At 37.9% G+C, this 144,179-nt stretch overlaps 1 protein-coding gene across 1 annotated transcript; it reads left to right on the forward strand.

The window, feature by feature from the left end:
- Window positions 1-15,177: 15,177 nt before the first annotated feature.
- Window positions 15,178-81,126, forward strand: lrrc3b (leucine rich repeat containing 3B). The gene is made up of 2 exons (XM_004915384.4): window positions 15,178-15,631; window positions 79,170-81,126. Exon 2 carries the CDS (start codon window positions 79,308-79,310, stop codon window positions 80,085-80,087), a length of 780 nt encoding a protein of 259 aa, XP_004915441.1. The 5' UTR covers window positions 15,178-15,631; window positions 79,170-79,307; the 3' UTR covers window positions 80,088-81,126.
- Window positions 81,127-144,179: the final 63,053 nt, after the last annotated feature.

Genomic DNA, 144,179 nt, shown 5'->3' on the forward strand with positions numbered 1-144,179 from the left:
GTAGAAATGTTTTATGGTACTGAAGCCTATCTCCTGTTACAGTATTATGGCTCTCAATCAGGCCGAGGCAATCTGTTGGTTCTGGAAAATGCCAGCATGCTGCTGTAGACAGTCACTATTTAGTGGGCTGATGGGGGGTGCTGTTTGGGCTTCTGTGTACTTGAAGTGCCAGGGCTGCTCAGCCCTTCCTGCCTTCAGTTACCTATTGACTGCTGCTGCACTTATTGATGAAGGGGAACCCTGGAGCTACTGCTTTCTCCGAATCAGGTGGTAGCCCCAGGGATTCCTCAGTGCCCTGAGTCATTAGGTGCAGTTCAGTTGATAAGTCATATCTAGTGATCAGTGATACTGACCGGCTTTGCTTCACCAGGAAATTTGCAAAATTGAATGAATGGGTGTTTTTTCTTGCGCCAAAAACATTGGATAAATGGGCGGTTTTTTTCTCATGGCTTTTTCAAAATGCATCGGAGTTAATGTCCATTTTTTTCTCATGGATTTTTCTTGTATCAGTTGCATCTGAGTTAATAGGTTTTCTCAAGCTTTTTTCTTAATCCAAATGCATTTATGTCAATGGGCATTTTTTCTCATGCAAAATAATTGGATTCAGCGGTTCTTTGTGCCAAATATATTGGAGTTAATCATCTGTTCTTTATGTGTCAAATTCATAATCAATGTGAGTTTTTTCTCATATTTTTCTCCCAGTAAAACTAAATACAGGTTCACAAAAAGTTTCGCCTCTCGTGAAACTATGAATTTCACCATGAATCTGTATTAGGTGGAAAAACATTGCTCATCTCCAGAGGCATAACCTACATGTTCACTCACTGATAGCTTTCTGTGTTTGTTTATAAAGTAGGGAACAAGTAACACTGTCAGACAGTACTTTGAAGGTGTTTGTTGTCCTCAGTGATCATGTTCTGTAGAACAATTTGCACTGCTGTCCATTGTTACACTTGAAGATTCTTTACTTTGGTGATAGATGTTCATACATAGTACAGAGCTGCCTTCAGAACTTCTGCTGAATGGCTCTGTGGGCTGTTGACACCTGAGTGGAAAATAATCCATAGTTCACTTGATGCATAATGAGACTTGTATCTGCACAGCATTCGTAGCAATATCCATTTATGCTTACCCTTGGTCTGTATTTCTCTGTATTATTTTAAATGCAGTTTTTGAATTACAGCAGTGAGTTATTTAAAAAGTTTCTAGTCTCCATAAATAGCCATGTCCTTATGGACCCCACCTATGCACATTAGGTTATTCTCTCTGTTCCTACAAACACAGTACCTTCAGCCTTAAGTGCCATTTAGTTGCTTTGCTTTGCAAGGGTGTTGCTGTAGCTTTAAACAACAAAAATCAATACAATTTACAGTACATCTGATCTTTAATTAAAATATGCCAGTTTGCCTGATTAAAGACTTCAATCTTCTGCCCACATTAGTTCAAGCACCTACTTCCTAAAGCCTAATTTATTCAGATGTACATAAAAGCCTGCATTAAACAGATCCTGATCTCACTTTTCTTGTAGTTTTGTAAATTAGGATTTCCTATTAAACTGACATCAGTTGCAGTCATTACAGATACCTTTACAATTCTGCTCCATTAAAATAGCAGATAAATTGGAAGATTGGCTTGGAAGTTCAACCTTTTGCTCATAAAAAGGTTACAGATAGAGGAAAACATCAGTGTACCAGTCATTCAGGTTTGATTTCAAGAATATACAAGACATCAAATATTTTGTAACCTCAAATCCCACCCAAACTGAGCTTCAGAGTAATCTTGCCGGTGTTCTTCCCACGTCACCCTAACTTACCTTCTGGATGATAACCACCTGCCACCACTCCATCACCCCCAGGGGAGACATCCCCACAGTTTGGGGACTACTGGTATTGAGTAACTAAAAGGGAATGAGAAAACCACTAAAGAAGTTACTAGTGATGAGTGAATGTTTTTGCCAGGCATGGATTTGCAGTGAAATTCCACATTTTGCCATGGGTGAATTTTTTGCGAAACTGCTGCAACCATTTGTGATGAACAAAAAAGCTGGCGAGACAAAAAATGTCGCAGAGACAAAAAATCAGGAAGACAATTGACTTTAATGTGTTTTGAGAATTTTTTGCCGTTTCACAAATTTTTCTGCAGTTTCACAGATTTTCACAGAAAAAATAATCTGAAGCTCCAGCTTGTAGTGATTCTTTTAATCATTCTGTAGCACATCTGAAAGATGTTAAAAAAACAACTGAATCAACAATTGGCTAAAGCCCTAAAACCTCAGCAAGTGGAGGCTAGCATATGCTGTAGTGGGCGTGCTTACATGAGTCCTCACACTCAAGAGCATAAGAAAAAAAACAATATTTTACTTCACATAAATAGTATACATAAATTTGTATTTATTAAGTGGGCACAAAGTGCATCTGAAAAGATAGTACAGGTATGGGACCTGTTATCCAGAATGCTTGGGACCTGGGGTTTTCCGGATAAGGGGTCTTTCCGTAATTTTGATCGCCATAATATAAGTCTGCTAATAATCATTTAAATATTGAATAAACCCAATAGGATTGTTTTTCCTCCAATAAGGATTCATTATATCATAGTTGGGACCAAGTAGACTGTACTGTTTTATTATTACAGAGAAAAAGGAAATCATTTTTAAAAATTAGAATTATTTGCTTATAATAGTCTATGGGAAATGGCCTTTCCGCAATTCGGAACTTTCTGGATAACAGGTTTCCAGATAAGGGATCCCGTACCTGTACAGGTAATGAATCAGGTATCTGGAATGCCAGGGACCTTGGGGGTTTTTGTGTGGAAAAATTTGCAGACAGCAGCCATTGACTTGAATGCATTTTGCAAATTTTCCCATGGTTTCTCACTTCTCTCTCAGAAACGGGATAGATTTGCTGATCACTAATTATAATGATGAACCTGACCGGACACTGCCTTCACTAGAACAAGATACAGTAGACCTCAATTTTACATACCCTGATTTTCTCTCATCTTACAACATTTTTGTGGTCCCACCCATATATAAGTGTTTGGGCTGCAACCTCCCTTCTTTTCACTCTCTTTTTGCACATGATAAAAAAAATTTCCCATTTCAATCAAGATTAATTCTTTAGAGATTTTTAAAATATATAAAAGTCATAAAAAGCACTTTTGAGAAAAGTAAAAATGCATTTTTCAAGACCGCTCCAAAACTGGATCCTCAATCCTTATGTTAAACACCATTAGAATGCTTGATTGCTGAGTGATGCCGTTTAATACGGGTTGCCTTTTTCTCTGCCTACATCTCCAATAGTCCCTTTTATACATTTTTCTGCTTCTTTCAGTATCCTATCTCTCTTGGGATGTACTGACTTAGTTGCTAGCACATTAAACTTTAAGCTTTTATCTTTCTCTTTTTATACAGTAGACAGCAAATCACTGGTAGGAATGAACATGCTTATTCACTTGGTACAGTTTTGTGGCAACATTTGTGTATTCGCCAGTGGTTAAAATGTTTACAAATCCACACTTTGCCATGTGTTCTGTTTTTCAGAAAGGAAAGACACAATGCTAGAATTTCACCATGCATTTTGATTTTGGAAAAAAAGTTGGTTTTTGCACCTGAAATAAATGCTGCCATTATTATTCACCCCTTGCCTTTTACATCAAACAACTGGATCAAAGTAGCCCTTCCCTGTCTGTTTACGGTGCTGTCTGGGTTCCATAATCGGAAGAATGGGACACTTTTTTACAAAGATAACAGTAGTAGCTTATAGTTACATAGTTACATAGTTACATAGGGTTGAAAAAAGACCAGAGTCCATCAAGTTCAACCCATCCAAGTAAACCCAGCACACACAACCCACACCTACCAATCTATACACTCACATACATAAACTATATATACAACCACTAATACTAACTGTAGATATTAGTATCACAATAGCCTTGGATATTCTGATTGTTCAAGAACTCATCCAGGCCCCTCTTAAAGGCATTAACAGAATCTGCCATTAGTGTAAAGGAACTTCTCTAACAAGGATGGCAATGTACATTATATGCTATTGCAGAGCTAACAATGATTTAACTTCAATGTAATTCTACCTTTCTATTGACTCCAATGCATTGCATTCTGAGTGATGTTGTTATGGCAGATTCTATTAATGGCTTTAAGAGGTTTGGATGATTTCTTGAACAAGCATAATATTCAAGGCTATCTGGATCTTCAATTAATATTGATGCTGGTATGTATAGATTTGCACAATATCTGAGTGTATAGATAGGCCAACATAGGGTTTATCCTGGGTTCACTTGGAAGGGTTGAACTTGATAGACTTTTATGTAAATTGAGCATTTTTTGCAAAATGTACTTATTTCACAGATTTTTCCATTGGTTTCACAATTTTTTCAGCAAACTGAAAAGAACCAGTTTTGCTTATCACTATTCACTGGGCAAATACAACCACACAAGCATGACTTATTGCTTAATACTTTATTGCTATTTTGTTATTGAATTGGGTGCTAAATGCTTCTAGAGTGATAATTTTGCTATTTCAAAACAGAAGGAATGGTTCTTCCAGTCTGTTTGCCAAAATATACTATTACTACTGTAAAACTGTTACTACCTAAGATGGCTGGAAAAATGTTCAGCATGCAATTCTAATCAGCTTTTTAGTCAATTAATTATTTGGTAAAAGCCTTGATGCATCTAAAATGGCAGCAGAATAAGCAGGGTAGAAATGAATACCTTTGCATAACAAGAAAATCAACAAGGGTATTTAGTTTTCCTCAAGGCTACCACCAGTAGTTCATTTTGAAAGAAATTTAATTTGTGCAACACTGTGGATTTGCCATACTAGCATTATCACAGGGGGCCTTCACAAAGAATATACATATGATTTGTGTGCCAGATGTTAAAGGGACAGGGTTTTGAAAGTGAATTAAATAGAGTAGCAAGTCCTGCAACTTGGCTCTTGGCTGTAATTCTCATCAAGTGTAGATTCAGCAATATTTTAAAGGCAATGATTAAAATTTGTATTTTAAAAATGTGCTGCTATGGGAACATTTTTTTTAGCAGTTTGTAAATATATTAGAAAATACATTATTTAGTCCCTTACTACCATCCTTAATTTTTCCTTTCATTTCTTGCTCTTGATGTCACTTTCTTCAGTCACTTGCTGACATATAATGGTAATTGGTAGAGAGGGGAGCCGGTGTTTCCCTCTGAGACTATTTAATGTGTCCCTGCATTCTGATTAAGGCTCATTACTAGTAACATTTTTTTAACATACTGGTATTTTAGGCACCATATTTGTAGATTGCTAAGTGGATTCAACCAATAAGTATTTCTAAAAGTAAATAGAAAGTTACTCTATTTAAAAAAATCATTTTCATACCTTTTTCCATTACATAAAGTTGCAACATGTTAAATTGTGAAATATCAGTAACTCCATCTGTATCAGTAGAAAGTTATCAGCATCTCATAACCTGTTGGGCAGACTTTATTCCCAGTCAATGGCTACAAACCAAAGACCATAGATCATAACACAAACAGACCCATTATGATTGCCACAAACCAGTTCCTATAAAACAAAGAACAGAGATGAATTGGATACCACTTTTGGCAACAAACAACCCACAATTCCCAAAGAGGCCTCAATTATCATTATGGGGTGGAGCTGAATTGTGGGTAAAAAACATGGTATTTTGCACCTGAATACTTCACTATTCACACTGCACTGCATTTATCAATGTCTACGCACAAGAATTAAGGATAAAACAATGTGCTAAATAAGTGGTTTATTGGTTTATTATTACTTGTTTCTAAAGCGATTGAAATGGTAATGCAATCAGCCACAAATGTAGCATGTTTTCCACCCATAAAGACTCAGGTGCTTTCCTTTTTGTTTCCGTGTTTTCATGTTTTTACACACAGCTGGACAATTAACTGACGGATTACTATTTATATATGTTCAAGATGAGCACCGACTTCTCTTTTACTTCTCTTCCATTTGACTTGAGCTGGAAAGAGCTGAGACGGAAGAAACATTTCTGCTCTTTAAGCATTCAGTGAATGATTGTTCCCCTCCTTACAGTAATAGTAACAATAAACCCATTTGCCGCAAGTTTTTTTTTTCTACAGTTCTGCATTTTCTTCTAAGGAGCATTATGTTGTGGCCTTTTCCCTGGCATTCATTTATTTGATATATAATGTATCTATAGCTATATATATATATATATATATATATATATATATATATATATATATATATATATATATATAATGTATTGTTTTCCTGCTGTTGAAGAACTGTTTATCTTGCTAGGAGATTTGACCTTGCTAAAAATGCTTCTCCTAGAATGGGGGAATATCAACAACCTCAGCATCATAGAGTAGAGGAAATAAAAGAAAAAGCATTTGCATTAAGCAGTAGTCTGAAGTGCTTTACATCTCTTAACTAAACCGATACATTCTACTGCTGTCTCTCACAGTTTGGCTAATTATACGTATTTACTGTGTTTTTCCAAAGATATTTGAAAGGTTAGAATGCATAGTAATATTTTCCCTATTAAAAAACCTTCACACCTGGAAGGCAGCTTTGCCTGCTGTGATAGAGACATGTAATCCCTAGGGAAGGTGGTGCTTAACAGAGGATATGTTTTCTTCGTTCAGGGAATGTTGCTGTTGGGACCTGGAAGCTGAAATGTTTTGGAAAAAACGGACAGGCCAGAAACTCCACACTACTGATCCAGATCACATACGGGAGGTAACTTTCCACTGGAAGGCTATATTGTAGAAAGGTAAATACAAGAATGTTAGGAAAGTCTATCAGTGCAGGACAGAGAGCAGGCTACCTGCCTGTAAAAAGAACTTCCAGAGGGGCCGCTGCAACAATCTGAGGAAGCGAGTGAAGCTGACCATACACGCGCAAATAAAACTGCTTTTGTATGTATGTATTGATGTATGTCAATACAGTGCTGTCTGATTAACGCTGGCCACATTCATAATAATAATATGCCTTAAAGGAGAAGGAAAGTCATTTTGGCATTTTACTGCCAATAGATTCACCACATAAGTGTCACCTAGAACAATATATTTATTCTACAGAAAGAATTAACATACCTGAGCAAAGAGCCCTAGAAGCTTTCTCTGTTTGCCTAAGACAGTAGCTGCCATTTTGAGTAGCTTCCTGCTGCAGCTTAGCCTTATAGCTCAGATACTCCCAAACAACATATTTACAAAAAATGAGACAAGAAATCGTGCGTCTCTTTTGATAGATGACTTTTCTGTGAGTGCTTATGGCTGTATTGACATAGACCTTTCTGATAAAGCTTACTTAGTTTTTACCTTTCCTTCTCCTTTAAATTGTCCCATAAACTGGATTCTAATGCTATTATTAACTTAAAGTGTGTGATTTTTGCACTGGTGATCTAGAATTTCTGTGAATGTGTGTGAACATGCACATGTGCCAGTGCTAGATATACATCCCTGTCTCTCCCTCTCCTTGTCATTTGTAGATATCAATTGTGAATTTATGTGTGTTTTGATATATACATAATTATTATATACACAGAGATAGTACTTTAAATGCCAAACTCAAATGACATTTGCAAATAAATGTACTCTAAAATGCAGTCAAAAATAATGTTAACAACCCCTTATCTGGAAAACCCCAGGTCTCAAGCATTCCAGATAAAAGAGCCTACCAGACAAATGTAATGATTTGGACTAAGAATACTGTAGCTAGAACATAGTCTCTTATTTTCATACTGAATGCTACTGATTACTGAATGATTGGAAAAAAAAAAACTGTATTGATTGAAGTAAAATATCCTTACTACGGACATACTGAAAGTCAAAATGTAATTACAATATTATGTTACAAAATTACTAATCAGGGCTACCCCTATACTTTTTATATATTATGGTTGTGATTTTAATTAACGAATATATATGTTTCAATAAAACTTTCTTCAAAATAAATGTTAATTTTCACAAATGCAATAAGAAATTATGATGATTATTATGGTTAAAGGTACATTCAATTGTGGATTTGCATTGCTCACCTGCTACTACCAAAAGAACTCTCTGCACCTCCATCCCAGCCTCTGTTTTTACAGTTTGTGGATCAGCACATGAAATCATAGATAAACTTAAAGAAAAGAGGACTTTGATCTCCTTCATCTATTTAGTCAGAGGAAGTAAGGGTTAACTGTCAGAAGCAGACTAGTGCGATACTATGGGGTGGGGCCTAACAAAGCTATCTAATGACTTGACATGCCAAAAAGAGAACGTGGGAAACCCCAGTAAACCCCATGCCTTAGTTGTATGGACTAAAGGTCATGTAAAAATATCTATGCTTCTGGAATATGCACTTGCCTACTGACATGTTGCTGTTGATACATGATCATTGGCTGTTGACAGCACTAAGTATCTAACTAAAACCTGCATTTGGTATTAGTTAATGCTCACATAATGAAATCCTATGTAGAAGCCTGCTCACTGGACCAAAGCTTTCATAATCTCATCACGCAGGAGTCACATCCGTGTAATGTGCTTTATCCTGCAGAGTGCACTGTAGCTTGTTTATATTCATATACAACTCACTGTAAGCTCACCCCAAGCACCTAAATGGTGCATGCTGAGTCCTGGGGAAAACAGTCTTAAAATGACAGCCTCTTGCCTGGATAAGGACAGGTTAAGGACAATGCGCAAGAAATGCACCTTAAAGAATAAGAAAACCTTTTTTTTTCTATGAGTAAAATTACTCTAAACAGCCTCCAGAATTACCTACCTTTGTCCCAGCATTCTCTCTGACCTGGTTCCTCAGTCAGAAGGTGTTCTTTTTCTTTGCTTCCTTTTGCAGAGTGAAGCCCTACCCCCACTTCCTGTTCAGTTCTCTCTTTAATTCGACAAAGTTGTCGGAGTGGAGAGCCTTCTGCGGGAGCCAGTCTGTGCATTAGCAGGGTTTTGTTTTTTTATGAGAGACCTGAACAGGAAGTGGGGGCGGGGCTTCACTCTGCACAAGGAGCAAAGAAAAACGAAAAATCGCTAGATGTACCTTATGATAATTTTAGAGATTTATTGGATCCAACTAAAATTGGTCTGTAACCCTATGCACACCGCTTCTGGCACTTTTGACAGTGTAACACTCCACGTGTGGCACTTACCTGATGGCACGGGACAAACCTGAATCACTCCGAAGTGGTATTGGGAGAGACTGGGTACCTGGTACTTATTAGTGCAGTGCCTGCACCTAGTGGGATCCGGGAGTGCACCTACGGGTGGCCCCACTAGGAGCAATGATAATGCACACACAGGACTTGATAAACAAACTGAAATCTGAAATAAAAGGGAAACTAATACAGCTTTAAGGCCTTATATAGTTAAGTTGGGCTGTAAAAAGACAGTCCGTTAAGTTCAACCCTTCCAAGTGAAGCCAGCACACACACAAACCTATACTGAGCTATCTATACACTCACATACATAAACCCTATATACCAACATCAATACTAACTGTTGATTTTAGTATTACAATAACCTTGGATACTATGCTTATTTAAAGGAGAAGGAAAGGCTAAGTCACTTGGGGGTGCCAAAATGTTAGGCACCCCCAAGTGACTTTAATCGCTTACCTCATACCCCGGGCTGGTGCCCCTGTTAGGAGGAAACAGCACCAGCCTGGGGTACCTGTAGTGAGTGCTTCCTCCTTCTGGCTTCGTTTCGCTACGACTAACACACTAGGCGCATGCGCAGTAGAGTAAAAAGGCGACTTCTCTGTTAAAGTTCCACTATTCACTCTACTGTGTGAGCGATACAGGAAGGAGGAAGCGCTGCAGGTACCCCGGGCTGGTGCTGTTCTCCCCTAACAGGGGCACCAGCCCAGGGTAAAAGGTAGGCGATTAAAGTCACTTGGGGGTGCCTAACATTTTGGCGCCCCCAAGTGACTTTGCCTTTCCTTCTCCTTTAAGAAATCATTCAAGCCATTAACAGAATCTGCCATTACCACATCACTAGGAAGGGCATTCCCCAACCTCACTGGCCTCACTGTGAAAAACCACCTACGCTGCTTCAAATGGAAGCTCCGTTCCTCTAATCTATAGGGGTGGCCTCAGGTGTGTTGATTTTGTAGGAAAAAAGATCACCCCCTATGTGTCTATAGACGCATCTAATGTACCTCATAGCTTAAATCTTCCACCCCCTTTACCAGTTTAGTTGCACGTCTCTGCACTCTCTCCAGCTCATTAATATCCTTCTTAAAGACTGGAGCCCAAAACTGCACTGCATACTCAAGGTGAGGCCTTACCAGAGAGCTTACAATGGTTGTACACTCATTTTTGCCATCGATTTTGTAATTTTGGTATATCAGCTGCAGCTTATTGTGTTTGTGGGATGATTAATCATCGGGCTGTATGATGTATTAGTGTACTATGCTATATTTGTCCTATAAGCAGAAAATGTTGAGTTCTTTGATAATATTGTACAATCTAGGCCAACTCTAGATTAACTTTTTTACCATTTGAAATTACATGCCAGTATGAAAGATAAAAGCTCAGCTAATGTACAACATCATCATAATAAATTGCAGTATGATTTCTTATCAAGTAAAGATTATCATCTTACAAGGTTTCAGATTAGTTTTCAGTACAGAGGTTCTTTATGGTGCTTTAGATTTAAACATGTGTATTGACAAGAAAATCATTCTAAGCATTATTATAAATCGCGGTACACTAATCATACTCAATACAATATAGGCATCATTATGAAACACAACATGCTTATTCCTATTGCATAGATTTTTATTGGCTTCTTGGCACAGAAAACTATGTCAGTAGATTGTTATGTAGCAACATACTGTATTTATTGATGTTGAATAAAGACACTCATCTTGGATTCCATGGCTTTTCTTATGTAAAACACTATTGTGTTATTTATTTAATAAAATGAAAGCAATGTCTTATTGCACAGCCCACCCATGGCCCACACACGTTTGTAGACTTTCTTAAGAATACATTTATTTATCCAAATATGTTATGCATGGCAATAGCACTTGACAAGTTTTTCATTTCTGGGCTGTGGCTGGGGTTGGAATTTATTTACTGTGTACTCACATCTCAGAATTGTGCTAGGAAACACTTTATGCACTAAGAATTTACCAACACTACACCAGGCTAAGGCAATAGGTGGTAGTCCATGAGCTGGCCATGGCCCCAGAGAGCTGATGGATAACCCCATACTGACAAAAAGTACATCATAAGAGGGTATAGAGTCACCACCTTATATATATACACACATATATATATATATATATGAAAAGCTGGACATTCTGGGCCATACCCCCAATCTAAAGGCCCTAATCCATTTGGGTTCCACAATTTGTGACAAGGTAGGGGATCCTAATAATGTCTTCCTGTTGGGAAATGTGGTGCCTGTTTCTCTGCAAGGGTGGACTAAACCAAATGGGAGGGGGTGAGTCCTGACACAGACTTAAGTAGCCCCCTAATTTCGTAGCTTCCCATGCTCAATGATGGAATAAAGTCAGCACGACACTAAAACAACCTCAGTTTGAAATAATAAGAGACGGTTCTTTGATAAAAAAAAACACAGGATTTTCCATTGAAAGTTTAATAGGAGTGACATTATTAAAAAGTAATATTCCATAGCAATTCCAGGGAATTCTTTATTTAAAAGCTAATGCAAAAAGAAAAGATTGCTTATGGAAAGTCCTCTGCCCTGTTGGGTCCTGTGCAAATTGCGCTTTCTCTTTCAGTGGCCCTGGTTGTCTAAGAGTAAGTTATTAAAGAAAAAATATACCCCCAGTATCAATATTTAGCCAACAGATTTATTTCATATTAACTGGCTTATAAAGAATCTTACCAAACTGATATACTGATATACTGATATATATATATATATATTATTACATCTTTTACCTTGAGCCACCATTTAGTGATGGGCTGGGTGCTCCCTCAGAAAATGTGGGAGTAAAACACAGAACTTAGTCCATTAATTGGACCCAACATGTATGTGTGCCTTTGGTTTGTTTGTGTGCACTGTGAATCATATGATCCCTTTATAATTTTCTATTTAGAATTACCCAATGGCACCTACTACTAACATGTATATTTTTATTAAAATTGTTTATTTAGATAGAGCAGAGCTTTACATATGAGCTTGTTTATACAATATATTTTAATAGAGACCCATATTGTCTGGGGGTATAGTTTTCTTTAACTAAAATGGCCATATACAGTTATAATATAAAGAACACAGTAAATTAGCTCTTATGTGCATGTACATTTTAATTTTTAGTTATATGTTGTGCTATTTGCAATTAAGGCTGCTGTTTCTTAGATCGCTTATCAGGAGGAAATTACTTTTTATGTAGTTTGGTAAAAAGCATAAAATTGAAGGACAGTTGATAAATGACCCTCTTAATATGACTAGGAAATTACACCTTCTGAGGTCCAATCTCAGTGCATAGACTATTCATGAAAGTGTCATACGAGCACTACATTTCATGCTGACATATTGATATACATTATCGTTATTATATAGTCATCTGAATGGCATATCAAATTACTAGGGTATGGGGTATTTCATATGGAAACCTGTTATACAGAAAGCTCCTGAAATAAGGCAATGCCATTTCCTCAGCGCCCTATATAAACAACACTATTTTACCTTTTCCCTATAATTATAAGATGATAGTTACTCAAGCCGGCATGAAACTATAAACTGATTTGATATTAACCTCTGGCAGATATTATCCAAAGTGAAAATCCTAAATATAAAATAATAATCTTTGGTAGCTGGGAGGGATATTACCACTGATGCAGTACTTAGCCCTGTAGCCAAATGTAGAATATGGAATAACTGTAACAATTGCTTACTTTATGCAGTTCTACCAACTAGACAAGTTTTAACTATTTCCTATTTACAGTGACTGTTCAAAAGTGTATCAATATAAGCATACAGCCACACCCATTTTAAGCCTTTCTGGTGTAAAATTAAATGCACCAACAATCCAACTCCCATCACTTTTTTAATGGCAGCTGTTATTCATCAATAGTTATAGGGTTGCAGTATACTAGCACTTTATGTTCCAGTCGGCATAAAATAAATAGTGCAGACTTGAAAGCACCAGACTGCCTGTCATACTGTAAATTCTATGTTTCACACTTTCACTTTGATTTAAGGTACACTTTACATTTTCTGGAATCAGGTGACATGGAACAAAGCACCTTGGGATGCAAAGGGATATAGTGGAACTAAGGCCCTTTGTAAAACCTTGAATTCTACTCCTGCCTAGAGCCTCATTAGGGCTAAATTACCCAATCTTGGGATGGCAAAATATCCTGGGGTTACTTTATCTCCTGGGGTTCAGTAATGCTGGCTGGGACAATAAAGATTTGAACTTGATAAACAAGTGCTTTTCACCTCAGCTGTGACTTAATAAATGTTCATATTAAAAAGTGCCAATAATGGGCCCACAAATCATTACTCTGCTTGGATCTCATTTGGTTGTAATTTGTCTCTGTCATTTATATAGATGTTGCACTGCACGGGGCTTCTATGTACATCTCCAACAAAAGGAACCCTATGTAGTCTACATTTCAGCAATCTACATTTCTCTGTAATAGTCTTCCTCACCCTATTTGACACTTGATGAACTTTAGTGTTGCAGATGCCTAGTGCTGAAATCGTACCATGACTGAATGGAAAGGTGCATTTGGTTATCACAGATCCAGCAAGACCTAAAAGGTAAAGAACAACACCCTATGCATTGTTTCAAGTATGTGGACAGATGTTTTAGTAATCGCTAAGTGTCTGTATGTATGTATGATTTCAATTGAAAGTGCTGCTGTGTACTCTGCTCTGTATATGTTTCCAGTACAATACAATGTACAATGTACAATGTACAAGCTTGACTATAAGGGCCCAGACTGGACAAGATAGCTTGCTTGTGCTCAGTGGAATAGAGTCTGTGTTTATACTTCATCTTTCCTTTAAAGTTATGAGGTTTAAAGACCAGTAGTCTATGTACCCAATGGGGAAGATATAGGTATAGGTAAAGACTGTCTTCTGCAGCAGAGTCTGGAGACCCCAAAACCATTTTGTAAACTCCAGAGATGGTGCATACAGGGCACTTGCAATGAAGTGATTCATATGCTCCAGAATGTTCTCTTGGGACCAACAAACAAATGTGCATTCCAGTTGCATGATGTCCTGGGAAGTTATTTGCAAGCAAGTGTTGAGGTCACGTTTGTACAACGATATTGTTACACTTCATTAGGTCACATTCCTACCTTCCTGATATAGTGCAGCAGGGCAAAATATATTTTGACAAAATGGAGCCCTACTCCCTCATATGATCTGGGGTGACTTTTTCCGCTGTAACTGCAGTGTCTTTAGGGGGGGACCAGAGAATTGTCCTGGGCTCAGCAGTTATAGGTAGGATGAGCAAAAAGCGCAGTAGGGCAAAAACAATAACAGGTGAACCGAAGGACCGAAGATGGGAATCTGATTCTCCAGGGCAGGTCTACCACAAAAGATGGCTCTGTGCTGCTGGGACATAATGTTTGTAATTATTCTCAATGTGGCAATGTAAAAGCCTGCAACCTTGGGGGGCAGAATTCTGAGAGAATTGACATAATAACTTGCAGCCTCAGAGGCTGCTGACATCTAAAACCAAATGATAAGGTATTATCTATAAAAATGTATTCTACAGATACAAATGAAAAAGGTTAAGGTCATGCTTATCATTAAATGCATGCAGAAATTGGGAATGAAAGCACCTTGTGTAGCACATGTAATGGGAAACCTTTGAATTGTTTCACATTTGGAAGAACTATTTTCCTGAAGGTTTTCCTGGCACTTACCCCCTATGGCTCCATATGGTATCTATTAAACTGATACTCAGTTGAGGATCTTCTTATGAAAATAGAGAAAGAAGGTGGAGTTCAAATTTCCCAGTTTTATTTTAATACACTAAAACATGATGTTACAAATCAATTTCCTTATCTAGACACATTTTATGATCCATAATGCAGGCTATCAAGATCAGGGCATGCTGGTAGCTGTAGTTCTACAGCTGTTGGACCAAAGGGTGGACTCCCCTGGTGTAATGGAATGAGGAAATGAATAAGTCAGTGGTTAATAAGCAGAGAGTATACCCTGATGTACATGGAGCTTGGCACAGAAATGGCAGTGTGATGGCTGCTGGAAGATGATTAGCTGGAATCAGGGCCATGCCTGAAGATCAGCAACACAGCAGAGATGTGACTTGTGCAATGGCAGTCACACCCACATCAGCAGCAGCAGCAGCGCCCATACCCCGGCAGTCTGAGCCTAGTGCGCGTCTGTGCGTCTGCGCTGCTACTGCTGCTGTTGCTGCTTCTCAGACTGTCTCCTCCACGCTCAGCCGGACTCTCCTCCCCTGGGTTGCAGCAGGAGGAGCAGCTGATGCTTCTGAAGGGAGCCCCCTGTATGACAGGCAAGCCACAGGACGCATAAAGGAGCCAAAGCTACAAGTGAAGGATCCCTGGCGCCCGGGCTACACATCGCACTAAGAAAAGCGAGCGGCGCCTCGGAGCAAGAATGTTATCCCCATCTACTAACAGCGGCGTCAGGTAGTTTCCCCAGGTAAGGGCTCAGCTCCATCTTCTCTGTGACGCCTGTTGCTCTTCATGGGGGGAGGCAGCGACTCTCCGATTCCATCAGATTTTTCAGTCAGACTCTCATTTCTGTTCTGTTAAAAGCTGCTTGTGAGACAGAGACACACTGTAGCCTGTTGTAGAAATGCCAGGGCGCCAAATGCTTGGGCATCTCATTCCATGAAGTTCCATGAAGGGATGCATTGGAGTTGTTTCTATGCAGCAGCACGTACAAGCTAACAGTAATTATTTCTCTGGTTATCAATGAAAAAATCGCCTCCTTGAAAGCAGCATATTTTTTTAGTCCCTTCTGAAACATCTTTAGTTCTTCATGGAACTTTAATCCTGCAAATAATGTATAAGAGAAACTCCTTGGTAGATCCATGGGGTTGATCAGATTTTCCAATGGAGTCCCTGCTGATTGACCTGTGGGTTGTACCATTGGGTGTTACTTCATGCTTCAGGCTTTTCAGTTGGGTCATGTACTGCACCCATTGGCCATGCAAATGTCCCACACACCCTAACATACTTATTAAGGTGTTGGGGATACTCAGTGGTGTAATTCACCATTAGCCCCAAGTTGCACATCTCTGAGCTCCAGCACCAAATAAAGAGGGGTGGCCTTGGTCAGTAAGACCCCACTGGCTTCTTGTCTGTGTTCTATCCTCTTTCTGCCCACTTTGTTCCAGGGAAGAAATCATTGATCTCTGTCTGCCTTGAATATAGTTTATTGGTGAAAAGTAAACGTTTGAATTCCTTAATTGTGAAGTAACCAAAGTATGGTGCCCAGATAATACTTAATGCTTTTGGTTTCACCCATGTTTACTTCTTAATGACAGCTTTTATGGTGGTGTAAGGTCTGTGGTCACTCTGTAATGTGAACTTAAGCAAGTACACGCACATGCATTGAATGTTCTGTGTAAATGTGTATGTATTTAGAGTACCTGGGGTGAATTCTCATACACACATACCACTGTTATGTCACTAGACTCAGCACACAGTAATCATGGGTTCCATGAAACGTTCTGTTTATAGAGAGACCAATATAATGAGGTTATTTCTGTGTGCTGAATACAGCTGGTGATTGCTTAGACAGAGCCAAGGCTGGCACCTTGCCCCTGGTACATACCCTGCACTTCAGGCCATAAAACTCCTTTGCTTTAGATTAGAACCATTATTATTATTATTATTACTACTACAGTGAATACAGAGGTGCATAGAATTTATGCCACTGGGAGGGTAAATGAAGTAAATGACCAAATGAAGTAAATGACCGGTGTTAATTTTTTAAAAAAAAGCAAAACAATCATTGATAGGGTAAAAAATGGTCATGCCAAGCACTAGCCTGTGAGTTTGTGTGAATAATATGAGCGCACTCTACTGTACTGTAGCCACAACAAAGTCTTATTAATTCTCAGTCATGCTGGACGGAACAGCCTGAAAACAATTTGATTATTCCTGTTTATCATGCTGGGTGCCTTTGCAGTCAGATGGCATACAGTATAGAAGCAGAGGGAAAGCTGGAGTCAATGAGATTAGCTTTGATTTCATACCAAAGCCTGGACTTGTTTCCATTTCATTTGAAAGGCTGCATGTAAAATAACAGAGCCCCGCGTGTATTTATTTTACCATGAATTATACGTGATTGATTGGACATACATATAATGATGGAAGGTGAACTCAATAAGCAAAGAGCGGGGGCCAATTTTACTGGTAATTATATATATATATAGAAGGCATGTGTATTTATGCATTTATCTGAAGGGAAGGAGGTCAAGCTGTAATTAGCACACACCTTATCAACCAGCAGGAAGGCATAGGAGCCAGTCTCTCAGTGATCTGGCATATCAATTATACAGCGCAGAATGAGACTTGGTTGAGTGAAGCATAAAGGAAAAACATCGGAATCACCCTCGGGCTATGAAACAGCATCTAACAATGGCAAAACATGGATTTAAAGGAGGTTTGGATTCCTGCAAGACCTTCACTTGTAATGAATGACACTACTGAGAAATAACTAGCAGGCTGAGAGATGGGGGAGATGGGGCCATGGTGATGCTGGAAGCTTGGGACTCGCACCTTGAGAAATGTATCAAATCATAAATACTTGTTGTATGATTCATCAAATGCTGTTAAATTACACTTTCAAGGCAAAAAGCCAAAGCAATATTAATTATGTAGTGGGTCCTTTTACCATGGACAGTTAATACATGGATCCCCTCTGATGTCACTCCCTAAAGTAGGTTCTGATTAAAAAACTGGCCAAGTTTGCTCATTACAGCTCCATCTGCTGATTTTAAAGGGCAAGTCAAACCGGGGAAATGTATGAGCTTATTTTATACTTGCTTTTACTTGACTTTATTAAGCATTTAACATGCAGCTTGCCCATCACTCCTTTAGTGTTAAATGATTTCAGTAAATAAGAGTGACCCCTCACAAAAACCACTCACTTTTACCTATAATCAAACCCTGTTTGTAAGGATGGTAGGAGTGTCAGTTATTTAGTCATAATAGCTACACACAGATTCATTCTTAGTATGGTTGTTGCTTGGCATAGGGCTGCTCTACTCCTTCCCAGCTACAGAAACCCTGTATGGCTAAATAGAAGGCTCTGTCTTTCCTTAGCCAGTGTCCATGATCCGGGTTGCCACCTGGCCGATATTCTAGCATTTTTGGCCAGTAAATATGATGCTTGATGCCAATTTTATTAATAGAAAAAAACATAAAATATTAGAAGGCCGGTGTTTTTTTACAGAAAAGATGGCAAACCTATCTATGATGCACATGCTAGAGCGTCAGCAGCAGTCCTAGGTATCCTGGGTACAATTGGACCTGGAATGGAATGGCTGGCGTTTTATTGGCAAAATGCTCTTTTAAAAAATGGTGGCATTAAAACACCCCATATGTCATTGATCTAAGACGTTAAATGACATTGGAAAACATGTTTTATTCAAAACGCATCAGTTTTTAGAGCTTATCCAGAAGAATCCTGCATTGAAACATTGAAATCAGATTTTTTTATATTTAATTTTCACATGGGGCTAGCCATACTCTTCATTTCTCAGGGTGCCACAGCCATGTGACCTGTGCTCTGATAAACTTCACTAAGGGCTCTGGCACACGGGGAGATTAGTCGCCCGCGACAAATCTCCCTTGTCACGGGTGACTAATCTCCCCGAGTTGCCATGACCCGCCATCCCTCCGGCGAACATGTAAGTCGCCGGCGGGATGGCACACGCGGCGGCGCGATTTCCCGATTTCGTGCAATCGCGCCGCCACGTGTGCCATCCCGCCGGCTTGGGACTCCTCCCTTTACATGGGAGTAGGAGTGACAATAGGTTATCTGAAAACAGTTCTAATGTGTAGCGCTGGCTCTTCCTGAAAGCTCAGACTCAGGCACAATGCACTGAGATGGCTGCCTACACACCGATATTATAACTAAAATAAATACATTTGTTGGTTCAAGAATACAGTTTTAAATGGCAGAGTGAATTATTTGCTATGTAAACAGTGTAATTTAGAAATAAAAAGTACACCATAAAATAATGAAAGTATCCCTTTAGATAACTAAGCTTTAGTTATCTTTAACTTTAGAGAGGCCTTAGTTAAGGTGTCCCCTCTTGGATGTGTTCTGGATTTCTGCATCTAGTGTGTACTTTCACTTAGATTGTATGGTCTGTATGAAAGGTGCTTATGCCTAAACGTTTTATGAGAAGAATTGAGCAAATTGAATCATTTTAATTATGGTACAGGTATGAGAACTGTTATCCCATGCTTTGGACCTGAGGTTTTTCCCTATAAGGGGTTTTTACTTCATTTGGATCATCATACTTTGTCTAATAAAAAAGCATTAGTTCTTGTTTAAGATCAAGCATAAGGCACTGTTTTATTCTTACAGACAGCATTTATTTTTAAAAATGGGAATTATTTGATTGAAATGGAGTCTATGGGAGTCTATGGGACATGGCATTCTTGTATAATTTATATATAATGGCCTCAGAATGAAAACATTCTAAGGAGCCCTAAGAATGGCAATATAAATCTGCACACAGCATTCAGTATAGCGGTCTTTTACACATGAATCATGTACACTATAGGGGGCAGTTGTAAAATGTCTTGTTGTTGTGAACGAAAAATATTGATTTCATAATGCACGACTGAATTCTTTCTGGCAGCATTCTTCTAAATATGCACTCCATTGAACTAAGCCATTTCTATGAGCTTCAGTAGATTGCTATGATAGGAATATTTTATGAAAGGAAAGCTGCCATTATACAAGTAAGTCAGCCATGCTGTTAATGAGGGATTCATTATTGCATAGATCATACAGATACTTGCTATTTTCATCTGCTTGAGCAAACTTTGGAATGCAATGGCTTATTGGATTTCCAGCGACTTTCCTGATTTTCTAAATGCCATTGGCCTTCATTACTTTTGCTTACACTAGAAATATAAATGTAGTGATTGTTAATGACTGAAGCATGGTGGCACAGTTGTTAGCAATACTGCCTTACAGTGCTGGGGTATTAGGTTTCAGCCAGGGCACTTCAGCCAGGGCACTGGCAAGGAGTGTGTGGGTTTCCTCTGTGTATTATGGTTTCCTTGCACTGTCCTAAAACATTTGGGCTGGTTTATTAGATCCTGACTATAGATTGTAAACTCCACCGGTCAGTGAATGATGTATAATCTTTGTAAAGCACTGGAGAATATATTTTGGCACTGTCATTTTTTGTTAAGAAAATGCCCCAAAAGTGTATGACTGAAGAAGAAAATATCCTTTTTTGGATAACTTATTTTCTGTGGATTCACTAAACGTACAGCTGGAGACACATTATGGCTCATAGTTTTGTGACCTAGTAGACTTATGATGCACTTATGAGGTACTGTAATAGTATGAGGCAGAAGGAAGTTTTGTGTATGTATGTCTTGTGTACAGCAGTATTTCTTTTAATAATTTGTGTTTAGTCATAATTAACAGCCTGTTGTTAGTATGAATTTTATTTACTGTGTCTTTGCAGTCACAATTCATCTAGTAATTTATTTGATTGTTATCTAGTAAGTTATTTCATTTTTTGTTTCGTTTGAAAGCAGGGAAGTTAGAAGAGTTTATTCATTTTCTAAAAAATAGTTCTTATTTTGGGTTAGTAAATTTGATCTAAACATGTGTTTTGCCACTGCAACTGGTTAGTTTCGGCTTTAGCAAAAGGTAGCAGCCCTAATCAGAACACCCTGCAGTCTAAAAGCAAAGATACATTTTTATACCAAAACATTCCTGTGTTTTGTCCCATTTTTTTTGAGTCCCATGTTTGTGTTCTGTGGGTTCAGTGAGTATATTTATGACTTGGGTCAAAAAGTCCTACAGCATGAAGGAAAATATATTTTTTATTAGAAGCCATGCCTTTAATGTTATATTACATGTCATTTTCTGGTCTTACAGGCCCTTAAACAAAGCAGACAGTACAGAAAAGCAGTAAGAGAAGGCCAACAGAACATTAGGCTATAGAAGAAGATGTATTAGTAGCAGTAAGAGGCAATGTACAGTATAGTGCCAGTGTGTGTGTGTATAATACACAAAAGCCATGAATATCCTGTAAATGATATCCTAATAAACTGTGCTTAGTGATGTCATCAGTTATAATTGGTGCTTAGTGATGTCATTTCTGTTACATGACTCACTGAAACTTGTGTATTATAATAAATAAAGTAGCCCCTTTTAAAAAAATATGAGGATATTAGAAGTCATCTCAGAGTTCCATGACCTGTATATGGTCAAGGAACTCATCTGTAACTTATAATAACCTTATATTTTACATTATTTACTATATATATAAGCCACTGGGTCCCCACTGTCCTTAAAACATCTTAAGAACTTATGGGTGCTGCAAAGATTGTTATTAGAGTAGAAAAGTTTAAGAATGGTGCAGAATGGTGTATAATTGCTTTATTGAACAGGGATTATCACCATTTTTTACCTCACATTGACAATTTTATTAGCTTTTGGAGAATCTACACTGTTCAGGTGAGGTAATTAAATGTTGCACAATAAACATTTTATAGTTTATCAGTGAAAGCCTTCGATATTATTAACATAAAGAATCATAGGCGAGATATTGAGGATAGATGATAATAAAAAAATTACCCCATTCAACACTTGGTGAGGTCGGCTTTCCCTGGTGTTATGCCTCTGCATTATATGTTCATATGTGTGTGTGCATTATAAAATTTTCTGTCATTAAAATCATGTGCATCTGGGTTACAAGTTGTATCTTTAGGTGTTATGCTTGGGTCCACCCACTATAAACCTATGCCAAATATACCCCATAAAAAGGTGCATTTCCAACAAAAGTAAACCTCATTACTGCACTAATGTACTGTAAAACCATCAGACCTGCATTTGTTTTTAGGGGGAAAAAAAATCTATATTCTTACAAGAAGTTCATTTATGAAAGTGCCTGGAGTCTGGTTAATGTTTGTGGCTGTGCTGTTTCTACAATGCACAACAGTCCTGTGGCAGCCTTTATAGAACATATCAAATGGGCAGCATTGGGGGTTTCAGGCTTTTATTTATAAGAATGGAGGTAAGAGATTGTTAATTAGGACATTAGGGTAATGTAAGAAAAGGTGCAAAGTTTGCACCAGGTCCAGTAATTCATAGAAACCATTTACATGTATGCTTTCATGGAAACTGAATGCTACTAGGTGCTTGCCTTGGGTTATTACATATTGTGCCAACCTTGTGACTTTTATCACATTGGCTCTGTGTTTTTATGGCTGCTATTCTCTGGGGTAAAAACAATTCTTTCATTCTGTGACTCACTTCTCATTCTGCTGGAGGTGAGCTTACTGTCCCATGGCACACTGAAGAGCAAACATGACTTCCATGTTCCTGAGTGATACTCGCTTGACTGCACTTTTGATCTCTTGTACTGTCCCTGAAGGGACCAAGGCAGTCATAACAGCCTGTGTACCAATTGACTTTACCTTTCTCACTGTGCAAATTGTGTCTGAAATTGCACACTACACCTGTGGTTGTAAATCATCCTTTCAATTATATCAGTGTACATGTGAATGAGCCCTGATATACAGTTCTGTTCTTCATATTTCAAGGATACTTACGATTTGGAGTCCAGTATGCTAAGAAGAATGGTATAAGATAGCAGAAAATGTCTTTTTTTTTAGTGTAAAATGAGTATCAAGTATGTTGATATGTATAGATATTATTATTACATCATTGTAAGGATCCATTTCCTCATGTGTTATTGTAAAGTGCTGTGTATCTTGCTGACACTTCATAAATAAATGATGATAGTGATCAGACTGTGAAACTTCTAGAATTTAATATTGATTGTCCTTTTAAGAACGTATACAGATTTTCCACTTTCCTGACCTTAGTGACATTGGTTGATTTGTGAGCTGGATTCCAAGGCCTGCTAACAATATATTACCAAGCATGCAATGGAATTGCTACTGCAGACTCCTGATTACATTCCTGGGAAAGGGAAGTCATTTGTGGCCTATGCTGCTGTTTTGTGGTTGGGTTGCTTATCCTAATGCTTTAGATCTGGTTACATCAAAGAGTACTTAATTATGTAACAGAACTCCAAACAATGATAGGAAGCTATTTAAAGAATATGGCATATGTAAAAGCTGTGCCTGCCTGGAGCTTTATCATTTACATATTTAGGGTACAGGTTGTTGGTGTACTAAAAACAGTACCAGTCAGTCTTGGTCCAAGCAGTATCACTGCCCCCCCCTCCCCACACACTCTGTATCTAATAGCAAACAGGACCGTATGTAAAGATGCATTTCAGTTGTATTATTTAAGTTGGGACTATTGGTCTGTTACTGAGAGAAGTAGATTTGAGGTGTTTTACATCAGCATTGTAGGCAAAAATGAAAATGAAATGCCATGCTGGCACAGACAGGGTCAAGAAGCATTATTTGTGCATTGTGCATTGCATAGTGGCAATATATATAGGGGTGTCCTATTCCAATTGCAACTTTACAATTGATCTTCATTATTTATTTTTTTAATGTTTTTTTAATTAATTACGTTCCTTTTCTGCCTCTTTCTAGCTGTCAAATGGGGTTACTGATCCCGTCAGCCAAAAAACTATTGTGAGGCTATAACTTTATTGTTATTGTTAATGTCTGATGCACAGAAAATGGGGGAATCCTCTGCAGATTTTCAAGTGGCACAGATATCCCCTCACAGTAAAAGTTTTCCCCTTGTGAGTAAAATTACTCTTTACCATGGAAGAAATATACAAAGAAAGAAAGGAAGATTTTTTCTTTCAGAAGAATATGGAAACCCTAAGTGGAGCAGCTTATTTTATATTCCTGTAAGAAATATGGTAGGCCCTTTCTACAAGTAGAATGGGGTCCCAGTAATGCCCCATGTACAAATGACCATGCTTCAGTCAAACCCATCCACAGTGTACCCAAAGCCCATCCGCTCCTGCAAGCCGTGCCCCTTTGTGACCTTTAAATCACAACTACATGTCTCCTTGGGGCTTCTATGCCTCAGGTCCCCTGGAGTACCTCTGTCCCAACTGATGGCAGCCCTGACTGAGCTAAGTAATTATATAGGCACAAAGCCTCTATTATATATTGCAATGTTGAACATTCTAGGTATTGCAGGGCTCATTTGCTAAGGGAAATACAGTGTGCAAAGTGAAGGAAAGGCCCTAATCAGCAATACCAGTTACGGTCTATTAGGTAGGACCGGCAAAATGAAGCATTGGGATTCTGTCCTTACTGCCTATTACTGTGCTTTTCAGTTAGTGCTGGATTTTTCAACTGGCGCACAGTGCAGAGCGTGTAGAGTGTAGAGGGGGACGAAATTGCTCTGTAGATGAGCACTAAGGGCGCAATCTTCTTATATGAAAAGTCATGATGGCCCTTATAACTTAGTTGAAAGTTCCCCTAAGGATGACCAATTTATTAATAGACTTCTAGAATGGAGCCTACTGGTGGGTGGGCCCTTCCAGCTTAGGAGATCAGTTAAAAAAATGCTTATTGAAATATACTATGTTCCTGATCATTCCAGCCTCACCCCAATAGGTACAGACATGCCCCATCATCTTCCCAAACCCTAGCCACTCACCAGGAAGCTCCACACTCTTTGCATACCTCCCAACTGTCCTGATTTTCACGGGACAGTCCCTCTTTTGACAGCTCAACCCGCAGTCACGGATTGTTACAGAAAAGTCCATAATTTCCCTTTGATCTCCTGCACTGAAGCTAAAAAACATACAAATTTAATTAAAAAGTAGCTTTTGACAGAGAGCTCAAAAAGTTAACAAACTTCAGCTGCACTTAGAAACATTGTTTCTCACATTTAATTAAAAAGTAGCTTTTGGCAGAGAGCCCAGAAAGGTAAAAAGCCCCACCTGCACTGAGACACATTGTAACTAATAAGGTAAACAGGTCTCTTGGGGGAACTGAGACTTGCAGCTTAAAGGGCAATTTCACCTTTTTCAGCAAAACTGTAATAACACATAAAACAGGACCCCAAACCCCCAGAAATATGTTCAATCTTTAAATAACCTGCTAACCCTCTTTCTATTTTCAAAATGTTGGGAGGTATGTTTTTGGGACCTCAGAACTGGACTGTGGTGTCTGTTGGTACCTTTGGGACTGGGCCAATGACAGGACTCTTGCTTGCCTCAGTTGTGGAATTGCACCCATATATGCATGTAAATGTAGAATTACTCACATGGCCACATTAAAAAAAAAATGAAAATGTGCAGCTCTTTTAACCCCGGCAGGACACATGGGCTGTGGGTATGTCTGTGATTGTCAAACTATAACGGCTTCATGGCTTTTCTTTGTCTTTTCTGTTTCAAACCCTGTTATTATTTGCAGTTTACTGTGAATCCAATTATTGCTCAACAACAGTACAGAGCAGTCGGATACTGGAGAAACTTATACATAAATTATCATTATAATAATTGCCGTAATCGCTTGCCTTTAATGAGAAAGTTAAATAAGAATGTCTGTCTATCCCCTTTCTATGATTATAATTTTAACACAGTAAATGAACCTTGGTGTAAGTTTAAATGATTACTCATGATTAATGAGGAAATGCAGCACAGTGAATATTCAGCCTAAGAATTAATTCATTGGCTTTTAAAATATATTTGTTATTTTCTTTGGTACAGGTATAGGATTTGTTATCCAGAATGCTTGGGACCTGGGGTTTTCTTGATAAGGGGTCTTTGCATAACTTGGATCCCCATACCATTAGTATACAAAAAAAATCTTTAAACATTAAATAAACCCAATAAGATTGTTTTGCCTCCACTAAGGAAATAATTTTTAAAAATCTGATTTAGTTGCTTAAAACGGAGTCTATGGGAAAAGCCTTTCTCATAATTCTAAGCTTTCTGGATAACAGGTTACCAGATAATGGATCCCATAACTGTATTGAATGTTGTTACTGTAAACCATTAGTCCGCAGAATTTGAATAGAAATGCTGTGAGCAGGGTTTTCTAAAACGGGTCATTATATGTGTGTTTAACCTTCTTTAAAAATTATTATTATTATATTTTTTTTTGTAGCCTAGTTGCTAGGGGGTTATTTTAAAAGACCAGATGCAAGTGCAAACATGCTAGGGGTAGTAAAAGGGCTCCCCTTAGTGATGAGTTAAAAAGCATTTGCAACCCGGCCAGCAACATCACCCGCACCATGTAAACGTTCATTCACGTCATGGTGAATACGTCATTGAGAGAGAGAGAGAGTGTGTGTGACTCGTGAAACTAAAAAGAGTTTTCTGGTTGGTTTATTCCATTTTGTCTTGTCTGTTTAATGAGAAGCCTGCAATAAAGACAGTTTTGAATCAAGATTCTTAATGGTGATCACGATTACTGTGTACAGCAAAGGCCACTGGTCCCAGGCAGAGAAGTTATCAACCCCTGGTACCAACTTTACATGTGCCTAATGCCCCCACCACCACCACCATTGCACCCTAGGCAAATATCTCTCCTGCCTACCCCTAGTTCCAGCCCTGAGGAGCCCAGCCCCAGAGAGTGTAAGGCAGCCTTGTCCTTACTGCTTGCTTAGGGTAGGTGGTAATTACAGGACTCCATTGTGGCTCTAACTTGTGAGTCTGAAAGACCTCATGCCTGTCCCTTGTGAATTCTGCCATGCTGCCAGAACTGTATTAACTGGTGGCATGCTGGACACAGAAGTAAAGGCAGCTTTCCACATAAAACCTGATTTTTCTCAAAAACCCTTTTGTGGAAAAGAAGACTAATTAAAAAAAATTATCAGCAAGGCAGAGCAATCGATTGCAGAAAAATAGCACTGTTTCTGTCACGCCGAGCAGGTCAGATGAGATTGCCACTCACAAGCACCTCACACTAGCTGGTGATTTCCCTAGAAATCTGACCCTACATATTAGGATAAAATTTTATATTCCGTTACTATGTCAACTGTGATACCAGTGAAGGTAATTGTTTTTGTTGTGGCCATCTTTAAAGGGACCTTATACTAATAAAGTTAAAGCTATCTTATGCCCATATCTTAGAGGACTTTTATTTAAAATAAGGATACACTGATTCCATTATTTTTGGATTCAACCTCAAGGGAAACTATACCCTGGAACAATATAGGTCTTTATAAAAAAAAAAATTGCATAAAACAGCTCATATATAAAACCCTGCTTCATTGAAATGAATTATCTTCTTATAAATATACCTTTTTATTCATAGATGCTTCAATAGAAAATTGCCATTTTAAGGCGATCATACGATTTACGGTGCACACAAACAAACCAAGGGAACACTTACATCTTAGGTCACATCAGCCAATTAATAGACAAAGCTCTGTCTTTTGCTCCCACACGTTTTCTCGATACAGTTAGAGCTGCATTATTTTCTGTCAGGTGATCTCTGAAGGAGCACACCGACCTTCACAAAATGGTGGCCCAAAAACAATATTTACTAATATATATTACATTACTTTAATAGGCAAATTAGTATGATTTAAACTATCTGTTGGTTAAGTATTCATTCTGGGGGGGTATAGTTTTCCTTTAATATGATATCCTCTAGGAAAGATTTGGCTGAATACTGAATTATAAGCAAAGTCACATGACTTTAAGGGTTTGGATTAAGTTCAAATGGACATAAGGAATGAATCCTGCAAAAAGTGCTGGTATTTGGCTGAATCCTAGATTCAGTGCATCCACAATTCAAAAGTAATTCCATGTTAAAGTGAAGCAAGCATTCTAATATTTTTATGACAGTTCATGGCCCCTGAAGGCAACAGTTTCACTGGAATCAATGGATGCAATTTAAGTACTGACTGTAAAGAGGGACAGTAAGGCAGGTCCAAGATATATGAATTGAAAGCAGCATTCTGACAAATTATACAGACTAATAAAGCTCTCTAGTAGCTTTCTGCTCAGAAGATAAAAGTATAAGTAGGGTACATTCTTTTTTATTAGATATTGAAGTAAACAGACAATTGAAAGGCCCGATAGCCAGCTTGCTATAAGCTTTCTGTCAGAAGCACAAACAGTGCAGTGACATGATGATATGCAATATTCATTCTCTTTTTTAATCAAAGGGCACAAGGCAATACGTTGAGGAAACCCTGCCTGATAATTGCATCCATATTATTTTCACTGTAATAATTATATTTCAAAGAGCATGTAGAAATCTTAGAGTAATAGACCATTAAGTGAACCGATTCACTATTCTGATGGCTGTCCCCCATAGACCTGATCATTGTTAGCAATCTCTGCTGCAAATTGCATATGTCAATTAAAATATGATTGATCATAAACAATAATACAAATCATTATTCCTTGTGGATACAGTTTGCGTGTTTAATCATCTATCAGATTTACACTGCTTCATTAAAAATAAAGAAAGAAACGCAGACCTAAAGGGTTTCTAGCTGCAACCAAAACAAACTTGATGGCCCCAGCAATAAGGTAATGTGAAGCATTGGGAGAGTGGGAATGTTAACAATAAGTAGCTATCATGGTTCTTCAGGTGTCAATCAAGGTATGGTATGCACTGGTTCCAAAAATCATCTTTAATATCTGTAGGAACCAAAAAAAAGTATATGCTTTGGAGGCTGTGATGTTGGAGCCACTAGATATACAGGTCCTAATTTGTGCCGCCATGTTTGATGTGTCTTTGTGGCATTAAACCATTACAGCAGACTTAACAAATATTGGGGACTCTTGTTGGTATGCATGTGTAAACTCTCCAATATCATGAGCCAAAAAGGTGCATTAAACTTGGTGGAGGGGATTGAAAGTCGTGACTGGGGCATCAAAGCTTGCAAATACACTGGAAGAATCAATCAGTTATAAAAATAAAGAGTTGATAACTAATTTTCAAAATATTGACAAATCTAAAATCTATGTATTATTTTTATTAAATGGCATGCATTTTAACCATATCTATTATATGACCAGTACCTGTATGTGTCAGCTGACCATAATGTGCTGCATACCCTGCCTGGGACATTTCTGTCTGTTTATCAGCCTCTTTAACCCACTGCATTCATAAATAATTAAATGCACCTTCCTAATGTCTTAATGTTTCTTCCGCCTTGAGATGAAATTGTCCTTTATATGATTACACTACTTAGCCAGGGACATAGGTGACCTGCATCACTAATGAGGCAAACAGTTCCAAACAGCATACCTATGCTAAGTAGTTACATCCATTATGATAGGGACAAGTGACAAATGCACTTCAGTACTGGCTGGGCTCTTAGACTGTACACACGTGCTCTGGGAGTAACATTATTCTGTAGGTCATATCATTTACTAAAATTATTTTTAGCAAACTTTCCATAGTTTCACTGTATTTTTCATAAATGACAGTACTTTGAAGGAAAAATTCAGTGGCCGGGAAATTCAAATTTCACTTGTTTACCCCTTGGCAACAACTGAAACTTGGGCACTTGGCCAAAATAATGGCAGTAAAACGACTTGTATTGGTGATTGGCAGCCTGAATAGTGGTTTTGCATCCCATATATTACTGTACTTAGCTGCCCTAAGCAATGTATTTTGTGTCACTCCAGCCATTCTGATAAATGATAAATAACCCACATTATTGGATTTAAGCAACACAGTTAAACACAGTTCACCTTTTTACAACATTCACAAATCTAACAGGTCACATTAATAGAACAATCTTTGCCATATACATAGTTAACAAAAAATATGCAGCTGAAGAGATATTCACCTCTGAATCATCCCTCTGCTGGTCCCTCACTTCTGCAAAGACCCTGTGGTGGTGGTGGGGGGGGGGGGGAGTTTTCATTTTTTTTTTATTCAATTTTTTTTGTTTTTCAGTTAATTAGCTTTTTGTTCATCAGCTGCCCAGTTTGAAACTCCTAAAGCTATTTAGTCTTGTTTACCTTAGCAACCAGGCAGTGGTTTAAATGGGAGACTGAAATATGAAAAGGAGAGAGACTGAATAGTAAGTAATACAAAAGTAACAATAACAATACAATTGTAAGGTCACAGAGCAATCGTTTTTGGCTGCCGGGGTCAGTGACCCCATTTCAAAGCTGGAATGTAAAAGCGGAAGGCAAATTATTCAATAAGTATAACAAATAAATAATAAAGGTCAGTTCCAAAGTTGCTAGGAATAGGACATTCTATAACATACTTAAAAGTTAACATAAAAATGAACCACCCTTTAATGCCTTTTTATTATATTTATTATATAAAATAATTATATATATTTAATGTTTTATATATTTATTTCTTTTAGACCCCAAAGTGTTTTATTTAAATTATATTTTATTTAGACATTGATGTTTCCCAAATCTATTATTGATTCATGATAGATATTAAAGTTAATTTGTATACAAAATATATTTTTTATCACATTTAACAATTGTTATCATTTATGCTAATACCATTTACCACAATTGTGTGCTACATAAAAGAAGCAAAAAGACAATGCCATGGAAAAATGAACCTGGATTAATGCATAATAAAATGAATAGTTATGACTTTCCTGCTTCAATGATCTTACAGCCTATGAAGTGGAAAGGAAGTGGAGGACACTGTAGAACTAGATGGTATATAATGTATGAAATAATGCAGTGGTTCATTGTGAAAGGATATCTGAAGGTTGTTGGACAGGCATGCTGTTTAATGAAATAGTTTTACCAAAGTCTTGCGGCTTTGCACAGTTGTATCTACTATCACTGTGCTTAATATTTATGAAGTCAGAAAAATATACACGTTCTGCTAGGCTGCTTCTGCTAAGTAAAACAAGAGCACTTCCATGTCAGAAAGAGGCTATATTCAAAGGTTATTTCTTTATCCATTGGTTTTTTTTAATGAAAATATTGGCAACAGAGCTGATTTCATGAGAGGTTTTGGATGGGATTGCAATATTAAAGGAACAGTAACACCAAAAAATTAAAGTGTATAAAAGTAACTAAAATATAATGTGCTGCTGCCCTGCACTGGTAAAAGTTGTGTGTTTACTTCAGAAAGTCTACTATAATTTATATAAATAAGATGCTGTGTAGTATGGGGCAGCCATTCGAAGGAGAAAAGGCACAGGCACATAGCAGATAACAGATAAAACACTATTGTATTCTACAGAGCTTGTCTGTTATCTGCTAAGTAAACCTGTGCCTTTTCTCCTTTTTTCCAGCTTGAATGGCTGCCCCCGTGGCTACACAGCAGCTTATTATATAAACTATAGTAGTGTTACTGTAGCAAACACACCAGTTTTACCAGTGCAGGGCAACAGTGCATTATATTTTTATTACTTTAAAGCTCTTTTATTTTTTGGTGTTACTGTTCCTTTAAAGCATTTATGGTTGCTCTTGCTTATATAATCAAACACAAATAGGCAGATAAACAAGGCTGTACATCTGTTTATTTCCATGGGGCAGTCAAGACATCTTGATTAATAAAGGCTATATTATACAGGTATCGGACCCCTTATCTGGAAACCCATTATCGAGAAAGTTCCGAGAAGTTACGAGAAGGCCATCTCCCATAGACTCCATTTTAATCAAATTATTCACATTTTTAAATAATAGTTTCCTTTTTCTCTGTAATAATAAAACAATACCTTGTACTTGATCCCAACTAAGATATAATTAATCCTTATTGGGGGCAAAACAATCCTATTAGGTTTAATTACTGTTTATATACTTTTTTTTAGTAGACTTAAGGTAGGAGATCCAAATTACGGAAAGATCCCTTATCAGGAAAACCCCAGGTCCCAAGCATTCCGGATAATGGGTCCCATACCTGTAGTTTTATTTTAAGGTCAACAAATTCAAACATACACAATGTGTATATATTTTTAGACTATGACCTTTTAATAGTTACTAAATGAAGTTGAAACCATCAGTCCCAATGCTGTTACCTTTAAAACTCTATCAAAGTCAGTCCAGTTTCTGATACAGGTTTAAAAATAACCTAGTCACCACATGGATTTTTGTGGTGGCAGCATTGTCATAACCATGTGAATCTGTATGTCTTTGGTTATTACTGTGGTTAATTTGTTTTTGAAGCATAAATCTTTAAAATGATATAAAGTTGAAAAAAATAGTGATTGCATTTTCTCAGAGTGATTTTCTTGATGGAAAAATGTGATAAGTTGGCTATGTTGGTTTCAGCTCTGCCTTGCATAAAATTCAGACTACTTAAACAACAGAGAACATGAAATTGCCTGAAATTCTCCCTTTAGCCAGAAATATAGGATGCTCTCTTTACAATATTATTATTTTCCAAAGTGCTACATATTCCAAAGTGCTTTATAGAGATTATACATCAGCTGTTAAAAGATGCACAAAGCTGGTAAATAATCAGATATTACTTAATTACAAATCTTCATTGTTGCTTGCTTTTACTAGAACCATTTTGGACAAAGATTAATGTGGTAATGTAACGAACAATGCAAAATTGTACAGGTCTACTCACCAAAAGAAACCAACCAAATGTTGGTTCAATGAGTTGACCAGTAAATGCTACCTCTTAATCAACTGCATTAGGAAACAAGATCAATAGTGAATGTTGCGCCTTTTATGTTACCACCTATGGCGTGTAAATGGGTATTTGATGTAGTAATAAATTATAAATTGCGGTTTTAATGGCACTGCATTTGTACTGTATGAAATATGAGTATTAAACATTTAGCTGTGAGAGACTGCAAGGTAAACGCCTTGCAGTGCAGATAAGAAACACTGTGCTTCTTTAAAATGTGAAGATACAGGAATGTCAGCTCTTGCAACCTTGGAAGCGTTACATAATCTCCATTTACACCGTAAGATTTACAGGGTCAGGGTTTTCGGAACACAATGAGCTGCAATTGTTCTGTGTACAGAACTTTTTATTATCAACGTAGTTATGCAAGAAGAAAAAAAGTATAATTCATATATTTGCTCTTTTAGATTACATTAAATTACCCGCCATGCAGATTTGCAAGTATTAACAGTGTTAGTACTTTTATTTTATTTTTAGTGCCTTGCTAAAAATATTCTACTGCTTAGTTTGAATGTGGACTCATTTTGAGAGATACAGTATAGATTCTTCACTCATTGAGACCCAGTGACAATGAGTTACCATGAGGAATCTGTGTGTTGTTGAAGCACATCAGTAAGCTTATATGTCTATTCCAACTGTGTTCCTTCAGTGACAAAAAAAGTGGTCAATGTCTGTCAAAAATATAAATTATAGGTGATTTGCTTGTACAGTGCTTGTAATAGCTTAACACATTCAGCATTGGTCCATAAGAGTGATATCCAGTCAAATAAGCATTAAGGGGTATTCTTAAAGCAGACTTGTCACCCTTACCTTAAAAATCACCTATTGGTAGAATGGACATTCCAGTAAACCATCACTTTTTTTTTTCTTGTTGTAGTATATTTTCTAACATATAGCGTCTAATTTTTAAGCCCTGTCAATCAAATGCAATCAGCTTTGCCTCTATGCCTTAGGCATAGAGGCGTCTTCTAATAGTAAACGTCACCTTTCTCCCCCCTCTCTAGGTCATTTTGTTAATCTTTCAGTGGAACGCGCACATGTGACATGTTTGAGATTCACATGTCATAAAAAATTGTCGCGTGCGACATTTTTTTGACGCACGTCAATGTTCTTACATGCATTAAAAAATTTTTTTATGCGGGCGACAATTATTAACATGTGGAAAATTTCTCAAAAAGATCCACCATTGCCGAAAAGCAGAAATTTGCTGCAAATCCATGCCTGGCAAATTATTTCGCCCATCACTACCCTTTTACAGGTGTTAGTATTAGTATTGTGTAACAGTACAAAGCTATATGTGAGAGTATAAGATTAACAGTAATATTTTGGAAAGTTGCCCAAAAGAAATACTCCATTCTGGACAGCTTTAAATCTGTCTATTCTGTACACAAGCCATTATTTGGCATTCACTTTGCAAGCTCAGCATCTGTACAGGAAGAAACTAAGTGACTGAGACATGAACTCGAAGAACAAAATGTGAAAAAAAGAACAAACCTGCTGGTTTGATATTTTTCTACCTTCTGTCAAACAGTAAGAAGTCCATGTAGAAACTTTATGGTACATTGTGTTATTTTTTCAAAGTGATACTGGCATCTTTTGTTTAATAAAATTCTCACTGCTTCTATGAATCATATTTTTACATATTTATAAGAATAATTGTCCATATGTTGCATTTTTTTTAAAAATAAATAAATAAGTAAGCATATATCACCTAGAAGCAGACATTATTGCTGCATGGCTCTCTTTCTCTGTTGCTCCTTTCTTTTGCTGCTCTCATCACTCTTGGTGTCTGCTGTCTCATACTTGGGGAGCAGTGATCCAGTTTTGAAGACCTGAGGCTTTGTAGTGATGTCTTACTGGTATGGTTACTTTGGCGCCAAGACTAATATTGGCACCAAGTGTAATTTATACTGCTTGGGTCTTGGGTCTCTAAAATACTGGCCAAATAGCAACCCATTTGCCCCCCCCCTTATCAATTCTTTTATATATTGTTTTGAACAGACAATGGAATCTAGTACATGCAATCTTGCTACAGTGCTTTAGTTCTTTGGGGTAGATGTATGGAGGAAAGATTCTAGGACAGAGGAAAAATGAGCAGCTTCAACTAGTGGTGATTGTGTTTGTGCTACATTATTTCTTATCAGTACCTGCAACAGTCTCTTCTATACCATCATATAACATCTTATATAACAGCCATTAAGTAAGGAAGACTCAAAGTGAACAGCAATTTGTTTCCATTTACTGTATGGGAGTGATAATGTATGTATGCTTGTGAAAAAGGTTCAAGATGCAAAATACAGGCACAAAGGACCATATGTTTATGACAACAATGCACCTTGCTTCCCCCATATTTTGTGAAGCAGGTTCAACTTGTGTCTGCCATGTAAGGTTTAGCAAATGGTTGGCCCATGGGCATCCACATGCACAAGCCTTGCTATATTACCATTCCACCTGTGATAGACCAAGTGTCTCTTCACTGTCAATCACAAGTCTTTCTGCCTGATTCTGGCCCTTCCAATGAGAAGGAAGACCAGCACCGAATGTTATGTTCAGTTAAGCACAAAGTGCAAGTAGTTGGCTGGGCACAAATCCCATGCATGCACCCCTAAGTAATTTAAAACTTGCAGATTATTCAGAAATAATACGATATATCAGTCTAAAGTACAGTTTTTGAAAGGAGAATATGATTTCTGAGACTCTTTGTTACTTTTCTTCTTATTTGCCCATTCCTTTGCAGCTGCAAAATTTATCCTGGTGTCTGACTAATGATAACTGCTTTCAAGGACAGGCTAATGGCAAGCTAGAATTTTTAATTATAACTCCCTGAACTCACACATAGAATCGAATGCAAGGCATTTTTAGAATGGTAGCTTCATTCCATCTGCAGCCTGTTGTTTATCTAGAATGGTATGACAGTACTGAGCCACCTGTTGTTTTCATTACTAGCTTTGGTGTAGCAGTGGGTTAATGAATTGAATCACCCTGGTAAATTTAGTTTGTTTCACTGGACTTCGTGTCACTTAACTATTAACGTCGACTGTGATTCATTTCAAAGGGATTTACCATTGTTATTTCTTGAAACAATCTGGGGGTATTGTAATAAATGGTCTTAAGTTTGCTTATTGTCTAGTAACCCATGGCAACCATTCAAAGGGTAGTATTTACTCGCCAGCTGTTTGAAAACAAACATCTGATGGGTTGCTAAAGGTTACTAGATGTGGGCTAACCTAAGACTTCTTTTTTTATATTACCCCTGTGTTTAGTTTTAACAGATTGGTTTAGCATTCACGCATATGTTGTTTACTTATTGAAGAATTGTTTTAACATCAGTAAAATTGTTTTAAGAACAGGTTTAACAATCTTAAAGGGATTCTGTCCCAAGGAAATCTTACACAATTTTACAAAATGCACCAGTTAATAAAACTTCACAAACAGAATCCTGCATTGAAATCAGTTTTTCAAAAGAGTGAAAAGATTTTTTTATATTTAATTTTGAAATTTAACATGGGGCTAGCCATATCCTTCATTTCCCAGGTGCTGTCAGTCATATGACCTGTGTCTAAAAAACTTCAGTCTTATTTTACTGCTGCACTGGAAGTTGGAGTTATATAACCCCCTCCCCCCCCAGCACCTGATCATCAGAACAATGGGAAAGTAGCAAGATAACAGTTCCCTGACACCTGCATTTCTAAAAATACTCCCATGACCCACCCAGTGGTAGATATCAGAATAGCACTCTATAGTAAGAAATCCAAGTCTGGCTTGGGACTCCTCCAGTTGGGAGTAGGAGAAATAGGGGTGAGCCGACCGGGCGCCCTAGGCAACCCGGTCGGCTACCTTGCCCATGCACCTACATCGCGCAGCCCCCCCCCCCCCCGTGTGTTTTGATGCGCATGCACAGTTCGAGCGCGGGGTGCGGCGTGTGATGCAAAGCGGCGCAAAACTTATCGCGTACTAGGGGTAGGCAGGAGAGGCTCCTTGTGACCCTGACCCAGGCTCTTGTGACCCTGTAAATTATTAGTGTATACAAATTATTATTGTATACTATGTTTCTACTATACTAGAAACATTTCTATAAAAAAACATAGATAATAAATGCCTACAAACATGTATCCTTTAGTGTGATAGTCCCACAACACAAATGCTTAGGAGCTAAGATGAAGAAAAATACTTAATTCTTTATTTAGCATTTTCAAAAGTGTAATATTCCATATTGTATAGCATCCAAAGTGAGAAATCCAGACGCGCACAGGAGCAGTGATTCTGTGCTGTCTGCTGCCTGAGGCAGGAGACCCCATTCCACCTCACACCCCCCCCTGTGCTTACCTCTTATGCACTTGGACCGAGCAACTGGGAGCAGCAGATATCACAAAAAAATGTGATTTTGTGTTTCATAGTTATATTGTCTGCCTTGTTACTGGCATTTGGGAGCTCCTTAGAGAAAAGCAAAGCACATATTGTATGATTTTGCCGCTAGCGATTGCTTTCTAAATGTAGCACTGCTGCTATGTGAAACAGGAAAGTGGTTATAACCCTAGAAGAAGATGTGCCATTTGTAATGATTTATGTAATGACCTTCACTGTGTTATTAATATCAATGGTACAATTTAAAACAATTTCAGAAGGACTATAAGAATGTCTCACTGTTTTAAAGCATGCTCATTGTTTCTCGAATGTTGATGGAAATAATATTTATGCTTCACCTTCCAAACAGGGGAACTGACCAAAAAAGTCAACCACCCATGCCAAATAGCTTCCTGACTAGCCTAACAAGTTGTTTTGGTATTGGGTTTTGCAAACAAAATATCCTCATTAACTATTTTATTGACAAAAAAATTTATTTTGGAAAAAGACACTATGGGGCCGATTTACTAATCCACGAACGGATCGAAAGCGTTCGAATGCGTTTTTTTCGTAATGATTGGTATTTTGCGATTTTTCTGTCGCGACTTTTTCGTAAATTGTCGCGACTTTTTCGTAGCCGTTGCGACTTGCGCGAATTGTCGCGACTTTTTCGTAGCTGTCGCGAAAAAATCAGAAAGGTTTGTCCGCCGTTTACTAGCGCTCAATATGAAAAAGTCGCGACAATTCGCGCAAGTCGTAACGGCTATGAAAAAGTTGCGACAATTCATGAAAAGTCGCGACGGCGACGAAAAAAATCGCAAAATGTTTGTTTCCAATCCGATTTTTTCCCATTCGGGATTCGGATTTGTGGATTAGTAAATCAGCCCCTAAATGTTTTTTTCATGACTACATATATTTCATGTAGCCTACCAGCATTTTAGTATATGTCTGAATCTTGAATATGTAAAAACACAATTGCTGGCTAATATTTAATGTTTAAATAATCATTAATTTAAAACTTGGGCCACGTATTGGAATCAAATTTTGCATTATACTTGTTTTCACCCTTTACAGACCAACAATATGATTCCTATAATTTAATGAAATAGTGTACACAGGCTAGGGATTGACCAGAAGTTAGGAGAGGACAGACAAATGTAGAACATGTACGATATTTAGGATAGGGCAGAAGCATCATTGTTTCTGATTATGGCACCAGCTTAGAGCTTAGAGCTCTGCTGCTATATTCTATATAATTTGGATTGATATAGTGGTTTTTGATACTGATTGTGAGTTTTCCACCTGAATCTGGTTCTGACCTTGCCCATCTGACTGCACCTACTTATGTCCTTACCGGGCATTTCTCTAAATTTGCATGTGGCTACCTTGCTTGACAAACTGGGAGTCTCTAGATTCTCAAGTGGTAAAATCTGTTGGCACCCGAGTATCTGAGGGCCAGGCCCTAAGCCAAAAGTGGCTGTTACAGGTAGAAGATCACGCCTAGAATGGAATCCAGTTACTTTCCTGGGGTTTGGGTGTGTCTTACGAGACATTTTAGTTGAATGTGGAAGAGAAATCAATATAATGCTTTTTATGAAGTGACAGGAATACTTTTGGCTGGGTGCTCTGCCTAAAGCATTATGGTGAAAAGCAAAGCTGAATAATCATGCCTTAGCTAAATAATATAATAAGGTACCCATACTGCATCCATGCTTTATGGCTAAAATTGTATGTTTAGAGACATTAAACAAGTGACAGGCATATCTCAAGAGCTTACACAGCTCCTCTAACAGCTTGTTAGCAGTGGGGAAACTATAGAGGAAGAAGACCCTGAGAGCATGTGTGTACCCTTTCAGGTGTTCAGTGCGCGCTGGGCCCTTCCAAAATTCTTTTCGTAGGGGCCCGCCAGCACTTTGGTACGTCCATGTTTGTTAGGGTCTTTCTTTGCATTGCATTAAAAATCAGAATGCAATTTAAGGAGAATGCAAGTCAAAATTTAAAAAGCATACTGCCCAATAGTCCTCCTATTGTTTAGTAAAAACGCCACACTTTTGGCTCACCTAATAAAATATTTACTCAGCCACACTTACTTCACATTTTCTAGAACAGGCAGCCATCTCTAAAAAGGTATTCTCCCTTCCTTTCCCTCCTTGCTTCATACTGCACATGTGTTTCATTCCCTCCCCCCCTCCCCTCTGGCAGATCCGCTTCTGATTGGCTGGTGGGCATGTGTAGCTCAGAACAGCAGACAGGATCAAGTTACACACATGCTCAGAGAATAGGAAGGCTGCCGCTGGCACCTACAGGAAGGGGAGAGAGATTTCAGTGATGTCACTGTAGTCTTCACACTGCTGTAGGCTGCCAGCACCATATCTCAGAGAAGCAAGCAGGGATCTGGGAATTTAGATATGCAGTAAGTACTTAAAAAGAATGCCTTTAGACTTACTTTTCATTTATATTAACCTTTCATTGTCCTTTAAGGTTTACTTGTAAACTAGACAACTTAATGCTATATGGTTTATTTGCATTTAAGAAGAAGTCACTTCATTATAAGCCTATAACGTCATCTATTTCCCATATACCAAGCTTTTCTTTTTTTGTTTGTAGAGAAGAATGCTTTTCTTAATTCTATTTGATGACGGATGTTTTACGGGCTTCTCATGTTGGCTGCTATTTCCACTATCAACTATAAATTATAAGGAAAGTATGTTGTACAGAATAGTAATCATCTAGTTGACCCACAGGTTTGCTGGACGCGATAAGATAAGCTGGTAAATCATTTCAGCCATTCTAGATAGAATTTGCTGTATTCTGTCCTTTTTTCTAATCTTCCTTGTCAGCTGCCATGTGAATGATTGCTGCTTTCAGCCAGCTATGTAATGCAGAATGCAGCAATAATATTTTATATCAGATAAAGAGGTGAAACACTTCTCTTTAAAACATACTACAAAACAATGGGAACTTTCACATAGCTGCATATTCTGCTACAATAAATGGTAATAATTATAATGTATGCTAATAGACAATAACACAAAGTTAAAGATGATCTTTTTTTAGTGATTTTTGCAACAGTTTGAAATATTTTTGGGGATGAGAAGGCAGCATAGGGAAATACAGTAGAACATAGGGTTGATAAAAACTTGGGCATAATAGGGGTAAATGAGAGGTGGATAGAGTAGACCCACATGATAGGGTGACCAATGGTCAGAACCTAAAGATGAAGGATTGCATATGTAAAGTGTGTGCAAACTGGCTGCTGCAGATATCGATTGCCAAGAATCTTACTTCCAAGGAGCATGTTAAATTATGCTACGTGACTTGTTGTCTGATGACACATGGCACAGCAAGATCAAAGGCCCCAGATCTGTGAGTTAATGGCACCGAATGATGTAATTAAGCAAGGCTGAATTTGACACTTAAGGCTATACCATGTTTGATAGAAACAGTGAAAGTAAAATATGGTGATGGGGAAAAAGTTATAGGAAATCTAAAAAATAAAATGATTTGAACATATTCATAGTGCTCCTCAGAGCACTTTTGCATTCTATATTAATTTTCTATTTTTAGTGGTTTCTGAGATATTGGCATTTGGCAGTTTTAGAATGATGCTGATTTTAAGAGAGAGGTTAAATGAAAGTTGTTAAAGCTTGGTATGAGCATTCTAAAAGTGCCAATATCTAAAAAAACACTGAAAAATAGAAATAGAAAAAGCTAGCAAACTAAGTTAGTTTACATAAATTATTGTATGGGTTCTGTTATTCAGATTGTTCAGGACCTGGGGTTTTCTGGATAAGGGGTCTGGATTCTGGATTTCAATACCTTAAGTCAACTAGAAAACAAATTTAAATATTAAATAAACCCAAAAGGCATGTTTTGCATGCAATAAGGATTAATTAGTCAGGCACAATGTACTGCTTTATTATTAAAAAGAAAAAGGAAATCATTTTTAAAAATGTGAATTATTTAATTATAATGGAGTCTATGGGACATTGGCTTCCTATGAGCTTTCTGGATAACTGGTTTTCGGATAATGAATCCCATACCTGTATTCCCTGTGTTATTTGAATTCCAGTGTATAAAGGAAGTATTAGTGAAAGGGCTAAAGTATATGGGTAAAATAGACTGTGAGCCAGTGGGAACTATACGTTTATTTCTTTATCTCTAATTGCTTGTGGCAACCTTATTCACTGAATGTATTTTTATATTTGTCTGAGATCAGGAATAATATTAATTAATATGGGTTAAGTACTGATTTAGATATTAGTAATAAAAGGGACATCTCTAACACTGATTACAATAAATATCTCATCACATTCCAGAGCAAGGCCAAATCATAAAAAAGTTTGATGTACAGAACAGCAACATTGATTTGCGACCATGGTGCACATTGTATAGAAGTAGCTGCATTTTCGGAGACCATGTATGTAAGATAAAGAAAAAACAGAAAATATTACTCACTGAAATCAATAGAGATATTATTGCAATGTCTTTGGAAAGGAACTGGATAGATTCTGCCTGAGGGAAAAGATCAATAATTCACAGCCTGACTGTTTATCTGCAATATAACACCAAACGAAAGGGCAAGGAAGTGCGATATAAAAGTATGAATACATTGCATACCTCCCTCAACATGAGGCCGACACTTAAATTGGCTTCTGGCAGCTGTGACTAAGCAATATGCCAGGGCTACCCACACAAAAGCTTTCAGCAAAATATTACATTGAAGTTTAACAAATCAAATACAAACAAATGTTGGCCTAGACTCATCTGTGTAATTTTCTCTAAGTGCACTTTTCTTTCTATGCATTATACTAGTATACTAGTAGCACTCTCAGGTCCAGGACCAGTTGGATGTTTGTGATGAAAAGCATTTTCATTAAAAAGGACATTTTATTTAACTTAATTTCATTTTTATTGTTTTTAGTGGGCTTAAATCTGCTTGGCTAAATTACAGTTATCCTCAAAGGACCTCAAAGCCCACTCAGCAAAGTACAGTGCATTGTGCCTCCAGCAGGAACAGGGTTGAATAAGGATTAAGCTGCAAAAATGGGCAATGTTCAGAGGTTGTAATAGGGCTTCTCTACTTGTAGGTTCATAGGGTGTAACAGCATGGCGACTAGAAAAGTGCAGGCAGCAGGGATTGGGTATTGGGTATTAATCTTATACCATTACATCACTCAAAAAATATATAATAACAATAAATGTAATTATTATGATTGGTTATAATAATAATACAGTATAGCACTGATCGGTTAATGTATCTTTTTAGCTGTAACTTCAAGGAAGTCTATAATTAGTGCAGTGTTAATAAAAATCAATGGATTCTTAAGTGGAAAGTGCAATAATATGGTATAAATCAGAAGGCTACAGGGAAGGCCAGTTCCAGCTGGCTTGTTCTTCCTGCTAAAAATAGCTATATGATAGAAGGCCATACAATGAGTACTTGTTATTTAGATGTCTATCTGTTATTCATTTAACTCCTACATGGGGAACAGAATAGGAAAATACATAGACAATAGTGCTGAGGATCTTTAGGATTTTGTGTGTTGAATGAGTCAAGTGAAAGATGAAGTTAACCTTTACAATTAATTTTGATATGTTGCAGGTATAAATAATCAAACGTTGCATTTAGTCTTGAAAAACAAATGTAAACAGTTTGCATTTATTTGCTGCTATAAAGATGAAGCTCCAAGGAGCAATATTTTACGTAATTTAATATTTTACCCACTATACAGCATTATTTGAAAGAATTCCCCAAAATAAAACTGGTCAGTAAATGCTCTAGCTGGGGTTCAAAGTCATTATACATTTGGAATTAGCGTTCAGGGTTTCCTTCAATATATCATATTTCGAACATTTTTTGACTATAAGGTTATCAAAGGTTTGCACTGTAATTTTCCTTTACAGGGATTAAACCTTCCACTTTGAATTATGCCCCTAACTGTCCAAAGCTGCCATCATAAACTTAATTTGAGGTGCAAGAGAATTCTCCAGTAAATAGAACCCTTCTCACCATTTTATTAGTCAGCTTGCTATTATCTAATATGGTGATGCTGCCATAAAAACTGTGCATGCCGATACTACAAAAGGTATTATTATTGGGCTGTTAAGGTTTGGTAAGATGTTTATAGTTATATGAAATGAGCCAATTGATCAGCCAATTGCCAATGATTGCATTATAGCCCCACCCACTAAATGTCACCTGCCTTGCCCCTGATGTCACCAACCCCAAACTCACCGTATCAAAAGGTGGCAACCCTACAGAGCAGACAATTTGCAATGGAGCCACACACATTAGATATATGTAGTTGGGGAGCTTACCCCATTTACTTTGACCACTTTAGATCAACATTCTGGGGGGGGGAAACACCCTCCCTTCATCAGGATTCAAAGCCAGGTGCACACTATGTATTTACAACAAAATCAAATCCCACCTTCTCTTCCCAGAGTTTCTCTGGGAGGAGAGGTGGGGTTTGATTTTGTTGTAAATAGGCGGTGTGTACTTGGCTTTGTATAATGACAAAGGGAGGGTGTGCCCCCCCGAAACGTTGATCTGAGGTGGTCAAAATAAATAGGGTAAGCTCCCCAACTACATACAGTATATCTAGTGTGCGTGGCTCCGTTACAGTTTGTCTGCTGTTGGAGGGGGCTTGCCACTCCTATGGAAGACTTGAGAAACATTGTAGGACATATTCCACAGATATTTTAGGGCACATTCACAGTGCCCTGGGCAGTGTGTAAAATGCAAAAAAAAGGCTGCAATCAGAGCACCTGCATTTTAATCCAGCACTCCCTGCAAAGAACAGCACAACCATGCACACAAATGCTCTTAGAATGAGCACTAAGGGGCACGCTCTTGCATTCAGCTCTGTCAGAAGGACCTCCAATCTTTTATATGAGCTTCATCTCATTTAAACAACTATCTAAATATAATCAGTTACAAATTTTGTCTTGCTTCTGAAATAATCAAGCTAAGCTTTTACTATCCTCCTCCAAGCAATCTGCATGCAGTCGGAGTCAGATTTTGACAGTTAGATCTATTACATTGGTATGTACATCTTCTGTAAGCCCTTCCTTCTCTTTTGAATCAAATTCATTATCCTATCGAGCTTGTTATAAGCAAATCTGGGCAGTGGGGTTGGCTGGTATGTTTGGCCAATTGCAGTAGAAGTCAGGATGAAGTTGCCTAAAACTGCACATGCTCTTGCTTAGTGGTCAGAGCCAGGGAGGCAGAAACAGAAACTGAGGTGCAAAAGCATGGTGGCTGCCAACACACTGCATAACACTGGTTTTGATGATCTGGCATGGCGAGGGGGTAATAGGTATAGGATTAGGGCTAGAAGTTACGTTAATGGAAAGAATCTGTATTGGGTTATGGGAAATTTGATTTTTCTAAAAGTAGCAGCAATCAAAATAACTTAAAGAAGGCCCTGATAGTAGAGAAAAGACAAATGAAATGGACCTAGGTTCTGCATAATGTCACCAAAAGTTTGGACACAAAAACCTATAAAACATCAGAGCTACTTTGCTATAGCCTCTGTCTTTTATTTATAATATGCTGGTGTATCTAAATGCATCAGCAGCAGCAAGTAACTTTTGTAAAAGATTTGTTGGAGCATTCATCCATTGTAACACTGTGCTCAGTCGCTGACTGTGTAGAAAGGAAAACTTGCAAGAAGAAATAGTTCCACCAGCCTGGGGAGAAATACCAAGTCCTTTCAATGGCTTTTATCAGGGAACCTAGATTTTTGCCTCATTCCTTGAATTAAAGCAAGGGATGAGTATGTTTAGCTAGGATAATAAAGCATGTGATTATATTGTTAAGTGTACAAAATACTACAGTGTATAGAGTGCATTCAAATATTTCTACTGACTGCTGCATTAAAAAGTATTAAAATAAATAAAGCAAAGAACCCAACACTCCATATGTTAAAAATCTTGATATTTTTACTTAATCATATATATATATATATATGTATGTGATTAATCATGGAACTCATTGGTGGCTTATATTTGACAACAGAGGGGTGTATATATATATATATATACATATATATATATAACATGATTAATTGAATGTGTAACAGAAACTGTTTCTGTTACACATTCAATAAATCACCTTATTTTTTTATAAGTCCTGTATGGAGCGGACCATTTATGTTCGAGTGTCGAAAAATTTGGAGAGGACTGTACCCAGGCATTTTAAAGACTGTTTATCGTGAGTGCCGACCGTTCTATCCTTGTATATATATATATATATATATATATATAATTATATACTTTTTTCATAGTATGGTCCTTTTACAATGGCCCTGTAAGTTAAAGAGACAGGTATAGTCCTTGCTACAGTTCCTTCTCCCAACTTCTCTCCCCTCCACCACACTCCTGGTTCTTCCTTACTTGATTTGCTTCTCAACCTTCCCTTGATCATTCAATCACTTTCCTTCTTATTTCTCTTGCTCTTCCACATTTTCCCCTACTTCTTCTACTCCTCCACTCTTTCCAACCTGCAACCTACAAACTGTGTAAAGTACAATTAATAATGTACTCCTGCCTTAATTTTATAAAGATATTAGAGGTATGGAATACTTTATCTGGAAACCTGTTATCTGGAAAGCTCAGAATCGCTTATAACAGGGCTAAGATTGGCTATTAGGCAGCCGCTATACACACTATCAGCTTACAGGAGGCTTTATTTGGTAGTAAATTTTGTTTTTATTCAACCTAAACTTGCCACCAAGTCAGGAATTCAAAAATAACTACCTTGGTTGGGGGCACTGAGAGCAACATCCAAGGGGTTGGTGAGCCACTAGTTGGGGATCACTGTCTTATAGACTCCAATTTGGGCAAATAATTCCAATTTTTATAAACAATTCACGTTTTCTCTGTAGTAATAAAACAGCAGCTTGTATTTTACCCTTACCAAGCTACATACTGGTGGAAAAACAATCCTATTGGGTTTATTTAATGTTTAAATATTTTTAAGTAGGCTTAAAGGAGAATGCAAGTCAAAATTTAAAAAGCATACTGCCCAATAGTCCTCCTATTGTTTAGTAAAAACGCCACACTTTTGGCTCACCTAATCAAATATTTACTCAGTCACACTTACTTCACATTTTCTATCTGTTTTCTTGAACAGGCAGCCATCTTTAAAAAGGTATTCTCCCTTCCTTTCCCTCCTTGCTACATACTGCACATTCCCTGTTTCATTCCCTCCCCCCCCCTCCCCTCTGCCAGATCCGCTTCTGATTGGCTGGTGGGCATGTGTAGCTCAGAACAGGAGACAGGATCAAGTTACACACATGCTCAGAGAATAGGAAGGCTGCCGCTGGCACCTACAGGAAGGGAAGAGAGATTCCAGTGATGTCACTGTAGGCTTCACACTGCTGTAGGCTGCCAGCACCATATCTCAGAGAAGCAAGCAGGGATCTGGGAATTTAGATATGCAGTAAGTACTTAAAAAGAATGCCTTTAGACTTACTTTTAATTTATATTAACCTTTCATTGTCCTTTAAGGTCCCTTATCTGGGAAACTCCAGGTCCCAAGCAGATAATAAAAGCACTGGCCTTCACTCTTGTGATTTTATATCATCATTTGACTTCAAAACATTTATTCAACTGTATCTTACAGTTTATATTTGAATAAAGATATTACACTATCTGACCAACAAAGGCCTATATTAGCTGCTACAATTTGAGATGGAAAGCTGTTTTTTTTAAATAACACTAATTGGGCTGCCCATGGTGCCTATATAACACAGAAAAAAATCATATTACTGTTTAATGCCACCACTAAAAAAGTATAGCAGGCTTTGGAAATTCTTGTATTCAGTCAGAATGAATCTTGCTTTACTGATTCCATAATACTGCTTAAAACTTTTATGACCCAAGATTTTCTTAAATATTTAATTGGCTCATTTAAGTTGAGTAGCTCTAATAAAATGTAGAAATGTAAAAGCAACATTTTCTTTTATAAGGTTGATAAAAACATAACTGACAGTTAAAAGAACCAGCGACGCTGTAAGGAAAATATATGCAATATGCTGATATAAGGTGTATACAAAACAGTACCTATTTTTGCTCATTATTCCACTCTCCTACTAGAGGTAGATAGACCACATGTTGCTTTCCATGTTGCTCATCACTTGTGGCCTCATCACATTGCTAAAGCAAATGGACATTTATTTCAAGTATTCCTTGAGTGTCTTTTATAAATGGTTTGTACTGCTTTGTCTGAGAGATGATACTGTTAAAAACTACTGCATGGAAAAGCCAGGCACGACTTCTCCTATATTCGTACAATTAGGCCCCTGGGGCACTATGTAATTGGATCTGATGCATAATGTTTAATTTTGCATTTGCCCTACAAGGAGTTGGCAGCTCCTGTACATACTGTATTAAGGGGAAATTTTAACCAGAAATTAACTTTCGCGAAAACCACTCCAGTGGTGATCTGAAAAAATCAGCAAATGGTCTGTTTTCTGTTACTATTATGCATTAATTCTGTGTATGTGTACATTAATAGTCACAAAGCTTGAAACAAGTCTAGTAACCCATAGCAACCAACTGAATTTAATGTTCTAACATGTAATCAGTAAACAAACTTTGCTTGTTGGTTGCTATAGCACTGTATTTTGCAGGATAAGAAGTATTTTGTATATAAAAACTTAGCTGTTTGTCTTGTCTTGTTTTATATTTTTTTGTTTTATTCTAGTAGTACTGAAAAAAATGTATCTTACTTTTGAAATCTGAACTTTCATGCAAAGAACCATGTTGGATACATGCAGCTAGATGCATACTTGACTGCATTTCTTTAGTGACCATGTTGTAGGACACTACTCATCAGCCATTCAGAATTACTTACAGTATAAAAGAAATGGCGAAAATATGCTCTGTGTAGTACAGGTATAGGATCCATTATCTGAAAACCTGTTATCCAGAAAGCTCCAAATTATGGGACGGCCATCTCCCATTGACTCCATTATAAGCAAATAATTCAAATTTTTAAAAATGATTTCTCTGTAATAACAAAATAGTACCTTGTACTTGATCTAATAATTAATCCTTATTGGAGGCAACACAATCCTAATGGGTTTATATAATGGTCAAATTATTTTTTGTTAAACTAAAGGTATAGCGATCCAAATGACAAAAGGTCCCTTATCTGGAAAACCTCAGATCCTAAGCATTCTAGATAATTGATCCCATACCTGTAAAATGATTAATGATTTTATAAATTTTATACATTAAAAATAAGTCTGGGATTGGTTGCTATGAGTTGTTAACTGATCACAAATTCATAAAGCCCTTGTAGCCCATATGAGACTGGCAAGATGAAAGACAAAGTAAAGGATGTGACGGCAATGCCAGAAGCACAAAGAGCAGAAAAGAGGGGGGTAGAGCAAACATTAAAGACAGAACAAAAAATAAATTTCCAATGTAGGGAGATACATATGGCAAGAAAGCAGTTCTAAGATCATATTTACAACAGTATTCACTGGAATTAATAATTTGCAATAAAAACAAGTATCTCAGAATCAATCAGTTATCAGTACAAAATAAGGAACTATTTGTAGGACAACATAGGAATTGTCACTGCTGAATTTTTGTGCTTTCTGGTTGTCAGGTTTCCAGCTAATAGGTCCCATACCTGTACATGTGGAAGTGAGACCTAATGAAATTATTTATTTGGTGACTTATTATGGAGCTAAATTAAAACAGTTTCAAGAAATGGTGTTTATAGTGAAAGAATAATAAACCTTTGACACACGCCTATAATTAAAGTAGCAGCAGGCTGAGCCGCCTTACAGATAAGGGCATGCATGTTTGAATTACATGATAGCAATATGAGTAAAGAAGCCAAATGATCAGATGATCTGTGAAATTAATTGAAATGTCATGAGTTTTGCTTCTTACGATGGAAAATACATTAACTGTAAGAATTCTGATAACACAAACTTCACAGGAGAAGTATTTCTGGTAAAATTTAGAAATAAGAAACATCAAATACTGGCAGATCGTTAAACCTGCAGTGCCGTATCGCCAGATCTCTCTGTCTGTCTATCTCTACCTATCCTTTTAGCTTTATCCTTTATTTCATTTTCTTCTTGTCTGTATAAGCAATCTCTCTGACTCCAATACTACAGATAGATTTGTAGAAATTTACAAAAATTATTTTGTTTTACTCCCTCTGTTTACAAAGTCAAACTCAACTCATGCACAAAAAAGGAAGAATTAGGATAATTACTGTAGAGGAAGAAATACATTTTCCAGTATTTTCCATGTTCTGTCACAAGCAATGGAAGCCTTTTGTTCAGCCAAGGAGCCAAGGTAAAGATAGAAATACTGTAGGTACTGAAGTACTACAGTGGCATCTACTGCCAGAATGGAAATGAATAAATATCCTTTGTAGCATTACATACAAATTCAAAAGCCATCAACAAAGATGTTATAGATTTGTACTTTACACATATGGGAGAATTAAGAAAAAGTAAATAAGTGTGTTTGGCAAACACTTTTATTGTCTGTTATTTAATATACATTAATAAACCCTTACATCCAAATCTCCCCCCCCCCCCCCCATTTACAATAAACCAAACCCTATTGGTTGCTAAGCCAAGCACTGTATATTGTGCATCCCTGGAATTTAAGACAGCAGTTGAACTACTGAGTAGTAATTGTATGCTCCACATGTCTTTATGATAACCTTTCTGATTGTAAGTTTGCTTCAAAGATTAGTATACTAAATATATACTGTCTGTTTAAATGTCATCAAAGGATTTTGTTCCTTTGCTCTAGGGCATAAATCTACAAATAAACGTCACAAGCTGTACAAGTGCACATATATGAATTTGCAACCTTTTTAGAAAATGCGATTACTGCTTCAGTGTTTCAGTTTAGGATATATAATGTATATATAAGGCTAATCTATTATGAAAGTGCATCTCATCTTAAATTAGATATATATATAATCTTGAGGGGAGGACATTTACTATGCACCATGCAGTGCAAAGTGCGAAAGTGCAAAAGCAGCAATTTGACATTTTTTTTTAACTTTGCAAACTGCATAAGGCAGCAAGCACTCATTCCAAGAGCAGCACAAAGGGCCCCCTACCCGCCCCCTATATTGCTTGTCTTTCATGTAGGAGGCACAGCCCTCTCTGGGGCCCAGTAAGACCAGATCTAGCTGTGCATCCTGATGCTGCGCTGTAAACCTGGTGATGGATTCGGAGCAGAGCACAGCTTTACCCGGGGCCCTTGAGTCCCTAAGGTTTTTCTGTCTTCTGACAGACCTGGTTTAATAAAGGAACAATAACATCAAAAAACAAAAGTGTTTTAAAGTAATTCATATATAATGTACTGTTGCCCTGCACTAGAAAGACTGGTGTGTTTGCTTCAGAAACACTACTATAAATCATATAAATAAGCTCTTGTGTAGTCACGAGGGCAGCCATTCAAGATGGAGAAAAGGCACAGGTTACATAGCAAATAACAGATAAAACACCATGGTTTTCTATAGGACTTATCTGTTATCTGCTATGTAACCTGTGCCTTTTCTGCCTTTTTCCAGCTTGAATGGCTGCCCCTATAGCTACACAGCAGATTTGTTTACATAAACTATAGTAGGGTCTCTGAAGCAAATGCAAAACTTTTACCAGTGCAGGGCCACAGTACATTATATTTTAGTTACTTTGATTACTTTTTGTAGTGATTGCTGTGTTTTACAAAATCATAATGTTTCAACGGTTACAACAATGCTGAAATTATATCAGTATCTCTCTAAAACCATTTATTGTACAGTGGTTACAAATTTGAAAACAATTTGTCTTGATGATATGGGTTCACACTTTTAGGTGCCATAGCAGCCACCAATGTTGTTAAGGGCAGATTTATCAAAGTGTGAAACTAGAGCTCACCACAGTAACATTTCACTGATATCTATTCATTTATATGGGATTTTTAGAGGTGTGTTCTTCTTTAGAGGAGGAAGCAAATGGGACAGATTCGCTAATCACTACTGAATAGACCATGTTACCATTAATTCTTTCTATGAAGGCTTTTCTTTCTAGTAAGATTTGCTTATTGGAAACAACTGCACATTTTTATTAAAGGTACAGTTCTAGCTTATATAATATTACTTTAAACACAATTAAGTATTATCAGTTAGATTGTTCATATTTCTATATAGGGGGATACTGGGGGTGGAGAGTCTTTATGGGATCTCTGTAAGTTGCTGGTTGGTAAGAAGCCGATGTGCTAACCACACAGCTTACAAAAACTGCAGGTTTAAACAAATTTAATAACAAAAAACAGAGACGCAAGTCCGAAAACAGCCAAAGGTCTGGGCCGGCAGCAAGCAGAGTCCGTATGACAGACCGAAGGTCAGGACGGGCAGAAAATGTGCAGAATCTGGAAATGGGCCAAGGTTAAAGCCAGAGTTAGAGAAGAGGGCACAAGGACAGGAACAGGACTTATGGGACAGGATACTCAGGGTAGGAACGCAAGGAACATGAAGTCAGGAACAAAAGGCCTAGACACAGCAGAAAGGCCAATGATCCAGCAACAGGTTGTCGCAAGAGGTGGGCTTAAATAGCCCCTTGATTGGGCTATTGCCTGCAGCTGAGTTATAAGGATGTGGAGGGGGAGCAGCTGCCAGCAAACAGCAAGTGCCTGGTTTGAATCCAGGATATTTCTGTTAATCTCTGTTGTGCTGATAGAGATATGGCACCTGTTATCCATAATGCTTGTGACCTGGGATATTATGGATAAGGGATCGATCTGTCAATTGGAGCTTCATACCTTAAGGGGGAATTTATTAACATTAGTGATGAGCGAATTTTTTCGCTAAGCATGGATTCGCAGCAAATTTCCGCATTTTGCCTTTGGCGAATTGTTTTGCAAAACTTCTGTGAAAATTCGCCACAGGAAAATTCGTTGCGCTGAAGTTTTTTGGTTGGGCGCAGTAGGTCACGTAAAAAAAACACGGGCAAAAAATAGCTGCGGGCAAAAAAAAAAATTGCGCTACAAATGCGTTTCGCAAATTTTTGCCTTTTCACAAATTTTCTTGCCATTTTGCGAATTTTGTGACTAAGCGAAATGGGACAGATTCACTCATCACTAATTAACATTTACATTTTTTTTAAACCACAACTAAAGTCATTTCTATTAATGTACGCCAAATTAGCTAAATTGCATTTTTTGCGGCAACAAAAACCTGAACAGAAAAAATCAAGCAATAGTAAATGGCCTCTTAAGTCTACTAAAAAATCATTTAAGTATTGAATAAACCCAATATGAATACTTTGCCTTCAATAAGGATTAATTATATCTTAGTTGGGATCAAATGCAATGTATTGTTTTAATGTTAAAGAGAAAAAGGAAATTACATGTGAATTATTTTATTAAAATGGAGTCTATGCGATAAATCAGAGCTTTCTGGATAACGGGTTTCCAGATAATGGATCTTATAACTGCATATTGTAGGCCTTCATTCATGCATTCATTTTCCTGATATGACACTTTGATCAACAGTTTTCTTCTGATATATACCTATGCTCTATCGATAAACCAACTCATTTAAGTTTATAGCCAAAGTTTCTTAGGCATTTTATATTATCAACAGAATCAGATAAAGCAGAGCAGAAAAGCTGCACTAGGAATGTTTTATCACGTTTATAAACTAGGAACAGATTAAGGAATTATACAAGTGATTTTGGGAAGAATAATGCCAGATATGCTAACACTGAATGGATAAAGTTAAGCAGTACATTTAGCTAAAATGTGAAATCTTAAGTCTGAAAATCTTGTCAAAAATGAAATGATTTATAGGTTTCTAAACTGAAAAACTAATGTGGTAGATGGCCTCTGCCATACAGAGTACTTGTAAGGAAATGTGCCTTACCGGCACGGCGGGGACGCCCGCCGCGCTGCCATCGGCGGGGACGCCCGCCGCGCCGTCTGCTCCCTGTGCCTGCTCCTTCATAGTGTGCGCGCGCACTTCCGTATATTTAAAGGCGCAGGCGCGCTGACGAATGACGTCATGACGCATGGCGCATGACGTCAGCGCGCAATGGCGCCAAATTTGAAATATTTAAAGGGCCTTTCTATTGTTACTCATTGCCCGTGATAGGAATTCATTCCTGGTGCCTTTCTGAGCCTTGTGTATTTCGTTCCTGTATCCTGCTTGTTGCCTTCCTGTGTTTTTGACCCGGCTTGCTCCTGACTATTCTGATTATCCATATCTGACCTCGGCTTGTACTTCGACTACGATTTCGTCTCATCCTGCTGTATTGATTATCCGGTTTGACCCTTGCCTGTCTGACTATCCTCGATTACTGCCCGCCCCGACCTAGCCTGCCTGACGACGACCTTGTTTAACCCTATTTTGTACCGTGATCTTTGGCCTAACTGACTTTATCTACAGTCGTGCCCCTTTGCTTGCCAGAACTCCTGCCTTGTCCCCCTCGTTAAGTCCAGGTGGCATCTGAGTAGCTGAGGGCTCCTCCCGAAGCCAAAGGCGGTCACAATACTGGTGAAGCCGAGCCGAGACAAGGGAACTTGGCATCTGTTCTGGTTTAGGGTGCCGACCGTGACAGTACTCAATGCCTTTTCATATTTGTTTTCATCCCTTGCTCCCTTTATAAAGGGACTAAATGACCCCTTATAACTTCACAGGAATAGCCTATAAGTTATAAAACAAATATTATACAGGAACAGGTCAGTCTAAGCTTCAAAAATATTATGCCAAGGCAAAAAACACATCTACAGTAAAGAAAACAACAAAATAAACTCACTTCTTGTCCCTGTTCCCTGGTGCAGTTTTAACTGAAAACATTGAGCATAATTATTGCAAATTACTGCATTTTACCTTTGGATTCGTTTGAATATTGAATTATGAATAGATATTTGGGTATTTATAAAAGTATGGAATTGAAATTGTGGTTGAGAAGAAAATGTCAAACTTTGTTTGAGGGAAATCTTATCTTCCTAAAGTATATAAAATATGAAATCATTTTGGAAGAAAAATTCACTCTTTTGTAAAATCCTCTTAATATATATACATGGGGGCATTTCTTACAATTAGACCCATCCATTGCGTAAATCATAACCAAAAGTAAATAATAACTGACCAGATCATTTACTCTCTATTGAGTGGCTTCAAACTTAAACCTGAAACTTGATACCTTTTAAAGGAGAAGGAAAGTAATTTGGGCATTTTACAGAACACAATGTTCTCCAAACAGCTGGTGAATTATTTACAACTCTCATCATTTCAGTTAGCTATCTAGTTGTTACATAGTATACCCCCCCACAGGTATGGAATGGAGCTTAAAAGAACAATAACATCAACACTCAAAGAGAAGTCAGCCGGCCTATACTTGGAGGCCAAATGCACACAACTTCTTTTAAAGGAGAAGGAAGGTATTTTGGTATTTTACTCCCAATACATTCACCACCTTAGTGCCACCTAGAACACTATATTTATTCTGCAGAAAGCATTACTATGCTTGAGTAAAGAGCCCTAGAAGCTTTCTCTGTTTGTTTAAGATTGCAGCTGCCATTTTAGCTTGGTCTTCATAGCTTCCTGCTGTATAGCTCTAGCCTACAGCTCAGATCACACATTCCTAAGGGTGGGGGAGGGAGTTCTTAGCATTCTTGTGGGAGGGAGTGCAGGAGAGAACTGGAAGACTCTGACCCCCTGAATGAAGGATTTTTCTGAGAGGAAGAACATGTTTACAAAAAAGGAGATAAGAAATCATGTGTTACTTTTGATGGAGGACTCTTTGAGTGCGTATGGCTGAATTTACATATACCTTTCTGATAAAGCTTACTTAGTTTTTACCTTTCCTTCTCCTTTAAATAATGGCCAGTTTGGGGGCTTATAATTAAGTAGACTCTATTTCAATATCCCAAGGTTGTTAGAAATGAAAGGAAATGGGATGTAATGTGCAGAAAAAGGAAATAACACACTTGTAGGTGGCAAAATTTCGTTTTTTTTTGTTTCATCTGTTGGATATGTATAGTTTTAGCAGCAGTAAGAATCACTTTAAGTTGTTAAAAAATCCTTTACAGAATTATATTTGATATAAAAGATAAAAATATTGTAAATGTTGTGGTTACAATATGTCTAAAAATTGAAAACAGTTTTGATACAGTAACAGATAAAAGTGAGTGTCATTTTCCTTGGAGCTTGTGGTTTGACAGATGTTTGTCCAGAGAAATTCCTGTTAACTAGTGATAAGCTTCACTGGAAAATTTGTGAAATGGCGAAAAATTAGCGAAATGCGTTTGTCACGTGACTTTTTTGTTGCAATATATTTATGCGTTATTTTGTAGCACGCGATATTAGCGCAAGCTATTAGGCACAGAACCGTTACTTTTTGAAAACTACTGTTCTGAAAATGACCATTTCCCTTAAAACTGGAGGATGCATCACTCTAGGGCGATCACGTACTGAAAAAAATCTGACTGCAAACACCATGTTGTCACCACAGACAATCACCAGCTGCAATGTTGTTTAGTAACGCCTACTCCTGGGAGGCATTAAGATTCACAGTAATTATCGTCACATTTTATGCTTTTAACGCTTCAAATATGTCTGTGAATTATGTTAGTATTATTTCTATTCGATAATTACCTCAATGCGATGGAAATAACGCTTTGTGATTTTTGCACATGTGATATGAGTAGTAACGTTTGCGAAATGACTTTGATGAATTCTTAATACTTAATTATCAAACTCTTTTTAACGCATAAAACTACCTTTAGTGAATCTGCCCCATAATATCTAAAGCTCATCAATACCTAGAAAATACTTCAATTACAAAAAGTGACATCAAATTGATAGTTAAGACTCCGTGGCAAATGTGTATGTAAATAGAAAATCCAAAATACTTCTCTATTGCCTAAACACCTACTAAAAGGTATTCCTGACCCCATCAAATGTTAACATAAATGGATCTCAAACCAATGCAATGTTAAGTGTTTATTTCCCATAATATGGTATAATTGCCTTTTCTGCTGGTACTTATAGGAAAAGGAAATTGAGAAGACTAGCTGAATGGAACAGATTGTGGTTCATACTAGGCTGCGCTTATCTACTGGTCTCAACCTCAAGATCCTTGTTGTGTATCAGGGGCGGGCCGAGCCAACCGGGCGCCCTAGGCGACCCAGTCGACTACCTCGCTCCTGCACCGCTACATCGCACCCCCCCGGTGTGTTTTGACGCGCATGCGCAGTTCGCGCGGGGGGGCGCGGTGTGCAATGCGAAGCAGCGCGACGCTAAACTGTACTAGGGGTAGGCAGGAGAGGCTGCTGCCTGGGCCCCCCAATCGTTGCGCCCTAGGCAGCTGCCTCTTCTGCCTACCCCTATTTCCGGCCCTGTTGTGTATGAAGCATTTGTTACTTTGCTTTTTACTGGTTGGCTTGTGTGGTTCTCTGTTGTATAAGATAGCTGTGAAAATGTAAATCCTTGCCTTCAGTTGGGTGGGATATATCACTGCTGATGGGATCTGTTTGGTTATACAACGAAATTTAATGACATCTATCAACCCTAGATTGTGTGTGCAGATGCAGAGAAGAAATATAGCAACAACAGAAATGACATATTTTTCGATTGAACTAAAATTCATTCCTTTTCTATTCAGAGCTTTTTTAAAATATTGTGTGTACAGATTAATTTCTCCCCCTAGACACCTTCAGAATAGAATGCAATACTTCTTACTGCTGTAATCTTTCCCCAGCTGGTATTTTCATAAATCCCTGCACTCTATTTCTTTGCAAACAGAATATTTGAATGGGATTATTTATCTAGCTCAACTATGTTAAATGGTCTTCTATGAATGCATGACATTTATATTTCAGTTTCTTCCATATTAAATATTCATAATTTTGATTACACACGCCTTTCTGCACTTGTCTCAGAATTCTCAGCTTTTTTTAAACCTGCGTTTCATCCATGGAATATGCACTGTAAACTCCATTGTAAGAAACCCCTCACTAATGTCCATTAAAGTATGGTGTAAGCTAAGGTTGTGGGTCTCATGATGGTGTAAAATGAGCAAATAAAAGTGCAATTTGTCCCATTGCTAATTGGTGTAGATTTTTGTGCCTGACAGATCAGATCTAAAATGTTGTGATGTGTAGTACAGGTAAGAGATACTTTATCTAGAAACCTGTTATCCAGAAAGCTCCAAATTACTGGTAGGTCATATCCCATACAACCCATTTTAAGCAAATAATTATAATTTTTAAAAATGATTCACTTTTTTCTGTAATAATAAAACAGTACCTTGTACTTGATCATAACTAAGCTGCATGAATCCGTATTGATAGAAAAACAATCCCATTGAGTTTTGATTTGTAGTTTTATACAACAGTAATTCAAAGAACTAAATTAAAGAAGGAAATAACAGTACAGCAAAAGCAAAAGACAAAACCTAAATGAAACAAATCATAATAATCATAAGTACAAAGGAGATAATGCAGCCAAAGTGACACAAAAAATTAAGATACAGATGATAGGAGGAGTGTCGACCCTCAGTGGTTTACTCATTATTTGGTATAAACGGAGATGGAGAGGGTAGATAATTTGAGAGACAGTTGTTTTTTATGAAACTCTACAGTTGCGATCTGGGTCCAAGTTTTTTTAATAAGCTAGTGCTGGAGAATTTTAAAATGCAGTTGCTTAAAGGAGAAGGAAAGGTAAAAAAAGAAAGCTTTATCAGAAAGGTCTATATAAATACAGCCATAAGCACTTAAAGTAATGCTGTCCTCTATCAAAAGAAACATAGGATTTCTTGTCTTCTCTTTTGTAAACATGTTCTTCAGTATCTGACTTCCCATTCCGGGGGCCAGAGTTTACACAGCTCTCTCCTGTCTTCCTTCTCCTGCTCCCTCCTCCCTCAAGAATTTATAAAACTCACTCCCCACTCCCTTAGGAATATGTGATCTGAGCTACAACGGCTAGAGCAGGAAGGCTGTTGCAGGAAGCTATGAAGACCAAGGTAAAATGGCAGCTGTTTACTCAGGTATGGTAAAGCTGTATATAGCGTTATAGGTGGCACTAATGTGGCAAATCTATTGGCAGTAAAATGATAAAATGAATTTCCTTCTCCTTTAAAAGAAGCTGCATGCATTTGGCCTCCAAGTATAGGCCGGCTGACTTCTCTTTGAGTGTTGATGTTGTTGTTCTTTTAAGCTGCGTATTCCATACCTTTGGGGGAATATAGCGTCTAACAGCTAGATAGCTAACTGAAATGATGGGAGTTGTACATAATTCACCAGCTGCTTGGAGAACATTGTGTTTGACTTCTGCCACTCTAAATTGGCTTTTTGCTTGTTATAAAAATAATGTTCCCTCATTTTAAGCATTGTCACAAACACAAATTATACTACATTATGTTTTATACATTCCACACTGCAGTCAAGACCCTTTGGTGCTCCCAGCCAGGTGCAAAATCAAATAATGGCCTCCATTATACATACGCATTAGCTTTGTTTTGCTGTAAAAGAATAGTAATGACAGAAGCAAATCATTTTGTAAATGATACCCTTATAACAGTGGGTATTTATGAAAAATGTTTGCTATGGATGTGTTCTCAATCCAAAAACCTTTATTCCACAGACTGAGACATTGCATACCTCATGTACCATAAGGCTTATTTACTAACCAGATTTAACAAACAAAGCTAAGTGCACTTTATTGTATAATTTCCAAAAGAGCAATTTGTGAGCCAATTCATGTTCTTCATTGCGTATCAGTGTGTGTGGATACAACACACAAAAGGCTTTTGACCGGTTTATCTCCCTGAGGTAGAGTTTATTCCATGGCTCCCATGTTTACCAAACCAAGCTAAACCAGCATATTGGTGCAAGATGCAAATTCCAAAGAGTGTTTATTTACTCAAGAACTTTTGTGAATACCAAAGTTAATGAATGAACATTTGAATGAACATAAATGACAGGACAATTATTTACTTTATCCCACCATGAGAAAAGTACTACTGGTGGTGTGAAAGAGTTAACTGTGAGAAAGTGTACCAATGCCCTGGAGAAGGGATGTGTTCCTGTTAGCCCAGGGGTAGTTATTGTAGTTCCTCTTCTCTAGGCTAAATAAAGGGAAGAAACTCATGGTTCTGTTTCTTTGTGGACTCCACCATAGCGGGAGGTAGATGGATGCTGCTGGAGAGCCAAGGAGATTGGTGTGGGGTAGTTCCCCAGATGATGCCCGCCAGGCTGTAGGGACTCTAGTTAGTAGGGCTCAGGGATAGTAAGTAAAATCACACTGTGAGCATCCGGGAACATTGGGGGCAGACACCAGTGGTGTAAGTAATATCCATTGTGAATTTGGTGTAAAATGTGATATTGTGCCATCAATATTTGGTATGCAAAGGTTGTACTATTCCCAGTGTCGGACTGGCCCACCAGGATACCAGGAAAACTCCCGGTGGGCCCAGGTGTAAGTGGGCCCTCCTGCCCCTGACGATTTGGCCTGTTTCATGGTCATTCCCTATTTCTGAATGGGAAGGAAGAGTAGAAATAGATGGAAGAATAGATGCTAGCTTGTAAATAAAAGAGAGTAGGAGAATAAATAGGTTGGGTGAGGAAAGGAGGAAAAATAGTTTGGAAAGCGGACCTAGGGTGTAAGGTTTTCTGGTGGGCCCCTGGGTTCCCAGTCCGACACTGACCATTCCATCCAATAATTCTAATGTCTCTGATTAAGAACCACTTGTGCCCATGCCAATTTGTGTGAGTAAATTTGTTGTCTGTTATAGTTTAGCCTTGAAATACTTTTTTTAACTACTACTTCAGTCTGAGGTGAAGAGTTGCATGTAGCATGGCTTTCTCTTGAGAGCAGCGGGAAAAGTTACAGTACCCCCAAATAATACAGCGCTATAGTACTGACTGAAAAGAACATGGAAAACATAATTGAAGTATTTCTTGCTGGTTTGTTTTCTTTAAATAAATCCTGTCTGACTAATAATTCCTATAAATCACTGATACCAAACCAGTGGCTCAGGGGCAACATGTTGCTCACCAACCCATTGCTCTCAGTGCCCCCAAACCAGGTAGTTATTTTTGAATACCTGACTTGGGGGCAAGTTTTGGTTGAATAAAAACAAGATTTAATACCAAATAAATCCTCCTGTAAGCTGAGAGCCTCTTGTAAGCTGATAGTGTTCATAGAGGCTGCCTAATAGCCAATCTTAGCCCTTATTTGGCTCCTCCATGAACTTTTATGATGCTTGTATTGCTCTCCAACTCTTTTTACATTTGACTGTGGCTCATGAGTAAGAAAGGTTGGGGATCCCTGATCTAGATGAAGGTGAAAACCCATCTCCAATATGCCTCAGAAGGGAAGGGGGGAATCCTTTGAGCTAAGGAACAAGAAAGATTTGCTGTTGTGCAGCAGTCGGAGGTTAGAAAGTTACACAACTGAAAGCTCTTTCATACTGTGTAGTACCGCAAACCCCCCAAATGATTGTAATGGCTTTTTTCTCTCTCGTGCAATTTCGGTTATATATGATCCTGCCTAAAAAAGTGTTTTTCTCATTTTAATGTAATGCTTCATTGCAGATCAATTTGAAACTACAGTATGGGAGAATATCTGCAGAAACTAATTGCTCTTTCATCTTGCCTTTTTCAGAAGAGGTATAAGTAATGCCATTTCTTTCTTGGTGTAGGAGACATGAAATTGCTTGTTGATCATGGAATTTATTCAGGCTAGAAATTAATTTACAGGAGTTTGCATTGGGCTGTAAGGTCCATTTATGGAAAGTTAGGCCATTGGTGCAAAGTATCTCTTTTTTGGTTTTCTGTTTTATTTTTTACCCCTGTTGTAGTGAACATGAAATACAGTGCAGTGTATACCAGCTGTAACTAGTCATTAGAAACCCTTCTAGAATAATGTTCCCTTTTTTATAGCCATACTTATTTCTGTGACTGATTTTTTTGTTGACTTTAATAAAGACTCAGAAGGGCTTTTTATCATCTGTGATGCTTTTTAAATATGTATTTCCTTGTAGCTGGTAAGTTATTCAGGATCACCTGTTCACCTTCGAGAGCAGTTTTCTTTAAGCACTGGTATACAGTCCTTTAACTGCAGTGCTATATCCATGAAATGGAATATGCAAGGTAATTGTGATGCTGCCCTGCAGGTAATAAATTACCCCTTAAGTCTTGTTGTTCACCACAGTTTGCCAAGGATTGCTCTGTTTGAACCGTTTGAAAAACATGACACTAAAATCCCCTGCAAGTGAGTAGAAATCGCCCTCTGGTGAATTGGTCAAGCTCTGCGTTTAACCCCCCAAGGAGGCCATTTTCTTGTCTCCTTGCCTCTTCTCCCAGCTAACTTGCAGTTATAATGGCCCTTTACCCAATTATTTGGCCACAGAGCATGCATTTTTCTTCACACTCCAAATAAATGGGCAATACATAACTGTAGCTGTAAGTTGTGTATGTACCTTTTCTGTTATTGTTCACCTTTGCAGTTGAAGCCTTGCCAGCTATCTAGGGAGCTACTGTACCACTAAGATATTCTGCAGTGTTGTGTGTGGGAACCATTATAAGTCTTCTCCTACTTAAAACATTCAACCTCATTTCACCTTTAAGGAGAGAGCTTATTCAATACTAACACCGTGATTCCTTGTTAAATGAGAGTCTAACTATCTTCTTAGGCTAATGTCAGACGAGGCGTAGGGCGGATATTTTCGTCAAGTGGAAAAACACTTGCCGAATATTCTGCCCTACGCCTCCTACATGTGCCTGCACCCGAATGAATGGAATACGCTCAGGTGCAGGCACATGTAGCAGAAATATGCATAAAAATGCGAGAGTTTGAAAGTCTTGCATTTGTATGCGTATTTCGGCTACATGTGCCTGCACCTGAGTGTATTCCATTCACAGAAAAGCTGCACTCTGAGTCCTCTATCAAAAGAAACACAGGATTTCTTGTCTTTTTTTGTGTACACATGTACCTCAGTATCAGGGCATGGCACAATTCTGTGCAGCTTGCTCCTTTCTCCCATACCCCCTTCCTTCCCTCTTCTCCTCCTCCTATTTTCAATTTCTAGCATATACAGTACCTAATTCTAAATAAGAAAACTAAGGTGTTATTTGACTTCAATAAATGGCTTAAAGTCCTAAGTAAAATTAAGGTTTGTGTAGGAAATCTAATAAAACCCTCTTCTGTAAGTGGATTCATGTTAATAAAGAGCAGAAACCACAAGGCAGAGAACATATTTTGTTGTAGCTTAGTATAAAATCCCTATAGCACAGCTTAGAGAAGCCTAAGAGACAAGATGCTTAAAACTAGAGCAACTCAAACGGTATTATGATCAAAGGCTTTTGACAAAAAAGTGTAAACCATCCCTCCAGTAGGTCAGGTAGCAGTACGGAGAAGATATTGAGCAGGGAGCAGGTTGCTCCTGTTTTTAATGGGCACATTTTACAGCCCAGCACTGTGCAATAAGCACACACTATACATATATAATAATGTTAAGATACACAATTATTAAGAGGCTTAAAAGGTAATGTGAAGATACAAATGGATTCACATTTAGACTGGTCTGCTAACAAAATTAGGCCAGTCTTGTTTGTGTTTGTTCTCAAGAAAACATTTGGAACAAAATCAAACCATTTGGAACTGAATGCTTATTGATAAGCTTGCATGAAAATTTAAAGTGTGATTGGTTTCTATGGGCCCCTACACTGAAACACATCTGTGTAGGTTACAAAGAAAAGGTATGTTTTCCAGTCATTGCTCAATTTATTGTTTTTCTCATTCAGTTTGTCCTTTCTAAAGTATATTAGGCAGAGGTTCTGCAGCATTAGATCACCTGGAAGCAGGCCGGGAGCATGTCAGCATGGTGCATTTCATTTCCTTGTTAGGCTCATTGTGACACGCTTAAGCCAGCTACCAGGGCGCATCCTTTCATTGCCTGTCTCTCAGGTTCTTAGCATATTATTCTCTGGCCAGTGATGTTAACTCTGCATGGTATTTTTAAGGCATTCTTACTGCTGTACCAAAATCAGACAGAAACTGGCCTTTAAACCCTACTACCTTATGATGGGTTGGACAATTCACCATTCTGTGCACTCCTACCTAAGACATGAGTAATGAGAAGGAAAGAGGAAAAAGGAGCAGGAGATCCAGTGCTCTGGAGTTTACAATTTGAGGCTTCAGATTTTGTATTGTTGCCTATTTTTTACCTTTCCTCAGTGGACATAAAGGAATTTCCTAGCCAGTAACATTTAGGACCAGATTTATAGTTTACAATTACAAAAAAATCAGATTAAATACGAAAATTTCGGATGTGCGTTAATTGCGTGAAAATTCATGCCGTGGTCGCAGGAAAATATCGTGGTACGGTCCGAAAGTTACGAAATTTTCATATCCGTACAATCATAAACGGTGCAAAAAACTTTCTGACTTTGAACCTTCTGTGTATGATTTTGGAAGCCTCCCATAGGTACTCAATGGCACTCTGCAGCTCCAACCTGGCCAAAGGAAAGTCTCCCATAGGGCTCAATGGCACTCTGCAGCTCCAACCTGGCCCAAGGAAAGTCTCCCATAATGCTCAATGGCACTCTGCAGCTCCAACCTGGCCCAAGGAAAGTCTCCCATAGGGCTCAATGGCACTCTGCAGCTCCAACCTGGCCCAAGGAAAGTCTCCCATAGGACTCAATGGCACTCTGCAGCTCCAACCTGGCCCAAGGAAAGTCTCCCATAGGGCTCAATGGCACTCTGCAGCTCCAACCTGGCCCAAGGAAAGTCTCCCATAGGGCTCAATGGCACTCTGCAGCTCCAACCTGGCCCAAGGAAAGTCTCCCATAGGACTCAATGGCACTCTGCAGCTCCAACCTGGCCCAAGGAAAGTCTCCCATAGGGCTCAATGGCACTCTGCAGCTCCAACCTGGCCCAAGGAAAGTCACGATACTGAAGCTTGAATAATGAAACTTTTGTAACCATTGCTACAAATACGATTTTGTCGCACAAATTAACACAAAGCACAAAAAAGAAGTGGAAATTAACAAAAATATAATGGAAAATATGCAAGGTTCTATAAACTAGAAAAAATACGAATTTTTTATAATCGTACCCATTTGGACTTTGAGAAATGTGCCCCTTAGTGTAATACATTTTTGTATATTAAAGCTTAAACTTTTAATATAAAATATTATATATATATATAGATGGACTTGTAACCTTGAGAGCATTGATATTTTTCCACAATTTTGGTTCTCAAGTCCTCAGACAGTACTCTTCTCCTCTTTCTGTTTTCCATGCTTAGTGTGGCACACACAGACACACAATACAAAGACTAAGTGAACTTCTCTCCTTTTTATCTGCTTTCAGGTGGGATTTTTATATTGCCCACACCTGTTACTTGCCCCAGGTGAGTTTAAAGGAGCATCACATGTTTGAAACAATCTTATTTATCCACAATTTTGAAAGGGTGCCAATAATTTTGTCCAGCCCATTTTTGGAGTTTTGTTTAACATTATGTCCAATTTGCCTTTTTTCCTCCCTTTTTTGTTCTGTTCCAATACACACATAAACATGTGTATAGCAAAACATGTGCTACTGAAATACTTTTCTGTGAGAAATACTTGATTTTCTGGAAAAAATCTCTGGGGTGCCACCAATTTGGGCCATGACTGTATATATATATATATAAGATTATTTCAAACATGTTTCAAACATGTGATGCTCCTTTAAACTCACCTGGGGCAAGTAACAGGTGTGGGCAATATAAAAATCCCACCTGAAAGCAGATAAAAAGGAGAGAAGTTCACTTAGTCTTTGCATTGTGTGTCTGTGTGTGCTACCCAGTGCCCCTATTACCATTAGAAAATTGCACCAGCCCGGTGAGCGATTACCTTTCTCCCTTCTTTTTTCAAAAAATAAAAATAAATGGAATTGAAACAAGCTACATGAAATTGTGGCAACTATATGTTAGTAAGGGAATACCATTTTATTTCATAGTGTACATGCCATTCATTCATTACAGAAAAAGTACTGTTGTCTGTTCCTTGGCGTGTATTCCTTATGCCATCATGGCTTACTGCTCCAGTTGTTGCAGAACTCTAAAACTGAAGAGTTACAAGTACAGCGAATAAGAGACTGTGAAAGAGAAAGACAGACTTGTAAGGTTTCCATGGAGATGGTTTCATTATGAGTTAGAGAAAGGTGCTTCAGTCAAGGTCAGAATGAACATTCCAAATAAAATGCTTCATGACTCGTTACCACTAACTTGTCATTTCTAATACTCTGATTTGTAAAAGTACAGGACTGTGGAACAGCAGGCATGTATATACTTTAGGTGCAAGAATTTATTTGCTTTTATTCAAGTGTCAGCCTTATAGATTGTGCTCAGTAAGAGTAATTTCTGCTTCATCATGCAGTGCACATTTAGAAACTGGAATATGGGTTAGAATGTACTTAGACAAGTGCACGTGCCCCAGACCCTCAGCAAAGGGTGTTATTGGAAATAGTAACCAAATTGGGCAGGTACTCAGTCAGTCTCACAGTCAGGCATAATACAAAAGCTATTAACACATAAATATGGTATGACTTTGACTAAGTGCAACGGAAGCACAAAGCACATAAAGCTGTGTTCATTCTTTATGAGTTTATAAAATACTGTTCTGCTGATTCTGCCCCCAAGAAACTAGAAAAATAGGGGAAAAATACCTCCTAAATTAAACCCAATTAGATAAGGTTGCAGAAAAAAGCAAATTCTTAATTATAAGATATTCTTTTGACTAAAGAAAAGGGAGACAGATGTATTGAGAATACACCTGCTAGTATTTAAAGGATCAGTTAGCTTGTAAGGTTTAATTAAACTGTAACGTTTAATAAAGGTGATGTTACAAAAGAGTCATTAGTTGTTAAATGTTTTAATTTACCATCCACAGCCTCGATTGTGTCACATAAGCTTGCTTATATTTACAAAGTTTCAATAAGCAGGTGATTAAATATTTTTGACAACAACCTTTACAAAGTAAAGTCACAATGATATCACATGAGCATGATAATACTGATAAAGTCTTAATTAGCAGCCAGATGTTGTGTTTCAGCAGCACAAGTAAAGCTAACTGCTGAGGAGAAAGGAACACTATAGCCCACCGGCTAGGCTGCTCTAGAGGAATGGCTATCAAACCTGAGAAATTGTGGAACTGAGAAGTACCAAGCTACATGCTAAGTCATTAGTATGTTCATTAGTATGAGTGCTATCAAGCTAAAACTTTGCCTGATGCACCTTTCACTCACACACAGCAAGCTTTGTCTAAGGGAGTGCTGACCAATTAAACCACCCAACCCCTCAAGAAATTTCTTTTAAACAATATCTAAAACAAACAAAAAACACTTGTTCCAGAGAAGATGAACAAATAAAGAGAAACTTGGAGAACACCCTGGCTTATTTATGGCATTTGTAGCTGAGGGGTTATTTATAGTTAGGAAGGCAGTGTGCAAATATACCATATATTTGCACTTTAAAAGCTGCTATTCTCTCTGCTTAGGTCTCTGTGCTCCATGTTGTAGAACAGAGAACTGCAGCTGTTCCTATGAATACAGTGCTGAGCGGTGAGAGATATGTTGGTATCCCCCCTACCCATAACCATAAGTCAGACACAAATATTAGAGAACAATAATGGTTGAAGGCCACAATAGCATATTGTACTTATTGTCTGGCTTATGGCAGGTGGTAAGCACATGGCAGGACTGCACCCACCCACACCCCTCTCTGTAACTCCTGCCAAATTTTAAAATCTTCCACAAGGTGCAGAGTGCAGCCAGACCCTGGGCAGATGTGCCGCACTATTGCACCCCTCTTGCTCATGTCTTCATAAATAACCCCTGTGGTCTGTGGTTGTCTATTTAACGTTACAGATAGTATAAAGTAAAAGTTTACTTAGCCTCAAATAAGGTAAAAAATCACAAACTTCTACTTATCTGTTGGTGAGAAACATTAAATTGGATCAGTGTTAAGAGAGGGCTCGTACCCATTCATGTGGAGTTGCAAGTATGTAAAGCCATTGGGCTAACTGATGGTTGTCACACCTCTGTTATCCCCATGCATGAAACAAAACAACAACGAGTTGTGTGCAGTACTTTTAAAAATAAAATAAATATAGGGATCCTTTATTACAGTAAATAATAAAAATAAAAAACAAACCTTATTTTTTTTTTGTGAGAGTAGTTCATTGTCTGGGGTTTTGGCAGAATCTCTAATAAATCATAGTTTGAAAAGCACAGTGCTTGTGTTTTCAGTTTATCTAATGCGTTTCATATACCCAAGAGCAGAGAATTCTTAACAGTACAAAGCAATGCAGAAGCTGCATAGGGAAATTTCACAGATTGATAAATATTGTATGCCCATGGGTTTTGCATGCCTTCTGGTTGAACTGTGGCTATTGATGTCAGCCAGATTTTTTTTTCCTTTGCACAGGTGATTTCATGATGATCTTAAAAGACTAGTAACAAAAAAATATAAATGTTTTATAAGCATTTAGACAAAAATGTGATGTGTTATCTTAAGAAGTGCTACTATAGTTTATGTACATAAGGTTCTATGCAGCCATGGAGGCAGCCGTTCAAGCTGAATGGGACAAAGAGGCCATGTAGGTAACATAATCACTGTGTAGAATACAGTAACAAGGAGTCAAATGCTATTCATGGTTCTTTATAGGGATAAAGAATAAAGCTATCTGTAGTTGGTCCATCAACAGATACAAACCTTAACAGTGACCATCAGGACAAAGTTAACCTTGTGTTATGCTCACCAGAAAGCCTAGCTATAGGATAAAATCTTATTTTTATTGACTTTGTATCAGTAACAGAACTAGGGATTGGCAGAAAAGGAACGTGCCTAGAAAGCAGCATTGGGGGTGCTAGATACTGTCTCCCTTCCACCCGCTAATAATTTATCTCACCCCCCGACAGACTGTGACCATGTGGGATCAATGTCACCAGCTGGTCGGGTTGCCTAGGGTGCCAAGCTGGCTTGGCATTAAAATGTTATTGCCAATGGGTGTGACTAATGAGATACCATGTTTATGTTTCTATAAAAATATTAAGTTATTTGTCATATGATTTTATGAATGGTTTTAGAAAATCCTACAGCTTAGAAACAGCTCTGATTTTTTTGCTTGGTTACCTCTGTATTTCTCCTGGTCCAGTCAGTGTAAAGCATGACATTTCTTTGATGACATAAATTATATACAGTATGTAACCGTTTTGAGACATACTGGCAGTGTATGTGCGTCACACTGGTGACTGGCAAATTGTGGCCCAGAAAAGAAGAGATAGGATAACGGGTTTTTTTTTCATGTAAAACCTCTTGGTTTTTTCCAGTGCTTAAGAAGCAATGAAAGAAAAGTTAATATTAATAACCAACCCCTTTACTCGGTTGCAGCCCTTGCTTTGTTTTTGATAGAAGATACATGAAAAATTTAGCACCTTAATGAAACAATTCTTTTCCCTAATTGTTATTCAAATTTAGAAAAAGCTATTTCACACTTCATTACTTCATTCAAGCAACGGTTAAATCTTATTTCTTTTATTAAGATCTATTTGAAATTTCTCTAATACACTTTGATATTGTGCTAGTACATACAGCCTACCTAACACCATGAAGGATTTTTGTGTTGGCGCAGGTCTTGTAACTTGAAGAATAAGTCAATTTTTTTTTTTTTTTTAAATCTCTCTACAACCCCCAAATACCATCTCTTCTCCCTGCATGCTGTGTTTTTTTGTTTTGTACATGGAATATAAATTTATTTACAGATGTAAAAAAGTGTAACTGTATACTATACCATACATACTTACATTTTATTGCCTGTTCCAGTATTATTGTAGTGAAAAGTGCAGATTTTGTTAACATTTATTCTTTTTTCATGCTCATGGTAACCTTGAATATGATATTTCCTGCTGATGACAATGTTGTAGATGCTCCATATGCCTTTCAATATAGTCCTGTATTATCTCTTACCTCTCTTGCAGGGAACCTATTGTACTCTTCTCTATAGTAGAGTTCTCCACTTGTTCTTCCTAGATAAGAACCACTTGGCACACTTAATCTGCACTTTTACTAATGCCTCTCACTTCAAAGCATAACCTTTTATTTTTGTCTCTATTTTTATCTTAAAATAGTTCCTGTTACTTCAGTCTGAAGTCCTTTTTCATGCCAATTATTGCTATACTGCTGAAATGAACCCTATCACTTCTGTGTAAGTCTGTGACCTGTCGTTATATAAGATGTCCAGTGTTTCTGCCATGTTAAACATGTGTTTAATATGGGGGAAGGGGATGTTGCAGGTCTAGGTTGACATGCTCTTGTTAACCCCCATTTTTGCTTACCTAGGGCCAAACCCTAGTTATTTTCTATGCTAAATTGTGCAGACAATGTAATTCAAGCCTTTGTGCAGGGATTTTATTATTCCTACTATATTATCACCATATGCAGCTTACTAATTACTTATTTTGAATGGATTTTACTTACTCAACATTGCATTTAGTTTTTGGGGATAAAGATTTTATGCTGTAGTTATTTGCTGCATTGCTAAAATATAAAATCTTCATTAAAAACTGTGTAAACACATTTCAAATACTGCTCAGACCTTAAAAAAGAACTAAAATTTAACCATAGCAGCCTAAGGCAACCACAGCCCTGTAGCAGGGGAGATCTGTGCCAATAAAGATGCCCCAGTAGCCCCTCATCTTCTTTTCTGCTGATTCACTGCACATGCTCTGTGCTGCTATCACTTACTGAGCTTAGGGGTTGTCACACAATATACTGTATATGTAGAATGAAAATGTCACAATATAAAGGATGATTAACATGGTAGCTCTGAAACTGGTGCAATTAGCATTGGAATTTAATAATCCCTATACCTCCTTCTTTCAAGTTTCCTTCTTGTGAGGTGCATGCAGTTCAGCTGTTCCACCCTCTTTCTGTGTGGGTGGCAGTTGTTTACAGACCTCCTTCTTCAAAATCCTTGGCTATGTTTCTCTCTGACTTTGAATCCTGGCTCTCTTTTTTTCTATGCTCTGACACCCCTGCAATTATTTTAGGTGATTTCAATTGCCATATAGATGACCCCTCTCAGCCCTGGCCCTCCCGATTTCCCCATATAACCTCCTCCTTTGATCTCCGGCAGTGGACTAATACAGCTACCCATAAGGATGGTCATTTCCTAGATCTGGTCTTTTCCAAAAATCTAGATCTATCTGCATTTAACAGTGAGCCTTTTCCTCTTTCAGATCATCGTCTTATCTCTTTTTCTATCTCGCACATGTCTCCTTCTCCTTCTACTAACGCTCAGCCTAAAACCCTGATTCGCAACACTCAAAGGGTCGATATAACTGCTCTCTCTAACTCTCTTAGCTCTAGCCTCTCCTCCTTCTGTGCCTCCTCTGATCCTAAGTTACTGGTAAATACCTACAACTCTATTTTATCATCCGCAATAGACACCCATGCCCCCCTGCAGCCGTATTGCAGTCGTGCCCACAATCCCCGTCCCTGGCTTAACCCTTGGACGCGATTTCTGCACTCCTGCGCACGATCTGCTAAATGCATTTGGAGGAAATCTCGTGCTAAAGCGGATTTCCTCCACTATAAATTTCTTTTGGTGTGTCTCAATACTGCCCTATCCCAGTATTTATTTATTATAACACTTGTCCTCCCTATGTGTAATTTTGTATTTTGTAAGATTGTACAGCGCTGCGTACCCTTGTGGCACTTTATAAATAAAGTTATACATACATACATCAGCCCTGTAGTATCAGCTTATATGACCAGCATACTTCATTTTCAGCTTGATGATTTTCAACAACCCCTAAACTCAGCTTCTCAACAGCTGCCCAGAGCACACTGAGCATGTGCAGTGTCACTGACACTACAAACAAAATCCAAGATGGAAAGCTCTTGTGACCGTTGTAAAGGCCCTAGATCATTACTACTGTAAAGCTTCTGAAACCTTAGGCTGGTGCAGTAAGTTCAGTATATAAATTATGCCATTTCTAGCCATATTCATTTTTAGGGTTTAGTTCTAATTTGAAGGGAATGCTATATACTAGGGGTGGATATTCTGTATACTCAAATTTTCTATAACATTATAGTGCAAAATAGTGATGAGCAAAATTATTCGGCAGTCATGGATTTGCGCCGAATTCACTCATAACTACTGCACAAGTGACGACTTTCAAGAATACAATATTTTAAATGTTGACTAGGAATCCTTGGAAAATACCAGAAAATTGTGGTGTTAATAAGAAAAGTACCCCTGGCTGTACATTATTAAGAGAAGTGCCAGCCTCTGTTCCAAGGTCAGCAACTATATTCATTGTAGGGTATCCAACTAATTGGGAGCCCCCCATACCGATTATTGTTTTCCTTGTTCTTTAAAGGAGAAGGAAAGTCATTTTTACATTTTACTGCCAACATATTAGCCACAATAGTTCCACCTAGAATGCTATATTTATTTTATCTGCAGAAAGCTTTACCATACCTGAGTAAAAAGCCCTAGAATCTCCCTCTGTTTGAGTAAGATAGAAGCTACCATTTTAGCTTGGTCTTCGTAGCTTCCTGCTGCAGCGCTAGCCTTTATTTTAATAGAGCACGTTTCTTTAAGTGCTTATGGCTGTATTTCTAGACATAGATCTTTCTGATAAAGCTTACTTAGTTTTTACCTTTCCTTCTCCTTTAAGGCCTTGTTATTGGGCAAGACCGTTAGTTTAACACACCTACATCATGTCTGATGAAATGAGACAAACAGAAGCGAAGAGCTATACCAGTTCAATAAATTTAGAAAAGGCAAAGGGCACTAGTACCTTAAATTATACCTTTTATGCATTCTTGAGCAGGTCGAATCATTTAGAAAAGAACGATATAGAACATTAATGGATCACCTGATAAAGTGTATTCACTCTTCCAGGAATGTGAATTTGAATCCACATAATAAAAGTACAGGTATGGGATCCCGAATGCTTGGGCCTGGGGTTTTCCGGGTAAGGGGTCTTTTTTTCTGATGACGTACCTCAAACCGATCTGCTGCCTTCTGACTCTCTGCTAGCAAAACTAAAAATAACCTGTAGTCTTGGAATTGCATTGCAGTTCTTTTAAGAATTCCAGATCATATTGTTCTTCAAGTAATCTTGCCAAAAATCTGTAGACTTTTAGCGCTTTTTTGAAACTTACAGTGTCAGCAACTCTAGACAGTTTAGGTCTCTGACACTTTCTTTACAAAAAAAAAAAAAAACTGTTCCAAAAGTCTGGCAGTAGCAGTCTAAAACTGCTAATATATCATAAACCACTAATCCTCTAGCATTATCATTGTCGCTACTTGTGCCTCAGTCTAAAAAACTATTCCGATGAACTCTTTCCAGGTTTTAAAGCAAGAAAGGAGTGAATTTGCCTGTAAGAATGATGTTGTTGATAAATAAGTCATGAAAAGATGACATTTAAACAAAAATAAAGCAAGACAGAAGAATTTAAGGTGAAAGACTCAATGCCAGTAAAACAGGAGGATGACACTTTTATGCATGTTCTGTTTTAAATAAGTCAAGTCAATTTACTGCCATTTGTACTGCTGAAAATAGGAGTTTTTTTATGTAGCTACGCTAAGATAGTATACAGCTAAGTAAAAGTTACAAACATCAAGTAATAAAAACATACCCCAGTAGATAATGTTGCATAAAAGTACTGACTATGCTGATTACAGACAGTAATGCCTCTGTGATTGGAATAATAGACAATACTATGTAGATAGGGACAGACAGAGGAACAGCTAAGGGATGTAAAGGAGAGATAAGGGATCAGGAAGAAGTGACTGATTGATGCTACATTCAAGAATATTCAGCAATTACTTTGACTGCTCTTCGAAAGAACCTTTTAAACTTTCAAGCCTTCTGTACCCGAGAGAATATTGCAGCTTGTGCAATGTGAATAAACCATGTCTTGTATGGGTGGGTTCACTTTTTATAGCAATAATTCTCTTCTTTCATCTTGTGGTGTTAAGATCAGAGAGTGATGGTAGACTCACTAGTCAGTAAGGCTCCACAGTTCTAAAGTGTTTTTGGAGAGAATACTTTTCCAGCCCTGTGGTTCTGCCATGCCACATGGTTTTATGCTAGCAAGAATGATTTCTACCATAGGTCTGTAGAAGATAGTGAGTGGCTTCTTATTAACTCCAAACTGTAACCTGAGGAAGTGAAGGCTTTGATGAGATTTGCGGGTTGTTGACCTTCTAACTTCTAGAAACCTAGGAACTTAATGGTGTTCCCCTGCTCGATTATCTTGCCTTTCAGTTGTAATATGTCATGCTGTTGTAGGTGTTCAAATTTATAATTCATTCTTTTGTTTTCAAGGTGTTAAGAACTTTGCCATGTTTTTTGCAGTATGGAATGATATTTAACACTTGTTGTCTGTGTTCGTTACCATTTTTCATTCTTCTCAACATGATTGAGCTTCTTCATAATGTGTGTGATTTACATTTGTTTCACTTATAAAAAGAACTTTCCAAAAAAAGAACTTTCAAAAAAGCCTAGTTAAATAAGGGGTGCAAAGTATTAAAAATGCTGTTGTTTCAAACTGTGTAATTTATGAATTGTTTGCCAAGTAACTCACCACCACACTTTTAGTGAAGTTTGAGAGTCACTTTATTTTCAGATTTTGGCTTGGTTCTTAACATGGTTGAAGGAAGAGACATTTGTGAGTTTGAGAGCAAACGTTAATTGCTGAGGGCATTCTGCACAAGTTGCAGTGACAACTCAGTGCTGACACGTTGGAATAAAAGTCTGAGGGATTATTAGGGCAACTGGCTAGTTTCATGCGCACAGCAAACCAGAGATTGAATTCTTAATCAACTTTATCAACTAAAGTCTGTCAAAAACATAGGTATTCTGTAGTTATACTTTGCATTAAATTGTTATGGCTCTAATGCACTTAGGAAAATTAAAGGAAACATCTCAGTTGTTGCTATTGGTCCCTGGACCAGGCCAAACTTTGTCTTTGTTACTGCTTTATGTAATGGTGGTTTTGTCATTCTGTTAGTTGTTTCTCCTTTTTTTGTGGACCATGGTGTAGGCACTGAGGTGTTCCATTGCCTGATACTTGTGTAAGGCTAATGCCAGAGGAGGCGTAGGGCAGATATTTTCTGCAAGCGGAAAAGCGCTTGCTGAAAATACTGCCCTACGCTTCCTATGTGCCTGCACCGGAATGAATGAGATACACTCGGGTTTTTATGCGTATTTCCACTACATGTGCCTGCACCCGAATGAACGGAATACCCTCGGGTTTTTATGCGTATATCGGCTACATGTGCCTGCACCCGAGCGTAATCTATTCATTTGGGTGCAGGCACAAGTAGGAGGCATAGGGCGGAATTTTTGGCAAGCGTTTTTTTTGCTTGTCTGACATCAGCCTTAGTGTTCGAAAATAAAGATGATTATGCAACTTTGCCAAGAAGTGGTCAAATCATACAAAATCTCATTATTTTTATTAATTCAAGTGATCTGTCTAATATCTAGTATATTCTACTTGCTGATTGGTAGCTATAGGTAATTAGACCTGTAGAAAACTTTGCACTTTTTGCTATATAACTCCCTTGGAATTTATCTTATAATTATTAATAGTGATGAGCGTATTTTTTCACCAGGCAAAATAGGCACGGTTGCGGCAAAAAGAAGACGCACGACAAACGCGTTTTGTGAATTTTTCTGCGTTTTGCAAATCTTCCTGTCATTTCACAAGTCAGATTCGCTAATCACTAATTTTTATTCACCACCCCCACATATTACTAAATACTTAGAAGGAAAGTCACATAGAGTGCTGTTCTAACATCTTTATTCCAGCAGTTTTACAGTTATATATACATGGCCATGTATCTCAAACAAAGATTGACGAGTACAATAGTAGCATGGAAGTTGGAATATGGTGACTGTATTGCCTATTGTTTAATAATACCAGGGAATTTTTTAGCACTCAGTTGAACTGAAGAAGCTCAGGTGATTGATGAAGCATTTTTTAAATATGGCTCAGCAGAGACACAGTATAACACCAAAAAATAACACCCATGAATTGAATTGAGAAGAACATTAATTTTAAACTTTAATAATAATAAAACTATGCTAATACATTTTCATAAGTTGTGAGCATTAGTTTGTGTAGCTGATGAGCTAAAGGTGAATTATATGATTCCAAATAAATATCACTTTGATTTGTGGGTACTAATATGAAAAACATATTTTCTTTGGTCGGAGATAGACGACAACCATGAGATTTATGAATCGGTGTAGTGATAGCCACAGAAAGAATGTAGCTCACGTGAGTGGCGCTTTAATACACAACATTCTGTGCTCCCTAATCAAAATGACCTGCAATGACCTGAAATGTAAGCATCTTGCTACTCGCAACATTAGCCTACAGAGATATTATTCATGGAGGAGACAACATCCCATTAAGAGAAACCAAAATTATTTGTATTATTTGTATATGAATTTACAGAACATTTTATACAAGTATTTCGGTCTGTTAGGTTTGTTCAACTGGAGCTTCTGCGTTACTATTATGTTACTATAATGTTACTATTCATTTGATGCTTATATGGGCAAGCAGCATAGTAGCTTCTAGCATATTCTTAAATATGCAGGAAACGATTTCTCTTCTCACTCCAAGAGAGGGAACGCAGATTTGCAGTGTATAATACAGCACATTTTGAGAAAAACAAAACATTGCTAATAATGCATTTAACTGAGGAAAATGTGACTGAAAACTGTGGAGCACATGGAAAGTAAACAAAACTGAAGAAATGAAATCAAATTACTGTCATCACTCTAAGGCAATTATGGAGAAGAAACATTTGGAAGCACTACAAAATCCATATGGTCTCATCATGACCAAGCTATTTTAGCACTTGGCACAATGCACAGAATAACAAATGCGAGTTATTTGCTTTTTCCTCCTTTTTTACATTACTTTATTTTTTAGTTAATCTTCAAACAATTTCAAACGCTAGCACTGAAAAATAAGCAAATTAAAATCGAGAAAGCTTCACTTGAGTGTTATCTTTCCAGACCAAGATGGCCTGAAGCCAATCCTTTAAATTATATACTGTATTCCAATCTATGGAGGGCAATCAGAAAACATTGGAAACACAATGTGGTGCCATTGCCGTTCACATGGAATTTGACTTTGAGCAGTCAGTTTGTGTGCTTTGAAGGCTAGCATCAATCAAGTGTTGAAGTGAGCAGCCCATTGTGTGTGTTGTTTATATATTATAGACGAGTGCTGTCCAACTTCTGTGGTGCCGAGGGCCAGAATTTCTCTAGCATTCATAGTGGAGGGCCGCTAATGGAAGCCAGTTTTGACCACTCCCCTTTTTTAAACTGCACCCGCTTCAAACCACACCCATGTTATACCAAGAGCTTTTAAGACCATGCCCACATTAATGGTGGTAGCGCAGCAAAAATCCAAATGGTTGGTGCTCACTGTAGGGATATCATCCTTCATTCATATGTGAAAGAATTATATTATGTCATATTAAAACATACCCTTAAATCCATATGCCTCCTCCTCTCCTGTGGACAGCACAGCAACCCCAGCACATAATTACACACCTTAGGGACCATTTAATGGCTATTTACAACTGCTAACAAACTCCCAGAACAAACACCTGCCAGGTTCACCTCCCACAGGCAGCACAGAGCAGGAAAAGTATGGCACACACAGGCAGCATAGGGCAGGCAGAGTATGGCACACACAGGCAGCATAGGGCAGGCAGACTATGGCACACACGGGCAGTACTCTGCCTGCCCTATGCTGCCTGTGTGTGCCATACTTTGTCTGCCCTATGCTGCCTGTGTCTGCCATAATCTACCTGCCCTACCCTGCCTGTGTGTGCCATACTCTGCCTGCTCTATGCTGCCTGTGTGTACCATGCTCTGTCTGCCCTATGCTGTCAGTGTGTGCCATGCTCTGTCTGCCCTATGCTGTCAGTGTGTGCCATGCTCTGTCTGCTCTATGCTGTCTGTGTGTGCCATGCTCTGTCTGCCCTATGCTGCCTGCGTGTGCCATACACACAGGCAGCATAGGTAAGGCAGTACATACAGTGACACAATGCTGGCACTGCTCCTACAGTCTGAGGTGTGAATAGGCGAATAATGTGGAGGGTGAACAATGCAGGGATTAAAAAGTGTGAACAGTTCAGGGGATTACATGTTTAAACAACACAGGGGGATTACAGCCTGAATCTGAGGTGTAAACCAAGCAGGGGGCCAGTTATTCTCAGTGCTGATACCATTTAAAGATTACACCAAGGTAAGCCATCAAAGCAGCCAGACAGGTTGGGGGCCACACAGAGGGGGGCCGCCAGTTGGACAGCACTGTACTAGACACTTGTTTAAAATCAAACATCTTAATGGTTTCAATGGGGTATTATGGGTTACTGCACCTGGGTACATTTAGGGACATAGTAATGGGGATATATACTATAATAATTATGTTGGGTTGAAAAACCCAACATAATGTTTTTCGACTTCAGCTAATTCTTCCGCTTCTTATTATTATTATTATTCTTAGCGCAGCCCAATTTTCTAAACGCTACTCCTCCTACAGCTTTAGGGGTACAATACCCAAACTCTCCACACTTCTTCGCCAAAGAGCAGTTGCTTGTGCTTTTCTAAGTGATCCCGTCTCCCGACATTCAACCTGCTGCCATTCTCACAGTATTAACCCCAGGGTCTCCAAACTTTTCACAGTTGATCATTAGGCGACTGCAGTTTTAGTTTTTAAAAAGTGGGTGGAGCCACCAACAGCCAATCTGATTTCACCTATTGAATTTTATTGGTTTGATTCCAGGGTTCCCAAACTTTGCACAGTCAGTCACTGGGTGACTATGTACTCAAGGGTAGAAAAAGTGGGCAAGGGCACCAAAAGCCAATCGCATTTCTTTTGTTGTTTACAGTGGGGAGATTTTAACTGCTGCCATTTTCAAATGTTTAATGTCAGGGTGCAAAAGTTCCAAGTTTAGGAAAGTGGGGGGGGCCAACAACAGCCAATCAGATTTCACCTATACTGTAGACTTCATACGTTTAAATTGCTGCCATTCTTTAAATATTAATACTAAGGTCCCCAAACTTTGCTGAGCTAGTCACCAGGTAACTGCGGTTCAGAGTTAGAAAAGTGGGTTGGGCCACTAACAGCCAATCAGATTTCATCCATTGAATTTTAATGGTTTCAATTTAAAATGCTGTCATTCTCACACTATTTATGCCAGGGTGCCCACTGTTTGTCACTGGGTGACAAAGATTAGAAAAAGTGGGCGAAACCACCAACCACCAATCACAATTTACCTATTGACTTTTATTGCTTTAAATTTAAACTGCTGCTAACTATTAATCCTAGGGTCCCTAAACTTTGCAGAGTTAGTCACTGGGTAACTGCAGTTCCAGGTTAGAAAAAGTGGGTGGAGCCACCAACCACCAATCATATGTCACTCGTTGACTTTCAGCGGGGAAATTTCAAATTTCTGCCATTCAGACATTATTAAAACCAGGGTCCCCAAACTTTGCACAGTGGTTTTTACTATATAACTGTGGTCCAAGGTTAAAAAAAGTGGGGGGAGCCAACAAAAGATCAGATTTTATTCAGTGACTTCACATTTTTCAAACCAACATGAAGTTTGTTCTCAAACTTTTTCTTGTATTATATATATACTGCTATAAAGCAGTTTTTATCTCATTCCAGCATAGCATGTTTTTAGCTCTGAATCCAAGGGTTATGTAAAAAAATACTATAAAATTAATAAGATACATAATAATATTTTACATATATTTTTACATATTCTTAGATGGCTAAATCGCAAAAATTATATAGTGTGGAACTTTCCATGTGCTCTTTTTTCCTCCATAATATGATGCTGATTAATCAAACTGTATGAATGTTGCATTTGCAATTGAATCTGTTACGTACCAATAATGAATGTGCATTTCATACATTATTATTTTTTAATTTATGTATTAAGAAAAATATATATATATATAATTTATGATATATTTGCCAATTTGATTGAAGTTCATATTGTCTAGAACAGTTCTAATAAATAACTACAATATTATTAACTTGCAACAAAAACGTATATACTACCTTTTTTAAAATTGTTCTTTCTTTTTTTCATTAAAACAGGTCTCTAATGTGGAACTAATGTATATCAATTCAGAAGACTATTACAGAAAATGATGCCATGGATTTTCTCAGAAGAGTCCTTGATTACTTCCTTTGGGTAAATGAGGAGTAGCCATGTTATTATGCTGACATCTAAGCATGAATTTGGTAGACCTCTGGCTAACACGCTCCCTCTCCATGTGTCTGCTCTTACAAAGCTTTGTTCTAATGATACTGTGCTTTCATTCTGCCAGTATGTGTCCCAAAGGCTGCATTTGCTCTCATACAGGAGGCTTAAATGTCAGTTGCAGTAACGCAAATCTCAAGGAAATACCTAGAGACATTCCTCCCGAAACGGTTTTACTCTACCTTGACTCCAATCAAATAACCTCAATCCCCAATGAAATTTTTAAGGATCTCCATCAACTTAAAGTTCTCAACTTATCAAAGAATGGAATTGAATTTATAGACGAACACTCTTTTAAAGGTGTAGCTGAAACACTGCAGACTTTGGACCTGTCAGACAATCAGATTAAGAGTGTTCATAAAAATGCTTTCAGTAACTTGAAGGGAAGGGCGAGGATTGCAAACAACCCCTGGCATTGTGACTGTACCCTACAGCAAGTTCTGAGGAGCATGTCTTCAAACCACGAGACAGCGAGTAATGTCATCTGCAAAACCTCTGTACTGGATGAACATGCTGGACGGGCTTTCTTTACTAACGCTAATGACGCAGACCTTTGCAATCTTCACAAAAAGACAACTGATTATGCCATGTTGGTCACTATGTTTGGCTGGTTCACCATGGTGATATCTTATGTGGTATACTATGTACGGCAAAATCAGGAGGATGCACGAAGGCATCTTGAATACTTGAAATCCCTGCCAAGTAGGCAAAAAAAACCTGATGAAGCTGACGACATTAGCACTGTGGTATAGTATCAAGTTATAACTAAAAGACTGGAGTGGAAATGGGTAACGGTTTGAATATCTTTAGAACAAAGTTCTAATTTATTGCCGGAAAACCTCTATGCCTTTCTAAAAAATACAGTAGGTGAATTTTACCGCTGTCTAGGAACAATACAAGTCATCTTTCTTTAAATAGTCCATAATAACGTCTTTGAAGGTATTCCAGTCAAGTCCATTATTCTGTAAGTAAGTTAGAATGCATTTCACTATTGAATAATGAAATATTTATTTTTTTAAGTAAATAAAGGATCAACCTTGAACTGTGTAAGACTTAGCAATCTATCATTCTTTGAGACATGATTACAGACAGGGTTAAGTGATTTATTTTTATAGGCTAGTAATCATTATGCAAAACTGGCTGTAACCGAAAACAAATTCATATATATGGATGTGTATATATAAAGTTATACAGGTATGGGATCTGTTATCTAGAATTCAAAATTTGAATCTCCATACCTTGAAACTATTTATGAATTATTTAAACATTAAATAAAACCCAATAGGGTTGTTTTGCCTCAAATAAAAAATCATTATACCTTAGTCGGGATGAAGTACTGTTTTATTATTACAGAGAAAAAGGAAACTATTTTTAAAAATGTGAATTTGTTTAAAATGGAGTCTATGGGAAATGGCCTTCCCGTGATTTGGAATTTTCTAGATAATGGGATTCCGGATAACAGATTCTATTCCTATATATATATGTATACACACACGTGTATATTTTGGAAGACTGTTCATAGAAAGTAAAAATTAGAGTTTGTCCTGTGATTTTATTCTTTTTTTGCAACTATTAAAGTGCTTCTAGAACACCAGTGTCTTAAGTGACAATGTTTATGCTCAAAAGCTAAGATAAGTAAGATGGCCAATCACTCTGTCTTCTCCAGCAGGAATCATAATCAAACTCAGATGTTTTAAAATGAGACCATGACATGTTCCATGTGATAGCAACAAATACAGAATGATACAAGTTTCATGCATTTTAGTAATAAAAAAAGCTGAACAAACGTGACTGGAAATCATTCTTTTTTAAATTTTGTTGTGGTTATTTGTGAATAGATTCATTTTTTATATGAAAACTGAATATATTTTTAAAAAACCACCAGGGAGAGCTTGAGAGTTACATATTGTAAATGATTTTTACATACTATCACATTCTTTAGCTTTGCACCCAGCAGAATAGTTTAATATATTCCTTATTTAATCAGCCATCTGTGGTTTAGCACAATACTAGAGAAGCAATAATAAAGATTTTTCTTTAAATATTAATTCATGGGTTAGTCTATAGGGGCCATTTACTACCTTATAGGCAATGTGCAAATGTAAAAAAAAATCAGCTGTGCAGAATTGCTGCAGGTCTCTATGTTCCAATTTGGAATATAGCGCTGCTTGCGTTCATCAGCTTTATCATCATGAATCCTAAATTAATTGACTTGAATTTCTATTCATTTGGCATTTTACTGCCACATTAGTGCCACCTAGAACACTATATTTATTCTGCAGAAAGCTTTATCATACCTGAGTAAAGAGCCTTAGAAGCTTTCTCTGATTGCAGCTGCCATTTTAGCTTGGTGTTCATAGCTTCCTGCTTGCAGCTTTGCCATTATAGCTCAGATTACACATTGCTAAGGGTGGAGGGAGTGAGTTTTATGAATTCTTATGGGAGGGGGGAGCAGGAGAAGGGAGAGAACTGTGCAGGCTCCAGGCCCCAGGAATGAAGGATGTTTCAGATACCTTAACAACATGTTTATAAAAAAGGAGACAAGAAATCCTGTGTTACTGTAAGCCCTTATGGCTGTATTTACATAGATCTTTCTACTAAAGCTTACTTAGTTTTTACCTTTCCTTTTCCTTTAATACTTATCTTGTTTTTATTCACTCTACAGTACAATGCAAACTTATATGTTTCTCAGACTAGAATGCTCTGTACTTCAAACTTGATTGTATTCATATTAGCATAGAAAAATATAATTGACCTTTTGGGTTGTTTAATTTCACTCTCCAATAGTCTGAGCCACTTCACAGCAAGTCACTAGAAATGTGCTGACTTCAGTGGTATTGCCTTGGATTAGAACAATACAAAGCACGAGGAATCCTCTGATGTTTGCTCTTATACACAAAAAAAAGTGCCATCTCTGTTGCATCAAGCTTTAGGACAGAATATAAAGGTGAAAATGAATCCCCTTTCTGACATGAGCTTACACAGTTAGGCGTATTTAGAAAAGGTGCATAAATATACTTAAACTTTAAAGTATAAACATATTATTTACCCAATTTCACAGATTAAAAGGAAACCAAGATATCGTCTATCTGAACTGGAAGAACCATTTCCCAACTCCTCTTAGGCTTGCAATGCCACCTTACTAAGTTCCATCATGAAGTTATGGATTCTGGAATTTAAAGTTATTTAAAGTTTCCATACTTTTCAGAGAATCTGTGTACCACCCACTATGGAAAGAAGAGAGACTTTAAGCCGAGAATCCATCACTTCATAATGGAACAAGGTTAGGGAAGGGTTGCATGACACTGTAAGCCTAAGGGGAGTTGGGAAAGGCTTCTTCTGATTCAGAGACAGACAATTTAACATTGCGTTTATTTCTATCCTGTGCGGTGAAGCAGCGTAGGTCTTGTCAGTCTGCTGTGTTCATCCAGTATTTTTGTTTTCAGTTGTTTAAGTAGTACATAAGTAGTACATAAGTAGTACATAAGTAGTACATAAGTAGTACATAAGTAGTACATATGTAGTACATAAGTAGTACATAAGTAGTACATAAGTAGTACATATGTAGTACATAATACATAATCATGTGCTTCCCCGGAAGCCCCACTAAAGTTCATACATTTTAGAATGTTCAAAAGGCCATGATAAGTGAATCTGAAATAAATGTATTTATGGCCTTTTCATTTCTCTGTGTTACTAACTCTTTAATTAAAGAGGATATAGCAGTGTTGCTCTACCCAAATGTTGCCGGACTACAACTTCCAGCATTTTCCAGGATTTTACCAAGGTTTGAAACATGATGTTGGCAATGCAGCAATAATAGGAATAAATTCTTCAAGCATCACTGCACAATTAAATATTCCTCCAAGGACGGCAGCCTGTCTAGAGTTTGATTAAAGTTAAATATTGGCAGGTTAAAATAGTATGGTAATCTAAATATGTTCGACATTGAGATGAGTAACAGTGCTTTAAGCACTTAAGCAGACTCTAAGCACCTGCAACCTGGGAGATCCATGTGGTGCTCAGTGCGCCGGCAAAAATCTTTGCTTACACACGCTCTACTGGTAGTGACGTCACGTGTGCAAATTCTCTCCTGAAGCTGCTGAAAACTACCAGCTCATGTGCAAATGCTTTGCATGAATCTTTTAAAAGTCCAGAGAATACAGTAAGCTGGCTGGAGACCGAGGAGGAAAAGGCCATAAATGGGTAACTACCAAAGAAATAGGGGGAGTTGATAGCTCTGAATTAAGTTTGAGTTACCTATTTTAGAGCACTAGCAGGAGCAATAGTCTCACTTTAAGAAAGGACAAGGAAAGGCAAAGTCACTTGCGGGTACCAAAATGTTAGGCACCCCCAAGTGACTTAAATCGCTTACCTTGTACCCCGGGCTGGTGCCCCTGTTCGGAGAGAACAGCACCAGCCCAGGGTACCTGCAGCAAGCACCAGTGTCGGACTGGCCCACCAGGATACCAGGAAAACTTCCGGTGGGCCCAGGGGCCAGCTGGCCCTCCTGCTTCTATCTATTTAGCCTATTTCATGGTCATTCCCTATTTCTCTATGGGAACAAGGAAGCTTGACAGATGGGAGAATAGAGTATGGTATGTAGAGAAAAGAGACTAGGATGATAAAGAGTTTGAAGGAGTAGAGGAGGAGTTAAAGTTTTGAGAGTGGGACCATCTTCCAGGGTTTACTGGGGGGGCCCTGGCATCTCAGTCCGACACTGGCGAGCGCTTCCTTCTTCCATGTTCGCTCTGCTGGCAAAATCCCTGGGCCGGCGCATGCGCAGTAGATTAAAAAGCCGACTTTTTTGTTAAAGTTTGTCTTTGTACTCTACTGCACATGCGCAAGCGAGCGAACAAGGAAGAGGAGACACTTGCAGGTACCCCGGGCTGGTGGGGGTTTCTCCTAACAGTGGCACCAGCCCGGGGTAAAAGGTAACTTAACATTTTGGCACCCCCAAGTGACTTAGCCTTTCCTTCTTTAAGGCCAGTGCCACGCTGGACTGTCTCTAGGCCTGTGTATAAGTGTGTGGGTGCACCGGGGCCAACGCAGTGACTCTGGGTGCTGATACAAGAGAGAGTGGATATGAGCAAAGGTTTCTCAAACAGCCCAGCATGAGAGTACGCTAAGGTTTGGGGCAATCTCCTTAGTTGGGGTTTCTCAGCATTTTTTTATTTTTTATTGTAGAAACAAATGTCACATAATTACCGGGGATCATGTGAACCCACCATAAAAACATCACAGAGACCAATATTAGGATAGCAAAGTATAGGTTAAAAAACTTGTTCTATATCCATGTCAAAGCGTACATGTGAATGCTGCATACTATGTAAATTACATCAACAATCACAATCTCTTGCTATTTTTTACCTGCAATATTTTTTCAAAAAATAAAAAATGTTTTGTTGGAGAGATTTGCATTTCTTTGAACAACTGCAAAAAACTGCAACTGCAGAAAAAACACAATTACAGGTGAAAAAAACAATTACAAAATAAATTCTCTGCTCCTTTTTTTCCCCCTGCAAAGTATGCAAAATGAGAATATAAGAACTAATAAATATGAGAGTGTGTGTACTTTCTTTCTCTTGATACTAAGGGGCTTGTTTACTTCTTGAAAATTTGAGTTTAAACGGACGTTTGTTTCCATGAATCCTCTTCAATTTTCCCAAATTGGAATTGCTCCAGAAGCCATTTTAGGAGCATTGGCACTCATTCTTGGAAAACAATAATGTGTTTAAGTTTCACTTGAAACTGGGTGAAATAGAAAACAATGATGGGATTAACTTCCCCATGAAAGTGTGTGAAATAGAAAACAATGATGGGATCAACTTCCCCTTGAAACTGGGTGAAATAAAAACCCAGTGAAGAGATTGATTTCCCCTTGGAAGTGTGTGAAATAGAAAACAATGATGGGATTAACTTCTCCTTGAAAATGTGTCAATGACAGGCTGTCGCTGGCTTTTTCTTTCCAAAAAAAAGTTAACTAAACATTTTCAGGGAATATTTCTTGAGAAACAATATCAGAAAAATAAAGTATTGGCAAAAAAACACATTTGTTAATATGAAAAATATATTGAAGTAAAAAAAAAAGTCTTTTTCTCAAAGTAAACGTGCCCCTTAATTTAAAGGTGAACTACACCTTGAAGACATTAAACAGGACAGTAGTGAAACAGACAGCGATTTTAAGTACACACACACATAAATATATAGGATTAATGACAGAGATATATGTATATAACATACAAATACTAAACAAACATTCTAGGAAAGTAAAATACTTTAGGTGTGAAGTACTGTGTTGGTTGATGTGTTCACAGATGAAAACACAATTCACAGAAGGCCATAAAAGCTAAATATATATTTGTTTAAGTAAGAGGTTTAATACTGGGAGCACTTGGAAGGCAGAGGTATATCAATTACATGCATGACTGGTTATGTATGCAACATTTCACATAACCTGCAAAAACCTCAGACATATTTTCCCTGAATTATAAAACCCCTTATATTTTTACTGCAGATTTATGAGTCGTCACATTGGTTTTGGTGTGAATCATGTGGCTGTAAAAATCTGCAATCAAAAGACTCATTTTATATGGCAGCCAGCCTTAAATAACTGAAACATTTCTCCCCTTTATTGCTCAACTCAAGCAATAAAATCTGAATATAAAAAGCTTTTTTGTGTCAGGATTTTAATATCGCTTAATCTGTACCAGGTGAGTCTCTTATCAAATATATGTATTTTAAGTTAATAATGTACCCAGATACTGTACTCTTCAGTTATGTGTAACGCATGTGGAAGAATGCAAACATACAGAAATAAATCAATTACGAGTAGTTTGATTAGCACAAGTAATACATGACACTAATAAACAGAATCAGGGCAGAATCCAGCATTGCTATTAAACTGAATTAACTGATTAAATCTCTCTATTAGGGAAATATCACAATGCTATACCAATATATAGAGCTGGTTGCATTTGATTTGAGAGTTTGGACACATAGAAGAGAAGCAAATGCTTAGCGAATGTAACTGGCTATATATATAATTTTTATTGGTTTAGTTAGTCATAGGGCATTACAACAATGGTAGACTGCTCATTGCAGTAGTCTGCGTTATGAGGATTGTCATTAGGTGGCATCATGAATAGCAATACCGTTATGAAAATGAAAGAAAATTGTAGGGAGAAAAGAAAAAAAAAAGGGTAGGGGTAAATAAGGAGAGTAAAATACAGTAACTTAAAACAGTGAAAAACAGTATTGTAGCGGCTGGGACCTGTTATTTTGGTAGAATGGGGGTATATTTCTCTTTTGTTATTTGCCAGTTTCTGTGGTTAGGGGTGTAATTCTGTGGTTAAGCTCGTATTGCCATGAATAGTTGGGAGTCGTTTTCATGCAGTAGCCAGGTTAGCCAGATTTTTTCATAGACTTCCATATCATTCCGTAGCATATATGAGAGCTTTGGCTGTGCATATTATTTTTGCTTTTAGAGAGTTTAATGGTAGTCCTATTTTTTTCCAGTTGCTGGCAATAATCAATCTGGCAGCCATTAATATGTGTTGGCTCAGCCTGTGAGCTGAATTGGTATACCTGGGCGGGTTCTTTCCCAGTAGTAGTGTGAGGGGGTAACATGCATATTTACAGAGTGACAGTGACCCAAACAAGATAAAAGGGATTGTTCTGAGGGTTTGCATCTTACATATGATCCATGATTTGCTGTAAAATTAGCAATCAGCATTAGACTGGGGTTTCTGTAGCTAACCAGGGCTGCTAACACAGGGGCCCCCCACACACTCTCAGGGGCCCCCCACCCTCCTTCACAGGCCGTGCCCTATGCCTCTTCCCTCCTCCTCTCCCACATACCTTTAACTTCTCTCCTTTGCAGCCAAAATCAGGGAGCGGTCAGGGAAGGGCCAATCGTTTCTGGCAGGGAGTGGATCTGGGTCAATGGGGCCCATCTGGTTTTTTCCTGGTGTCCCGCCAGCCCAGTTCATCCCTGTTAGAAATGCATATTTTTTCTGCTCAAGTATTGTTTGCATTTTTAAGCCCCTTTAGGGACAATTGTACATTTGTTGTAGCCAAATTTATATTGTTATTATTAATTGTTAATGTATCTAAATTTAAATATACATTACTAAATGTAAAAATGCTGTATATAACCAGTCCCAAAGCCATGTGCTCATAATATTTACCTAAATCTACTGTTTTTGCTGCATCTCTGGCAACATTAATATTATCTTTATTTTTATTAATAACATACATAACCATGAAATAATGTTAAAAGAACAGGACTATAGTGGTTGGAAGCTATATTTTCAAAGTACATAGAGCACAATTTTACATATGAAAGCAACAGACAAGGTTACTGATAATGATTCCAGCAGTAAGAGCACTAAACTCAAGTGGCTGAAAAAGAGCATTTAGTAGCATTAAGCCAGGAATGCAGAAAATCACTTGACATTTTTCTACTAATGTGATATGCACTGGGGGATTATTAAAATTTCATAACATAACAGTTGATATGGGTCATTGTCTAAAGTTTTGCATTCAACATTAAATTATAAAAAGGTAACTCTACCTTTAATAGAGATCAGTATAAAAATAGAACTGTTTTCCACCCAAGGTACAGGTGTGACAATTCTCTGAAATTCTAATATCTATGTACAATGCTATGGTATGGGGTTCCCTATTAACATGCACAGCTCCAGTGTGAATCCAGTAATTGTGTTAATATTGCACCATATAGAACCATTTTCATTAAAACAAACAGTTGAAACCACTGCTGTATCTAAGGGCTGTATCTGGGCACCCCCCACCCCCTTCTGTACATAACTAGCAGACGGGAAGATTAGTCGCTGCATAACAAATCTCCCCAAAATGCCATCCCACCAGCTAGAATGTAAATCACCGGTGGGATGGCATACGCAGCACCGAAATCGCAGAAGTTTCCTCTCAAGGCAAGTTCAGCGATTGCGGTAAAATGCTGCACCGCATATGCCATCCCACGGGCGATTTACATTCTAGCTGGTGGGATGGCATTTCAGGGAGATTAGTCGCCCTCAACAAGGGAGACTTGTGGCGTGGGCGATTCATCTCCCCGTCTGTCACGGCCCTAACCCAGCACCTGTTTTAGAATCAAAGGTATTTGATTATTCACTGAATTTGGATATGCCCATATCAAGAAAAAAACATATATGAATGCTTGCAAGTTATATATTAGATGGATTACTTTGGGGCCTTCATCACTGAGAATGTTTAGGGGATTATTGTAGATAACATAATTTGCAATTCTAGGCAGTGTCAATCTCTTAGTGATCTGAGAGATGAAAACATATTTTTGCCTCTTTATAGGTCCCTGCTAAGGCCTCACCTTGAGTATGCGGTGCAGTTTTGGGCTCCAGTCCTTAAGAAGGATATTAATGAGCTGGAGAGAGTGCAGAGACGTGCAACTAAACTGGTTAAGGGGATGGAAGAATCAAAGTAAATTGTAAAAAAAAAAAGACCATCAAGGTTGGGGTTGTTCTCTCTAAATAAAAAGCACTTGTGAGGGGATATGATTACTCTTTACAAGTACATAAGAGCAGGGACGGAACTAGGGGTAGGCAGAAGAGGCAGCTGCCTAGGGTGCAACGATTGAGGGGCGCCAGACAGGAGCCTCTCCTGCCTACCCCTAGTGCTACTTTGTCATTGCCTCCGCCGCTTGTCATTAGCGGCGGAGGCAATGACCGATCTAATCGCCCCGCCCCCCCTGCACCGCGGGGGGGGCGGGGACTTGGGCGAAGTTGGCCGACTGGGTTGCCTAGGGCGCCCGGTCGTCTTGGCCCACCCCTGCATAAGAGAACATTATAGACAGATAGTGGGGGATCTTGGGGGGGCTCAAAGTTTTTCCTGAACACTGATAAGTTTTGTGTATGTAGGTGAATGTAAACAGTGTATTATCAAGCCATGTATAATTTGTGGCATTTCCACATATAATTCCATCTTAAAAGAAGCAGCTGCTTGGACATGCTTTGTAAACATGTATGCATTTTTTTACCATGGGAATGCACTTGCTATCTAAATTTTTCCCATTGACTTTCATGGATTATGCCACAAAAATATAAAGGGTATACAGGATGCCTATGATTAAGGGTGGATGCAGGGGCTTCTGCCTCAGGGGCCCCTGCACCTTTCAATGGTCCACACCACCTTTACACACCCATACCCCTGCAGGGGCCCCCAACACCCATCTGACCCCTCCCCCAATCGTGCTTAAATCAAACTTACTTGAAGAGCGTTGGGGGAAGGAGACTGGCAGATCAGTGGAGCAATCTGCAGGGATCGGGTTTGGGCCACCAGGGGCCCACCAATTTTTTTCCTGGTGCCCCGGCAGCCCAGACTGACACTGGATAATGCTGCTTGTTTTCTATATCGTTCTAACAAAGATACATTTTTTGACGTAAGCCTTGGAATGTGGAGATCTTGTTTGACATTTATTTTATACTGCTTTTTACCTCATTTTTCCTGTGTATATAATTTTACAAAGCAGGCTATACAAGCCCTATGTGTATGTGTGTATGCATTTACACAGAAAAGCAAACAGCTCAGCTTCAGCTCAAGTTATTTTTTACTAATGCAAGTCAGTGATTATGAGGGATATACATAAGAGTTGAACAATGTAGCTTTCATATAGGTATAAATACAAGGGTATGTTCACACTGATGCTGTCAGATATGGTTTAATAGATCTCTGTTTGTCTGATCTGAGCTTCCCATTGCCTACTGCATTGAGCATGGAATGCTAGTATAGTAATATACAACCTAGCAAAAATAGAATGAGAAGTAGACTGTGTGAGTAACATAAAGCAAATAAGACGTTCTAAAATTCAGAAGCTTTATTTGAGCTCATAATGTTGGCGAATCAATATGTAAGTGCTGTATGTAAGAGAATAGCAACTAAAGTAGCACTATTATAACTCACAGCTTCTAGAAAGAGAAATCCCTGTACCAAACAATACAGAAATAGTGCTTTGTTGACACAAAATCAGTAAATTCAAAAGGATCATATATAATTTCCATGTTGGAGATTTCTCATAGTAACAGTATCACATGCCATTCATCAATGGATATGTTATAGCTGGCACAAAGAGCTGGAAATATGATAGCATAATCATAGCAGTGGATAGCAAGCTTATGTGCTATAAATCACTGAATTGACGAGTCTACATTCCACATGCCACATGTAATAAAAGTCCAGCCGATACATTTGTGCTAAAGATGCGATCAATGCATGGTCATAAACTCTAGTCAATGAAGTTATTAAAAAAATGAAAGAAGAGTTCCGAGAATAGATGCACGTGTATAGCCATACTTATATAAGCCTTTGTTCCCATACATGTTTTGGCTGAGTCTGGGATTGTTACATTTTGATCTTAGTTTCTTAAATGAAGGCACACTATGGGGCTGATTTACTAATCCACGAATCCAAATCCCGAGTGGGAAAAAATTGAATTGGAAATGAACATTTTGTGACTTTTTCGTATTTTCACATTTTTCGTCGCCGTTGCAACTTTTTCGTGAATTGTTGCGACTTTTTCGTAGCCGTTACAACTTGCGCGAATTGTCGCGAATTTTTCGTAGCCCACTTGTCTCCAACTTCTTACCCTCTTCTTCTCTTTGGCCCCATTAAGGTGCCTATGGATAGTAGCATGAAAAGCCAAATTTCAAACCAAAAATATATTTTTTTCTGCTACTGAATATACAGAGGTGGAAGAAAATTACAAAGTACGCACTTATATAAATGCCCCAATCTGGTGCAGGTTTCAGCAAACAGCAGCACTGGCCAGGGTATCAGGTAAGCCATTATAATCACTGGGGTTTCCTAACACTTGGCACTCCCCCAATGGGGGGATGCTGCTGGTCTCAGTTCAGTTTCTTGTCCTTTTCTATGTTTAAAGGAGAAGGAAAGGTACAATGACTGGGGGGTGCCAATTTGGGGTACCTGCGTGCAGGTGATCCTCTTTCTCCTGTCTTCATTCTTCACAATCCTGGGGCTGACACATGCGCAGTACATAAAAAGTTCGACTTTTTAATCTACTGCTCATGCGCAGATGGCACAAAGATCACTCACTCACAGGTACCTGGGGCCGGCGCAGTTTTCTGTTAACAGGAGCACCAGCCCAGGGTATTCGGTAAGTGATTACAATCACAGGGGGTGCTTAACATAAAAGTTTGTAATATTCTATTATCTAATTTGTATTGGATGTACAGGTATGGGATCTGTTATGCGGAAACCTGTTATCCAGAAAGCTCCGAATTATGGAATGCTCGTCTCCCATAGAATCAATTTGAATCAAATAATTCAGAATTTTAAAAATATCCCTGTAATAATAAAACTGTACCTTGTACTTGACTCCAGTTAAGATATAAGTAATCCTTATTGGATTCAAAACAAACCTATTGGGTTTAATTAATGTTTTATTGATTTTTTATAGACTTAAGGTATGGAGATCCAAATTACGGAAAGACCCCTTATCCAGAATACCTTTGGTCCCGAGCATTCTGCATAACAGGTCCTATACCTGTACTGTAAAAATGTACATTGCATGTTTTCATAATGGAAATGATGTGCTTGTCCTGTATACTGAACCTAATTAATATATTGATTTTTGTCTACAATGTTTTCTCTATAAATTTGTCCCTTTGTTCTTTTGAAGGTTAGAGGTCACCTCTGCTGTTTCTGAATGCTGCTTGGACACTGGGTGCTACTACACTGGAATAGGAAGTAACGACAGCTTCTCAAACCTTTGCTAAGGCCTCACCAACAGTACTTATTTTGTGGGGCTCAGATATCAGCTCAGATAAACTCTTAAAGAATGAGTCACAATTGTGGGGGGTCCCGAATGTTAGGCACCTACCCCTCCCCCTGCAGTGATTACATTCACTTGCCTGATACCCTAATGCTCCTGTTAGCAAATAACTGCCCCTGCCTGGGATTCTTCTTAGTGAGCACTGCAAAGTGATCCTCTTCTTCCACTTTCTTCACTACCCTGGGGCCGACTCAGTTACAGGAAAGCTTGGCATTTCACTCTACCACGCATGCACACTGAGTGAAGAAGGAAGAAGCAGGAAGAGTATTACTCAGTGGGGCTCATTATAAGAACCCTTGGCTGGGGCAGTTTTCTGCTATCAGGAGCACCGGCCCAGGGTATCAGGTTGGTGAATCCAATCACTGGAAGGTGCCTAACTTTTGGAACCCCCAGCAATTGTGACTTTCTTTCTCTTTTAAAGGGGATCTTCACCCTCCTTGAAAACTGCCTCGCTGCACCCATTTGCAATATAAAGAAGATTGCTAAAATCTTTACAACAGGTTAATCTTAGGCAGTACAGTATGTTGTACTGATATCTAGGAGAATGCACAATTGTTTATTGTTCTATCAATAGCATTACTTAGGGGAAGTGCCTTGGAAGATAAACACTCAGCTCCCTTCTATGCTTTAGTCATGCTGCTGATATTATATTTGACCTGTTCTAGGCAATGGTATTAATTCTGTAATATTTGCATTATTGCCTCAAGTTTATAGCTATGTATAATAGCACAGGGCAGACTTTAAAATGATTGCCACTTTTGGCTAAATGATTGAAATCAAAATAAATAACTGTAGATATCAGATTTACCAATCATAAGCCTGCTAATCAGATTTCTTATCCACTGCTGTCTCTGAGCTTGGAAGAAAGTATTCTGGCCTGTGCAGTGTCATTTTCTCATAAAATACATTTTCTGAGTCAGAGTTAGAATTACTGCAAACAGCAATTCCCTGCAACTAAACAAAAACATTCATTTTATTATGTTAATGTTGTGCTTATATTATAAACTGAAAGAAAATGAGTTAAACTACATGTCAATTCTACTAAATATTTTACAGGAATTTTACTGGAATTTATTTTAGTTCATAGAAGGCTTTCTCAATGACATTTGCAGTAGAGACGTAATTTTGCATTCCATTAGAAAGACAGAAGCAACTTGAGAAATAGTTTCCATTTTTCATCTGATATTTTTCTTGGTTGAATATACCCAACTATGCATAGAAAGTTCATTATTAGTTAATTCATAAGTAGCAGGTCAGATGCTATATTTCATGCCAAACTCTACTTTAATTTAGGCAACAGGACCGGAGCAGACAGAATAAATATGAATTATAATCACTCATGTTACCCCCCCCCCAGTCCCCCCCCAAGTCCAATATGTTAGTCATTGTCCAGTGTTTTTCCTTATCCAATATTTCAACCACTCAGTGTCTAGTGTTCCTATCCATATAAGTTCATCTCCTTTGATGCACATTGGGTCTATAAGGTCTTGGTGATAACATGTTCTGAACATGTTACTAGATTTACTAGAGTTTTAGTAAATCTGCCACGTAATAAGTATTTTTTATCTACATTATCCCCTACGTGTAATAAGTATTTTTTATCCACATTATCCCCTACGTGTAATAAGTATTTTTTTATCTACATTATCCCCTACATGTAATAAGTATTTTTTATCTACATTATCCCCTATACTTAATAAGTATTTTTTTATCTACATTATCCCCTACGTGTAATAAGTATTTTTTATCTACATTATCCCCTGTACTTAATAAGTATTTTTTATCTACATTATCCCCTATGTGTAATAAGTATTTTTTATCTACATTATCCCCTACGTGTAATAAGTATTTTTTTATCTACATTATCCCCTACGTGTAATACGTTTTTTTTATCTACATTATCCCCTACGTGTAATAAGTATTTTTTTATCTACATTATCCCCTACATGTAATAAGTATTTTTTTATCTACATTATCCCCTATACTTAATAAGTATTTTTTTATCTACATTATCCCCTACGTGTAATAAATATTTTTTATCTACATTATCCCCTACGTGTCATAAGTATTTTTTTTATCTACATTATCCCCTACGTGTAATAAGTATTTTTTATCTACATTATCCCCTACGTGTAATAAGTATTTTTTATCTACATTATCCCCTACGTGTAATAAGTATTTTTTATCTACATTATCCCCTACATGTAATAAGTATTTTTTATCTACATTATCCCCTACGTGTAATAAGTATTTTTTTATCTACATTATCCTCTACGTGTAATAAGTATTTTTTATCTACATTATTCCCTACGTGTAATAAGTATTTTTTTATCTACATTATCCCCTACGTGTAATAAGTATTTTTTATCTACATTATCCCCTACGTGTAATAAGTATTTTTTATCTACATTATCCCCTACGTGTAATAAGTATTTTTTATCTACATTATCCCCTACGTGTAATAAGTATTTTTTATCTACATTATCCCCTACGTGTAATAAGTATTTTTTATCTACATTATCCCCTATGTGTAATAAGTATTTTTTATCTACATTATTCCCTACGTGTAATAAGTATTTTTTTATCTACATTATCCTCTACGTGTAATAAGTATTTTTTATCTACATTATTCCCTACGTGTAATAAGTATTTTTTTATCTACATTATCCCCTACGTGTAATAAGTATTTTTTATCTACATTATCCCCTACGTGTAATAAGTATTTTTTATCTACATTATCCCCTACGTGTAATAAGTATTTTTTATCTACATTATTCCCTACGTGTAATAAGTATTTTTTTATCTACATTATCCCCTACGTGTAATAAGTATTTTTTATCTACATTATCCCCTACGTGTAATAAGTATTTTTTATCTACATTATCCCCTACGTGTAATAAGTATTTTTTATCTACATTATCCCCTACCTGTAATAAGTATTTTTATCTACATTATCCCCTACATGTAATAAGTATTTTTTATCTACATTATCCCCTACGTGTAATAAGTATTTTTATCTACATTATCCACTACATGCAATAAGTATTTTTTTATACATTATCCATAACACAAACCAATGATTAAATTACAGCAATAAGAATATATTGTTTTTTGATTCTAAGCCCTATAATTGTTTTGTTATTATTTTTTTATATATTATTTATTCTATCTATATAATGGACTTAAATTACAGAATAATGCAATAACAAAGCACATTTACTATCCCCTAGTAACTTGATGTCTTTTTCCTAAATAAACATAACACAAGCCCTTGTAGGCTCAGCAATGTTAGCGCTACTCTCAGATTGCTCACCACAATGTCCTATTAGAGAGTGCACTGTCCTTAAAGCTACATGCAGGCTTTATAATCAAAACATTTGATTGCAGTCATCTAGAATCAGACGCTCATACCATAAAAGCCTGGTTGATGGATATACAACAGCCCTTCAAACGGTTCTACAAATAAGCCAGTGAGTGACATATTCCTGCTGATAACAAATGGGCTTTTGGTTCTAACTAGCTGGAGCCTGAGCTTTGATAAAATACTTTAGTCTGTATTTAAAACATAGAGGTTTGCAGATGCATAGTGTGTACAGAAAACTCTGAATTACGGAAAGGTCATTTTCCATAGACTCCATTATAAGCAAATAATTCACATTTTAAAAAATGATTTCCTTTTTCTCTGTTATAATAAAACAGTACCTTGTACCTGATCCCACTAAGATATAATTAATCGTTATTGGAGGCAAAACAATCTTATTGGGTTTATTTTATATTTGAATTAATTTTTAGTAGGTAAGGTATGAAGATCCAAATTACAGAAAGATCCCTTATACATGAAACCCCAGGTCCTGAGCATTCTGGAAAACAGGTCCCATACCTGTACTTATACTTACACTGTATATAGTAGCATAAGCTCATTAAAAGTACCCCTGGAGGAAGCGTTCCTCAAGGCTCCCTCAGTGACACTATTTGCGATGACCATCAAGGTTTAAAGCTTATAGGTTGAAGACACATGGAGCTACTTAGTGGCAGCTACTACATCCCAGAAAATACCCTGCCATAGACAATACCGAGATTTGTCAATGCTAAAACACACATAGTGACACATATTAGTAAATGACTAGCATTGTTTTCTGTAGCCGTGACAAATATCTGCTACTAGTAGCTCCATGTGTCTTCACCATTAAACCAGTGGTTTGTGAGTAACACATTGCTCCCCAACCCCTTGGATGCTGTTCCCAGTGGCCTTTCAAGCAGGTTCTTAATTTTGAATTCTTTGCTTAGAGGCAAGTTTTGTTTGCATAAAACCTGATGCCCTTCCATACAGAACGTCCTGTAGATTGCCAGCCCCCATAGGGCCTACCAAATATCCAATCACAGCTCTTATTTGGCACCTCATTGTTGAGTTCCTCCCTAACTCTTTTTACTAATGAATGTGGCTTACGGGTAAAAAAAAAGTTTGGGGACCCCTGTCTTAAACCCTGATGAAGTGGAATTTTAATGACAAAACAGGTTGGTAATAGTGTTAAAAAACTGGGAGGAGGTGTTCTCAGTACTCTTTGTATAATTTTTTTGCAGTCTTTTCAATTTGGTACCCCTTTGCTACTTGTGATTTAGGGTTATATTTATCATGCTGCATAAAAAGTGGAGTGAAGCATTACCGTGATGTTGCCCAGGGCAACCAATCAGCAATTAGATTTCAACAGTTAGAAAACCAAAGCATCTGATAGGCTGCTTATGAGCAACATCACTGGTAATGTTTTACTCCACTTTTTACACAGCATGATAAATATACCCCTAATTAGTGCATTCACACATCAACTATTGTTGAAGCTGGAGATGACCAACATACAGTAAAACCTCAATTCTACAAACCCTGATTTTGTAGAATTCCCTCATATTATGCTGTAAGTTTATGGTCTCACCAATACATAATGGATTTCTGCTATTCTACTTTAGAAGGGTTCTACTTTAAGTTGATAACAGAAGAAGATATTACACAGAGCAAGGAGTCATGCCGTGACCTCAGCACTATTCATGTGCTTTTGAAATAGGGTAAAAAAAAAGACTTTTTGTGCTTGTTTTTTTACATGGCTTATAAACTGTTTTAAAGTAACGAGATATGAAATAGAAGGAAAGAATACAAGCATTTTCTATCCAAATTAAATGGTTGCCCCAGAGACCTTATTCTTTCTGCTTGTTCCAAGATAAAGCTATGAGGAGCCTGATGCCCAAGGCTAGAATTGTGTCTTCCATAAACTGCTATGGGCAAAGCCATCAGAAATAAAATCTGATGCTTCCAAAAATATGACTGAAATGTACTATTTTTTTGTAACAGAATTCAGTGGTGCAAACGAACACAGGTATAAATCAACACATCAGGTTTTAGTCATTAATAGGTGGCATGAAACTGCCATACATTCATTAATACAAACAGTATATAGTTTTGGATCATTTGAGAATTGACTATAAGTTGCATGCTCTGTGGTAGTGACTCCATCTCCCTAAACAGAATTGGTATTCCTGGAACAGGAGAATATTTTCAGCTATTAGTTATGGAAGGTAAGCATGAATTTGCCTAGGAATTATTCAGCAATAACTGAAACATGATTCAAGCCAAAGAGCAATCGCTTATACTATCATATCTATCTATGCATGCCAGTAAATGGGTAGGTCAAAATAAATAGTGGCAGTAGAGCAGTGTTATTTATTAGGCCTGTTGGGAGATGATTCTACATATCAAATGAGCAGATCATTGGCCAAATTGGCTATACCATATAACATGGACGAATACAGCTTTCAGAAGTTTCCCAAATAACATGGCATAATGGGGTCTGCTTAAAACTCTGACTTGAAATGCGCTTCTTTTCTGGCAAATAGAAAGACACATTTTCTGATTTTTCTGGAAACCTTGCTCAAATGGTTCCCTTGGTATGAATGCATGCTAGTAGCTGCTTCTACATCAAAACATCCGCAACAGAGTATAGAAAAAAAGGGTTGTCACATCATTCTTCTATCCTCAAGAAATATCTTTTTCCTCTAGTTACATTAATATTTTAAATGTCGGGAGGTTTGATCATGCCTCCTCCTACAACTCTGTATATGTTACTAGCCTACAATAACATGCATGCAGAATTAGATATTTCATTTGAAATGCATCAACAGCATGGAATTCATTCCCAAATGCAGACCTATAATTTAAGAGACTTCTATGCATTATCATTTTGGTTCCAACATATTGAATACATAGGAAAAACAATGCAGTATTTAATTTCGGATGAGTAATAGTTAAATTCAATTCTTACAACTCAGTTATATTCAGCTTAAGCACACTTTAAAACTTATGGGAACAGATCAGCTACTATTATGTTTTTTACATAGATTAGATTTTTACATAGATTTTTCCTTCAGCAAACAACTTACTCTGAGTCACAGCTTAATGTAACCTGGTCTCACAAGCTGTTTCCAGTGTGGTACATAGATATACAATGCCCAAAGGCCTAACAACTGTTTTCCTCTGTAAAACAAAATGTTAGGTCGTCGGGACGCACTCATAAAACATTACTATCTCACTGACTATAAGAAAAAACTTTGTTCAGCAAACTTTCAACTTCACTCCCGCCTTCCCAGTAAAATCAATTGATTTTGGTATTTAAGCCTTGAATTACCTAAAATTTATAGTACGAAATAAATTCATTAGATTCAAAAATAAGCATAGTCAACACTACAGGGGTCAGTTATATTTCCCCCAGACAGAGTGTACCCCTTAGTGCTCATTCAGACAACACTTGCATGGTTGAATGGCTAGATTGTGCATTTCATGCAAGATAAAAATGAAGTGAGGGGCAATGCACAGGTCCAGGGGAACATGCCAGCTTTGTTGTTTCCATCTGCCATAGAGCAAATGGACAGGGCCCAATGTGACCTGCTTCCTCTGCCGCTCCCTAACTCGCATGTCTAAATGCCCAACGTGCAAGTCAAGGGATTGTTAGGTGGCAGGAGGGGGGATGTTTAGGTACATCCCTCTGCCTGCCCATCTTGAATAGGGCCCCATGGAATGCAGAGAGCACTCTATTTCAAAACAGAGGTCATAAAATTATGGTAATTTTGCAGTAGTAGAAGGTAAAGTGAATAAAACTGGTGCCCAGCAGGTTGCAGATAAATCCTTATGAATGCAGTGGTGTTATAGTGATATCCAGGGTTAGTCATATAGGTTTTCTTATTCTCCCCACCCATAGGGCAGATTGAGGGTTGCTATTTTTTGTTAAGCTTCTTACTGGCGGTTATCTTGTGGGCAGATAGGTGGTGAAGCAAGGAGATGAGGCAGTGATGCAAGGGGGCAGGGGAGTAAAGTAAATTGGTGGCGTTATGATGCAATGGGGCAGAGCAATGTCATAATGCAGGGGTAGGGAACCTTGGCTCTCCAGCTGTTATGGAACTACCAGTCCCACAATGCATTGCAGGAGTCTGACAGCCACAGTCATGGTTAATTAAGGAAAATGCTTGCTGGGATTTGTAGTTTTATCACAGCTGGAGAGCCAAGGTTCCCTACCCCTGTCATAATGGGTGGCCGAGGGGGAACCTTTGATGGATTGGGGAATAGAAGAGGTAAGATTAAGGAAGATCGGTGCTTAGATGGGCAAGCCAGGGTAGCAAGGATAGGGTATTACAAATCCATCTACAAATACATTGCTGCTAACTTTGTAATTCCAGCCACATCCTTGGCAGGCTATGCCAGTAAAATACCTGCCAGATGGCAACACTATGAGGAGTGGAGGTTACCAAGGAAAGGCCAATATTTGAAGTGCTAGACAGAATTATATTGGGTATCCTTAAGCACTTTATGCGCCAGGAACCCTATTTTATATTTTAGAATCCCATTCAAATAATATATTTGTATTAATAAAGAATAAATACAACAGAAATCCATCTCAAATGGATTACAATGAGTTAAAAGCACAATGTCCCTTCCAGATATATAAATTATCCACATGCTTGGTGAAATATGTTTCTTGCACCTCAGTGACCTGTATGGAAAAGGGTCAGGGCTGTAAGCACTCACTTAGTAGCTTTACCAACCATAAATAACTTATACAACATTGCACACTGTAACTATGTGAAAATGCACTAGCTCCTTGGTACAAAGAAATATTAGCTGTACATTACTGGGGTCGGGGCGCTTTTATTTCAAAATATGTGCACTGAAAACGATTTTCAGAAATATACTATTGTGATCACTGTCATATAAAAGATATTTCAGATAATAGAACTACATGCATGGCAATTCAAACTGACAGATCATTTACTGCTATAGAAATGGTTTGACAAGCTTATGATAAATAACACATGAAAGCCACCAGATATAGAGATTTCTTTTTCAGGATGACTAAAATATTTTCAGTTTAGCTGGAAATATATCGTTATTGCAGCTGTATATATTTAAATGTAAAGAAGAGCAATGTCTACTGCCCACTGGCAAATATTGGTCTCCTATATATTTTGGGTTGGGCAAAAAATCTTCCTACCTTTATAATAATGATGTGTGGTTTGACCCATAACCCATGAGACCCAAGGGGTTACCCATATACACTGCTCAAAAAAATAAAGGGAACACTTAAACAACACAATGTAACTCCAAGTCAATCACACTTCTGTGAAATCAAACTGTCCACTTAGGTAGCAACACTGATTGACAATCAATTTCACATGCTGTTGTGCAAATGGAATAGACAACAGGTAGAAATTATAGGCAACTAGCAAGACATCCCCAATAAAGGAGTGGTTCTGCAGGTGGTGACCACAGACCACTTCTCAGTTCCCATGCTTTCTGGCTGATGTTTTGGTCACTTTTGAATGCTGGCGGTGCTTTCACTCTAGTGGTAGCATGAGACGGAGTCTACAACCCACACAAATGGCTCAGGTAGTGCAGCTCATCCAGGATGGCACATCAATGTGAGCTGTGGCAAGAAGGTTTGCTGTGTCTGTCAGCGTAGTGTCTACAGCATGGAGGTGCTACCAGGAGACAGGCCAGTACATCAGGAGACATGGAGGAGGCCGTAGAAGAGCAACAACTCAGCAGCAGGACCGCTACCTCCGCCTTTGTGCAAAGAGGAACAGGAGAAGCACTGCCAGAGTCCTGCAAAATGACCTCCAGCGGCCACAAATGTGCATGTGTCTGCTCAAACGGTCGTAAACAGACTCCATGAGGGTGGTATGAGGTCCCAACACCATGCAGGACGTTTGGCATTTGCCAGAGAACACCAAGATTGGCAAATTCGCCACTGGCGCCCTGTGCTCTTCACAGATGAAAGCAGGTTCACACTGAGAACATGTGACAGACGTGACAGAGTCTGGAGACGCTGTGGGTAACGTTCTGCTGCCTGCAACATCCTCCACCATGACCGGTTTGGCAGTGGGTCAGAAATGGTGTGGGGTGGCATTTCTTTGGGGGGCCGCATAGCCCTCCATGTGCTCGCCAGAGGTTGCCTGACTGCCATTAGGTACCGAGATGAGATCCTCAGACCCCTTGTGAGACCATATGCTGGTGCGGTTGGCCCTGGGTTCCTTCTTATGCAAGACAATGCTGGACCTCATGTGGCTGGAGTGTGTCAGCAGTTCCTGCAAGACGAAGGCATTGATGCTATGGACTTGCCTGCCCGTTCCCCAGATGTGAATCCAATTGAGCACATCTGGGACATCATGTCTCGCACCAATGCCACGTTGCACCACAGACTGTCCAGCAGTTGGTGGATGATTTAGTCCAGGTCTGGGAGGAGATCCCTCAGGAGACCATCCGCCACCTCATCAGGAGCATGCCCAGGTGTTGTAGGGAGGTCATACAGGCACGTGGAGGCCACACACACTACTGAGCCTCATTTTGACTTGTTTTAAGGACATTACATCAAAGTTGGATCAGCCTGTAGTGTTTTTTTCTACTTTAATTTTGAGTGTGACTCCAAATCCAGACCTCCATGGGTTGATAAATTTGATTTCCATTGATCATTTTTGTGTGATTTTGTTGTCAGCACATTCAACTATGTAAAGAACGAAGTATTTAATAAGAATATTTTATTCATTCAGGTCTAGGATGTCTTATTTTTGTGTTCCCTTTATTTTTTTGAGCAATGTATATTAGACGGGTTAGGGTTGAATTTTGGGTGACCATTGTGGGTTCTGGTTGGGTGTGGGTCAGACTGGGAAAGTATTCTCTTCCACTGCACCCAAATCTTAGAACCTAAGGTGCAGACAGAAGTAAAGGGCTGACTGCAGGTCTGACAACGGCAACATTTTGCAGATTAGGTTTGGGTGCTGATTGAGTTTTTCCTGACCTGCACATGACTACCTTGGAGCATATGATGATGCAACACAATGGCATAGAGTTAGGATATAGAGAAAGGAGGGAAAGATGAACCTTTGTATGTTAAAAATCTATTATAGTCCATTACAAGTCAATTATAAAGGATAAATAGAATTTGTGATAAGACTGAAAACATTTGGGTAGAGCATTTGACTGAATACAACAGGAAAGAAATATAAAAGGAAAGAGGTCTGGCTAATGCAGCTAGGTACAGTAGAAAACAAAAAGTAGGCAATTAAAAACATCACTTGAAAACCGTGAATATCATAATGTTTGTTGTAAGGCAGCAATGAGCAAAAAAGGAGTGGCCAAATGAATGAATAAATTAGAAAACAAAGATATATATTTTTTCAGCAATTTACATAGTTTTTTATGGTCCCACCATTATAACACATTTCCCTGATTTTACATATTTTTTTCTGGTCCCTTAAAAAATGTAAAATGGAGGTTCAACTGTACCTCATATGGTTTTGCCATGTCTTGGTCTACAAGTCTGTTCACTCTGGGGCGCCTGGTCAAAGGTTTGACTTATAAAGCCAAAAACATTATGAGCGTTTTAAAAAGTTTATTATGAAATAGTCATGTTGTACTTGCTGTTTTTAATTACATTTACTATTATTATTATTATTATTATTTACTATTATTCCATTTTGCTTCTTCTACTCATACATATAAATATAAGCTTAATGTATAAGGAAGCAAAAAATCTGACTTTAAACCTAATGCTTAAAAGCACACTGAGATGTCCCTAATACAGCAGCTTTTAGTGGATTTACCAGCAGTTGCAATACAACAGACATAGCACTAAAGCTTCCATCAATATATCAAGTTCCCAGTTATCAAGGTCCCAGAAGAACTAACAGAAACCGTAACGTGTAAAGAAAGTCTTCATCTGCCAACTTAGCTTTTAAATGGTGTTTTTATCACCAGAAATTAAACAAAACTGTCAGTATTTCTTCTACAATTACCTCTATTCAGACAGTTTAAAATAAATAAACAAGATCACCCACAGTTGTCTGTTATGTTGTTGTTGTTTGTCTCTTCCCCTTTTAACCATACACATTATGTAAAAGTCCAACAATAACTGTTAGGGTTGCCATACCCATCATTTTTCATTCAAATGAGTCTTTTACCCAGTATTTAAAGACATTTTAAAGTAACCTTTACTTGATTTTGCAAACATTATCTGACAGATTAGTGGAGTATTTTCTGTTGATGGGAAGAGCCATGGCCAAAACATACACATGCAGTGGTAACATTTGTATTTGCAGTATAATAAATAAGACAAAACTGAGAATAGCAAGAAGAAAACAGATCCACAAAACTAACAAACCTTCAGCAACACAACTCCTCTTATTGTGTTCTACAAAACTACTGACCCGTGGCTACTATAAACTGGAAAATGTTCCATGAAGCTTGCATCCATCTAAAAAAAGGATCAATTCCACAGAGCTAGCTGAAATAACATACATATTGTTTCATAAATACTGTCCATATAACTGAACACTCCAGCAGCTTATTCAGTAGGGAATACAAACAAATACTGTTGGACTCCTGATGACTCTAGACCAATGAACCTTCTTGTTTTTTCTATAACTTGGATTTCTTATCCATTTTTATGACCCTGTGTCTGTTCAGGCAAGCATGTACAAACTGCTGTACTACTTGAATTCTTTCTTATCTCAATTTTGAAGGAACAGTGGAAACAAGGTCTGTCCTAGAAGTAACTAATGGGCAAATTTATGGCAAGGTAAGAATATTACTACATTCTGGAGAACTGTCTTTTGACCCTTCATTAGTCTGATATTACAGAACAGCACTGAGAGCCTCATTGAACAGAAGGTATCCGCATACTACACCCATAATACTGCCTTAATACAGAAAATGAGAGGCTTTAACCTGCACTTAAGGAATCATAGATGGAGACGTGCAAATGGCTCTTTGATGTTCCTTTGGGCAACTATGCGTCCTGAACAGCTGGTTTAATAGCACAAATACAGTCTAATTAAGAGCCATATATCCAAACTTGCAGGCAGCACTTATTAATCTTCTTAGATCACATTAGTGCAAGGTACTATAACATGGTTTCTGAGGGTGTATGACTTGGAGAGCACTAAAGCAAAAAATGAATATTGGATAGGGTGAGAAGGGTTAAAAGAAGTCTTTCCCAAATGCAAGAGATGCACAGAAGGTGTTGATAGATCATATGGGGAAGCGCATAAAAAGAAGAAAAAAATAATATAGTGTAATATGTTCAAAAAACAAAAATATAGTGACATTAAAATAAAACTCCAGCTCAGCTCTATAGGGGTGATTCACTAAGGTGCGTTAAAACGAGTACTATTTTTATTTATAGCATGCGTTAAAAAATTTATCGCGTCTTATTTTTCGCGTCTTAACACACGATTCACTAAAAGGATATTTGTGTTAATTGACGCAATGTGATGCTGTTTGTGTTATTTAAGTCGCGAAGACTATTTTCACGCGGTATTTGACGCAACGCACACTACTTGTCGCGCGTGCTAGATAACGCAGATGCGCTACTTTTCGCGCACACGCCATATTAGCCATACACACCACTATGTTCGGAAAACTACTTTTTTTCCCTGCAAACTGGCGGCTGCATCACTCTAGGGCCAACACAGACTTGAATAAATCCACTGCAAAGTCCATATTGTGTTGCCAAAAGCTCATAAACTGTACTTTTCTATAATTACCGCCTGCTCCAAGTAGGTGTTAATTTTCCCATAGACTAATGCGATATTTAGCGCATCTGAATCATACGTTAGTATTATTTCTGCGCTCTAATTAACGCAATGCAGTAAAATTAACGCATGTGGTTGGGCGCTATTTAATGCACGCAATTTGCGACTTAACGCATGCAATAATACTTTAGTGAATTGCGCGTCAATTTTAACGCAAAAAAGCATGCGATAAGCGTTATTGCACTTTAGTGAATCAACCCTCATGTGTTTCAAGTGATATTGTCATATATAAATATATATATTTTTGCACAGTTATGAACTTCAGTAGCAGAACCAGAACACCCAAAACAAAATGGAAAGATTAAATGAATAAATAAGTAAAAAATAATGAGTTTGGAATATCTGACAATTAAATACCCATTAAAGAGTATAACAGGTGCTGTATCGGTGCTGTATTGTCCTGCGTTATAATACCTATATAGAATCATTTGTAGAAAGGCCAAAAAAGTGCAAATAAATTGATAACTCAATATAGTCTAGCAAAGACAACATTCACATTTTCTCTATAGGAAATAGGAATTTTGAGTTAAGACAGAAAATTCCACCACAGCTCGACATTGGTGCATAGGGACACTTGTGAAACAATCATGTAGTCATGTGTTGTGCAAAAGGCCCTAACCCTTAAATTACAGTATCTAATGTACATTATTACATTGCAGCAGGTATTTTTCATTATTTTTACTTGGTAAACAGCTCGTTGATCTGTAGCATCCCATGTTGCAATGTAAATGTTGGCCCAACCAGAAATGCAGACTATGGTGCTGGCACAATACTCTGAAGCACAAAAGGGTTTCCCCTATTTTTTTAAATGTTCTTTTGCTTATAAATTCATCTTTTTCTGCAGTTTCTATTTCAGATTCTCTGTCTGTCTCTCTGGTGCCCAACTTTGGGATATTTAGCACGCTCTGTAATGTAAACAATATATACAATGACACATGTGAAGGTACCTGGGATTAAGTAGGGGGCCTAGCCGGTCAAACACCCACTGAGTAGGGAGCCAGTATTAATATTTACTGGCAATGTAGTTGCCAGTAAAGAAAATATATAGCGGAGCACCACGAGGATAAAAATAAAAATCAGTCTTTATTCTATCAGCAATAAAAAGCACATGTACATCCCAATGGACCTACGCTTTATGCGTTTCGTGGCATCCCGCCACTTCCTCAGAAGCATCAGCAGTCCATATTAGGGAGGGGCTTTATATACCCATACACATTTTCCCCAGTTAACACAGGAGCATATTAACCCTTACCTCCCCTTTACATAGCAGAGAAACATCATCACATAACAACCCATATAAGTTTAAAAACAAAAATAAAGCTACAAAAACATAAGAAAATTACTAATATTTATAATGCGGTTTATAATGTAGTTGCCAGTAAATGTATAATATCATTAAATTTAGCCCATGGCCTGCCCATCAGCCCACCCATTTTGATGTCATCCCTCCTCTTCCCATGCCTTCCTTACGTCATGGCTTGGCCACTTTTGTCACCACCTCCCAGCCATCTGGTAAAAGCAATTTTAAAAGGTGGCAACCATAATTGTGTAATCTTGTTACCTATTAGGAATGTGCAATTTATCTGTAAGTAGAGATGTAGCGAACTGTTCGCCGGAGAACTAATTCGCACGAAAATCGGGTGTTCGCAAGTTCGCAATTTTGGGTTTGCCTTAGCTGGAGCCAAATTTTGACCTCTCACCCCAGAGCCAGCAGATACATGGCAGCCAATCAGGCAGCTCTCCCTCCTGGACCACCCCCGGACCACTCCCTTCCATATAAAAACTGAAGCACAGCAGCCATTTTACATTCTGCCTGTGTTTGCTTGATGAGTTAGCATAGGGAGAGAGCTGTGCAGGGGTTTGAGGGACAGTTTAGGTAGCTTTGCTGACTAGTAATATACTTTCTACTGCTCTGTATGTAGCTGCTGTGGGCAGCTGTCCTGCTGATCTCATCTGCTGTAACCCAATAGTCCTTGTAAGGACTGCTTTTATTTTCTGATTACTGTTACTCTAGTCTTCTTTTCATTGTGTACTGCAGCTCCGTCTGTGTGTGTTGGAGACAGGTGTGCTGCTCATAGTAGTGCACTAAGCACCAACCACACATAAACATCATTTTTTTTTATTTGTGTTTTTTTACTTTGCTACTGTAATTTATAGAGCCGAGTGCTATTAGTCTAGCTGTGTCGGGGACTGGTGTGCTGCTCCTAGTAGTTCACCCCCAGCACCAACCAGAGATCACTTTTTTTTTATTATTAATTATTTTTTTTTTTTTTTTTTAATTTAAGTTACTGTTCTTTAACATGTCCAGTGCTGTTTGCTGTGGTTCATAGTAGTGCACCAAACACGTTACACATAGTAGTGACATTGCATTGCAATAAAATCACCTGAGCGATGTTTTTCCACCAGCAATAATATATTCCGTATCCACTATTGCGGCGTTTTGTCTTTGCGTGTGAACCGGCCGTAACCTTTACACGACTTGATTGGCATGTAGACGCCGGACGTTTTAAAGCAGTTTATTAAACAATTTTAGAAATGTAGTGTGATTTCTGCCATTTACAGCACAAAACTCAACGCTGTGTCAACAACGTATTTTTCAGAGAAATTTTTGCCCTTGATCCCCTTCCTGCATGCCACTGTCCAGGTCGTGGCACCCTTTAACAACTTTAAAATCAGTTTTCTGGGCAGAAATGGCTTTTCTAGGTTTTAAAGTTTGCCTTCCCATTGGAGTCTATGGGGTTCGCAAAGTTCACAAAAGTTCGCACTTTTTGGCGGAAGTTCGCGAACGGGTTCGCGAACTTTTTTTGTGAGGTTCGCTACATCTCTATCTGTAAGTAAGAAGTTAGGGCATTTTCCATCTATTCAGGGGTTACATAAAATTCAGTCAGTTGCTGCAAGTTAAGCAAGCAACTTCTAACAAAAATATTTTCCGAATCCTGGGGCTGCTTGGAGAGGAGCGCTGATAATTCTGGTAAAATGACTTACAGGAGCCTGAAAGAACTACAGCACAGTAATATTAGCCAACATAAATGCAGAACTAACAGCTTAAAAGCCTGTAGACAGATATCTTTGTACATGCAATCTCTGAAACCCTTTTAAACCTCCTGCTGCTTCTTTACTCCTTAAATGCTTATCAGCAGTGCTTTGAAGCCTACTTGACAACAGAAGGGTAATTAGGCAAAATGTAATAAGTATAATTGGGGAATTTTCCATTCTATTATCAGAATCGAGACTGAAATTGTATTTTCATTGTGTTTGCCAGGATTCGCAGTCTGTAGATAACGTCATTTGAAAATATTCTTCAAGCAAGTAACAAGCAAAGTCACTGGTAATTTTCACATTACAAAGTAGTTAATAAGGTTACACAGCAAAACAAAAAGTATAATACTCCAAAACTCTTAGCATATACAATATATTATATTGTAACAAATAATGGAAATAAACGACCGAGCGCTATCCATCATAGGCTGTCCAGAAATGACTGCAACATAATTAAGTGACCTTAAAAGCACTTGTGCATGGTCTGCAAGCATTATTCTCTTTGGAGCGTTTGGAATGTCACATTTACCCATAAAAAGCAAAAAAGACACTTCATCAGATAATTTCCTCTATTCTGGTCATTCATTATATTATTGTCATTTTACTCCTGAAATGAGTTTTAAAATTAATGGGTAAAGAAGGTTAAATAGATAATGAAACCCCACAGAATTGCTTCCTGAATCTAAAAAAAGACAGCAGGCAAGGTGATTCTGACCTATCTATTGTTAAGTAGAGTAGAAAACCATTTCTTTTTATAGACACTAGCACCAGAATCTATTTGTCTGACAGTATTGGCAGTGGCACCGTACATTTACAGGTGATGAAGTGTCAGAGGCTTCCCTAGCAACATGGCCAGTTGCACATTCCAATGTGTATAATGTTAGTTGATTCTGACGGAGTAGCTCTGAAATGTAGCTTTCGTCAAGAAGCCCCAGAGGATTACCTATAAGGTATAAAAGCATGAGGATTTCTAGGAAAAATATACACAGACTGCAACTGGGACTAAAAAATGTCTGTATTAGAGCATAGATCTGATGTTCTAGACTAACTCGTGGGAGATTGAGTTGGTGACATTATTATATTTTACTAAACTAGAAGATAACGAACAGAATTAACTTATTAAAAAGTCTACATTATGGATAGACATTGGGTAAACAATATTTGGTGTGGAAAATTATGTAGTTCATCAACACAACTAAGGCAGGGAGGCTGAGAGTTGCAAGATAGCAATATAAGTAATTGTAAATTGTATTGTATGTGCTACTGGGCATACTGGGCTCCTAGTGTAACAATATCGGCACCCTTTGTGGCACTTCTGCCATTGTTACTCTTCACGTGTGGCACTTACCTGATGGCACAGGACAAACCTGAGTCACTCTGCAGTGGTATTGTGAGAGACTGGGTATCTGGTATTTGTTAGCGCAGTGCCTCCACCTAGTGGGATCCGAGAGTGCACCTACGGGTACAATAACAATAATAACATAGACACAGTCTCTGATTATATAACTGCTTATCTAAAAGTAAAGGGAACAAATACAGGAAATGCGTCTAGCAAAATGGCAACAAGGGCCTCGCTATATGACTTTGCCAGCATGATCTGTCACACTAATTAACAGAATAAAGTCCTTTAATGAAATGGATGGCTACACAGCTGCATTTGGCAATTTTTTCACTGTTTTGTGAATTTTTTAGCAGTTTTGTGAATTTTACGGTGAAACACAACTAAACAGATTTACTAACCACTAATCTTTAGCTCTCCAGGCACAGAATAAACCTTCCATTTACCATCCCGTTCCCAAAGAGTGCTTCTGGTGCAGTCTTCCAGCTTTCCACATGCACCTTCCTTCTTCCTGGAAGGAAGGTTCATTTTTTTTTTTTACATATTATGATTTGATTTTGGTTTGGGAATAGGGTTGGGTATTTGGGCAAATCCAAAAATTATAAATTCTGTGCATCCCTGTTCTAGACAAATAAATGATCATTCTGATGTTTGTGCTTTATAAACATTGATGCGGCATAAACAATGTTTTTACACAAACAGTATACAATACATATCCCCTTCTTAAAATGAGATTAGAATTTTGAACTGATAGATTTCAAGGTGCTACAGGTCTGCCCAGAAATTCTTAAAGAGCAAGTTAAATAATTATTTTTGAATTTGAAAACCATAAAAAATATGGAAGAGCACTGGGGCCACCCAAAAAAATAAATCTGTTGAATTATGACTTTTAAAAGTCGAAATGATGACATTTAGGGGCCCATTTACTAAACAACTTTTTTCTAACTTATAGAATATTTCGGAATGTATGCGAAAAGTTTGTTTAAAATTCCACCACTTTTTTGTGGTTTTTGTTAAATTTCCACTAATAAATCATACTTTGCGCAAAGAATACAAACATTTTGTAATTTATTTCCTCTGGACTATCTTTTCACCAGGTTTAATCTGTCAAGTACCATTGAGTCCTATGGAAGGCTTCCAAAGCCAGACATGGAAGGCATCAAAGCCAGAAAGGTTTTCGTGGCATAACGAACTTTACGGCACGAAAATTTTGTGACTTTCAGAACGCAATTGTGATATTTTCATACAAACGACAAAAGCATTGTCGAGACATTTCGAGATTATCGTGGTTGCTCCGAATTTTTACCATATTGCGATTTAAGCCCAGAAAAAAAATCACATTTTAGTAAATGTGCCCCTATGAGTCATAATTATGACTTTTTAAAGAGTCAGATTTTTTTTCTGTTTGTAAAGAAAACTGCTGTTAAAACTCATAATTTTGACTTTTTAAAGTCATAATTATGAGATAGGAAGTATTAATTCAACAGATTTTTTTTTTTGGGTGGCCCCCCAAAAAATTATTCTCTCTTAAATGTGTTTTTTTTTACAGAAGGGTCCTATGGAATGTACAAGCATCAAAGCATAAACTCTCATGGCAACGGACTGTTGCTCAATGTTCTCTTTATAGAAGTGTCAAATATTAAACAGTAATAAACTGGTAACCCTAGTAAAACGTAAGTATATTTCTTGATGGACTAAAAAACAGTAAAAAATAGTAACACATAATACAAACAGAGGACAGGTAGGGTTGACTATATGTACTTACTGCACATACAATTTGCATTTCAAGAAGAACATTTTACTATTCATGGTTGCTTGACTTTCAGCCTCAAGCTTTGTGTCCTCAACTGCTTCCTGCGGAGTTGCTGATTATTTTTCGCAAAGAATATTTAATGTCTATTATATTACAAAATGTTTATTTTATATAGTAAACCAGACTCATGCAGATGGGGGCCAGTGAGCTGGATAACTGGACTGCCCCAGGTCGCTCCTCTGCACCTCCATAGACATAATTTTAACAGTATGCAGCCCATGACCCCTGGTTATTAAAGATAAATGACATAATATAAAAGAGCTGGAAAATGCTGATGTGAGCTGTAATATGCAGAATGGACAGGCACACAGTGAAAAATTCCCAGATTAGACATACTGTACAGTAATTCAAAAAAGTATATTACCTACATATACATTCTGTCCCTGTAGTCTGTCTTGTTTCTTGCTACAAACAGCACTCATAAGGTGGCCATACACGTGGCGATCCGACGATGTTTCGTACGACCATCGGTCGCACGAAACATCGTAAGATCCGCCACACACCATTCAGGGCTGAATCGGCAGGTAAGGAGGTAGAAACAATAGGATTTCTACCTCCTTCTGCCGATTCAGCTCTGAAGGGAGAATTTTGGTCAGGCGCCTTCTATGGCGCCCGATCAAAATTTTCAAACTTGTCCGATCGGCGAGTCGTCCGATATCGGCAGCTTCCTGCGATATCGGTCGACTCGCCGACATGCCATACACGCACCGATTATCGTACGAAACGAGGTTTCGTACGATAATATCGGTGCGTGTATGGCCACCTATAGGCAACATACTAATAGGCTTATTGAGTGCCTACATGTTTTGGTTCAAACAGAGAATTCTGTTTTTACTGCAACCAAAGCAATCTTCATGAGCCCCTAAGCTTCTGTTATCTCTTTCACTCAGCACAGCAATAACAACAATATAAAAGATGCTTACTAAAGATTCATAGAGTTAAGATTTAGTAAGCTGTGATTCAAAAGACAGAGTAAAAAATGTAAGTAAAAGACTGAATATAAAATATTTTATAACTAAGTAATAAAAGAATAAAAAGGAGCAGTGCAAGTACAGCCATGCTAAAATAAATAACCTTGCCCAAGGAATCACATCCTAATGGCATTTAAATGCCGAATACCAGAAGCGATGCCATCCTCACTGCATAAATTTCAGCTGCAATATGCACCCAATGATGAATGAACACTTGCACAAGGGAGTTCATTTTGCCATATTGGACACACTTGCAGTAAATGCAAGAAAGCAACAAAATGAGCTACATCTTCATCCAAACACCAATATTTAAATGACAAATTTATTGTCATGGCACCAAAGTAGATGAGGTTGACTGCAGCTGTACATTTCCATTACATTTACATCATTCACATGATAATATTTCTGGGAGATACAATGCCATAATGTTCAAAGAAACACTCTACTGACTTGCTTTCAACTTTTCAGCTGTTGCTTTGAAATGGCAACTTAAAACTACATCACTCAGACCAATGATCACTGTCAGAAAGATAAAGGGTAACAAAGTAATTAAATATTGTCTTAGTTAATTGTTATAAATGATACAGTAAATTTCATCTGCCACCTATAGTACAAAGAATTGTACCCCCAGGACCAGTCCCTGTTGTGGGCTCTGTCTGCATTAAAGGTACAAAAAGTCATTGTTGGTCTATGTAAGGTCTTTCTAAATAGACAGTTCCAGAGTAATGAGCCAATGTAAATAAGACTGTTTTGTGTGCATTAAATTAAAGTACATAACAGAGGTATTCAAAATTGTTTGTTTAAGCCCCTCTTTGCTGATAATCAGTCTTTAGACAGTACAACCATGTATATTTTATATTTCCCCTCTGCTTTCCGACTCCCATGGCAATGTCCTCTTCTTATTTCTGCACTAGGATGCCAAGGCACCCGTCCAAGGGGCAAATAGTCACAGAATGGTTTGATGAGGATAAACATACAGACAACAAATATTAACCTGGTCTTTGCATTCCTTGTAAAGGAAGGGTTCCCCCTGAAATGTTGAACACTGTTTGTAACATCCGTTGCTATTAATAAATGAACAGGAAAAAATGACAATGATTTAGTGAGCACTCCTTCCTGTTTGCTCACATTCTGTATAATGATATACCCCACATGTCATCCCAGTTCCCAGATTTCAATTACCCCAGATCTATATTACCCAGGAAGCAGAGTTCCAAATGCTGATATAATCAATGACAAAGGGCATTTAAATCAATGTTCTGAAGTCTTATTTAACAGTTTCCTTTACAAATGGTAATAATCATTATCTGGAACATGGAACATATTATCCTAATACAGGTATGGGACCCATTATCCAGAATGCTCGGAACCTGGGGTTTTCCGGATAGGGGTCTTTCTGTAATTCGGATCTCCTACCTTAAGTCTATTAGAAAAAATAATTCAAACATTAAATAAACCCAATAGGATTGTTTTGGCTTCAATAAGGGTTAATTATACCTTAGTTGGGATCAAGTACAGGTACTGTTTTATTATTACAGAGAAAAAAAAGAAAACCATTTTCAAAAATGTGAATTCTTTGATTAAAATGGAGTCTATGTGAGATGGCCTTTCCATAATTCGGAACTTTCTGGATAATTGGTTTCAGGATAAAGGATCCAATACCTGTACTTGTTTGGTAGCATATTTCTTAAGACAGACTCAAGCTTTACAAAAGGTATACAAAAGATAGGGTGATCTTGGCCTACCCAATATACTGTACTGTTAGATTTAAGAGGAAAATATATATCAGATAGATGCATTACCTATCTATTTCTATATTGGTCTGGCTGTCAAGATTTTTACACTATGGAAGTCCTTACAAAGAGAAAAAGCTACATTTGACTTGACAGTTTAATCACTAAAAGCCCCATGAGATTACAAACCCCTCTAACAGAATGTAACCATTTTAGTGCAGCCAAAATGACCTAAATCATCTATTCTTTTATTTAAAAGTATATAATAAGGAGGCAATTTTGAAATTACTGCTACTTCACCCTTAAGAATCACTTTTCTGTCTACTCCAGACCCTAAATAACTTTGTATAGAAATTTGTACTGCTTTAACCTCAAAAATATGGTGAAACACATTGGCATCTCATAGTCTACCTTTCAACTCCTTTTGAATAGCAACAAAGCCTGTTTGTATGGAAAAGCATTATATACTGTTATAAAAGGCCATTTTAAGATGGTCAGACTGTACCATATTACCAAAAAAGATCCAAAAGCTCAGAATATAGGAAAGTCTTGAGCTGGCTTTATTCTTATTCTGCAGAAAGCATTACCATGCCTGAGTAAAGAGCCCTAGAAGCTTTCTCTGTTTAAGATTGCAGCTGCCATTTTAGCTTGGTCTTATAGCGTCCTGCTTGCAGCTTTGCCATTATAGCTCAGATCACACATTCCTGAGGGTGGGGGGAGTAAATTTTATGAATTCGTATGGGGGGGGGGGAGCAGGAGAAGGGAGAGAGGAGAGAGCTGCACAGATTCTGGGCCCAGGAATGAAGGATGTTTCTGAGAGAGGAAGTCAGACACCCTAAGAACATGTTTACAAAAAAGGAGACAAGAAATTCTGTGTTTCTTTTGATGCCAGCATTACTGTAAGTGCTTACGGCTGTATTTACATAGACCTTTCTGATAAAGCTTACTTAGTTTTTACCTTTCCTTCTCCTTTAAATGGGGTATGTCATCTAAAAAAGTTTAAGAATAAGAACTTTGCAATCTAGGTTTATCATAGTTTAATGGACTAAGAACAAGGGTCCATCTCACACCCAACTTCTGAAGTTATGAATTTTCACCCCCAATAACTCTCTTTCTATCATGTGAAGTTTAATAACAGACAAAATAACAGACTGAACCACCTTCACTCAATCATTCACCAAAGTCACTCACTATTATATGCTGCAGTTCTGTAGAATAAAAAGTTCTGCAACCCAAAATGTCCACTGATCAACTGTCTTGTTGATGCAAATATAATGTGCTAGCCCGAGAAAACAATGTAAAAATTTAAGTATTTCTCTTTGGATTGGGTTGGCTTCTCGGGCTCCCCTATCTGTAGTTCTCCCAATAAACTGTTTCCATGGTAACCATATCACTGCAAAATCTAGGTATTTATTATAGACTGACGATGTAATTTCATTTATTAGTTGATACCATCTCTCAAGATATTTTTTTCTTACTTTCTTGTGTTGTAAAAATCAATTTCAGGTGACATTTCTAAAATGACCTCTTGACTTAAATGTCTTCATCTGTAATAGTAGCAAAACTATTGGGTTGGGAGTATAGACTTTTTTGTTTGGGTAATGGAAGTGGAATTCTCTGTATGAAAGGCTGATGGTTAGTTATGAGCGAATTTTTTTGCCAGGCATGAATTCGTAGCGAATTTCCACATCTCGCCATTAGCAAATTGTTTTGCGAAACTTCCATGAAAATTCTATGCGTTTCCCGGATTTTTCGCAAATGTTCTTGTTGTTTCGCCAATTTTATGGCAAAGCTAAACGGGACATATTTGCTCATCACTACTGATGGTACATTAGGGGGAATATTTATCATAATGTGTAAAAAGTGGAGTGAAGCATTACCGGTGTTGTTGCCCAGGGCAACCAATTAGATTTCAACAGTTAGAAAACCAAAGCAAAGCATCTGATTGGCTGCTATGCTCAACATCCCCAGTGAGGGGTATTAATACCTGTGACTAGTTCGAGTGGTTCCCCACCCTTTCTTTTGGGTTTGCATTTGGCAGCCAGTGCTTTGTTATTTTAAGCTCCTCAAAAAAACTTCTTGTGAAGGGATAAAAAGAGGTTTGGCGGAGCCAAGGAATAAGAAGTAGAAAAAAATAAAAATTAGTTACATTAAGATCCTAAACTCCATAAACACAAAGAATAATTATTCATGAAGCAGCAAAAACACTCTTAGTAACTCTTGACATTTGAAATCTTTATCAAGTACTGATCCTGTTACCTTAGCTCATATGTTTGACTGAGTTATTGTTGCTCATAGATCACAGTTATGGATCTAGTTGCATATTAGGCTTAGAGGAACATATATCAGCCTAACCATTATGCCTCATTTCCCTTCCATGAATCATTTTTGTGTTACAACCACTGTACACCACTGCCAATTAAAGCAAATTACAAGGAAGATTTATAGACCTTTTATTGCTTTTTTTAAAGTGTCTCCTGTACAACAAGCTATAACAATTCTGCAAACCTCTCCCTTGCAAATTTGCAGCAGTGTCCCTTAAACAATTGAGTGGTGCTCTTGGTATATAAAAGATTGGGGCCCTTAGCTCCCTGTGGGCTATGCTTTCCTGACTACTACCTGATTGTAGTAATCAGGTTACACTTTAGCCTTCTATATTGGACATGTAGGTCCACAGTGCAAAGTTACATTTCCTCTCCTGAATGGTTCTGGTTGGATATGCCCAAATTCTGTGACTTCTTTGTTGCTTTAATAATGTAGTTTGGGCAGTGTTGGGTAATTGTTTGAGTTTGCTTTCTGTGTAAATGGTGCAGATCCAGGTAAAAAAAAGTCTGACTTCTGTGCTCGTTTTAAAGTATTAAACATACACACAACAGCCATATCATTTGTGTGATCCATACTGCACAATAAAATTCTGACCACTTTTGCTTGTAAAGCATAATTGGCCAAAACCAATGTAAACTTTGATTATACAGCTTTAGCTGCTTGAGAAACCCTTGAGATAAAGAGAAACACATTAAATGGTGTGTTCTGTCTTTTACTGGCTTTTATTATGCCGAACAGTAATTACAAAGGCTGTTGCTGAAGACATTTTGCAGCAGTTATGGGACTTTCCAATAGCCTCTCGGTTTCATTTAAATTATAATAACAAGTTCAGCAGGGACAGTATACACAAAAAAACACACTGATATCATGCAGCAAAGGGCAGCTTTAATGTATAATGCAAAGCCAGATGCCATAGATAAACAAAACAATACCTTCCCAACAAGCATTATGTCCCAATTTTAGCAGGGAGAAAGCCCTCTGTGTTCAGTCCCAAATGCAAACAAGTTCAATTGCATACAATTCATTTTTCTCTTATAGTGAAAATCCTACCATTAGTCAGCATTTTCTCTTCTGAGACCAGGGAACTGCAAAGGGTACAATTGCCCTGAAATTCATTACTTTATAATTCACAGGAAACCTAACATACCCATTTGTATTTAGCCTCAGGGATCTTAACGTGTTTCTATCATCTATGTTTCATTCTAATGAAATTCTAGACTAGAGAGCGGTGGAAATATACTGTGGTGAGCTCTAATTGCACTAATAAATCTGGCCATAAGTGATGTGATAAGTGCTAAATGCTTAAGACACATTGGGGGGAATTCACAAAAGTGGAGTAAAAGTGGTGGAAAAACTGGTGGAAAACACTTTCTCCAGATTCACAAACAGAAATCCACCTAAATTCCGACTCAACCGCCACTTTTCTGTTTTTGGTGAAAGAAAGACAGTTTACAGACACTTTTATGAATTTGTCGTTTAAACGACATTTATACGACGTTTTAACGACATTTTTCCCCGACATTTTCAAAATGGAGTTAAGCTCAGTGTAACTCTGTCAGACCAATTCTAAGCTCTTCTGTTTTGTTTCCCCCAGCCTCCATTTCACACCTAAGGTGGGGGCCCCATTGGGGGATCATTAACATATTAATGGGGATTAGCATCTTATTGTTAGGGGACAAGTTTCTATTTAACCCTAGAACAATAGGAGCAAAAAGCCTCATTAACATTTTATAAACAAGTAAAACACTGATTAAAAAAAGTTTAATTTATATCTTATATATAAAAAGTTTTTACCTCACATTTGCACTGTTATGCTAGTTTTAGCTTAATCAATGAGGCAATAATAACATTTTGTGTGAATATATTGTAAACATTTTTATTAAAAGGAAAAGTAAAGCCTCCCAGGAAAATGTTTAGTTTTAGCAGCAGTTCCCCCTCTTTAACCACTTCACTGACATTTGCCCCAACTTATCTGTGCCCCCATAGCATGTCCAGAACTACAGAGCTGCCTGACAGCATTGGTCCCCCACCTGTTCCCAGCAGCCATCTTGGTGGCACCTACACACTGGCACCCACATATTGGGGTACAGGGTTGGACTGGCCCCAACAGGGCACTGGATAAAAACCCAGTGGGCCCTAGTCCTGTTGGACCTCTATTCACTGGGCATGTTGGTGTGGGGGCCGGATTGCTGTTGCCCAGTAATGAGTAGAGGCTAGAGAAGAAGGTGTTTAGACAATTAAATCTTGTTACAGAAGTGGAATTACACAGAAATATAGAAAACATTTGAAAGCCCAGATTGTCCTGAAAAATGATGTATAGTTTACCTGGGCAAACTAAAATTACCCCTCAGGAAATGCCCCAAAGTGAAATGGCAAATGGCATATGAAATGCAAAATCCTGCTGGTAAAATTCGTATCCCAAGGCTCCTGTAGATGTGGGACTGGGTTTGATGGCACTGACAGATTTACTAACAGCTAAAGGCAAATTCATAAAAAAAATGTCGGGAAAATGACAAAATCTGAAAACTGTCTGTTTAAAAGACAAATTCACAAAAGTGGAGATAGAGGTTTGTGAATTTGGTGGAAAATCCAACAAATCTATCTCCACTTTTATTTTGTCTCAATATCACCACTTTTGTGAATTCCCCCCAATGTATACATTACTTGTATGGAAGGTCCATTACTTGTATTGGAGTGTTATTATTAATTGTTCTGATTACTATTCTTATTATTATTGTTATATTTAAATGTTTGTTTGATATTTATTTGTTGGCATAAAACTATTGGCTCTTTAAACTCAATCAACTCACTCAAACACACAATTTGTTTAATGACCCAAAATTCAAGATACTCCATTGGCAAGATAGACTAACAAATATTTGTGCAAAGGTCTACGGAACACATTAGACCTTCTGTAGATATTTTCAGTACAGTTATGATCACACAACAAGCATTTTCTCTCTGCCCTTAGATTCCCTGCCTGTAAGTCTTTCAAATAACTCAGCAGGAAGTCACTATGGACAAATATGAAAGAAAACAGAGAACAAGGGCTACTTGTATTCAGCTACATAGAAAGCATGCATACAGTGTGAAATAGCATATTTATATGAATGGAATACATTTTATTAAAGGAACAGTAACACCAAAAAAATGAAAGTGTATAAAAGTAACTAAAATATAATGTGCTGCTGCCCTGCACTGGTAAAAGTTGTGTGTTTACTTCAGAAAGTTTACTATAATTTATATAAATAAGCTGCTATGTAGCCATGGGGGCAGCCATTCAAAGGAGAAAAGGCAAAGGGACATAGCAGATAACAGATAAAACACTATTGTATTCTACAGAGCTTATCTGTTATCTGCTATATAACCTGTGCCTTTTCTCCTTTTTTCCAGCTTGAATGGCTGCCCCCGTGGCTACACAGCAGCTTATTATATAAGTTATAGTAGTGTTACTGTAGCAAACACACCAGTTTTACCAGTGCAGGGCAACAGTGCATTATATTTTTATTACTTTAAAGCTATTTCATTTTTTGGTGTTACTGTTCCTTTAAGATGTCTGGCAAATGCTGCCTTAAGTTTTGTAAACATATGTGAAATAATAGATCAGATAACTGAAAGAATAGAGGGGGGAATAATCATTACCAATAGTAATACAGGTATAGGACCCATTATACAGAATGCTTGGGACCAAGGGTATTCCGGATAAGGGATCTTTCTGTAATTTGGATCTCCATATCTTAAGTCTACTAAAAAATCAATAAAACATTAATTAAACCCAATAGGACTGTTTTGCATCCAATAAGGATTATTTGTATCTTAGTTGGGATCAATTACAAGGTACTGTTTTATTACTACAGAGAAAAAGGAAATCAGATTCAAAATTCTGAATAATTTGATTAAAATTGAGTCTATGGGAGACGGACTTTCCGTAATTCGGAGCTTTCTGGATAACGGGTTTCCGGATAAAGGATCCCATACCTATACTGTAAATGCAATAGCAATCTATAGAGTTTGTCTGAGCTACAATAATACCTTTGTAAAAAGAAAGTCTGTCGCCTTTTTTGATATAAAAGTGGTCCAACAAATTGGAAATTGTCCTGGCTCCTTCACACTTTTTTTAATTGTTGGTTATCATGACCATTAACTATTTTTGCCGAAACAGGTGGTTAGTGCCAAATCATATTTTCCTATGGTGGCTTATATATTCCTGACTTGCAGTCCATAGAAAACCGCATTTTTCATTTGATACTTGGCAGTTTACATAGGGGGTTGAATAAAACTTAGAGTGCCATCTGCTGTACCACTACATATACTGACTAGGGGTTACATGTTTTCCAGAGCTCCCACCTCCTTAAATTGGGTGAAAGCACAGCTAAGTCATATGTATAGGAGGGCATTTTTGTATTATGATTACATTTACTAGTAAGGTTTCTCAGTCTCTCCCAATACCCCTAGGGTGGCTTTCTAGATCATCAGTAGAAAAAAGGGTTACAGTTTCTTCGTTGCTAATAGACTTCTTCAAATTTCGGCTTAGTACATTAAAAATGATTTAATAACTGGAGCAACAAGGTAATGACAACTAAATTATTGAAATAGATACATAATAACATCAGTATTCGAAATACAACATTAATATTTGGTGTCTTCATCAAATCTTCAATAAAAAACAAGAGAGATTGCCGGAACATGGATTCGCACACTTCCATAAAAATGATATACCCCATTGATTTTTATAATAGGATGTTTATAGTTGTAAATGGATACATTAATAATCATCAAAATGCCAATTAGATATGCTGTGTCCCGAAATGTTTAATTAACTTGATTGTACATCATTGCAATCTGACAAAAAATTCTGCGCTAATGAACATCAGGCATTCGCTGATCAGATTAATGAGGACCCTACATTATATTAAACAGAACAGTAGAATGGGATAGGGGAACATTAAGAGATGAAATCTTCCCTATGCAGGCTTCTGTGCAGTTTATTCCCATTTCAGCAAAGCTCATACCTTTCAGAAAAAAGTGACGAACCCTTATTGCAGTGTAAACCATGCATTGCCTGCTGGATATTTGATTTCCTACGTATTAAGGCATAATCACATTACAGCCCCCAGCTTCTCTAATAATGCATACATACATTTATAATCTACAGTGCTACTAATTGTTCTTAATATGATAGCACATGGTACCCCAATATAATGTTTCCCCTAAGCTATTCACAACCTGTTGAGCTTTCTATCTATGTGGAATAAAGCAATCGTTGCCAAATCCTCATGAGTGTTTAATGATTTATACACAAGGATTGCTTTTATAATTACAGCTTACACGACAGAAAAAAGCATGTACTGTATTCATAAATAGTTTACTTTAGGCTTTACACTGGTTGGCCAGCTTGTACCAATTTCTAATTCATTTTGAGCACACTCATTTTGCCAATTTGCATTAAGTATACCAATAAATATCAATCTATATCAATCTGCTCTGCGTCATAGTTTGTATGTTGGAAAGTTCTTTTACTTGAGTGCTTTGAATTCTACACCATAAATCATTTTACAATCACGTCTCAAGTGTGCAGTGGTCTTATTATATGGCTCTTGCATCTTTTTGTGGAATGGATTCTACTTCACAGATAATAGGCAATGTTGTAATATATTTACAATACAAAATGAATTTATTTTGTCAGTTATGCCAGAAAAGTGAAACAATGTAAGTGTGGTGACCTGCAGTGGCTACAATTATCCGTCACGCAGCTTAAAGATAATATCCTGTTTATGCTAACTGAGAAGTACAGTCTGGCAAGACAATATAATTGCTGATCCCAGGATATCAGTGGAAAACAAATGTGGTGTTTCTAAGCAAAACGACACATCTAAAAATAAAATAAATGTTTGCAGTATTATCATTTCTATAATTTATTGTGCATTTAAAGGTGATATTATTATGTTATCCATATCGCACAATTGTAAATACAGGACATGTAGTAGAAAATCATGTAGAATGTGTGTGAGGCATTACACATGTACTGATATTGCAAGTGGAAAATGTTCAGAATTCTAAGATATGGATGGTAAATTAGTTGTTGCTGCCTTTGGTTGCCAGAGGAATACACTTCAACAGTGTCTCATTTGTCATCACACAATCTCATGGCCTGTATAAGATGACATTTTGCCAAACTAAGGAATGGCTCTTTTAGCACATGATGTTTTAATATTTGCCATTTATCATATATTTGTATCTACTATGGAATAAACATCATTGTATATTGCAGTTTCTCTGGAAACAATATAGTTAAGGAAAAGAACCTAAATATAACTTCAGTGAGGTGTAGAGACCTCAATATATTGCACAAACCCCTACAACAGGGATCTCCAACATGTTGCTCCCCAACCCCTTGGATGTTGCTCTTAGTGCCCTTAAACCTGGTAGTTATTTTTGAATTCCTGAATTGGTTGGTTTTGGTTGAATAAAAACAAAATTTTCTACCTGATAGTGTGCATAGAGGCCCCTAATAGCCAATCTTAGCCCTTATTTGGCTCCTCCATGAACTATTATGATGCAATTTTTGCTCTCCAAGCCTTTTTACATTTGACTCATGAGTTGGGGGCCCCTGACCTACAACAATAACTGACACCCCAAGAGACAGCCTATTCCCACCCTTGAAAGCTATATATCTGTCTTCAGCATTGTACCCAAAATGATTTAACCAATACTTTCCTGACATTTGATCAAAATCTAAGCGGAATGGTGTTGATATTGTAAAGTATATCAGTAAACATACTAATAATTAATAATAATTTAAAGATTTGATTCTGCAGATTAATCAAGTTAAAAGAAAGGCATCAAAACATTTAATCAAAAACTTTAGGACTTCATTTCTTGCAAAAATGTTTTATTTGGAAATTGTCTTGAATTTTATTGCAGTCTGATGGTATATCTGGCCTTCAACTCAGACATATTTAATTAGCTATGAATACACCAATGCGTGTAGCCTAAGAACTTCACAACATGCTTTAGGGCTAAGTATTAATTAGTTCAGTGGCCTATCATGACCTATACTTCTTTTCAGCTACACCCAAGGTCTAGCTCTATATAATAACACTCCTTGTATAACATTTCCACCTCTATATTCTTCTTGCTCACTTTGTTTTAACATACCAAGCCTTCTCTTAAAAATGTTGTAATATTAACCCAAATCTGTACCTCATATATGACTTAAATCCTAAACCCCATAGGCTAGTATTTCCCTAGGTTATGTTGCAATGCTGCAGTCATATTAGAACAAAATCTGCCTTTATTCTCTTTACTCTTCCACCCAAATTAGCCTTCACATATATCAGTGTACATTCTCTATAGAATTGCTATTTTGCTTTGCTTTACTGTATTTGCTTGTGAGGGTTAATGAAAGATTAGTGACTAAGTAGAAAAAAAGAATAATGATAACACCAATCACTGCAAGAAAAGAGGGCTCGACATGAGATTGAAATTGAAACAATACTTGACACCGTTTTCTATGCTCTTCTCTGTGACAGGGTATGATTATTTGTTGTTTTCTTCTAGGAGCAACAGATGCAAACCCACATGCCCATCAGCTGCACTTTCTGCTGGATTTAAATAGCAAACAACAACAAAATGCACAACCATCAAACAAGGAGATTAAACCTTATAATAAAAAAGTAACAATGGGGCTCATTTATTAACACTGGGCAAATTTGCCTATGGACAGTAACCCATAGCAACTATTGGCTTTTTTTTCAGCCAGCTACAGGTAGAACTATGGTTGTCAAGGGTTACTGCCCTCAGGCACATTTGCCCAGTCTTAATAAATGACCCCCAGTGTTTTTGTTTGAAAATGCACACTTGAGCACGGGCAGTTTAAATGACTTCTCCATCCCCAGAAATATTCTAAACATTCAATTTCCTATAATTGTCAAATGAGCAAGATATAATTTTTTGTTTTTGATCACAACCATTATTTTCTGCAAAGAATCATCTGTATTCATGTGGAAGTAGCACAAAGTCATCATTCAGTTATAAAGTGCTCTTCACTCTTCATTCTTGTGACCTTCTTTAGCTGTCAGGGTGACTTACCATGCAACAAAGCTTTAGTCAAAGGTTTGAATATTTTTTTAAAAAACAGAACATTCATTCTATTAAGAAGCAATTATTTTTTTAAAGGTAAGCTTAAAATGAAAGCCTAATACTTTGTACAACATGACTATAACATGACAAACTGCCAGGTCCAGCAGTTGGTGCAGAAAAAAGTAAAATACATTGGTTTACTGGTAGGATAAAGCACATTTTACAGGCAAATGGCAATGGTTCATTGTCAAGAAACCTAATTTAATTTTGTTTCCCACCAAAAATCCATACTTTACTAAATGTCATCTGCATCCCTTCGAGCTCTGACGTAACTTTAACTAGTGGAACAGCTTTTTTACCAGTTATTTCCATATAGTTATGTAGGGATTGTCCCCCATCCAATGCACAGTGATGTTTTTCCTTGGGTACAATAGAAATCTTTTTTTTTGTATAGTTGGAAATAATGAGTCTGAGACAGTCTGGGGGACAGTCTGGGGAATACCAGGTTGTGCGCAAGTACAGTAATAATTCTAATCCAATATCTCACTTTATTGGGACAGGACCATATCATATAGGCTATATACAACTAGTGCAGAATTTTGTATTGAGTCTCTGGTTGAGATCAGGAAATTGTGCAACAGTCAGTGACTATCTTACAGTTTTCTTGAGACAACTGCGGTATATCGGCAGGAGTGGTGTAACTATAGAGGAAGCAGACCCTGTGGTCATGGGGGGGGGCCCTGATACCCTTCTGGACACTGAACCATGGGGTCTGCTTTCTCTATAGTTGTAAAGTCTTTACTTCCTATTCACAAGTAGTAGAGCAGATTGGGAGGGAAGACTCAGACAGGCAGTAGATGCTAGCAGGGGGAGACAGGAAGACATCAGTGGGCAGCGGCAGATATGGATCGTTGTGCACCGGGCCCCTCCAAAGATTTTTTCAGGGGGGCCTGGTGAACACTAGTTACACCACTGATTGGCGGCAATCAAGGCCTGGAAACATGGGAAGCGAAGATTGTGGTATAGCAGAGAAACTTGCTTGGTGGGGTCTGGAAAATTTGTTCAATATTAAAGGAACAGTAACGCCAAAAAATGAAAGTGTTTTGAAGTAATTACAATATAATGTACTGTTGCCCTGCACTGGTAAAAATAGTGTGTTTGCTTCAGAAACACTACTGTAGTTTCTATAAATAAGCTGCTGTGTAGCCATGGGGGCAGCCATTCAAGCTGGGAAAAAAGGAGAAGAAGAAGAGTAGTTTAATTTCTTCTTTTTTTTTTTTTTTTTATATATTTTCATTTTTTTGTGTTACTGGGGAATAAAATTTGGTTTAAGGGAGGAGCCAAAAAATGCACATGTAAGCAGGAATTATCTGAATAATTGTGGTTTGTCAGATTTACATTTCAGGGATATTTGTTGGTATGACACAAAAGAAGAATCTGTGATAATGTCTCCCAGTTATTTCAATCCAAGGCCAGAATAGGAAATCTTGGAGTTAATATAGGTGAAGAAGGTGAATTTTTAATTTATGGCAATTTAATGCACAAAATCAATTAGCTCTCAGAATGACTATGACACCATATATTGATTTCATTTTGAGGTCACATATTTTTTAGGCTCCTAGTAAATCTAATTTTTGTTTTTTTTCCTTCACAGCATCAAATCAAATTTCCATTTTCTAGTTTTAAAAATGATCACAGCCTGCTTGGATAGTATCCCATTCAGATTACCATACACATCACATTACGTGAAAAGATAATCACAAGATTACTTTATTATCTTAAAAGTAGATGCATAGGAGAAAACCAGACTGAGCTCAGAAACAGAAAGAGCGTGATTTAAATTAAAGCAAATATATGATAAATTTATGAAACCATACATACAAAAATATACTATTCAAGGCAGACCTCTGTCATTGAAAAAGTCCTTTACATATTTATAAGTGCAGCAAAGTGAAATAAAGATAAAAAAAATAATTTGCTAACTAAATGTAAAGGTGGCCACACACGTGGCGATTGTAGATCTTTCGTGCGACCATTGGTCGCAGGAAAGATCGTTCAATCAGCCACAAACCGTTCAGGGCTGAAACGGCAGATAAGGAGGTAGAAACAATAGGATTTCCACCTCCTTCTGCTGATTCAGCCCTGACGGCAGATTTTGCTCAGCCGCCTTCTATGGCGCCCGATCAAAATCTTTTAACCGGACCGATCGGTGAGTCGACCGATATCAGCAGCCTCCTGCGATATCAGTCGACTCACCGACTTGCCATACGCGCACCGAATATCGTACAATATTATCGGTGCGTGTATGGCCAGCTTTAGCCTCTGCTTGCTGTGCTTTGATCACCAATAGACTTACCAGGAGAACATCCCTTTGCAGTCTTTTCATTCTGTAATGGTTCTGGCAGGTCAGCTTTGACTGTATAAAGTGTTACAGCTCTGATTTTTAGACAAGGTTCCCACTACTCAAACTGCGTCAAGGTAAGAATTCTTTAATTAAGCTGGAACAGCCTTCCTTACTAAACATGCCCCTGAAAAACAGGCCATTCAGAAGGTAAGGTAACTACTACTCTAGTCTACTAGTCTACTACTACTACTCAAATTTTGAATGTTACCACTTCAACATTAATAACTAGTATGCAACTCATTTGGTGAAAGTCTGTAGAGGAACTTAAATTAAAGGAACTTGTAAATTTGTCCAGAAAAATTAGCAAAACTTCCGAAAAATGTGTGAAACGGGAAAAATTTGCGAAGCACTACTTTTTTGATGCGGACATGACTTTTTTTGATGTGCCCATAAATGTTTTTTGATGTGACCACAAATTTTTCAGCTGCAAAATTTTGCACCCAATGACAAAATGCGGAATTTTGCTATGAAAAAATCCGCTCATCACTAAGGAGCACCAGTGCATCCACCTAGCCTGCTTGGATGAATCATTCACAATAGCATAAAATAGCGTTGATTCACTAAAGTGAGATAAGCGTTATCGCATGCTTTTTTGTGTTAAAATTAACGCAAGTATCCTTTTAGTGAATCGTGCGTTGTCATGAAAAATAAGATGCAATAAAATTTTTAACGCATGCTATAAATAGTGCTCATTTTATCGCACTTTAGTGAATTGTTGCAAAGGAACCCTGCAAGTACTGTACTGCTACCCTGAATATAAGAACTCCAGGTTCCCCTGGCAGGTTGCCTCAATAGCCTGACTAGCACCAAACAAATCTCACGCTAATGATGTTGCACACTTTGTACATGATTCATCAAGATGGGGTTTTTTTGCCTTCCTCTGGATCAACTAGTAGTTAGGCAGGTTATATATAGGCATTATGGTTGAACGTGATGGACGTATGTCTTTTTTCAACCCAACTTACTATATATCAGCAGGCACGTGTTATTAGCATGGTGTATGGATGAGAACAAAAAAATTGTAAACATAATACATTTGTATGGGAAAGGAATAAAGTGTTACATGTATTATTAAAATTAGAAGAAATATATATTTTAAGTTAAAGCAGAATTGAAAGAAAAGCAATGTATGTAGCATGTAGCGCCACATTGTTTGCATGTCAGAAACAGAATAAGTAAGATGACTGATTATACGTGAGAGCTATACTGCAGGGCACTTACATTGAAAACATTTAAAATATCATGTACTGGCCTTTTAAACCATTGTAAAGGTTGTTTTATTGATTCTAATGAATTATTAAACTCTATTACTCCTTATCTTGGCTTTGGGGCACTGTATTCAGATAAGCGCAGATGGACTGAATTTGGAATTAAACTAAGTGGCGACTCACGAGTAGGAAGAGATGAAACTGGGGAACATGAGCTTTCCCAATGAATGTCAGTGCAAGGTTGAACAAAAATATACAAATACATCCGAATAACTGTAACCTTGAAGCATATTATATAATAGAACCAACCTTAACAGGAGATTAAAACATAATCTCGATGAGGCAAATTGGTTATTTTGTGATTTAAGTGGATTTCAGCCTCTAAATCCTGATCCAGAATTTGCTGTTCCTTGATGTCTCCTGCAGATCAGTTTCCTATTGCTAAGTAATATTTTCCTATTCTGAGTATTAGGCTGAAGGTGACAAGCCTAGTGTGGGCCCCATTGGGTAAAAGAGGTCCAGTATTTGGTACTGTTTTATTATTACAGTGGAAAAAGGAAATCATTTTCAAAAATTAGAATTATTTGCTTATAATGGAGTCTATAGGAGATGGCCTTTCCATAATTTGGAACTTTTGGGATAATATGTTACCGGATAACAGATCCCATACCTGTACCAAATGTGGCCTCTTTCTGGTCAGTGTACATTCTATAAAATGTATCTTTTGCTTGGATGCATGGCTGGCATTGGAAGTAGAACTATTCTTTCCCAAAGGAAGATAGGAGTTTTTAACACAAAATTGCGTGGCAATCACAGGAATGTATGACTTTAACTATCATATCAGTGGATGTTCAAGTGTGGTCAAAAAAACTTCTAAAGTTCTACTGACCCAGTTTAATGCTTTTTAGCCACACTGGTTAAATGTTAGGCAGAAGCATGTCATTTGTCCAGAGTCTGTGATCAGAAATGTTATATTAAATGTCAATATTAAAGTGTGGGTGATATTACTGCTTCAAACAAGAACAGTGAAGGGGAAGAAAGACATTCATTTTTAGCCTACTCCCAAGTTAAAAGGGGGTATATTTTTGTCACTGGTTTCAGTTTAGAAGCATACATCTAATCCACATAATAAAATTCTAGTCTTTCAAAGGGGGACCTTGCAGAAGAATGAATCCTGGGAAGCGTTAACATCAGATCCCAGTACTCTCCCTAGAAAGAGAGATCGCTCACCAACACTGCCTGCCAGAACAGGCAAATGCAATTCTAACAAACTGCTCTTTGCAATAAAGCGCTCTAATGTATCTATACCATATTTAAGTGAATCGACACTAAAGTGGGATACAAAGCAATTTACGTCATGTTTTCTATGTAAATGCTCATTAGCATTAAACATTAGCCTCTCATGTATGGGGAAATGATTGATTATCTGCCTTTTTATAATAGGACATTAAGCGTAGGTGTATTGACCTTCACTACTGCAACATCCAGGTGAGTAGGACAATCAAGGAAATTGACTGGGAAGCTATTGAATGCTGTCATAATTACACCCAATTAACCAGCAATCAGTACCTCAGAAAGCTTCATTACATCAAACTGTATTCTTTTCTACTCACACAAAGATGTGCTGGTTGTGCATCGTTTTATATCTGAATGTGTAAAAACTGTTTTACTTCCATCAACATCATCAAAAATCTTGTGTAAAATGTTAAAATAAATGTAGGCACAATATCTTTTTACAATATATATATTGTGTATATACTGTATATATATATATTAGATTTGTATTCATTTTTCTTTTTATTGACTTTGCTACTGAATCATAAGAACAACACCATAATGAGTCTAACTCCACGGCTAAAACAAATCGAGGCTATGTAGGTACCGTTAAAGAAAAGATAAAGGGCCGAAATATGCGTTAAAGAGAATTGGTTAAGAAATGAGCAACATCATCAATAAGGGGCCTCTGGCCTAATTACTGGGCAAAACCAATGTTGATGAGCAATCTCCTATGCTCTCACCCATGCCCATCAAGCAATGTACTTCTGTAATTATTTTAATACAATAATTTAATAGACCAGGAAAATGTAAACATATGTAAAATGTTCAGTATTTAAAGGGATCTAAGGTTTAAGGCAGCTCCGTGTCATTAGTGCCCCAAGGACACATGTATTAACATGTGCTGCTGTCACATGCAGATCATGTGCTGAGGTCCTGAAAAAAGTATATAAGGGGTCCTCCTCAACTGTGAATGGTCCTAGCAAAGATGTTACAGAAGGGAATCCAGGCTCAGAGCATTGGTGGAAACCTGTACAGCTGCCTACCCTGTTCTGCTGACTGACTGGAAGGAGGATTTATGTGAGGACCTGCAATGCTCTGGAACAGCTGTTCCCCTGCTGGCTGATAGGAAGGAGGATGTGAGAGAGAGCCGGCACTGCTCTGGAACAGCTGTTCCCCTGCTGGATGATAGGAAGGAGGATGTGAGAGAGAACATACACTGCTCTGGAACAGCTGTTCCCCTGCTGGCTGATAGGAAGGAGGATGTGAGAGAGAACATACACTGCTCTGGAACAGCTGTTCCCCTGCTGGATGATCAAAGTAATTAAAAAAGAGAACTGGCTCTGCACTGGAACAGCTTTCCCCCTGTGGCTGATAGGAAGGAGGATGTGAGAGAGAACTGTCACTGCTCTGGAACAGCTGTTCCCCTGCTGGCTGATAGGAAGGAGGATGTGAGAGAGAACTGGCACTGCTCTGGAACAGCTGTTCCCCTGCTGGCTGATAGGAAGGAGGATGTGAGAGAGAACTGTCACTGCTCTGGAACAGCTGTTCCCCTGCTGGCTGATAGGAAGGAGGATGTGAGAGAGAGCTGGCACTGCTCTGGAACAGCTGTACCCCTGCTGGCTGATAGGAAGGAGGATGTGAGAGAGAACTGTCACTGCTCTGGAACAGCTGTTCCCCTGCTGGATGATAGGAAGGAGGATGTTAGAGAGAACTGGCACTGCTCTGGAACAGCTGTTCCCCTGCTGGATGATAGGAAGGAGGATGTGAGAGAGAACATACACTGCTCTGGAACAGCTGTTCCCCTGCTGGATGATAGGAAGGAGGATGTGAGAGAGAACATACACTGCTCTGGAACAGCTGTTCCCCTGCTGGATGATAGGAAGGAGGATGTTAGAGAGAACTGGCACTGCTCTGGAACAGCTGTTCCCCTGCTGGATGATAGGAAGGAGGATGTGAGAGAGAACTGGCTCTGCACTGGAACAGCTTTCCCCCTGTGGCTGATAGGAAGGAGGATGTGAGAGAGAATTGGCACTGCTCTGGAACAGCTGTTCCCCTGCTGGCTGATAGGAAGGAGGATGTGAGAGAGAACTGGCACTGCTCTGGAACAGCTGTTCCCCTGCTAGATGATAGGAAGGAGGATGTGAGAGAGAGCCGGCACTGCTCTGGAACAGCTGTTCCCCTGCTGGATGATAGGAAGGAGGATGTGAGAGAGAACTGGCACTGCTCTGGAACAGCTGTTCCCCTGCTGGATGATAGGAAGGAGGATGTTAGAGAGAACTGGCACTGCTCTGGAACAGCTGTTCCCCTGCTGGATGATAGGAAGGAGGATGTGAGAGAGAACTGGCACTGCTCTGGAACAGCTGTTCCCCTGCTGGATGATCAAAGTAATTAAAAGAGAACTGGCTCTGCACTGGAACAGCTTTCCCCCTGTGGCTGATAGAAAGGAGGATTGCTACAGGGCTATAATGCATCACAAAGCTGCCTGCCTGGTTGCTGTTCAGGAGAAGAGATTATCAGGAAGCCAATGTTCCTTACATAATTTGAAAGGGAGGACAGTAGATTACACAGCAGCTTTTCTTTCCCTAATTTACCATTATCTGATGGAGACTTGGACAAGTCTATATTACATAATACCTTTTACTCATTACAATTAAAGGAACAGTAACATCAAAAAATTAAAGTGTTTTAAAATAATTAAAATATAATTTGCTGTTAACCTGCAAAAAACTGGTGTTTTTGCTACAGAAAAGCTACTATATAAATAAGCTGCTGTGTAGCCATGGAGGCAGCCATTCAAGCTGGAAAACAGGAGAAAAGGCACAGGTTACATAGCAGATAACAAATAAACTCTGTAGAATACAATGGCATTTTATCTGTTATCTGCTAAGTAACATGTGCCTTTTCTCCTTTGAATGGCTGCCCCTGGGGCTACAGAGCAGCTTACTTATATAAACTATAGTAGTCTTTCTGAGGCAAACACACCAATTGTACCAGTGCAGGGCAGCAGTACGTTATATTGTTATTACTTTTATACAGCTGTTGGAATACTTCTTAGTAACCATAACTGGGTAATATTAATATTAATGCACCTCCAGCCCATCTGCCCTGCCTGTCTACAACCTGAGCAAATTGAGTAACATATCTGCAACACAGTTTCTATTTGTGGCCGTCTGGAAGCTCTGATCACCCACTTCCTTGTGGATACTTTATGCATATTGTGGTACTAACTACAAGGTAACAGTGTGTTTGCCTGTTTACTAACTTGCCTAAACACTGGTAACAAGCTGGAAAGTTATAAACCTAAGTTGATTTATTTTTGCTATACAGTAGAACCCCCATTTTAAGTTTTTCAAGGGACCAGAAAAAAATGGCGCAAAATCCAGGAAATGTAAAATCAGGGAAGTTTATTATGTGTTATATATTAGTGGGACCACAAAACAATGGTGTAAAATGCAGGAAAACTTAAAATCAGGGGATGTAAAATTGAGGTTTCACTGTATACAAAGGTGATTTCAAATCCATTGCTGTCATGTGAATGAAACAGACAGGTCTTTGGATTGGGTTTATTAAAGCTTCTATACAACCTGTGAAGTCAACAGTTGTATTTGTGTAACATTTAAACGGAGATGTTATATAGGTAAATAGTGAAGTAAAACAGTTACCTTGGGGTTCGCTACACAATGTTAACCAGTTATTTTCCATGACTTGTTTGTTTAGTTTAATTCTGTGACAAAAACAGTTCAGTAAGTCAATTCTAGTGTTTGCCAGTGAATGTACGTGTATGAATGTAATTATGTAGTAATCAGCAACAAGGTTTTGTCTTCACTGGTCAAATGACATGTTCTTAAAGTAATATCATTATAAAGATTATTTTACTGGGATTATATGCTAACTTGGTTGCCTGTTTTAACAATTAATCCATGTTGTTTCCTTACATTTAAACATTTGTGGAAAAAACAATGTATTCAAAAGTTTCACTTGAAGCAGCCTATTGCAGGGGTGCAGGGGTAGATTGTGGTCTACCAGTAGATCACGTTAAAGTATCTGGTAGACCTCGAGGTGGAATGCAGGGGGATGACATCCCACCACTTCTTTTTTTCCCCCCAGCACACTGGAGCTTTTGGGTGCGGCTGCTCAAGCCATCCGTCTTTGTAGTTTCATCCCAGTATAGAAGATTGTCCCCACTGGGCCGCTGTATATATTTGTTCCCTCTTTATATATGTTTCTGTGTGCAGACTACAAAGTGGGCCATGAAGAAGGGAAGGAAAAACTACTACAATCCTTTCACATTCAACTTGAAGTTGGCACTTGAATAATGGTATGTGGGCATTAAATGTGAATTTGGCACTGCATTTATTTATTGCTATGTGTATTTGTTAAACATCAATTGATATTTTTTCTTGCTTATTGCACCAAATGATACAAGTCGCACTATTTTAACTGTGGTAGATCTCATGACGGAGGCCAGGTAGCAAGTGTAGATCACAGGGTGACAAAGTCTGGGCACCCCTGGCCTACTGTCTCAAACTAATAAAAACACAGCACTGATGGTCACTTCATTCATTGGATAATTCCACATATTAATAACCGAGTATCTAGAGTTTCTGCTGTAAAAATTTGGACCTAGGTCCAGCAGTCTTTGTTTTTGTACACAGTATTCATCATCCCTGGGCCACACAGGCAACTTTTTTTATGCTACTTCTGCAGCCAAGGCATTGCAACAGCAATATCTAACTTTGCCTGGAAAAGAATCTCAAGTTGTGCTTCAAGTTGTGTTTACCCTAAGCATGTTATTATCACCACCCCAGATAAAAGAAATTACATTTCAAACACATTCCATCTTTATTTTTATTTCAGTGTTCATGTTATGCTTATTCCCATCTTCATAAAGTAACTTTATTTAATCATGAACTGTCTAAAAAAATGTTTTTCAGTCGTCTTGTCAATAAAATGGTTCCCTCCCTGTCCCTCTCATTCCGCATTGTGTTGCCATATTTTAATTCAGCAAAATCATTGTGCATATCTGTTATTAGATCCGTTGGGGATGTTTTACACGAGTCTATGGATATTTTGTTTTTAATTTATTTCTACTTCTGCCTTGGGAAAAATAGCTTTATAGCTTTTTTTAGTATTAATTTACTGATAACTCTTGAGATAATGAGAGATTCTTTAATATCAGCAGCAATTCTATGCCATTGTACTTATAGCTATAAGAAATGAAAAGACAAAATAACTGTGGATCAGTCCGAGTAATTAGGCTTTAAGCACCCTTATTGGCTGGTACTTTATTTAGCTGTGTTGCTGTATATGCTCTCATCACATTCCACCTGATTTAAGCACAAACTGTTCTGTTAATAAAACAAAGCAATTAATGAAATCTAAAAAGTGTTCTTGTTTAAGGGATTGTTTGAAATGTACTGTAACTTTATTATCTCATCCTTAATACTTTACAGTTATTGGAACCATTTTTAAATCTTTTATAAGCCAATGTTATTTATGGAGTCTCTTTCAAGTTAATTAAATTATATTGCTAATTATTCAAACAGCTCTCTCATAGATGTTAATACATTTGCGTGCAAGGTTTTCTTGGATCATAGAATCTTGACCAGCAGGACCAAAGTTCATATTGTTTAAATCAAAACCAATTCACTGATATTCTGTAATATGCCACAGACAAAAAATGAACAGGTCAGCTTAAGTTGGGTCAGCAGTTATGTCTTATTTTGTTATGGAATCAATGCACTGTATCAGCATATTAGGCCTATGTTTCCATTTTAATGATTAACGTAGGGTGAAATGATGACAAGTGCAGATCCATCTGCCAAATCTAGACAAATACTGCTTTTCTTATTATTCTGCATTTGGAACTTGAAGAACAGTTTGCCATCAGAAAGCTCTTCATCTGTCATTATACAGATCACTCTTGTAGCTACTATGCATTTACAAAGCTCTAATTCTAGGAGGCCAGTGCCACATCTGTAGGCATGTACCATTAGGATAATCTGTCCTGTTCGCTGGGGGCTCTCTTTATAACCTGTTTCTATGTTGGTGTCACTTTATAAAATGCAATCCAGCAAAAATAGTTGACCAGCACAATAAAAGCAGCTATTTTTTGGAATAAACACACAGGGGCTAAGCCCCGCTTGCATCATTTTGCCGGTCAACTATTTATTTGCTGGATTGTGCTGGGAGTGCCGACTCTCTGGGCTGTGCACCGAGCAAGAATTGTTGGAGGAGGTAAGGGTGTGCTGGTGGAACTTTCTTTGTTGTACAGGTATAGGACCCATTATCCAGAATGCTCGGGACCAAGGGTATTCCGGATATGGGGTCTTTCTTTTGGATCTTCATACCTTAAGTCTACTAAAAAATCAATAAAACATTAATTAAACCCAAAAGGATTATTTTGCATTCAGTAAGGATTAATTATATCTTAGTTGGGATCAGTTACAAGGTACTGTTTTATTTTTACAGAGAAAAAGGAAATCAGTTTAAAAAAAAACGGAATTATTTGATTAAAATGGAATCTATGGGAGAGGGGCTTTCCGTAATTCGGAGCTTTCTGGATATCGGGTTTCCGGGTAACAGATCCCATACCTGTACTTTATAAAATGCAGTCATCTGGTTTGCCAAGGCTATAGCTTGAGTAATTAACTACCTCTTAGTCACAATCGACCAATGGCAAAGGAGCCACCAGAATGTTGTGTGACTGTTGTATCACCACTGATAACCTTTGAAGCCACTTTCTTTACAGCAAAGCTGTAGTTAATCTTGTGGTACACTGCATAATTCTATCCTTGATTTTATATATTATTTTAAGACTCTATTTTAATGAGATAATTATATTTTTCTAAATGTATTTTCTTTTTCTCTGTGATAATAAAACAGAACCTTGTACTTGATCCCAACTAAGATATAATTAATCCTTATTGGAGCCAAACAATCCTATTGGGTTTATTGAATATATAAATGGTATTTCCAGCAGTAAATGTGGCTAAAGGTAATGATAAATCTAGTAGTTTTGATAGATCTGCCTGTGTGACTGATATATCTGCTAAATGTAGATAAACTTTACCATTATTAAGTTCCTGGTAATTGACTTTAAAATGTATATTAACTGGTAGATTTGCTGAGTACAAAGCTGTGACAATATTTGTGAGAAATATAAAACAAAGAGAGGGTACTGAACCCTCTATAGCAACATACATGGGGCCTATTTATCAAACGTATTTACTAACCTGTATATATTTACAGCATTCCATTTTTCATTAATTTATTACATACATTTATATTGTAAGAAGCAGTAAATGCTATAGTATGGGATCCATTATCTGGAAACCCATTATCTAGAAAGCTCCAAATTATGGGAAGGCCGTCTCCTATAGAATCCATTTAAATCAAACATTTAACATTTTTAAAAATAATTTCCCTTTTTCTCTGTAATAATAAAACAGTACCTGTACTTGATCCCAACTAAGATATAATTACCCCTTATTGGTGGAAAACAATACTATTGGGTTTATTTAATGTTTAAATGATTTTTAAGTAGCCTTAAGCTATGGAGATCCAAATTATAGAAAGATCCCTTATCCAAACCCCCCACATCTTGAGCATTCTGAATAACTGGTCCCACATCTGTATTATGAAATATCAGTGGCTCTGTCTTTAAGCAGGAACATTGGAGGTAATACAACCAAATTTGGATTGCATAGATTTCCTTAAACCCTGTTGGTTTAGCAATAGTAAACTAAAATATGTAGCTATATCCACCAGTATTGTATGAACATTGCACTTTACAAACAATTGACAGAGGTATCACCCCTCCCTTTGACTTTCTTTAATGTTACATATAATCCAACATTGCCATAGGGTATGCCTAGATAACTTGATATTTTTGCACCACCATTACAATCATTAATTGCTGAATTTAAATAAAAAATAGTTAATGTGCAAATGTTCATTAACAGTCCACTTGCAGCTCCTTATTCATGTGCAAAGCATGTGATAATTAATCAGATGTAATCAGATTAAAAAAAAGCAGTTCATTAGTAGTTCATTTATTAGTTAAAAGGAGAATGTTTGCCTAAAAAGGAATCTGCCTAGAAATGCTGCATTTTATATACTGAACTTCCAGGTCTGTTAGTAGAAGGTCAGGGGTTCAGCACTCCTAGTAGTAATAATTCAGGCCTTTAAAGCTGTACATAGGAGCTCACCATCTTGGATCTTGTTAGTTAGGTGTTTTGAGTGTCAGTGACACTCACATGCTCAGTGGGTCAGAGGTCCCTGGATATCATCAAGCTGAATATAAGGTAGGAACCAGTCATAGAAACTGGTGCTACAGGGCTGATTATTACATTTGGCTGCACAATGCTTTGGTTTCTAAGCTGCCTTGTAGTGGGAATCTGAATTAATTACATATGAATAGTGACTTTAATATTCCAATAAATACAGCTTAGGTCCCTAAGCTCAGTAAGTGACAGCAGCACAGAGTATGTGCAGTGAATCAGCAGAAAAGAAGATGGGGGGCTACTGAGGCATCTTTGGGGGCACAGATCTTCCCTGCTAAAGGGCTGTGGTTGCCTGGGCTGGTGCAGAAACCCAAAACATAATGTGCAGCATTTTTAGCATACAGTACATCTTAGATAAGCTTCAGTTTTCTTTTAAGAAAATAGCTTGCTTTTATGCAGTTTGTCCATTTAGTAAATAAGTACTTCATTAGTGGCTTTTTAAAAAAAAAAAAAAAATACCAACAATTAAGTTTTAATTCAGTTGCCAAAGCCACAAGTGCCTAATATCCTGCACTGGATTCAGCCATATGTAAAATCCCCTTCCCTTTCTCCAGGACTGGGAAAATATTTAAGGGTACTTCTTTGTTCAAGTTATATTGGTCAAGCACTTCTATCCATATACCATCTGTTCCACCATCCACTTCAGTGCTGGCCCTGCACTTACTGACTGCCACTTACTGAGAACTTAATACTGCCATTGTTCACAGTGAGTGAATGGTGGAGCAGATGGTAAAACAGATGGAATCCATGAACCGGTATAATCTGAACATGGAAGTATCTGAACAGCACAGTGATGTCTTATGTGAGCTAAACACACAATTATTCTAAATTCATACATTGTCATAATATTTGAGCAGTAGCAATGTTTACAAATGGAAAAAATAACCAAGCAGTTCTACTTTACAAATCACTTTGCACATTAACACTAATTTGTAGTAATGCAGGAAATGATTTGTAGGGACATGTAAGTACAGGTATAGAACCAGAATGCTTGGAACCCAGGGTATTCCAGATAAGGGGTCTTTCCGTAATTTGGATCTCCATACCTTAAGTCTACTAAAAAAATCAATAAAACTTTAATTAAACGCAATAGGATTGTTTTGCATCCAATAAGGATTAATTATATATTAGTTGGGATTAAATACAAGGGACTGTTTTATTATTACAAAGATAAAGGAACTCAGTTTTAAATATCTGAATAATTTGATTAAAATGGAGTCTATGGGAAAAAGGCTTTCCGTAATTCTGAGCTTTTGGGATAACGGGATTCCGGATAACTGATCCCATACCTGTATACCATAGATGAACAATGAGCTCAAATGAATACAATGCTTTTTTGTTATTGATAGTTCTCCGGAAAATGTTACAAACTGTGGTAAAATATACAATTATAGGAATCAATCATTTTAAATGTATTTGCCCCAGATTTATGAATCACAGCTGCCTCAATGTATAGGGCAACATGGTAATGTATTAGAGGGGGAACACATGGGCACATGGCAGCCCTTCCTGCTTTTTGTGGTGATATCTAGTCTTATGCATGTATAGTTTTATATTAGTGGCTGGTCCAGGGGAACTGTGTATGTTATAGGAGAATGGCCTGTTTTATATGGCGATTCCAAGCTTTGTAATCTATATATATAATAAATGTTATTATGCATATTATAATGTCATTTATATTTATTTGTTGACAAGGTATTTTATCACACTATTCAATGTGATGTCTATTCTTGTATGGCTATGAACATTTTCATTCATCCAGGTCATTATATACAGTATTTAGCAGAATAGTAGTGTAAGTGTAAAGCAACTGGACTCTTGCTCAGATGAGTGGGATAAAATACCTTGACAACAAATAAATATAAATTAAATTATAACATACATGATAACATGCTGTAGAGGGAATGCTGTAGAGAGTCATAAAGCAAACATTGCACTGAAGTTTCACCAGGTAAAATAGTATAAAGTCCTGCTAGTGCAACATCCATTGTTCTTCAGTATTGGGACTAGGGTAGAGGTAATGGCTAAGAGGATATTCATAATCATTTTGCTTTCCATTCCTGTCTTTCACATAGTGGAGAAGGGGTAGAGGATGATAGTATGAAAGGCACTCTCCATCAGTTGGAAAGCGAAAGGAATGGTTAGAAAAATTGTTTTATCTTCTGTTGTTAATGTTCTGGCTGTTATTAGTGCTCATATTATCAATATAATAGTGCTTAAGGCTTAAAATTATCAGTGAATGTGTGCAGAGGTATATAGAGAGATAGACAGAGATGGATAGATGGATGGATGGATAGATAAAAAGAGAGATAGAAAGAGAGATTGATAGATTTAGAAAGAGAGATAGATACAGAAAGAGAGATAGATAGATAGATAGATGATAGATAGATAAATAGATAGAGATATAGAAAGAGCGATAGACAGATATAGAAAGAGAGATCGGTAGATATAAAAAGAGAGATAGATAGATTGATATAGAAAGAGAGCTAAAAAGATAGAAAGATAGATAGATGATAGATAGATAGATAGATTGATAGATAGATGATAGATAGATAGATAGATTGATAGATAGATAGATAGATGCAGAATACTTGCAGTCCCACTTTGGATATATATTTAACAAGAAATTGCAAAATTCCTTTGTAAATTATAAATGACAAGTAAGCATAAATGGGGATTCTTTTGCACACTTTTAAATTACCATTATTTTTGGTGAAATAATAAGAATCGCCCCTTACAACTTAAAAAGGAGCCAGCATAAGCTGTCAGAAATGTTTGACGCAGCCTAAGATGCCATTATTCCGAGTCATGCACTAGTTCACACACGCAGGGTTTTCACCAGATTCCAAATGTTAACAGCCTGTGACACAGCAGTCGGCTTCCACTTTGTGCTGCTCAGAAAGGTCATTGTTTGACTGTCAATGATAAAGGTCATTCCCTGACTGTCGGTGGCATATACTGTATGAAAAGAGACCAGTTTAAACAAACAAACATTTTTTTTCACTTTAAAACCACAAATGGATATAGCTGTTTATTCATATTTTTAAACCTTGATTTTTGTAACCTTTATTGTGTGTCATGCTAAATTTCAAGTCAACAGATGGCAACATTTTGAGAAATGATTTTTAAACTGTAACGTGGCATATCTGAGCAATTTCCCATGAAATACCTTTTGTAGAAATAGTCATAGAAAATAGAAATAACTAAGCCGCACCACATTACATTTAGCACTGATGCGATTTCGGTTAAAAATAATCTTTTTGTTACATCATGTTTCCATTCTAGAGCCAAGAGATAATATTAGGATCTGGGAGGGAGAGCTAACAGCCTGAATCTTGTGATTTGGCATAAACATGGAGTCATCATGTGCGCTCTTTGAATACCTTATGATGATGATTCGCATAAAAACCAAATGGAATAATAATAATACACTTTCTCATGTGCAGTGCGACGATGTCTGTTGGCACACAGCACTACAGATTTTTTTTAAAAAATAGGAAATAAAATATTCATATATTAGTACATGTAATAAAATGTATCAAGAAATCTACTTTGAAGAAGACAAAAATTAACAGAGCATAATAAGTACATAACGTTGTCCAAGAAAAAACCATCTAAAGAGAGAACTCACCATGGCTGGAGTGCGTAGGGATTGTATTATGGCGCATGAAGGTTGTAGGAAAGGGTATTATGGTATATAAAAGGATTACTACTAATGGTTTCAAAGAACAATAAAAGGTACTTTTATTTAGGCAAATTATTGGGTCTCTACATGCATGGTATACAGTATTTAGAATACCTCTGGCATTTGCATTTATGACGGCTTGTTTTGTTATATTACAACACGAAGAATGGTGATTTAAAATAATCATAGACAGCCATCTATGTATTGTTGTCCAAAGTTTGAACAATAATCACCAGAACGTCACATTGCTAGCTGTTCTAGTGGCCAAGTCAGGATAAAAACACCAAGTGAAAGAAGCTTCAGTTACCAGGCTCTGATCAGGTGCAGATCTGAGCTCTAACACTGGGAATGAACATTATCTAGGTCAGTGCTGTCCAACTTCTGCGGTGCTGAGGCCTGGAATTTCTCTAGCATACATGGTGGAGGGCCGCTAATGGAAGCCAGTTTTGGCCACTCCCCCTTTTTAAACCACACCCACTTCAAACTACACCCATTTTATCACAATGGTGGTAGTGCAGCAAAAACCCAAATGCTTGGTCCTGCGGGGATATCAACCATCATTCCTATGTGAACGAATTATATTATGTCATATTAAGACATACTCTTAAATCCATATGCCTCCTCCTCCCCTGCAGATAGCACAGCAACCCCCAGCACATAATTACACACCTTAGGGACCATTTAATGGCTATTTCCAACTGCTAACAAACTCCCAGAACAAATCCCTGCCAGGTTCAACTCCCACAGGCAGCATAGGGCAGGCAGAGTATGGCACACACAGGCAGCACTCTGCCTGCCCTATGCTGCCTGTGTGTGCCATACTCTGCCTGTCCTATGCTGCATGTGTGTGCCATACTCTGCCTGTCCTATGCTACCTGTGTGTGCCATACTCTGCCTGTCCTATGCTGCCTGTGTGTGCCATACTCTGCCTGTACTATGCTGCCTGTGTGTGCCATACTCTGCCTGCCCTACCCTGCCTGTGTGTGCCATACTCTGCCTGTCCTATGCTGCCTGTGTGTGCCATACTCTGCCTGTGTGTGCCATACCCTCCCTGCCTTATGCTGCCTATGTGAGGCCAGGCAGTACATACAATGTCTGAGGTGTGAACAGGTGAACATGTGGGTGATTACAGCCTGAGATGTGAACACTGCAGGGGGTGAACAATGCAGTGATTAAAAGGTGTGAACAACATAGGGGATTACATGTTTAAACAATACAGGGGGATTACAGCCTGAATCTGAGGTGAGAACCATGCAGGGGGTCAATTAATCTCAGTACTGATACCATTTAAAGCTTATTCAAAGGTAAGCCATCAAAGCAGCCAGACAAGTGGGGGGCCACACAGAGGGAGGTCGCGGGCCGCCAGTTGGACAGCACTGATCTAGATGAACAGATTAATTTTATAACAACATTTTTAATTAGTTGAATAAGTAGAGGCTCCAGAACTTTAACCTTGGGCTCCAACTCTTGGATTCTGTTTCAGCTCTATTCTTCCTATAGTGCAGTCCCAAATGTTTTCAAGTCTAACAAGTTATTCTTTCATATCATACAAATTAGCGCAGGTCAATGTTTTAAAGAAGAAGAACAGTCTTGGGCATTTTACTGTCGGTAGATTCACCACATTAGTGCCACCTAGAACACTATATTTATTCTGCAGAAAGCTTTCCCATACCTGAGTAAAGAGCCCTAGAAGCTCCCTCCCTTTGTTGAAGATAGCAGCTGCCATTTTAGCTTGGTCTCAGTAGGTTTGTTGCTGCTGGTAGCATAGATCACACATTCTGATGGAAGGGGGAGTCAACTCTATTAATTCTTATGGGGGGGGGGAGCAGAAGAGGGGAGAGAGGAAATAACTGCACAGACACTGGCCCAGGAATGAAGGATTTTTTATGAGAGAAGAAGTCAGATACCAAAGTACATATATACACAAAAGAAAACAAGGAATCCTGTGTTTCTTTTCACAGAGGACTCGGTGCAGCTTTTCTGTAAGTGCTCATGGCTGTATTTACATAAACCTTTCTGATAAAGCCTTTCCTTCTCCTTTAAAAGGTTGCACAGAAACAAATATAAACCTATTTGCATGGCTCACAGGACTTAGATATTTTGGGCCAGATTCAGTCCCATGAGAAAATATTATTGTATGGTTTATCAGGTGAAAACTTGGTGTGATTTAAAGGAGAAGGAAAGGGTTTTACTCATTTTTTAGTATGTAATAGAGGGCCCCTGCCCCTACCTGAACGCTGAAATCATTTCTTCTAAAAATGCTCCTTTGCCCAGTACGGTCCTCCCGATGTACACACTATTTCTCCTTGTCTGCGCCGCCATGTTTTAAACATGGCGCTGCACTAGCTTCCCCGCTTGCCTTTCCCCCCCCAGCACCTGTCAGCTGTCACCGTTCCTCACCCCTCACCTCCCTGCGTCCTCTCATCCCTGCTCCTCTCCTCGCTCGCCTCTCTGCCCCAGCACCTGTCAGCCGACACCTGTCAGTCCTCACCGCTCCCCTCCCTGCACCTGTGTCCTCTTGTCCCGCTCGCCTCTCCGTCCCATCACCGCCAGCCGACACGTTCCTCACCCCTGCTCACCTCTCCCCCTCCCAGCACCTGCGTCCTCTTGTCCCCGCTCCTCGCTTGCCTCTCCGCCCCTGCCGGCTGCGTCCTGTAATGGCCCCAGCTGCTGCTTCTAATGGCAAATAGCGTCTCATAACCAGACGCTAGGG

Source organism: Xenopus tropicalis, chromosome 6 (assembly GCF_000004195.4).
Source record: "Xenopus tropicalis strain Nigerian chromosome 6, UCB_Xtro_10.0, whole genome shotgun sequence".
In the NCBI taxonomy this organism is placed as follows: Eukaryota; Metazoa; Chordata; class Amphibia; order Anura; family Pipidae; genus Xenopus; species Xenopus tropicalis.

What these genes read in the sequence shown, in the direction of transcription:
- lrrc3b (XM_004915384.4), top strand. Translation starts at nt 79,308, where the DNA reads ATGAATTTGGTAGACCTCTGGCTAACACGCTCCCTCTCCATGTGTCTG.